The 107,500-nt window shown below is 38.3% G+C and overlaps 2 protein-coding genes, 2 long non-coding RNA genes and 3 pseudogenes across 4 annotated transcripts in view; 5 read left to right on the top strand and 2 right to left on the bottom strand.

The window, feature by feature from the left end:
- Positions 1-22,750: 22,750 nt before the first annotated feature.
- Positions 22,751-35,735, top strand: LOC109093202 (annotated as a pseudogene).
- Positions 35,736-36,816: 1,081 nt separating this feature from the next.
- On the bottom strand, positions 36,817-52,076 carry LOC109061513 (annotated as a pseudogene).
- A 10,642-nt stretch (positions 52,077-62,718) lies between these two features.
- LOC109072732 lies at positions 62,719-80,898 on the top strand (annotated as a pseudogene).
- A 1,209-nt stretch (positions 80,899-82,107) lies between these two features.
- LOC122146729 lies at positions 82,108-82,993 on the top strand. Its single transcript, XR_006161251.1, has 3 exons — positions 82,108-82,179; positions 82,296-82,322; positions 82,896-82,993. It is a non-coding gene; the product is annotated as an uncharacterized LOC122146729 (long non-coding RNA).
- Positions 82,994-90,149: 7,156 nt separating this feature from the next.
- Positions 90,150-92,235, top strand: LOC122146728. The gene is made up of 3 exons (XR_006161250.1): positions 90,150-90,833; positions 90,911-91,044; positions 92,213-92,235. It is a non-coding gene; the product is annotated as an uncharacterized LOC122146728 (long non-coding RNA).
- A 6,329-nt stretch (positions 92,236-98,564) lies between these two features.
- LOC109086876 (synaptogyrin-2-like) lies at positions 98,565-106,810 on the top strand. Its single transcript, XM_019101146.2, has 4 exons — positions 98,565-98,735; positions 101,133-101,370; positions 103,028-103,164; positions 105,586-106,810. Exons 1-4 carry the CDS (start codon positions 98,631-98,633, stop codon positions 105,811-105,813), a joined length of 708 nt encoding a protein of 235 aa, XP_018956691.1. The 5' UTR covers positions 98,565-98,630; the 3' UTR covers positions 105,814-106,810.
- A 395-nt stretch (positions 106,811-107,205) lies between these two features.
- The window catches only part of LOC109086856 (thymidine kinase, cytosolic-like), a 5,518-nt gene continuing 5,223 nt past the window's right edge, over positions 107,206-107,500 (bottom strand). Inside the window, exon 7 of the mRNA XM_042766998.1 lies at positions 107,206-107,500. This exon is cut by the window's right edge and continues 590 nt beyond it. The gene's annotated coding sequence lies outside the window, so the exon portion shown is untranslated.

Genomic DNA, 107,500 nt, shown 5'->3' with positions numbered 1-107,500 from the left:
GGGGGGGGGGGGGGGGGGGGGGGGGGGGGGGGGGGGGGGGGGGGGGGGGGGGGGGGGGGGGGGGGGGGGGGGGGGGGGGGGGGGGGGGGGGGGGGGGGGGGGGGGGGGGGGGGGGGGGGGGGGGGGGGGGGGGGGGGGGGGGGGGGGGGGGGGGGGGGGGGGGGGGGGGGGGGGGGGGGGGGGGGGGGGGGGGGGGGTGGGGGGGGGGGGGGGGGGGGGGGGGGGGGGGGGGGGGGGGGGGGGGGGGGGGGGGGGGGGGGGGGGGGGGGGGGGGGGGGGGGGGGGGGGGGGGGGGGGGGGGGGGGGGGGGGGGGGGGGGGGGGGGGGGGGGGGGGGGGGGGGGGGGGGGGGGGGGGGGGGGGGGGGGGGGGGGGGGGGGGGGGGGGGGGGGGGGGGGGGGGGGGGGGGGGGGGGGGGGGGGGGGGGGGGGGGGGGGGGGGGGGGGGGGGGGGGGGGGGGGGGGGGGGGGGGGGGGGGGGGGGGGGGGGGGGGGGGGGGGGGGGGGGGGGTGGGGGGGGGGGGGGGGGGGGGGGGGGGGGGGGGGGGGGGGGGGGGGGGGGGGGGGGGGGGGGGGGGGGGGGGGGGGGGGGGGGGGGGGGGGGGGGGGGGGGGGGGGGGGGGGGGGGGGGGGGGGGGGGGGGGGGGGGGGGGGGGGGGGGGGGGGGGGGGGGGGGGGGGGGGGGGGGGGGGGGGGGGGGGGGGGGGGGGGGGGGGGGGGGGGGGGGGGGGGGGGGGGGGGGGGGGGGGGGGGGGGGGGGGGGGGGGGGGGGGGGGGGGGGGGGGGGGGGGGGGGGGGGGGGGGGGGGGGGGGGGGGGGGGGGGGGGGGGGGGGGGGGGGGGGGGGGGGGGGGGGGGGGGGGGGGGGGGGGGGGGGGGGGGGGGGGGGGGGGGGGGGGGGGGGGGGGGGGGGGGGGGGGGGGGGGGGGGGGGGGGGGGGGGGGGGGGGGGGGGGGGGGGGGGGGGGGGGGGGGGGGGGGGGGGGGGGGGGGGTGGGGGGGGGGGGGGGGGGGGGGGGGGGGGGGGGGGGGGGGGGGGGGGGGGGGGGGGGGGGGGGGGGGGGGGGGGGGGGGGGGGGGGGGGGGGGGGGGGGGGGGGGGGGGGGGGGGGGGGGGGGGGGGGGGGGGGGGGGGGGGGGGGGGGGGGGGGGGGGGGGGGGGGGGGGGGGGGGGGGGGGGGGGGGGGGGGGGGGGGGGGGGGGGGGGGGGGGGGGGGGGGGGGGGGGGGGGGGGGGGGGGGGGGGGGGGGGGGGGGGGGGGGTGGGGGGGGGGGGGGGGGGGGGGGGGGGGGGGGGGGGGGGGGGGGGGGGGGGGGGGGGGGGGTGGGGGGGGGGGGGGGGGGGGGGGGGGGGGGGGGGGGGGGGGGGGGGGGGGGGGGGGGGGGGGGGGGGGGGGGGGGGGGGGGGGGGGGGGGGGGGGGGGGGGGGGGGGGGGGGGGGGGGGGGGGGGGGGGGGGGGGGGGGGGGGGGGGGGGGGGGGGGGGGGGGGGGGGGGGGGGGGGGGGGGGGGGGGGGGGGGGGGGGGGGGGGGGGGGGGGGGGGGGGGGGGGGGGGGGGGGGGGGGGGGGGGGGGGGGGGGGGGGGGGGGGGGGGGGGGGGGGGGGGGGGGGGGGGGGGGGGGGGGGGGGGGGGGGGGGGGGGGGGGGGGGGGGGGGGGGGGGGGGGGGGGGGGGGGGGGGGGGGGGGGGGGGGGGGGGGGGGGGGGGGGGGGGGGGGGGGGGGGGGGGGGGGGGGGGGGGGGGGGGGGGGGGGGGGGGGGGGGGGGGGGGGGGGGGGGGGGGGGGGGGGGGGGGGGGGGGGGGGGGGGGGGGGGGGGGGGGGGGGGGGGGGGGGGGGGGGGGGGGGGGGGGGGGGGGGGGGGGGGGGGGGGGGGGGGGGGGGGGGGGGGGGGGGGGGGGGGGGGGGGGGGGGGGGGGGGGGGGGGGTTTTGGGGGGGGGGGGGGGGGGGGGGGGGGGGGGGGGGGGGGGGGGGGGGGGGGGGGGGGGGGGGGGGGGGGGGGGGGGGGGGGGGGGGGGGGGGGGGGGGGGGGGGGGGGGGGGGGGGGGGGGGGGGGGGGGGGGGGGGGGGGGGGGGGGGGGGGGGGGGGGGGGGGGGGGGGGGGGGGGGGGGGGGGGGGGGGGGGGGGGGGGGGGGGGGGGGGGGGGGGGGGGGGGGGGGGGGGGGGGGGGGGGGGGGGGGGGGGGGGGGGGGGGGGGGGGGGGGGGGGGGGGGGGGGGGGGGGGGGGGGGGGGGGGGGGGGGGGGGGGGGGGGGGGGGGGGGGGGGGGGGGGGGGGGGGGGGGGGGGGGGGGGGGGGGGGGGGGGGGGGGGGGGGGGGGGGGGGGGGGGGGGGGGGGGGGGGGGGGGGGGGGGGGGGGGGTTTTTGGGGGGGGGGGGGGGGGGGGGGGGGGGGGGGGGGGGGGGGGGGGGGGGGGGGGGGGGGGGGGGGGGGGGGGGGGGGGGGGGGGGGGGGGGGGGGGGGGGGGGGGGGGGGGGGGGGGGGGGGGGGGGGGGGGGGGGGGGGGGGGGGGGGGGGGGGGGGGGGGGGGGGGGGGGGGGGGGGGGGGGGGGGGGGGGGGGGGGGGGGGGGGGGGGGGGGGGGGGGGGGGGGGGGGGGGGGGGGGGGGGGGGGGGGGGGGGGGGGGGGGGGGGGGGGGGGGGGGGGGGGGGGGGGGGGGGGGGGGGGGGGGGGGGGGGGGGGGGGGGGGGGGGGGGGGGGGGGGGGGGGGGGGGGGGGGGGGGGGGGGGGGGGGGGGGGGGGGGGGGGGGGGGGGGGGGGGGGGGGGGGGGGGGGGGGGGGGGGGGGGGGGGGGGGGGGGGGGGGGGGGGGGGGGGGGGGGGGGGGGGGGGGGGGGGGGGGGGGGGGGGGGGGGGGGGGGGGGGGGGGGGGGGGGGGGGGGGGGGGGGGGGGGGGGGGGGGGGGGGGGGGGGGGGGGGGGGGGGGGGGGGGGGGGGGGGGGGGGGGGGGGGGGGGGGGGGGGGGGGGGGGGGGGGGGGGGGGGGGGGGGGGGGGGGGGGGGGGGGGGGGGGGGGGGGGGGGGGGGGGGGGGGGGGGGGGGGGGGGGGGGGGGGGGGGGGGGGGGGGGGGGGGGGGGGGGGGGGGGGGGGGGGGGGGGGGGGGGGGGGGGGGGGGGGGGGGGGGGGGGGGGGGGGGGGGGGGGGGGGGGGGGGGGGGGGGGGGGGGGGGGGGGGGGGGGGGGGGGGGGGGGGGGGGGGGGGGGGGGGGGGGGGGGGGGGGGGGGGGGGGGGGGGGGGGGGGGGGGGGGGGGGGGGGGGGGGGGGGGGGGGGGGGGGGGGGGGGGGGGGGGGGGGGGGGGGGGGGGGGGGGGGGGGGGGGGGGGGGGGGGGGGGGGGGGGGGGGGGGGGGGGGGGGGGGGGGGGGGGGGGGGGGGGGGGGGGGGGGGGGGGGGGGGGGGGGGGGGGGGGGGGGGGGGGGGGGGGGGGGGGGGGGGGGGGGGGGGGGGGGGGGGGGGGGGGGGGGGGGGGGGGGGGGGGGGGGGGGGGGGGGGGGGGGGGGGGGGGGGGGGGGGGGGGGGGGGGGGGGGGGGGGGGGGGGGGGGGGGGGGGGGGGGGGGGGGGGGGGGGGGGGGGGGGGGGGGGGGGGGGGGGGGGGGGGGGGGGGGGGGGGGGGGGGGGGGGGGGGGGGGGGGGGGGGGGGGGGGGGGGGGGGGGGGGGGGGGGGGGGGGGGGGGGGGGGGGGGGGGGGGGGGGGGGGGGGGGGGGGGGGGGGGGGGGGGGGGGGGGGGGGGGGGGGGGGGGGGGGGGGGGGGGGGGGGGGGGGGGGGGGGGGGGGGGGGGGGGGGGGGGGGGGGGGGGGGGGGGGGGGGGGGGGGGGGGGGGGGGGGGGGGGGGGGGGGGGGGGGGGGGGGGGGGGGGGGGGGGGGGGGGGGGGGGGGGGGGGGGGGGGGGGGGGGGGGGGGGGGGGGGGGGGGGGGGGGGGGGGGGGGGGGGGGGGGGGGGGGGGGGGGGGGGGGGGGGGGGGGGGGGGGGGGGGGGGGGGGGGGGGGGGGGGGGGGGGGGGGGGGGGGGGGGGGGGGGGGGGGGGGGGGGGGGGGGGGGGGGGGGGGGGGGGGGGGGGGGGGGGGGGGGGGGGGGGGGGGGGGGGGGGGGGGGGGGGGGGGGGGGGGGGGGGGGGGGGGGGGGGGGGGGGGGGGGGGGGGGGGGGGGGGGGGGGGGGGGGGGGGGGGGGGGGGGGGGGGGGGGGGGGGGGGGGGGGGGGGGGGGGGGGGGGGGGGGGGGGGGGGGGGGGGGGGGGGGGGGGGGGGGGGGGGGGGGGGGGGGGGGGGGGGGGGGGGGGGGGGGGGGGGGGGGGGGGGGGGGGGGGGGGGGGGGGGGGGGGGGGGGGGGGGGGGGGGGGGGGGGGGGGGGGGGGGGGGGGGGGGGGGGGGGGGGGGGGGGGGGGGGGGGGGGGGGGGGGGGGGGGGGGGGGGGGGGGGGGGGGGGGGGGGGGGGGGGGGGGGGGGGGGGGGGGGGGGGGGGGGGGGGGGGGGGGGGGGGGGGGGGGGGGGGGGGGGGGGGGGGGGGGGGGGGGGGGGGGGGGGGGGGGGGGGGGGGGGGGGGGGGGGGGGGGGGGGGGGGGGGGGGGGGGGGGGGGGGGGGGGGGGGGGGGGGGGGGGGGGGGGGGGGGGGGGGGGGGGGGGGGGGGGGGGGGGGGGGGGGGGGGGGGGGGGGGGGGGGGGGGGGGGGGGGGGGGGGGGGGGGGGGGGGGGGGGGGGGGGGGGGGGGGGGGGGGGGGGGGGGGGGGGGGGGGGGGGGGGGGGGGGGGGGGGGGGGGGGGGGGGGGGGGGGGGGGGGGGGGGGGGGGGGGGGGGGGGGGGGGGGGGGGGGGGGGGGGGGGGGGGGGGGGGGGGGGGGGGGGGGGGGGGGGGGGGGGGGGGGGGGGGGGGGGGGGGGGGGGGGGGGGGGGGGGGGGGGGGGGGGGGGGGGGGGGGGGGGGGGGGGGGGGGGGGGGGGGGGGGGGGGGGGGGGGGGGGGGGGGGGGGGGGGGGGGGGGGGGGGGGGGGGGGGGGGGGGGGGGGGGGGGGGGGGGGGGGGGGGGGGGGGGGGGGGGGGGGGGGGGGGGGGGGGGGGGGGGGGGGGGGGGGGGGGGGGGGGGGGGGGGGGGGGGGGGGGGGGGGGGGGGGGGGGGGGGGGGGGTGTGTGTTGGTGTTTGTGTGATCGGATCTGAACGAGGTGAAGCCGGATTGAATTCAGACACAACTGAAACACACCAGATCACTCATCAACAGAGCAGAACGACACACAGGAAGACTAGAGAGGAAGAAGAAGACGACTTTCCATCAAAAAGACATTCAAACGTTTGGAATGATTAGGATTTTGTTTCTGAAAGAGTCTCTTCTGCTCAGCAAAGCTGCATTTATTTGATCAAAAATACTGTAAAAATTAGAAATATTATTAGAATGTAAAACAGCTGTTTTCTATGTGAATCTCTGTTAAAGTGTAATGTATTTCTGTGATGTGGCCGCTGTAATTTTAGCACAGGCATCATTACTCCAGTCTTCAGGTCACATGATCTTCAGAACCAATCTAATATGATGTTTTGCTGCTCACGAAACATTTCTGATTATTATACAATGTTGCACACAGTTTTAAAGAATTACAAACGCATACTTTTGGTGAGCAAGGACTCATGAAATGATCAAAAGTGACAGTTTTAGCCCATTTCTAATGTTACAAAAGATTTCTATTGTCAAATAAATGCTGTTCTTCATGAACTTTCTGTTCATCGGTGAAGTCCTGAAAAAATAAAATCCATCACAGTTTCCACAAAAATTATTGTGGCAGCACAAACTGTGTCCAACCTTGATACAGAATCAGAAATGTTTCTTGAGCAGCACAATCATCATAATAGAATGATTTCTGAAGGTCATGTGACACTGAAGACGGAGATAGTAATGATGTCTGAAAAATACAGCTGCGCATCACAGAAATAAATTACACTTTAACAGAGATTCACATAGAAAACAGCTGTTTTACATTCTAATAATATTTCTAATTTTTACAGTATTTTTAATCAAATAAATGCAGCCTTTGCAGAGCAGACTTATTTTTTAAACATAAAAAAATCTTAATGATTCCAAAACTTTTGTGTTTTAAAATGTAATTTATTCTTATAATGAAAAAGCCAAAAAAATGTGTGCGAGCAAATGAAGAAACAGGAAGTAAACACACCTTGATTTCTTGACTGGGTTTGGGTTTCTTGGCTTTCGGTGGGCTGCCGGACACACATGCTGACCATGACGTGGACATCTTCAGTCCAGCAGCTCCTCCCAGACGCTGACCGCTTCCCGGAAAATGCACAAAGTCATGGTGGGCGTGGCTGAGGGGGCGGAGTCATGGCACTGTTGGGACGTCCCGGGTCGCTCGTCGTCCTCCTGTGGCATTAGTTTGGACGGCAGCTGGTCAGATTTGGGCCGCACTGCCTGCTCTTGGCTCGCCTTTGGCTCCTCATCATCATGTTTCAGCAGCACCACGACTCTCAATCGGAGCAGCGACCTCAGTTTCAATAGCTGGGGTTTCCATGGGAGCGGGGGCGGGCTCCTCGGGTGGTTCTGGAGGCGGCTGTGATATGGTTGTCTTGGCAACAGCATCCGTTGGCATAGCGACCGCATCCACAGATACACCAGGACACGAGGAGTCAGAGCCTTTCAGCACATAACTAATGAACAGAAGCGTCATCATCATCATCATCATCATCATATGACAGCGATGTGACATCAGCCCCGAGACGAGCAGCTCACCGTATGATGGCACTTCCTCCAGTGAGACCCCATACACTGTCATAAAGACTCCACATCAGCCCTCCCCAACCCCTCACCCAACACAAACATAAACAACGATAACAAGACAACAAGACAATACCCCACTACCTTCCTTCTTTTGAAAAAAACTTTTTAATTCCTTCATTTGAGGACGGGTCAGTAAATGAAGTCATTCTGATTTGATGTGGACTTTAATAGAGATCAAGCGCTGGTCTCACCTCGGTTTGCATGTAAACACACACTGGTGTGGGTCCAGACGCGTCCAGATCTGACGTCCTGTGAGGAGGAAACATCAAAATATCTGTCAGGAAGAGAACAAACCCAGCGGACTCCTGGACTGAGACCCGCAGGCTTCTGGGAGCAGGTTTTCCCCACGTTTATGGAAAAACAGCTGTGGATTTTTAAGGGAATCTAACTGCAGTGGAATCAGTTCTATATCAGGAGCAGTGGCCTGTGTAATGTAAGAAAGAGGGAGCATCATGTAGCAGAGCAAGGAGCCTGTAAGAACAAAATCTGTTTACTATATTCACATTCCAGGATTTCATTTGGAGCCAAAAAAACGTTGTATAATAAAATAGTCATAACTTAATATTTTTCAAATAAAACCATATTGTATCTGCTCAGCAACTTCATATTAATGACTGAATGTGAAAATAATTTTAACGTTTGGTAAATGTTTTTACTGTGTTAATGCGTTAACTGTGCATTAACATTTATTAATGCATTTATCCACTGAAAATACAGCTGCGCATCACAGAAATAAATTACAGTTTAACAGAGATTCACACAGAAAACAGCTGTTTTAAATTCTAATAATATTTAACAATATTACTGCTTTTGCTGTATTTCTGATCAAATAAATGCAGGCTTGATGAACAGAAGAGGCTTCTTAAAAAACATCAGAAATTTTGACTGCTAGTGTACATATTTATTTTAAACAAAACAAGACAACAAAAATATTACTCTGAAAAGTTTTCAAACATAATAACTTGCATAAACTTTCACTTTCAAATGAAAAAAGTGATAACATTTTTTAAAATGGTTATATCTCTGAAAAAATAATTGCAAAAAATCTGAAAAAAATAAATGTGTATTTTGCAAAGTTTTGTTCTCTTTACTAAAACTCAGTAGAGGCGGAGAGAACACACACACTTCACATATAAACCACTCAGCTGCAGCTTTCTCTCACAGAACGACACACACCTGGTCTGAGGAAAGTGTGTGAGCAGATCCCACAACGTCTGTCCACTCGAGAAAGAGCCTAGAGCTGTATTTTTTACAGATGAATAGAAACATCAGAATATCAACAATTAACAAAAAAATAAAAATTTCATAACTTTATAAATGTCTTTACTGTCATTCTTGATCAATTTAATGCATCCCTGGTGAATTAAAATATTATTTTATGTATGTATTTATAGGTGAAAATTAAAATGTATTTTTATGAGTATTATTTATTTATTTTTTATCTTTAAATTCATACTGACGCACAAACTTTTGAATGTGGTATAAATATCTATATAGATATTTATTTTTTTTTTTTTTTTTTTTTTTGAGAACAATATAGTATTTAACTAACATCAACGCAGGAGAGATTCATTCCAAAATGAATATACCTAAAAAAATTAAAATAAATAACTGAACCAAAATCTAAACAGAATAAAGTAAATACGTCAGTTTAGGAAGAAAAGAATACCCCTGTCTGTCAACAACCAAAGTGAATACTGATATAATATTAATAGGTTTTTTAATTCACTTTTTTTAAAAAATTATTAACTTTAATGGGGGGGCCGTTTTATTTTCCAGTTTTCATTTTAAACCAAAAAACTGCAAGTCAAAAAATGTTTTTTAACTAATTCAATTCATGTAATTCAGCACCACATAAAAAACTCTTTTGTAGTTTTGATGACTGACTCTTCTTCTTCAAGATTCTTCAAAATTCTGCTTAAAACACATCTCTTCCATCTTTATTTGACCCTCTAACTCTAGCACACTCTATTCTAATTCTATTCTTAAAAAACCTTGCCCCTTTCAGACTTGCACTCTATTCATTTACTAACTGCTTGTTTTATTTTTTTAAAAAAATATTAAAACTAGCTTCTCTATTCCTTTTTGTAGTATCTATTTGTTTTCTTTTTTAGTAATTATACATTTAACATAAAAGAAGCAACTAACAACTATCCTTCTGCTATTCTATCTGTTTTCTTTTTATATTTTCATTAAAAACTAGGCTAACTGAGATTTGGTTCTAGCACACTTGCATGTCATTGCTCTTTTTGCTTTGGTTTTGATTCAGAGCTCAGGCTCGATGACATCAAAAGACCAAACGTAAACACACACAGAAAAACACTAAAAAATAAGACAAAAGACACAAACGCACTCTTACAACACAGAGATCAATTATAATGGCGAGAGACACCTATAACAGCACTTCTTTTATTTTAATCCCGATAAAAAGCAAAAGAAAATCACTCTCTCTTTTAGACTGATAAAACAAAGTAGCCCGGATGAAGGTTAATGAAAATCACCTCAAGCTCGTTGATTGCAGTCAGGAGAAAGACATTAATGAGCGGGCCGCTCGTAAAGCATGATGGGTAAACCACGGTCCTGCGGCCGCTCTCGCTCATGCTGTAGGCATGTGGAGCTGGGAGAGTGTGTGTGTGTGTGTGTGTGTGTGTGTGTTTGTGGTTCAGATCGAACACAAACACAGGTCTTGATGTTCTGCCCGGCTCCGTCTCTGAAATGATTTTGGATGGAAGGAGAGTTTGGGTTATTATTTACCGCACGCTTGTGAGGCTTGGAAACACGTTCAAGAGATTTTGGATGGAAGGAGAGTTTGGGTTATTATTTACCGCACGCTTGTGAGGCTTGGAAACACGTTCAAGAGTCTTAAGAGTGTTTGGATCTGACTCTCATTTTTTTCATGTTGATAACTGCATTGTTATTGTGGTGTTGTTGACTTCTGATTTCCATAAACGTACAAAAAATGTTTGACTGGGCAGTTAATTTTTTTACTGAATACACCAACAGTCAAACATTTGTTGAGAGGTCGACAAATTGAAAATAAACTATTAGAAAAAAAAAATTTTGCTTTTGTAATTATTTTATATAATTATTTTATATAATTTTATAATTACAAAATTTTGCTTTTGTAATTATTTTATATATATAAATTTTATATTCTAAATATAGAATATATTATATGATAGAGATAGATATATATATTTATAAAATAATTACAAAAGCACAGAAAAATACAAAAATAACTGAAAGAAAAAAAGATAAAGCAAAGACCAAAAAAATATATTATTTCATATCTATAATATTATATAACATAAAGATGAAAGCACATACATACTTAAAAAAGTAAAACAAAAATGAACTAATTAGAATTTTTCAAGAATCACAAACAAAAAAAGATGAAAGCACATAAAAATTAAATGAAAAGTGAAAATATAAAAGCTACAAAACATAAAAGCTAATTCCCAAAAAAATATAAAAGCTAATTCCACTGCTTCAAATAAAAATATAAAAAATAATAAAAACTATAATAGTATATATACTATTTTGCTTCAGTTGTACATACCTAAAAAAGTAAAACTGGCATAAAAAATTTTTGAATATTTTTAAGAAGCAAAAACACAAAAAAGAAAAAATATTTTAAAAAAAGCTAATTAAAAATAATGAAAACTATAACAGTTTATAAATATACTATTTTGCTTAACTTGTCGTACATACTAATAAAATAAAACTGAAATAAAAATAAAATTTTTCAGAATTTTTTAACCAAAAACATGATGCAAGCACATAAAAATACAAAAATTTTAATTCAACATCATAAAGTTTTTTAGATTATGATTTAATGTCATATATTCTTATTTTTTTAGTTTAACCTACATCTTAAAATAACTGAACTAATAACCTAAAACGTATATATACACTGCATAACAAAATCTAATAAAAATGTTTGAAAAACAAAATTACTGAATCTATAACTAAAATTAAAGCGAAGACACAAAATATAAACAAAAACCAAATAGTAATCAAGGATGTATTACACAAACGTCTTTCTGGACAAAAGCTAGAGCCTTTTAACAACCCTGTCACCAAACAAACAATTTTTTTTTTTTATAATGACTGAACGTTTAGACCATATTGCAGCCTGAAATTAAAATCTTTTTTTATAATAATTACAACAACAAAATCAAAAAAAAAAAACAAAAAATATATCAAAAAAAACATAAATTGCCTCGAATAATGACTCTATTGTCTTTTTAAAGCTGCTTTATAGCAGAAATTTAACTTGTGTTTTTTTTTATTTTTCCAATGAATGAAGGCAGTTATTGAACCAAATCAGAATATTTTTTTTTATTTAGAATATAATATTTTATATAGTTTTTATAATGAATGAACTTTACAGAGTTATTTAACTGAATCTGAATCAAAATGAACTAAACTGGTCTGAATAATGACTCAATATTCTTTTTTTCCGGCTGAAATGAACTTAAAACAGTTATTGAGTATTGACTGAAATCATTTTTTTATTTAGTTTGCATCACTGATTTTCCTGAATCACTATTTCCTGATATTTCCTGTTTTGAATGGCTGTGAGCGATCATACTGTAATAAAGAGCGCTGTAGCAATAAACGTGAAAGCTGATGAATACACCGGAGCTGAAGCACAGCGTTTTCTGAGCTTTCACTGATTCTTCATAAAAACAGAAAGGTTTGGCTTGAGTTTTAAGCGCTTCCAGCTCTATGTTGGTGGGAATTACCGCAGTATTACCAGAGATCATTAAACCCTGATCACTGACAGACAACACATCACTTCTCAGATGTTTACTAAACTCTTATGTAATGTTCACAGCGCCTGCGGTTAGTTTTAGGCCTGTGCTTTTAACTTTTTATCATATTCATTCAAGCTGTGCTGTTTTATTTTCCTGAGAGTCTGGGGAAATTTTTCTTAATTTTAGCAATTTAAAACTTACATTTTTAGTCATACTGTGCATAATTGAATAAACTGATAATGACAATTAATTTGCTCAAAATTACTGACATTATCTTCTGATTCCATCAGAACGGGTATTTGCACTTTTTTAAGTGTTACATTTTTTAATTAGTTTATTGTATCTAGCAATTACTATGATTCTAATTTTTTTGTGTTTTATTTTTCCCCAAGTTTGATTGTCATTAACTCAATAACTTTTAAAAGATATCTCATTGTGTTGGTTCTTAATGTGCATTTCTTTTGCGATATTTATTTTTAAGACCCAGTATGGTTCAGTTCCAGAGATACGGGGATTGCACTGTGGTTCCAGGAGTTAATTGTTATTACCATAATTTTTCAGTGCTCCTTCTGCTCCAGCTTGGCATTATTCTAAAGCAGCCAAACTAAATCAGCTCATTTGATGAAGATTCAGTGGAGTGTAAACATGCAGACACACACCGCGCTCTCAGCTCCTGTCTGCGGCCGAGAACACACCACCATCTCCAGCTTGGCATTATTCGGCAGACTGGCAAACCGCCACTGCAGAGACAATCTAAACGATCATCGGAAACCTCAGCCACAAGTAGAGACGATACAATGAGACGCCACACACCCCACACCCACACAAACACACCACCACACACACACACATAAACACACACAACTCATATACACACCACATAAACACATACACAACACACCCACATATCACGCACTCTCACCATCACACCAACAACACACATATACACATACCCACTAAAAAAAAAAAACAAAAAACAAAAAAAAAAAAAAAAAAACCCAATACAAACACAAACAAAAAAACCTATTTTATATCTATCAATTTTAATCTAAAAAAAAAAAAAATAAACTTAACTAAAAAAAAAATAAAAAAAAAAAAATAAATAAAAAAATAAAAAAAATTAACACAGTACAACACACACACACACAGATACACCACTCCATCACCACCACACACACACCCACACACATAACACACCACACACTCACGTCATACTCACACAAAACACACACCACATATACACTCTCAAATGTGGTGCACCCACTGGACACTCTCACACACACACCCCCCACATATAACACACTACAACACTCCTCATACTCCACACGACACCACAAAAACCCATACACACAAACTCACACACACAAACCACACCACACACAACACACCACACACACACACACGCACACACACCACACACATAACACACACACTCTATTCACACACAAACAAATAAAAAAAAACACATGGACACCAAATGGGACAACCAAAACAAAAAAAAAAAAAAAAAAAAAAAAAAAACACAAAAAAAAAAAAAAACCCCAACAAAACAAACACAGCACCCCACACACCTATACACACAAACTCACACACACACACCACACACACACACCCACAGGTTTGGACACACACACGTGTACTCATGGGAGTCACCGGTGCACACACCGTGTGTAGGCACACACACTAAACACATACACACACACACACCATTAGAATCACTCCTCACACACACACACACACACACACACTTATACACACAACACAACCACTCACTCTACTCACTTACACAACACACACATTCACCCCATTCCACACACGAGCACACACACACACACACCCCACACCACGACACACACCCACACACACACACATATACACCACACACACACAATCCTCTACTCCACACACACACAACCAATACACACCAACTCCACACACACACCACACACACACACACACACACACACACACACACCATATACAGCACACACATAAACACGACCACACAACACACACCACTTACACTCACTCTCACAGCACCACACCACACACACACACTATACACACACACACACTCACTCATACTCACACCACACCCACAGACACAGACACACACACCAAAACCACACCCACACCACCAAACACGACATAGTACACCCAGACACACATACACACTCACCGAAGAGACACACACGACACACACACACACACATATACACCACACACACACTCACTCATACTCACAAAACACACACACACCCAACACATAAACACACACAGCTCATCTATACACACACATATACACACACACACATATACACAACACCACACACACACCACATACCCCTCATATACACATACAATCGCGCCCTCCACTACTCATCCACCTCTACACACGACACACCCAACAAACACACAGACAACGCCACACTTAGACAACCTCACACAACACAGATACACTCAGGTCCCACACAAACACCACACACACACACACAAACACCAGACACACTCACACCGAATACACACACACACACACACCACACACACACACCACACACATATAAAACACAACATATCACACACACACCCACACACACTCTCACACAACACACACACACCCGACCCAGCACCTCACACACACTCCCCTCACAACCCACACACACTCAAATCAGTATATTGAAGAAAATTTATTGCATTAGAATTCCACACGACTCAAATACACACACACCCACACACACACACACACACAACACACACTTCACTCACTTCACTCACTCACAAATGTCATAACTGTCATGTGTTGATGAGTTCATGTTTATATTTATGGAGTTTTTTTATAAATTCTATACTATCCATCTATCTCAATGTCTATGTAGATAGATAGATATTAGACACACACACACACACACACACACACACACACACACACACACACACTCACTTGAGTCCATGTTCATCTGGATTAAAGCCGTGTTTTTTACACACATCTTCAAGAACCTGCAGAACAAAACATTTAAAAAAAATCATTACTTATAAATATAAGAAAACTCATAATATAATGTTCAGATGAAATGATATAATTAATAACTCGCATCCTCCTGTTAAACCAGCCGTGTCTCAAATCATTACGATCAGGCATGTGGTGAACACACCTATGCTACCTTAATGTCTAGTGCACTAGGTAGGCAGCTCGCAAGCCCAGCTGAATTAGAATTAACCTACGATGCCCAAAATTGCTGAACGGGACATTACTATTACTCGATCTGGAACACGAATGCCCCCAGTGCAAGTCAAAGTCTAAAGGGCACTAGTTAGGACAGCTCACTAGTTCAGCTGAGTCAGAACGGGGTGACGATTGTGCTGGGTGTCGAGCCGCTGTTAACACACACAGGCCTACGCGGATAGAGGCTTCACAAACATCACCCGAGTGTGTGAACCGAGCTCGTACCTGTAATAAAGGTTTGTTCGGAGAGCACTTTGGGATTCTGTCCTCTGTGTCATTCATTCGTCGAAAGTCCACTTCGAGTACAGTACATACCACACATCTGACGCCACAGCGCTCGCCCTCCCCTCTGCACGTTTGGGCTGCGCCGCCATGGACCACTGTGACGTCGCCGTGTTTTGTTTGGACAAAACTTTATGCGCTCCATATGTCTCACATTATAACTGGGGGGAGTTTTTTTTGTTAGTATTTGCACCTAAAGAGTGTATCTGCCTTTTGCTTCTTTTGCTTGAATTTCACCATCCACAGATGCAAATACTTCACACTCTAGACCTCGACCTCTTTTTGTTTTTATATAGACCAGACTTTCGAGCAATACCCTTGTCAATAAGTGTAAGTACATGTACAAAAAAAAAAAAACAATCCTTTATAGTTTTGGGTCTTTAAAAAGAAATTACAAACTTATGTCCCGACATTTTTTTATCTACTTATTAGGAACTCAATTATTGTACACAAAAGATGTATTATTTGTAGTCTAAATGTACTTTTGACTATGTTTAGTTGAGTAAGAAAAAATAAATAAAAAGACAGGACGGACATCACTCTTCATGTCATCGTGAACTCCTAATTCTGTTTGCACCTGGACTGTAGGTTGACCACATCATCAATCATCATTCCTCATAAACTGGACCCCAAACATCTGAATGGCTTGATCAGAACTCAACCTGACTGAGTCTGAAAACCACGTGAATGCACAAACTGCTCTTCCTCAAAGAGCCACAAAAATCTGGAGGTTCCTACATGTGTTGTTGTTTAGAGCTGCTCCAGAGAGAAAGTATTTAACATCTACTTCAGTTTACGAGGATAGAGTTTAGAGAGAAAGTCCCATACCGCAAAAATAAATAAATAAATCCATCAATAAAAAAAATGTCCAGATGTATTTTTTAAATATAAAAGGGGCAAGCAAAGCTATCTATCTTCTAATCTATCTATCTATCTATCTCTAGCTATCTATCTACACAATCTATCTATCTACTCTTCTCTATCTATCTATCTCTCAGCGATCTTCATCTATCTACCTATCCATCCATCCATCTATCCTATCTATCTTCTATCCATCCATTAATCTAATCTATCTATCTAATCGATCTATCTATCATCTATCTATCTATCTATCTATCCATCTATCGATCTATCTATCCTATCCTATTCTATCTATCTATCTATCTATCTATCCAATCATCTTCTTCTATCTATCTATCTATCTATCTATCTTCTATCTATCTATCTATCGAGCTATCTCATCCATCATTATCTATCTATCTATCTATCTATCTATCTACGCAACTAGTCTATCCTATCTATCTATCTATCCATCTATCGATCTATCTACTATCTAGTCTATCTATCTAGCCATCATCTATCTATCTATCTATCTATGCTATCCTATCTATCGTATCTATCTATCTATCTACATCTTATCCATCATCTATCTATCATCTATCCTATCTATCTGTCTAGTCTATCTATCCTATCTATCATCTTCTATCATCTATCCATCATCTATCTATCTAGTCTATCTATCTATCTATCTAATACTAGCTAATCCATCCATCCCTCCATCTATCCTATCTATCGATCTACCTATCATAGTCTATCTCTCATCTATCTATCTATCTTATCTTATCTATCTACACTAGTACTATCTATCTATCTAATCTAATCTATCTATCTATCTAATCTATCTATCTATCTCTATCTATCTATCTTCTAACTATCTATCCATCATCTATCGAAGTCCATCCTATCCATCGATCGATCTAATCTATCTCATATATCTAACTATCTATCCTCATCTTATCTATCCATCGATCTATCTACTATCCGTCCATCCATCCATCCATCCATCCTCCATCCATCTATCTATCTATCTATCGATCTATCCTACCTAATATCTATCTATCCAATCTAGTCTGGTCTATCTATCTATCTATCTATCTATCTATCTATCCTATTTATCTGCATCTATCTATCTATCTAATCTATCATAGTCTACTACTATCTATCTATCTATTCTATCCATCTATCCATCTATCATATCTATCCATCAGTGGGCTATCTATCTATCTATCTATCTAATCTATCTATCTATCGTTATCTATCTATGGTCTATCTCTACTATCTATCTATCTATCTTATCTGGTCTTCTCTATCTTTTAACTATCTATCTATCCATCATCTATCTATCTATTAACTAATCTATCTATCTATCTATCTATCCATCATCTATCTATTCTATCTAAACTATCTATCTATCTATCCATCATCTATCGATCTATCAAATCTATCTATCTATCCATCTATCTATCGTCTCTATCCACCCATCATCTCATCCAAAATCCATCTATCTATCTATCTATCTATCTATCTATCTATCTATCTATTCTATCTATCTATCTATCTAACTATCTATCCATCATCTCTATCTATCCATCTATCTAATCTATCTATCCATCTATCTGTATCTATCTATCTATCGTATCTATCTATCTAGCTATCTATCTATCTATCTGTGCTATTACCTATCTATCTATCTAATCTATCTATCTACCATATCTATCTTCGATATCTTATCTATCCGTTACTCTATCTATCCATCCTATCCATCTATCATCCATACATCCATCATATCTATCTATCTATCTATCTATCTCTCTATCGATCTATCTATCTATCTATCTATCTATCTATCTATCTATCTATCTATCTATCGATCTCTATCTATCTATCTATCTATCTATCTATCTATCCATCTCTATACTATCTATCTATCTATCTATCATCTATCTATCTATCTATCTATCTATATATCATCTATATATCTATGATCTCTATCTATCTATCTATCTATCTATCTATCCATCATTCTATCTATCTATCTATCTATCTATCTATCTATCTATCTATCTATCTATCTATCTATCTATCTATCTATCTATCTATCTATCATCTATCTATCTATCTATCTATCCATCATCGATCTATCCTATCTATCTATCTATCTAATCTCTATCTATCTATCTATCTATCTATCTAATCTATCTATCTATCTATCTATCTATCTATCTATCTATCTATCATCTCTATATCTCATGCTATCTATCTATCTATCCTATCTATCTATTATCATCTAATCCTATCTATCTATCTTATCTATCTATCTATATCTATCTATCTATCTATCTATCTATCTATCTAACTCACTATCTATCTAGATCTATCTATCTTCTATCTATCTTCTATCTAATCTATCTATCTATCTATCTATCTATCTATCTATCTATCTATATCATCCTATCTATCGTATCTATCTACTATCTATCTAATCTATCTATCTATCATCTATCATCTATCTATCTCTATCTATCGTCATCTGGTCTATCTATCTATCTATCTATCTATCTATCTATCTATCTATCTATCTATCTATCTATCTATCTATCTATCTATCTATCTATAACCAACCATCATACATCTATCTATCATATATATATATATATATATATATCTATCTATCTATCTATCTATCTATCTATCTATCATACATCCATCTATCATCTATCTATCTATCTATCTATCTATCTATCTATCTATCTATCTATCTAATCTATCTACCATCTAACTCTATCTATCTAGCTATCTATCTATCTATCTATCTATCTATCTATCTCTATTACTATCTATCTACTATCTATCTATCACTATCTATCTATCTATCGATCTATCTATCATCTCTCTATCTATCTATCTATCTATCTATCTATCTATCCATCTATCTATCTAACTATCCATCTATCTATGTCTGATCTATCTATTCTACTCTATCATTATCTATCTATCTATCTATCTATCTATCTATCTATCTATCTATCTATCTATCTATCTATCTATCTATCTATCTATCAGCTATCTATCTATCTATCTATCTATCTATCTATCTATCTATCTATCTATCTATCTATCTATCTATCTATCTATCTATCTATCTATCTATCTATCTATATCTACTATCTTATCTATCTATCTTATCTATCTATCTATCTATCATCTCTCTATCTATCTATCTATCTTATCTATCTATCTATCTATCATCTATCTATCTATCTATCATCTATCTACTTCTTCTATCTATCTATCTACTATCTATCTATCTATCTATCTATCTATCTATCGATCTATCATCTATCATCTATCTATCTATCATCTATCTATCTATCTATCTATCTATCTATCTATCTATCATCTATCTATCTATCTATCTATCTATCTATCTATCTATCTATCTATCTATCTATCTATCTATCTATATTGTATTATGAGCGTTTTAAAGGAAATCGTGGTGAATAGTTCAGGTTTTGTCCGTCTTCACTCCACGTGTGGCTGATGATCGCTGTCTGTTCGGTGAACGCGACCTTTCTCTGGATCTCTTTGATGTGAGGCGTTCAAAAGGATCCAAATAAGTGAAGTGGAAGCCAGTCTAACGAAACGGAGGAATGTGAAATCGAGATCTTCTGGGTGTCGAAGCAGGAAGAGACGCTAAACACATCCTATGCTTTTCTAAGAACAACATGAGGAGCTGTAAACATCAAAGAGATCGACACAGTAACGGCTGTGAAGAGTGACTCCATGCATCTGTGAATTAAAGACAGAACCCCATCCCCTCTGGAGCTCTTCTGGATCTTTCCAGTCATTCCTCTCTGATGTCCCCGGCCCCGTGCCTTAGGCTCAGGGGCCGAGTGTTTCGTGTCACCCGTGAGCGCGTCCATCTGAGAAAAATAAAACCACATTTTTCCCCTCAAAACGACACATATTGATATAGAACAAGATGTATATCACAGACACACCCTCACACCCCTTAAAAGACGTGGAATGAATTCCTCCCGTCACGAGGAGCTTCTGGCAAGCGTCTTTATCTGTGCGCCTGATGACACAACAGTCACTGCTACACCGCGGAACCAGTGTGTGTTTTATTTAATATCTCTCAGATACTGTTAGAGTTTTTTATTCATATTTCGAATTAGACTTTATTTTTAGATTTTCATGTTAATTTTAGCTAAAGTTTGAGTTATTTTGTTGTGTGTTCGTGTGATTGTTTTGTTGCTTTTAAGTATGTCTATTTAATTTTATTTCAGATTTAGTTTTACTTAAACTACACGAGAGAAAGAATGTTTGCTTTGCAAACCAGCTGAAATAAGATGTTTAAGTTTTAAATAGTTTATTTTATTTCAGTTAACATTTAAGTAACAAAAATGTACTTTTATAGTTTAGTTTTAGTTTACTATAATAACTGGTACATTGATGAAATGCAGGGTTATTGTTGTAAACCCAAACTATACTTTACTTAAATTATGAAATAAATTATATACATAAAAAAACTTTTATTTCAGCTAGTTGCCAAGGCAACATTTAAAATAAAACAAAAAAATAAAAAAAAACTTTTTTTGAAGTTGTAAATAAAACAAAACATTATAACATCACAGAACATTTAAAAAAAACAAAATACTATTTCAGTCTTACTACTTTACAAACTTTCACAAACTTGTATTTGAACAATGTACAACATAGCAAAATTAAATAAACTCATAACATTTAAAAAAAAATATTGCACACATTTCACACTTGTTTGAAATTAGTTTAAAGATTTTGTCTACAAGAAAACATTCTACACACTTTCTGAGTCTATTTTTAAACTTATTTTTATATAAAGCAATCTGAATTGCCGTTGTGTATGAACTGTGCGATATAAATAAACCTTGTACTCAACAATGTGTTGAAGTCTTTGTCTTGTGAAAATGTTTTCTTTATTGTTAGTCATTAAGATTAACATTCATGCATTTGGCAGATGCTTTTATCCAAAGCGACTTACATTGCATTGAAGGTATAAAATTTATCAGTTCATGCGTTTCCTGGGAATTGAACCCATGACCTCCACCAGTGCAATGATCTGCTGTTCAAGCTACAGGAATGCAACCACTCTGAATAAAAGCTTTTGCCAAAACACGTTAATGTAAGACACTATATTTTGTTTGTGCTGTGCTGAGTTTGTGCTGGTGTTTGTGTTCGCCTTCACCTGCAGTACAGGAGCCCTGGGGAAATGACCAGCGTCTGAACAAACAAACAGTTCCGTCTTTATCTGTCCAGACCATCAGCAGAGGAAATAAAACTTCAAACTCTCGCCTAACGGCCGTGTTTGTCTGACCTCTCTGAGCAAAGGCCGTATGCTGCCAAACGGAAGTCATTTAGTGAAATCACTGCTCGAGTGTGTTTTTCCAGTCCATTAAAAAACCTCAGAATTTCTTTTGCATTATTTGACGAGGAAATCGCCTGCAGAGCACAAACACACACAAATGCGCACATTAGATCGACCACATTTCATATCTCACTCAGGAACTGTATTAATATTCTGTTTATTTTTACATACATGTTTCATCAGATTTAGACACTGAGACTCTCTTAATGGAGTTTAATTCTTTCAAAATGTGTACGTGTGTGTAAATATGTGACCTTGGACAACAAAATCAGTCATAAGGGTGAATAAATAATCTCTCCATTGATGTATGGTTTGTTAGGAGGACAATATTTGTCTGAGATACAACTATTTGAAAATCTGGAATCTGAGGGTGCAAAAAAATCTAAATATTGAGAAAATCATCTTTAAAGTTTGTTCAAATGAAGTTCTTAGCAATGCATATTACTAATCAAAAATTAAGTTTTGATATATTTACGGTAGGAAATTTACTAAATATCTTCAATGGAACATGATCTTTACTTAATATCCTAATGATTTTTGTCATAAAAGAGAAATGTATAATTGTGACTCATACAATGTATTGCTGTCTATAGCAAAAAAAATACCTGTGCTACTGATGACTGCTTCTGTGCTGCAAGGTCACATATATACAGTACATTAATAATACATAAAAAATATGCCACACCACAAAAGTAAATATACAAACATACAATATACAAACAAGTTTGTGTACATAAAATCCATAAAACATCAACACAATACTGAAAAATACAGTAGTAAATATAGTAAATAATAAAATCATGTATTATATATGAGCCAGTGTTATTTCAGTATCACTGAGATATGATTATAGTTTTTGATCATTTTTAAATTAGATTTTATTTTAATATTTTCTGTTTTAATTTAAATGTTAAAGTTTTAGTAATTTTGTTGTTTGTCATTTTTAGAATTGAAAAAAAAAGTCTGTATAGGTTTTAAACAGTCTATATAGTAATTGTATTAAACAAACCTGTAACTTGACAAAAATGAGACATTTAGTATATATTTATTTTATTCAATAAAGTTATTTTAGTATTAAGCTAAACATAAATGAGAAATATTAGGGTTAGCTTACTAGCTCAAACAAAATAAGTATATATATATATATATATTATATATATATATATATATATATATATATATATATATATATATATGATGATATTTTGTATCAATTGTAATGGTTTTAGTTTTAGTAAACTATAATAACCCTATGCGCATTATAAAGTTCATTCAGTGTTGGTTCTTCATGTCAGTATTCACACTACACACTCTGAAGATCAAAGGGACACACGTGTCACTAGACCACGCCCCATTTGACCAGCCCTCTCTGCTGATTGGCAGTCCGTACAGGGCTGTACACGCCCCTCTGCCAGCTGATTGGCTGAGAGAGCTGCTATAAAAACCCCAAGTAATGAGCCCATGAGGGAGACAGACACTTGCTGTGATCTGAACACAGGAGGAGGACACGCAGTTTGCTTCAGGATGAGAGGATCCAGAGAGATTTTATGAACCTCCTGTGGATTTACAGAGGCATGGAGATGATCCGAGTTCTGCTGGTTCTGCTGGTTCTGGGGTCGGTGGAGGGCAGGAGGGCTCGGGGTCAGAGGACTCAGACACCCGAGAGCTTTCCTCTGGACTTCACAGCTGTGGAGGGAAACATGGAGAGCTTCATGACTCAGGTGAAGAACCTGGCTCAATCCCTGTATCCCTGCTCGACTCAGAAACTGGACCAGGAGATGAAGCTTCAGTTCCTGAGGAACTCATCGGTCACCTGTAATGACGGTTCACCTGCTGGGTCAGTGATGCTTTCTCTGTGTTTCTGCTTCTGTGTGGTGTAGTGGTCAAGCATCCGCTGAATGGAAGGTTGCAGGTTCAAAGCTCACAAGGGTTGATTCATTATCCATCACGGTGAAAAATATCAGCAATGCAAGCTATACAAATATGTTGCAAACGTTCCCATCAAGTTATGAAAAACATCATTTCTGAATGTCTTCTAAATGTTCAAAACATCACCTTTTTAAAAACTTATTTATACGATCAAGGGAACATTCCATTTATAATTTTGCGAACATTACAAGAATGTTACTTCCGAATGTTCTCTCAACGTTCAAAACATCAAGTTTTTAAAATGAATTTTTTTTAGTTATACGAACATCAAAGGAACATTCCATTTTATAATTTTGCGAACATTATGAGAACGTTACTTATGAACGTTCTCTCAACTTTCAAAACATCAAGTTTTTAAAAATGTTTTTTCTCGATTATGCGAATGTTGAGGGAACATAAAAGTTCATTATTTTGCAAACATTATGGAAACGTTACTTTTGAATGTTCTCTGAATGTTCTGAAACAGGAAGCATCATTCAAAAAATGTCAAATAATCGTTCAACTATAACATTTTAACCCCCACCAAAAAACATTTTGGGAACTATTCCATTAACGTTACTGGTGGAACGTTTGTTCGTAACTTTGAGAGAACACTTCTGAGAACGTAAGAACACTCTCTGTTAGCTAGGAACGTATAATTAAATATAAAAACAATCTCTACCTATTTATAAATACACTACTGTATGGTGATATTATGGTACAGTTCTATAGAGTGTCTATCTATGGTAATACCATGGTTAAGGTCTTTTATGTACATTTTGTTTTTGCAGGGTTATACGTGTATGGTATCCTTATTTAATTTAATCACATTTTAAGTCTGTTATTTCGTTAAGGGAGCTCTAGCACGAGTCAGATAATTAGGCCTAATTATCGAAACCGCCATAATTAAAGTCAAACTGAAGCGCAGCGCGCGGCGGAGGATCAGAGATGTTCATTCCTCACATTCCCAGACAGCAGCAGCGATGGTCGGAATGATCCGGAGGAGAATCTCTGCGGTGGGGTTTGTCTCGGCATCTTCTGCGACACTTATGGTCTGGAGCGAATTAAAGTATGCAAATAACGCACGCGCCGCAGGTGGGAGGAGTGACGTCACGCGCACGTGGTTCGATCGGTGACTTTCAGGATCTTTAAAAATCATAAAGCCAATCCAAAAACACACAAAATCTTTACCATGCCTTATGAAATCCACTGATGTTAATCAGATGCGTAGATGTATTTGACCCGAAGTCATAAATGACATTAAGCACTTTTTTTAATTCTTCCAATTAAATTAAGATTGCTTAATGTCATTATATATATATATATGGATGGATGGATGGATGGATGGATAGATGGATGTATATCTATATATACAAAAATAATGAAGAAGGTTTGAAAAGCTCCAGTTTAAACACATCAAAGGGATTCCAGCAAACCAGACACTGATCTTTATATGAGCCACGTCTCACACACACACACACACTCACACATACACACACGCGCACACACACACTCAACCGCACAAAAACAAACATGGGACAACCACATTTACCCTCATATAGACTTCTGCCCACATCTGAGCCCTCACACACACACACACACACACACACACACACACACACACACACACACACACACACACAGATTTGTGTCGTACATTCATATTCAATGATCAGAAAGCTGTTTGTCTGAGTGCCGACCCATAATTACAGATTAGCATCTACAACTGCTGACACTTATTTGTTCTGTTCTGTTCTCTCTCTCTCTCTCTCTCGCTTTTCTCGCTTCTCTCTCTCTCTCTTCAACTAAAAGATGAGATGATCTGTGTGTCTGATGTCTTTATTCTGAGCTCCTCACGCTCCAGCTTGATGTCTGTAAACAGAGAGAGAGAGATCAGATTCAGCAGCTGTTCAGAACAGAGTTGAGCGATGTTCAGAATTCAGTTCATAAGACTGAATTTGAACAGAATGAACCACAACACACAGGAAGTTGAGCCGGAATCTGAACTGGAATGTCAGGAGGAATTTACAGAATTGCATTTCAGTGCATTCTGGGAAATTAGGTTTTTCCATTACTAAAGTAAATACATTACATATATAAACTAAATGCAAAGTGCAGAATTCCAATCACTTCAAATAGAAAACATTGCAATTCTGCTTCCTGTTTGCTACCTTAATTCAATTCAGTTCTGAACAGATCTGTTTGATTTACACCGAACAAATCGCTCTTTTAGAATCCATTATTTTTTTCATGATTCAGTTGATCTTGTGTTTCATGTTTTTACTTTATTTATTTATATTAGTGATGCATTGTTTATTATAACAGGCTAATTTGCATATATGTGGTCCCTATAGACAGGCTCTTCAGTGTAAAACCATAATCAGAAATGTTTCTTGAGCAACAAATCATCATATTAGAATGATTTCTGAAGATCATGTGACACTGAAGACTGGAGTAATGATGCTGAAAATACAGCTGCACATCACAGAAATAAATTACATTTGAACATATATCCACATACAAAACAGCTGTTTAAAACTATAATAATATTTCACAATTTGTACTGTATTCTTGATCAAATAAATGCAACCTTGTTGAGCAGAAAAGTCATAAAGTCTTGATTATTCAAAACAAATATTTGCATTAATGTATTTAGCAAACGTTTTTATCCAGATCAGCTTGTAATGCCCATTCTATCAGGTGCTTTCCCTGGGAATCGAACCCATGACTTTGGTGTTGCGAATGCCTCAATCTACTCTTGTACAGGAATGCATCAGAAATCAAAAACATGAAACGAATCATATTTATGTGTTTTCTGATTCAGCTACTACATAAAGGAGTCGCGAGGCAGCCGGCGATGGCTGATGTTCCTGGAGGGTGAGTGAATCAGATCATAATGATGATGTGTGTGTGTGTGTGTGATCTGACGGTGTGTGTTTGTGTTGTTCAGGTGGCTGGTACTGCTTCAGTAAACACACCTGCGACAGCAGATACGAGACCATGAGGCGACTCATGAGCTCCAGCAAATGGCCTCCCACCAGGACAGGTCAGTCACGACCTCTGACCTCTGACCCCTGTCCTTACAACCTGACCTCTGGCCAGTTTTTATTTCATGAGCACATGAAGTTCATCTCCAGAGAGTCACTCAACTGATATTTCAGAATTTCAAAAAAAAAAAAACACTTTTCATATGACACTATTATCATAAAAATGTTAATAAATTGTTGTTTTGTGAATTATTCATTAATCATCTTATCAATGAATCATTATATGTTTTAAATTATTAAAATGTAATTAAAATTGATTTAAAATTCTGAATTCTGGGAAAAATAAAACCCTAAAAATTTCATTTTTGTTAAACATTTCATAAACCGTTGTCTAATTAAAAAATAATTTTAACATGCTTTTTCATTACAAAAATCAAAGGTGTAGAATTTGGTAGGGACATGTCATAGCGGTTACCTCACCTGAATATGTTCATAGATTTATGTTGGATGTTAATATGTGAAATAAGGATATTTAATTTGTAAACATCACGCTTTTTTCACTTATTTCAGTTAATGTCATAAATTCAATTCAATACACTTTATTGTCCCCAATGGGAAAATTTGTCTTGGACCCTGGAGCCCGCACACACATGCACTGATCAACATTAGATTGCATAATAAAAAATCCACATAAGCACAACACATTCCAAGCCACAATAACAACCATAACCAACAAGGGGTTATATATATAAATTACATGTTTAAAAGTCTGATTGACGTGCTGTAGGTACAAAAGATTTCTTAAAACGGTTGTATCTGTATCGTCTACCAGAAGGCAGAAACTCATACTCAGAGTATAAACTATGTGAGAGGTCAAATAGTTCTATAATTTCCATAGCTGTCTTTACCAGACGTGCCAGTTTGGCTTTAGATTGACCTGTAATGTTTCCAAACCACACAGTATAACTATAATGTAGGACGCTTCCAATTACAGCCTGGTAAAATAAATACATTACTTTCTGCTGAACCCCATAAACTCCTAGTCTTCGTAGAAAGTATAACCTCTGCTGCACATGAGAACAAATACTATCTACATGGGGTTAAATTATCCATATATAAACGCCCATGTATTTATTCGAGTACTCTTGTTTAAACGGTTCCTCATAAATAAATACGGGTGAGTGGTTCCCAGTTGACTTTAGTTCAAAGACCGTTTCCTCAGTTTTTTTGATATTTATAATAAGATGATTTAGGTCACACCACAAATCTTTCTACTTCTGAATAATATACTGATGGATTAGTATCCTTATACAAGAGGTTTAGCAGAGCTGTATGATCTGAGTATTTTATTATGAGGTTACTGGGATCATGACTTGTGCATTCATTTGTATACAGTGTAAAAAGAATTGGGGAGCTGACACAGCCTTGTGGAACACCTGTACTTGTCCTTCTAAGCTCTGATATACTGTGGTGAACTTTGACCTGCTGCCTTCGATTAGTTAAAAACGAATGATTCCATTTGAGTACAAAGGTATTTACAGTACACCCAACTTCCCCAATTTATCTATAATCATTGTATAATCACACTGGACAAGATATCTTTGGTAGAGGAACAATAACAGATTTTTTCCAAATATCAGGGACAGTATGACAATCCACAGATCGTTGAAAAACAGGGCACCATGCAGTGGTAAGCTCCTCTGGACATGATTTTAAAAGAGCAGCTGAAATACCATCAGGTCCTGTGGACTTTCTAGTATTAGTTTTATTTCAAAATAAACAAACCTTCTGAGGGTCAGTTATCCCTCTGAAGGAAGTATCCTCGCTTACAAAAGTCTCTGGAAAGCGCATGCCTTCCTGAGTATAATCCTGTGTGTCATTTAATTAATTTGCCTTCTCTAAATCATTATTAGTACATTGGTGCTTATGTCTGTCATTTGCATTTGTCATCGCTTTAATAGTGTCCCATAACTTTTTTTGATGGAGTGGAGGTGAACCTAAATGTCCTTATTTCTATGTCCTTATAATGTTCTTTTTGTACCACTCTCAGTCCAACCCAGTCCTTCTCCTTCAGTGCCTGCTTCTTCCGATTAATACATTCTTTAATTTCTTTGGTAATATAGGTTTGTTATTAGGAAAGACAGATACACATTTATTTTCCAAGACGTTGCCCACACAAAACTTAATGTATTCAGTGTCTAGCAAGCTGAGCCAGAAGTAGTGCTGACAGTGTCATGTAAACATGATTAAAGACACAAAAAGCGGAGGAACAGACAAACCGAATCAACTGAGTGAGTCATTTATGCTGGAACCGTTTTGATTGATTCAAGCTCATGACTTCGATCATTCAGTTCAAGCGATTTACTAGAGAAAAAAAAACAGATTTTCCAGTTTCGACATCACTTGTAGTGATTTTAAAAAGCACATATAGTGATGGGTGAAACAGAGATTTTCCAAACTACAAATCAGTTTAACCATTGCATCGCAAAATGATGGAAAAATGCAGTTTTATAAATGCTAGAAACCTGGCTTTCTAAGGAAAGATTGCTATCAAATAGCACACCTAGTTTCCTAACTGATGACGAAGAATTGACAGAGCAGCCATCAAATCTTAGACAGCGTTCTAGGTTATTACATGCAGAAGTTTTAGGTCCAATAATTAACCAGTTTCCAGTTTTTTATATTGACTATGCATTCCGGTAGTTTTTTAAATTGGTGTTGCGCCGGGCCACAAAGAAATATAGAGCTGAGTATCATCAGCATAACAGTGAAAGCTAACACCATGTTTCCTGATGGATATCTCCCAAGGGTAACATGTACAGCGTGAAGAGTGACGACCCTAGTACTGAGCCTTGAGGTACTCCATACTGCACTTGTGATCGATATGATACCTCTTCATTCACTGCTACGAACTGATGGCGGTCATATAAGTACGATTTAAACCATGCTAATGCACTTCCATTAATACCAACAAAGTTTTCTAGTCTATGCAAAAGAATGTTTTGGTCAATAGTGTCGAACGCAGCACTAAGATCCAATAGCACTAATAGAGAGATACAACCACGATCAGATATATGCTGTGACATGATCCTACCAATATCAGACACTACTAAATTATCCCTAGAAACAATTTTGATCGAACAATTAAATGTCTGTTGTCTGCCGTTACGTCCACCAATGCCAAAATCAAACCTACACCCTTGAGAAAAATTTAATTTAACATTAAAACTGAATAAAAAAAAATGTAAACGGAAAAATGGAATTCAGAACAACAAATGAATTTGGAAGGGGGAAAAAATTAAAATGGAGAAAAATAAAGGCCCTAAAATTACATTTTGGTTAAACATTAAATAACATGCTTTTGAAAAAAAAAAAAGGCTTTGGTAAAAAAAATATATAATAATACAAAGGATTTCATAAGTATGTCCTAAGTATGTCAAGAAAACACTAAGCACCACATACTAAGCAACACTTACAACATCTTGCCAGCTGCATATCAATACCCTAGCAACACTCGGAGCCTCCTAACAACAGGGAGGCATGTCCAAAAACACCGCATTCTGAGTTTCAGAACTTATAAATATGAAAACCATGTGTGTGTGTTTCAGGAACGGGGATCCTGTCGTCTCAGCCCGAGGAGAATCCACACTGGTGGAACGCAAACACAGTGTACGTTTATGACTTTATACACAGATAATAATATTTCATTTACCATAACCCTCTCAGAAAATGACCCGCATTTTTACATTTCTATACTATTTACTGTTTTTATAATGCAGATAAGTTGCTACAAAGAGAAAATATTATTTCAGTCTTTCTATTTCAGCATTTCACAGTGAATTCAGTGTTCTTTGCTGTTTCTCTCATGAACAGTGAATGTGTGTGTGCAGGTTTGTGCCGTACTGCTCCAGTGATGTTTGGAGCGGCTCCACAGCGAAGACAGACCAGAGTAAAACACACACACACACACACACACACACACACACACACACACACACACACACACAGTGTCAATCATTCACATTCATCTTGTGTGTAACGTGTGTGTGTGTGTCTCTGTTTTCAGATGACTATGCATTCATGGGTTCTCAGATCATTCAGGAGGTCATTAAGGAGCTGGTGACTAAAGGTCTGGACGGTGCTAAAGTGCTGCTGCTGGCCGGAAGCAGGTGACCAATCACTGACGGGATCCCAAATACAAATCCTGCTAATTTTCTCCATAAACCTATAAACCGTTTAAAGGGGTCATGACATGGATTTTTTAAAATTGTCTAAGACTAAGGGGTGTGTCTTTTAAGGCTTGTGAGTAATCAGCCGCTGTTATGATTGGCTAACGTCACTGCATAGGACACAGTATCAATGCCCGCTCACTATTGCATGTGAGTGTTTTGACAACATGAAAATAAAAACCCCGGTCATTTCCAGACATATTATTATGAAATCATTTATTTACGACGGTTTGTGATGCAGCTGCAGTCAGATCTAGTAACACTTCATCTATCAACAGATGTTTCTCTGTGACTCTCCATGACACTGTGCCTCGATTACTAAACAAAATCCTCCAACATGATCCGGGAAGCCATTAAAAATATACTCTCCGCTTGTTCCTTACGCTGGGATCCTTCTGATATCTGTAAAAACAAAGACGCAAATGAGCCGTTTAAACCAAATGCATCAAAGCTAATGTTCTTTCATTGCATTTGTCCTTTTGATGACAGACTCGAGCGCATCTGTGTACTGAATCCAGTGTAGACAAGATAGCGGCAGTGACTGTGATTTCTATTTGCTTTTGATGCGACCCGACTCTCATTCAGTGTAACCGTTAGTGACTGAACACCAGTGGGCGGGGCCTATGGGGAGAAGATGACTATTTGTTGATGTCTTGCTCTAGAGGCGTGTTTATGCAAATGTTTGTGCCTCATCATTGTGATGTCATCATGCACCTCAGATCCAAACGAGACATTTTTGGAGCTTGATTAAACAAATGCTTTGTTTATAATGAGGAGGACAATTTAAGCTATGAAACTTTCTGAAACTTCACAACTTCAATATAGTCCCAAATATAATTAAATATGTTTATATACAATGTAATAAACTTAAAATGTTATGTCTACATTTCTATATATCTTAGATGAGTTTGTCTCTTCATCAGGTTTGTAGAAATGTAGCACTGCATCAGTGTCTCAGCAATGGATGCTCTGCAGTGAATGGGTGCCGTCAGAATGAGAGTCCAAACAGCTGATAAAAACATCACAATAATCCACAAAGTAATAAATCCACAGCATTCCAGGCCATCCAGTTAACATCTGGAGAAGACAAAAGATGAAACACACACCCAGCATTAAGATGTTTTTAACTCAAATACATAGAGTCCATAATCCATAATAACACTTCCTCCAGTGACATATTTAGTGTTCTGGTGTGAATCAGGAGAGGAAATCTGCACAGATCAAGCAGCGTTTAAAACAGCTCTAAACAAATATGTGTCTGGATTTTGATGTGAGAGACAACAGCAGATGTACTTTTTCACTGCAGACGGCACCCATATGGATTATAGACTCTATGGTATTTTAGTTAAAAACATCTTAATGCTGGATGTGTTTCATCTTTTGTCTTCTCCAGATGTTCACTGATGGACTGGAGTGCTGTGGATTAACTTTGTGGAGCGTGATTGTGATGTTTTTATCAGCTGTTTGGACTCTCATTCTGACGGCACCCCATTCATTGCAGACATCCGGCGGCATTGATGAGACTACCGGTACATTTCTACAAACCTGATGAAGACACAAAATCACAAACTCATCTCTGCTTCTTCATCTCCTCAGCGCACCTGGTACCGGTGTCCTGCTGAATGTGGACCGTGTGTCGGAGCTGCTGGAGGATCTGGGTCTCGGTTCGGTCCAGGTTCGGGGTCTGGCGGACTCGGGCTGGTTTCTGGATCATAAACAGTACCGCTTGACCGACTGCATCGACACGATCAGCTGTGCTCCGACCGAGGCCATCAAGAGAGGAGTGCGGTGAGACACGCACACATTCACACGTGTTTATGATGGTATACTGTATATGAGACCGTGTTTTGTGTTTTATGTTCAGATATTGGAACAGCGTGGTCCCGGAGCGCTGCAGTCATGTGTATAACGGCGAGGACTGGAACTGCTTCTTTGGCTATAAGGTTCAGCCCACACTGAAGAGTATGTGACTCCACAGCGCCCTCTAGTGTCTCAATCACCAACACCACTGACACTGATCACTAAAGCAATAAGTCACAAGAAGCCGTGGTTTACAGTGAATTTATAACAGCTAAGGGACGTTGTTAGGCACGACGCGGAGCAGAGTGACTAAAACCCCTTTAGCTGTAAAAAATTCACTGTAAACTACAGCTTCATGAGGCTTCTTGTTTTTATAAAACAGTTATTCCATATACAGTTAGGTTTCACAAAATAAAACAGAGCAAATAAAGTGTAATGATATTAATAAAAACAGTATTCTTCCACCAAACAATGTAGTTCCTCAGAAACAGTTGTGGTTGCAACAAAGTGGTTGCCCGAGCAAAAACACACAAACATAACACAAAGGGTGTATGTTACTTTGTAGAGTAATTTACAACGCTTCAAACGTGGCTCAGCCAATCAGAATCAAGGCCCGGAACTAAGTGTTTTATAATAATAATTTTACAGTAGTTAGTTAGTGTAGTATTATGCTATGCTATTAGAGATTTTTGTTTTTAGCATTTTGAATTATATTCTATTTTTATACCTCTCTTTTAATTAATTTCAGGTTATTTTGTTGGTATGGTTTTAGTTTTAGTACATCCAGTTAAACTATAGAAAACCGAGAAATGGTGCTTAAGTCTTAAAATAATTATTACAGCTCTAAATCATTAAAATTCATTACAGCCAAACTAACATTAAATCTAAAAACACTAAACTAATATTAAATCTAAAAGCACTAAAACATTTTTGTTATTTAAAATAAAATGTACATTAACTGAAATAAGTTTTTTTTTGATTGTTTTATATATTTCAGATGATGTTTATTTAATTTCAAGTAATTAATAAAATGTTTTTATATTGTTTTAGTTAACTATAATAAACCTGAATAAAAAAAATAAAACAAAGCATTGGAAGAAAAACCTATAAAAAAACTACTAAAATTACAAAAATTATAAAAAAAAAAAAAAACCCTATTATAAATATATAATAAATATGCGTACTAAAAATTACAATAAATTATATACTATATATATATATATATAATGATATATCGTATATATATATAATATATTATAGGTAGAATATAAATATATATGTTGTAAATAGCTTATAACAGATTTTTTTAAACTAATGACAAAATAAAAAAAAAAACCTAAACTAATATAAAACAATTTAAATAATTTATAATACTGCAAAAGCATTACTGTCTTGAATCTGACACAAGAAAGATGAGCATCTCTCTCTCTGTGTGTGTCTCTTGCCCTCTCTCTCTCTCTCTCTCTCTCTCTCTCTCTCTCTCTCTCTCTGTGTGTGTGTGTGGGTCTCCGCTCGTATCGCTCTCCATCTCTCTCTCTCTCTATCTCTCGCTCTCTTTCTCTCTGTGTGTGTCTGGGTCTCTCGCCGTCATCCTCGCTCTCTCTCTCTCTCTCTCTCTCTCTCTGTGTGTTTTTTTCTTCTTCTTCTCTCCCCCTCTCTCTCCCCCCCTCACTCACGGCCTTTGTTTTTCATTCATTGGTTGTTCGATGAGGCTCAGCTGATGGTTGATAATGTCCATCTGACGGGTCAGCCGGTGCAGGAGGGTCAGTGGAGATACATCCAGAACCTGGGCAGTGAACTCAGAAACACCCTCAAAAACGTCCCGTAAGCATTTCGGCTGCACGAGCTCCTGAACTGTCAGATCTGTGATTTCGCAAAATTGCACTTATAAATTTATTTTACATTTTTACTCTATATATATATATATAGATATATTTATATATATATATATAGATTAGATATAGATATAGTATATAATATCTCATATATATTATATATATTATATATCGATATATAGATAATAGATATATAGATATATAATATATATAGATAGATAGATATAGATTATATATATATATATATAATATAATATCTTAGATATATATATTATTAGATATATATATATATATATATAGTAGTATATATATATTTTAGATATATATAATATATATATATATATTAATTATTTATTTATTTTATTTATTTATTTTTATTTAATTATTTATTTATTTAATTATTTATTTATTTATTTATTTATTTTTAGTTATTTCTTAATTATTATTATTATTATTATTATATATTTTTTATAAATTACTTATATTTTTTAATTATATTTTTTATTCATTATAGTTTTTTCATTATTTTATTTATAAAATAATATTTTTCTCAGCAAATAAAAATTGATTTACAATCAAACTGATATCTGATTGGCCCTTGACTGAATTGATTGACCAAAAATATTATAAAAACCCCAAACAATAACAAAGGGCACAATTTCTTTGAGAGATCATGGGCAGTCATGCAAATATTATCACAACAATAATGATTATGTTATGTTGTAATAATATTTTGAATGAAACTTATATAAAATATATACTTACAAATCAGCTTGAACACCTCTATAACTGACTGTCCTGGTTGGCCCTTGTTTTGATTGACAGGGAGCTATGTTTCTCTGGAGAAAGGAACGCCTGTTTGTCTCATGAGATCATCACAAGAAGGTGAGTATGCAGTGAGTGTGTGTTCACTTGCTCTTTATCTCACTAGGCTGAGTTAAAAAATGCAAAAAAATAACATTTCGGATTTTGGTCGACGACTATGCATTCAGTTATTGCAAATCACCTTGCATCTAGCGAATGATAAAATTACTGGCTTGTCCCCCAATGGGAAGGCTGACAGGGGAGACGGCAAAGGGAATGTTCAGCAGGAGCCAATTATCGTGCGTTACGGGGGATGACACTTCTGGTATCACGCACCGCTTTCAAACACTGGTCCGGGAGACGTGACAGCGCCCAGATGAACATGGTGGACCGGGCGGTGTACGTTGGACAGGGTTAATGAAGCAACTCTGCAGGTACTGGGAGTCTGTCTGCAGTAACTGCAGTCTGTTCCTCGAGAGTTACTTGGTGGCAACATCCACGTCAAAGTGTACCTCACTTCCCGAGCGCTGCAGTGAGTGCTGGGGGACCGCAGCCTCCGTCACCAACGACAACAGCATGGCAAGCAGCATTCAGGCTCCGACTCACGTTGTGGGCTGCCCCTTCACTTGATTGACAGCTGCCCCCCTGCCCCAACTGCACCCCCACTTGCCCCAGGCCGTCAGAGAGGCAGCTGACGGGCATAGACGCAGAGCGTCATCCTTTCCCTCACGCAAGCTGGGCTTCGACGTGCAGCGCATGGCACCGCAGTAAGGGCATGGAGCCCCACAAACTACTGGGCATGCTGCAGCCCAACCGGCACCTGACTGCACCCTTTGCTCCGGCTCCGTTCCCAAATGGAGGCAGGCGTCATTGTGTATTGAATGAATATGATCAGTGAGGGTGGCCGGTCTATAGGCACCTACAATAAGGATCTACAGTGAAGCTACACACAGACCCCAAAATCTATAAATACTGACAGAATCGTTTCCATTGAGGAAAATTAATTACTTTTAGAAGTGCTCAAGGTTTTTATAACCGTTTTACAAATTGAGGCATTTAGTAGATGTGTTAGCTACCTACTTTTTTTAGAATGGGCTTGAAATACGATAAACTGTATGGAAGTAGTACCTGGTTTCCCCGGAGACAGGCAACGTGAGCAATTGAATCATTGATTCAACAGATTTTTTGTTGTGTACAACAAGCTGATTGGTCGTTTTGGGAATAGAGTCGATTTTGAGTCACTTCTATGAATGAGTCATGGACTCATTGACTCAAACCGCTTCATTCAAGCCCAGATGGTGTCATTCAGCAACCCAAAGCCACTGACTGGTCTTTATGAACGACGTCATTGAATCGTTGGACTCAACCAATTAAATTAAAACAGATGGTGCATTCGGCTAATGAAGCCAGTGCACTTTGCTGAATTCCAGAAAGGCCTAGCTGCTACCAAATGCATCTGTGAGCTCAAACAATTCAGTCAGCACAAGCTGATTCATGTCAGAACAAAACAAGTGGACTGAATCATTCATAAAGACATTGTGATTTAACTACTTAGTTCAAATACGGATTTTTTGACTCAACAAGGTTTCTTTATAATCAGGAGTTATTCATTCAGGTCACCCAGCAAGTGGACAGCTCTTTTTTACAATGAGTCCACGGGGCGAGTCGATTGACTCAAACTGATTTATGCAAAACAAAGCTGAAAATTCATTCAGGCAAACAGAACAGGAGATTTGCCAGTGGTTTATGCTGTGATTCTAACTAGTTTTCTTGGTGGAATAGAAAAACTATATTGTGCCTAAAATGTATGTCTCAATATTAATTTATACAGCACATTTTTAAAAATTATTTATTAATTATATATCATTGTATACCAATGGACATGCATTTACAAACTGGACTGTCTGACCTTAAACCCAACATATAGCCACCTTATAAAGAGCTAAGGTCTCCATTTGGGACGGAGCCCGTGTGTGTGATCACACAGGAACCACGTTCTCCAGAATCAGGTTAACGGTGGCACCCTCTCCTGGACACTCCATAGACTGCTTGTGTCTTTCTCTGCGGATGAAGGACGGGTCAAACTCTCTGATGCTTTTCACTTCATCCCATAATAATGAAGCACTTTCACAACAACAAAAACACCTCATACACACGGACATGTTTATATGAACATCTTAAAATTAATATAAAATATATTAATATAGTATGATATAATATATATATATCTGCTAAGCTGACTGGATATATTATCCAGTGAAGACAAATGGCTGCTCGGATCACAGAATCTCACCAAACCCGTCAAGAACGTGCACAATGTATAAAATAAAATTAATATTATATATATTATTAAAATGTATATATATATATATATATATAGAGAGAGAGAGAGAGAGAGAGAGATAGAGAGGAGAGAGAGAGAGAGAAAATAAATATTAAAAATATTAATAATAAATAAAAAATATTTTGAATAAAGAAATATATTAAACATTTAATATATAAAAATATATATACTAAATGTTCTTGACAGGTTTCTTGACATTCACCTTCAGCCTTTCTATTGTGATTTGTAGAATATGTTCAAACATAAGACAAACGTAAGCTACATTATTTATTTTATGTAAATCATATTTATGAGTGTTTCTGGAAGAAGCGATTTTGTGTAAAATGTATATACCTGTTGAACATCGCCATTTCATTTGCATGCCTTCATAAAATATATTAATTATAATAATGGCCAAACATGTATTTGCTTTAATATATATTTATGTGTGTGTGTGCAAAATACAAAGGTACAATTTATTAATAATAATAATAATAAAAAAATCATATTTATTTAAAACCGTTTTTGTGAAAACAGTATCACAGTATATTAAACAGAAGGTCCAGTTTCTGAGGGCTGAGGAACAGTGAGTATGAAATATTTCACAGTAAAATTAAAAGTGTCTCAATATCAGAGACGACATGAAAACACCATCACCAGTATAAAAGGTAATATTTCAACAGATTTAACCAGAATCCAGCGAACCACAGCTAGCAGTGCTAGTGTTTCTCTCCTCTGGTCTTCCTGTGAAGAGTGTGATTCTGGGTTCTAGAAACACCCGTCTGGTCTGAGCAGGACTCTGTGAGAGATCCACATTCATCAGAGCTGCTGTTGAGGTCGTTTCTGTGGCTCCATCAGTTCATGAAGTGCGTCAGGAATAACTGGAATCCTGAAACAAGACGCAAACGGTACGAGTGAGTGATTCTGCTCTGAATCAAAGATTCATGCACCAGGAGTCACTTCAGAACTGAACTGAAACTGTAAGGTGTATTATTGAACGTGTGTGTGTGTGAGTGTGTGAGTGTGTGTGTGTGTGGTGTATGCAGTGTATATGCGTGTATGTAAGTGTGTATGTGGCGTGTAAGTGTGTGTCTGCATGTGTGTGTAAGTGGAGTGTCTGTGTGTGTGTGTGTGTGTGAGTGAGTGAGTGTAGGTGTGTGAGTGTGTATGTGCGTGCAAGTGTGTGTGTCTGCATGTGTGTCTACATGAGTGGAGTGAGTGTGTGTGAGTGAGTGAGTGTGTGTCTTGGCGATGTAAGTCGTAATATGGCGTGTCTGAGTGTGTGTGTGAGTGTGAGTGAGTGAGTGTGTGAGTGTCTGTGTGTGTGTAAGTGTGTGTCTGAATGTGTGTGTGTGTGTGTGTGTGCGTGTGTGTGTGTGTGTGTGTGTGCGTGGTGTGTGTGTGTGTATGTGTGTGTGCAAGGTGTGTGTGTGTGTGTGTGTGTGTGTGAGTGTGTGTGAGTGTGTGTGTGTGTGTAAATGAGTGAGTGTGTGTGTGTGTGTGTGTGAGTGAGTAAGTGAGTGTGTATGTCGGTGTATGTATATAGGTGCAGTGTGGAGTGTATATGTGTGTGTAAGTGTGTGTCTGGGGAGCGTGTGTGTGTGTGTGTAACGTTCATGGATGTGCTGCAGTCGTGTGATCAGGAACTTCTTATCCTCGCCCTCCTGAATCAACAGAAACAGGAAGTGATGTCACGCTACTGTCACACATATGATGATGATACGGTCACATATTCACCATGATTCACGTCTCAACATTCTCAATCTGTTTGCTGAAGCAGCTCGATGATCTTCCGCTGACCGTCCACCACCTGACTGTGGAAGTAGATCATGATCCTGCGCAAACACACACACACACAAATCAGCTCAATATCCCTCACATTCTCACACACACAGTCTCACCTGATTCACAGCAGTTATAAATAAAATTTAAACAAAACATCACCACGTCTCATAACAGTTCCACTGTTTCACACTTCAACGTTCACAAAAATGATCTGATAATACTGCAGGGTCAAATTAAATATCAAACAGAGTCTAGAAAAGCAAAAAAACAAACAGAGTCTAGAAAAGCACGGAGGGGTAAATAAATAAGTATTATGGAATATATATATATATAAATATATATATATATATATAATTTATAATTATTAATATAAGTTGCAATAAGGAAATAAAAGTAAAATGAAAAGTAAGCACAAAATAAATAAATAAACAAATAAAATACAAATATTTTTTCATGCAAAATTAAAAAAACAAAACAGTAAAACTGTCTCAAAGTACTGAAGAATTTAACATTACATCATAAAGAAATAAAAGTAAAATGAAATAAATAAACGTTAATTAATTAATTAATAACTGTCTCAAAGTACGGTACTGACGGATTTAACATTAAGTAAATTAAAAATTAATATATACTTTTAAATACATTATGGAAAGTTGCAATAATGTAAAAAAAAAAAAAAAGAAAAAAGTGAAATAAAATGTAAGCATAAATGAATGAATGAATAAATAATGTTTGTTTTTTTGCCGGTAAAATTTCATGTAAAACTGTGTCTCCAGAAGTGTATAGGGATTTAATATTAAATAAAATAAATGAATGAATGTAAAATGTAAGCATGCATAAATAAATTAAATGTAATTAAATAAAATATGAAAAGCCTATTTTATGTAAAATCAAAAAAGACAAAAAGGAAATACCAAGTGATGAAAATCTCAGTTTCAGTGGAGCCCTCAACAATGACTCAAATTCTCTCTGTCTGTCAACTACTGACTACATCTGAGACTGCGTTATAAATAAACCAAGCATAACTGAGAAGTCAATAAGGCATGGTGAGATATGAAAGAGCAGTGACGGCGATCTCACAGGAAGATGCCGGCGCACAGGAAGAGGAAGAGCGGGTTCTCCACCAGGTAAGAGTGAGCCGAGGCCAGCCAGTGCAGGTCAGGGTTCACCGCCGCCAGCCTATGAACCCAGCGCTTCCCCGCCTGGAACATGTTCTTCAGCCCCCGGAACGGCCCACAGCCGGCCGACGGAGTAATCCTGACACACACACACACAGATTCAGAGAGAGAGCAGAGCGCTGCCACAAACACATCATGAAATGTTAAAAAAAATAAATTCAATTTTTAAATTAAAAAATATCATAAAAAAAAAAAACAAATAATAGACTTAAATTCAATTTCACTATAAAATAAAACAACAATAAATAATATAATATGAATATTAATTAAATAAATGCAGCAAAAAAAATATCAAAGTGCTCGAAATTAACGGCATTTATAAATATATTATAAAATGTTGCAATAAAAAAAGAAATAAAAATGGGATGAAAAATAAATAAATAATGAAATGGATGAAAGGGTTCAACATTATATAAATAAAATAAATTAATATAAAATGACATTTTTAAATATTTCATGGAATGTTGCAATAATTAAAGAATAAAAAAATAAAAATAAAAAAAGAATTAAAAAGCCCTGTAAAACAGTGTCTTTAAAAGTATGGAGGGATTTAACATTAAATACATAAATGAATATATGATGAAATTTTTAAAAATGTTTATCAAATTTAATTTAACTAACTGCAGTATTAGTATTACATTACTATTTATTGCAGCATTAATATATATGATGAAATTTTAGAAAAAAATCATGGAATGTGTATGCTTACATTATATTTTAATTGTAGTTACTGCAACATTAATATATATGATGAATAAAAAAAAATGAAACGTTGTAATAAAAATATCAAAGTGTTTAAAGAGGAAGCAACAAATAAATGAACAGCATTTATAAATATATGTAGCAATAAAGAAATAAAAATAGGATGAACTCTAAGCAAAAATAAATAAATAATGAAATGAATGAATGAAAGGGTTTAATATTATATAAATAAAATAAATGAATATAAAATGACATTTGTAAATATTTCATGGAATGTTGCAATAATTAAAGAAATGATTTTTGTTTAAAAAAAAAAAAAGCCCAGTAAAACAGTGTCTTCAGAAATATGGAGGTATTTCACATTTAATACATAAATGAACATATGCTGAAATTTTAAGAAATGTTTATATAAAAGGAAATTAAATTATAAATAAATAAATGCATTTAATTTTACAAACTGCAACGTTATTTACTGCAGCATTAATATATATATATATATGATGAAGTGTAATGAAACACTGCAGTGCACACGTCACAGATGTGTGTTTGAGATCCTCGACACTCACGACCACATGGTGTACGTCACACACACGGTGGCGCCCAGGAATGCTGGGAAACACAGCAGCGTGATGAAGATGGTGGTCATCTGACAGGCGCGCCACGGCTTCCCCGACGCCTGACAGTTCATCTTCAGACTGACCTGCGGCCGACAAAACACAAGCACAGCGTCCAGTGATCATCTGCTCGAGCGATTCCTTCCGGTCTCTGCTCAGAAAGGGCTACAGGCAGTTTATCTGCAGCAGTGAAATCAATGTGCAGCATCATCATTTCAGCTCAACTGTAAAAGAGCACCACGCTTGTACACAAACACACCTTCTTCATGTAGAAGAGAAACAGCAGTTTAATGATCTGAACCGCCGGCAGCAGAGGAGAGAATAAAACACCCAGCCTGCAGATAAAAAACATCACTGATGAAGAAGAACAGGGAAGACTTCTGAGCGCAGCGGACGGGGATGTGACGGATGCAGTACCAGGCCAGAGTCTGTCCGTAGATGAGCTCCAGAACGTTCCTGGCAATATCAAACACGGGCTTCCTCTTCCTCTTCAGAGCCTTCTGAGAAAACACCCTGAACGAGACGAGAACACGGCACAGAACTACAAATCAGAATGAGAAATATATGTGCAAATCAATTAAACTATCATTTAAAAGATTCATATAAAAATAATAAATTGTTTTAATACGTTGAAAAAAAAATTAAAATAAAATAATTATTAAATAAATAAATAAATGTAATTTTTTTTTTATGGATTTCAGACAGTTTGGGAAAAGAACAGCCGAAGTTTCCCTTTTTTTAAAGGGCCAATACAATATACTTCAATAAAATAAAAATAAAATTAAATTTAATTTAAATTAAAAACAAAAACAAAAAAAAATAAATAAAAATAATTAATAAATAAATAAATATATTATTGTAAATACTAAACGTGTAAATAATGTGAAAACTAAATATATAAAAAAAATGTGACTAAAAAAATTTAAATAATAATTGATTTTTTAATGAATTTCAGCTACTGCCTTCAGTATTAAAAAAACAAAAACTAGAAACACTAAAAACTTTTAATATTTCCAATTTTAAAATTACAAAAAGATGTCAATAGCAGTAAAAATAAAATAAAATAAAATAAAATAAAATAAAATAAAAATAAAATAAAATAAAATAAAATAAAATAAAATAAAATTTATGCTTACATTTCATCTTACTTTTATTTTAATTAAAAAATGAAACATTTTAAAACAATGTTGCAATAAATAAATGTAAAATTAAATGTATTCACAAATAAATAAGCTCTGAGATGTTAAGATTTCTCTTTTTTTTTAAAGCCAACAGTCTTCACTGCAATAAAGATGATTTTAAAAACAAGACCATTTAAGAAAAATTATAAAATCTAGATTCTTGTTTTTTTTATATAAAGAATAATTTAAAATATGAATATAATAAAAATATTTTTAAAAATGTATAATTTAAAGTGAAACTATACAAAAATAAAATACTTATTTAAAAAAATGTAAACAGCCCTAAAGAAATCATGTGTATGGTGCAAGTATGCGAGCTCCTCCTGCAGTGCGTGAGCCGCTCACCTCCACAGAAACTCTCCGAAGAAGGTGTCCAGCAGCATGAAGATGAAGTCCATCAGGAGGAAACGGTACAGCTCCTGCCCGACGAAACTCTCCCAGCACTGAGCACAGAAACACGAGAAAACACGAGCGTCAGAGATCCTGAGATCCAGACGCAGCGCCGCAAACACACGACGAGACTCACCTCTAAACCTCACAAAAAATAACATAAAAAAAAAAACTTAAGCTATAACACTGACCATAATCTAAAAAACCAATAGACTTTAAAACAACAAAATCCAAAAAAAAAACAAAATGCAAAAACGCGGCTTGACTTTTTCTCAATGCAAGAGATGAAGAAATAATATATGTATTTACATATTCATAACATAAAAATTTAAACAATCCTTCTTAAATAAATTACTTTAAAATGTAATTTTTTTAAATAAACTGAAAACTAGAAATAAAAAGGTTTGTAAAACTAAAAAATATGATTTTATAAAATAAACATTAATACATTTCACAGTTTTAAATGGCTAATAGCCTTTACATCACTACAATAAAGACAGTTTAAAACATTTAAAATTATAAATCAATTTAAATTTAGAATAAATAAAATAAAAAATAAAAAAATTAATAAAATAATTTAAAATATTAATTTTTTAAAAAGAAAACAAACATACACACATGAAAAATGAAATATATTTAAATAATTAAATTAAATTTTAAAATGAAAAACAAGTAATTTTTAAAATGTAATTTTACACATTTACACACAAACACATTTAAGCCACTTCCTTCAGTGACCCTTTTAATGTTTGGTTCATGGATCAGTCACAAAAATGTGTCCCTGCAGCACAGAAGCAGTCATAAGCAGCACAGGTATATTTGTAGCAATAGACAACAATACATTGTATGAGTCACAATTATACATTTCTCTTTTATGACAAAAATCATTAGGATATTAAGTAAAGATCATGTTCCATGAAGATATTTAGTAAATGTCCTACTGTAAATATATCAAAAACTTAATTTTGATTAGTAATATGCATTGCTAACAACTACATTTGAACAACTTTAAAGATGATTTTCTCAATATTTAGATTTTTTGCTCCCTCAGATTCCAGATTTTCAAATAGTTGTATCTCAGACAAATATTGTCCTCCTAACAAACCATACATCAATGGAGAGATTATTTATTCAGCTTTCAGAGGATGCATAAATCTCAATTTCAAAAAATGAACCCTTATGACTCAAGTTTGTGCTCCAGGGTCACATTTGATGATTATTTAATTCCTATGGAGAAAATGAAAGGGAAAAATACTTTCAGAAGGTCGCTGTGAAAGCAGGGGGCCGTTCTACCTGCTGATGGAGATGTAATTGAGCATGCTGGGAGAATCATATTTCTCCATCCAGGCCACAACGTTGAAGAATCCGGGCAGGAGCAGGTTAATGCTGGACACCACGACAGGAACGGCCAACATTCAGCAGCGGCTCCAGCAGAGGATCCGACGAGTTGGTGTGGAGCGTCTAAGCAGATCCTGAGAGAGAGAGAGAGAGAGGGAGGGGGAGAGAGGGAGAGAGAGAGACGTTAGAAAGGAGCTGTATGAACAAACACTAACACTGTGAATCTGATGACACACTGACACATTAAACCAGATCATGCTGTTTATAGAGCAAATACTCCAGAACACTAAGCACACACGAGACCTGTGTTATTTGACTATCACAGACTTACTAGATTATAATATAGATTTAGTTACAATTTAGATTTTTTTTTTAAAGATTAGATTTTATTTTTTGTTATTTTTATATTTACTGTTGTTATATATAATAATAAAAACTATATCACTGTTACGATGGTTAACGAAAACTTAAAAAAAAACAAAAATTTAGTTAATGATGGTTAATCTGTAAAACTTAACAAAAAAAAAACAAAAATTTAGTTACTTGAAATACAGTAAATAAAATATATAAAATTATCTTAAATTGAGCCTTAAACAATATATAATACTTGGACAGCATATGAAAAAAATCATAAATGAACTCCAGACATGAAGACTACACATACAGTCAGGTCCATATATAGTTAGACATACATTATAGCTACTGTCCAGAACATATTCAAGTTGGACTTATATAATGAATGTGGGCTTAAAGTGCAGACTCCAAGCTTTAATTTGAGGGTATTATCATCACAATTAGAGGAAAGGTTAAGGAATTACAGCTCTTTAATATCTACCTCCCCCCTTTTTCAAGGGACTAAAAGTAATGGGACAATTGATTCAAAAGCCATTTCATGGACAGATGTGGACTATTCATGCATTATTTCTACATCAGTTAAGAAGGTTAAAGTTCTGGACGCCCACGGAGGACAACAGTGCTGGATGAAAACCCCTTTCACAACATCCAGCCGAGAGAAGAACACTCTTCAGGAGACAGACGTGTCTCTGTCACAGTCTACAATCAAGAGAAGACCTCACCAGAGCAAACACAGAGGCTTCACCGCAAGCTGCAAACAAGACCAGATTAGACTTTACCAAAAAACACATAAAAAAGCCAGAGCACTTCTGGAAAAGCATTCTTTGGACGACTGAGATTAAAATCAAGATGCACCAGAATGAGGGGAAGAAATAAGTCTGGAGAAGGCTTGGAACAGCTCATGATCCAAAGCACACATATCATCTGTGAAACATGGCTTCAGTGGCACTGGGTTACTGGTGTTTTAGTGGATGATGAGACGAGAGCCGGATGAACACACAACAAAAGAGATATACACTCTCTCTATATACACACAAAAACACAACAAATCATATAGAGACGCCTCATATAACAAAAAAAAAAAAACACAAAAAACACACACAAAAAGCAACCCAGGAGTTTTTGAAGGTAAAAAACAGGATTATTCTGCAATGGCCGAGTCAATCTCCATATCTGAGCAGCATTTCACTCGCTGTGAATATATGATATAATGTACCTGACTGTATATAGCAACATTATATTGACTTCTAAGTTCTCTCGCTTGGCCAAACCCGAGGCAGCTTTCCCCTGTGTTTGTAATTCAGCTCGCAGCAAAATGCAAACGCGAAGCCTGTCTTTCCAGTCTTTCGAGTCAATGGATCAAAAGCATATGTCGCACTCGCATGTATTCAGAGAAGTAATACACAGCTAGCACACACGCTAACGTGCTTCCCAAACACAAGATCCATGCCAGCATGTGGATGGAGAGCCGGAAGAGCCGCTGGAGAACGGGGAACTTCAGCTTCTGATGGTTTACTTCCGCCACCAGCTCCTGCAAACAGATACCAGCTGAAGCATGTGCCATACATTGTGTGTGTCATGGATCATACGTGTGTATGTGTGTCATATATCAATCGCTAATATGTGCATGCTTGTCAGATATGGATCATCGTGGTGTGTTGTATCATAAATGGATCATACATGTGTATGTTTTTCATACATCATACAATCATAAAACTTTATTATTATCATAAAACAATCATAATACTATGTGTATGTCAAACATACAATGATCATACTTGTGTATGTGTGTCAAACATGGATTATACATGTGTATGCGTGTCATATATCAATCATATGTGTGCATGCTTGTCAGACATGGATCATGCACGCAGTGTGTGTGTGTGTGTCACCCATGGATCACATCGCGGTGTGTGTCATACATGGATCATACATGTGTATGTGTGTCAAACATGGATTATACATGTGTATGCGTGTCATATATCAATCACATGTGTGTATGCATGTCAGACACGTGTGTGCGATGTGGTGTGTGTGTGTGTCATACATGGATCAGCTGCGATGTGTATAATGTAAGCTATCCCATGGATCATATCGATGTGTATGTGTCATACATGGATCATATGTGTATGTGTGTAAAGTGCAGGTCATACATGGATCATAATGCGGTGTACCGCCAGTCATACACTGATCATAGGTGTGTAATGCGTGTGTCATATATCAATCATATGTGCATACGTGTCAGACATGGATCATACGTGTGTATCTGTGTCATACACGGATCATATGTGTGTGTATGTCACACAAAAAACATACCATACTTGTGTATACGTGCCTGTCATACATGGATCATACGTGTGTATGTGTGTCATACATGGATCATACATGTGTATGCGTGTTATAAATCAATCATATGTGTGCATGTGTCATACATGGATCATACGTGTGTGTGTGTGTCACATGGATTATGCGTGTGCATGCATATCATAAATCAATCATTTGTGTGCATGCATGTCATACATAGATTATACTTGTGTTTATGCATGCCATATATCAATCATATGTGTGCATTTGTGTCATACATGTGTGTATGTGTGTCATACATGGATTACACGTGTGTGTATGCGTGTAATATCAATCATATGTGTGCATTCGTCTCATACATGTGTGTATGTGTGTCATACAATAATTATACATATGCGTATCATACAACAAACAAACCATAACATTCAATTCATACACAAACATACATGTGCTGACCTTCAGCTGTGTGCCAAATTTATCATACATGTGCTGACCTTCAGCTGTGTGCCGATGTTTGCCCGCTGGAGTCTGACTGAGCTTTTCTTGATGACTTTAAAGTCCCATGAGCTGAAGACCTTTATTGCCAGCAGTCCTTTAGATTTATCGATACGGAAACTCTGACCGAACGACTTCGACATGCTGGAAAACCAGAAACACAGAGGATCAGTGCAGCTCATCTGGACGGCAGGTCAAGACCATTACCCAGGGCGCTATAGTCAACTAAAACTAAAATGAAACCCCTAAAAAATTAAATAAAATCACAATTACATTTTTTTAATAAATGTTAACTGAAAAAATATGTAAAAAAAACAAAACAAAAAAAAAAAAAAACATTTACTCAGCTCAGTTGACAAAGAAACTCATTCTCATTTAGTTTAGCTTGATGTATTAAAATGACAAACTGAAATAAAAATTAATAAAAAAAAATATGGATTAGGGCTGGACAATAATTAAATATCAATATGTATCGCAATAATTTTTTCAATAACGGTGATATGATTTTTAAAAACATTTGCAATATTTCGATATACATTAGCAGTATTTCCCATACATTGATTTATTTGTGGCGTTTGACTTCGTTGAATAAACATGAGCGTTTCATCGCTTTCAAAATCAAAACCGTCGTGGGTGTTTTATATGAATGTATATCTGAAGCTGCTTTGATTACAGCCGTTACTGGAGAAACCGCTGGTTCTACCGCTATCACAGCGCCACCTGCTGGCAGACAATCAGTTTGCATTCGAATCTGTTTCCAGCAACAGCAACTCAGAGCACTTTTCATACTCTTTATACTGCTGAAGCACATTTGTTTCAATCTATAAGAATAATCAGCTTACACTACCAGTCAAAAGTTTTTGAACAGTAAGATTTTTAATGTTTTTAAAAAAATTTGTTGTTGTTTAATGTTTTTATTTTAAAGAATTCTTCTGCTCACCAAGCCTGCATTTATTTGATCCAAAGTACTGCAAAAACAGTTACATTTTGAAATATCTTTACTATTTAAAATACCTGCTTTATTTTAAAATATAGTTTATTCCCGAGATCAAAGCTGTATTTTCAGCATCATTACTCCAGTCTTCAGTGTCACATGATCCAGAAATCATTCTAATATGCCGATTTGCTGATTATCAATATTTAAAACAGTTGAGTACATTTTTTTTTTTTTTTTTTTTTCAGGATTAGATGAATAGAAAGATCCAAACTTTTGTAACATTATACACTATTCCATTCAAAAGCTTTGAGTCAGTATGATTTCTTTCTTTCTTTTTTTTTTTTTGGAAAGAAATTATAGGAATTTTTATTTAGCAAGGATGCTTTAAATTGATCAAAAGTGATAATAAAGACATTTAGAATATTATAATTTCTATTTCAGATAAATGCTGTTCTTCTGAACTTTCTATTCATCGAAGAAACCTGAAAAATTCTACTGAGCTGTTTTCAACATAATAATAAACTATTTTTGAGCAGCAATATAAGAATGATTTCTGATGGATCATGTGTCTGGAGTAATGATGCCAAAAATATAGCTTTGAAATCACAGGAATAAATTACATTTTAAAATATTTCCAAATATAAAACAGTTATTTTAAATAGTAAAAATATTTAAAAATGTCACTGTCCTTGCTGTATTTTGGATCAAATAAATGCAGGCTTGGTGAGCAGAAGATAATTTTTTTTAAAAAACATTAAAAATCTTACTGTTCAAAAACTTTTGACTGGTAGTGTATATTAGCCTATAGTTTGAAGTTAAAGATATTACTGAGATCAATATTTGACAGTGATTTCACATTTATTGTTTGTATGAAGGCTTAATAAAAAATAAATAAATAAATAAAAAAGTTGAACATTAACTTATTTGTGCTGTTTTTTTTTTCTCTTAAATATTATATGGTTTTAAATGAGGTGTCATAGACTCTGCAAATTTATTTTTCATAAGTTTATATGCACAGAGGGGCGTTCTAAGTTCTTGGTAGTTTTACAAGGCTTTTTAAATTGTGTTCATATGTCGATATATAATGATATCATATCGACCGAAATTAAGAAATATATTGTGATTATTATTGATTATTTTAGCCATATCGGCCAGCCCTAATATGGATATAAGACAACAAAATTATTAAAAATGAATTAAAATTAAACCATAAAATATAATAATAATAAAAAAATAAGGATAAACATTAAATGAAATTAAATAAAGTTAAAAAAAACTTTAGCTAGTTGCCCAGGAAAACATTCCCATTTGGTTTAATTTGATGCACTACAATGACTAAAACTAAATTAAAACTGAAATAAATCTAATTATAATAATAATAATAATAATAATAATAATAATAATAATAATAATAACAGCACACAACAAAATTAATAAAATTAAAACAAAAAATTTAAATAAAAAATAAACTGAATAAAATTTAAATTATTTTGGTTTAAGTAATTAAATTACTTTTTTGTTAATTATTTATTTAGTAAAAACACATTCAACTTATAGATTAACTGCCCCCAGCTAATTGATATTAAATGCAACTTTTAGGCTCAATTGAACTTTAAATAAGCTGTTTCTGAATTATTTTTACATCTCATATTTTTGTTTTACTTCAATCAGTTTATATCTTTTTTTATTGAAATATTCTATTCATAATAAATTAAATTTACTTCCTTTTAATTTTGTAGAATACTATTAATACTAGTTATATAGTTTAAATGTAGTTTTGCTTTTTGTTGTCATTCAGAATTGTTACATTTACATTTATGCATCTAGCAGAGAGGCTTTATTCAAAGTGACTTGTATTACATCTAAGAATGTGCATTTATTTATTTTCATGCATTTCCTGAAATCAGACAATGACCTTCTGTTTGATTGCTATAAAAAAAATATACTACAAACCCTAAAAGAAGCAAGTTAGGTTTAACTCAAGACTGTTTAACTATGTTTATATTAAAAGTATGTATGGAACACAAATAAGTAAACAATGACAGCAGCAGTAAATACGCTTTCAAGAGAGAGCCTCGCGTGTAGGCGGCGAGGATGATGCAGGTGATGAAGAGGCAGCACCCGATGGTGAAGAAAGTAAATGAGAGGCATATTATAAGACAGTCCACAACTACTGGGGCGTCTTTGTTTGCTGGGCATAGGAAACAGCTGGCTGACCGTCTGTAGCGGTTTTGTTAACTGGCATCCAAGGAATACAGCAGGGAAGTGTGAGAAATAACCCTGAGAGAGAGAGAAGATGTGTCAGTGAGGCATCTTGCAAAAGAGAGACATCTTTTAGAAAAACAAAAACTTTTATTCCAAAATTTTAACTGCATGTGTATGTTTTATGCAAAGTTTAACGATTCAAATTTGTGAATCTCAATGATTGCTTCACTTGTTTTTACATTCCCCCCGTTGCTTTAAAAATCCCACTTTCACTGAACTTTGCACAGTAAACCTGGTGTCCTTATGGTGGGAGTGACCTGCTTCAACTCACTCAACTTGACCCCTTAAACACTTGCACTCTCTATTCTATTTCTATTATAACTAACCATTTTTTTCTTTTTATTTTTTTTATAGAATGACCCTCTAACACTAGCATGGTATATTCTTTTTCTATTCTTTTGACGTGTTTGATTTTATCAAAAAACACTTGACCCTCTAACTCTAGCACTCTCTGTTCTATGTCTATTCTAACTACCTATTTTCGTTTTAATTGTTTATAAAAAATGGACCCTCCTAACCCTAGTCTCTCGCTTCTTTATCTATTATAACTACTTGTTTACTTTGCATTTATTATATTAAAAAAGCATTGCGTACTGCGTTAGGCTAACTGAGGACTTGTCACAACAGTTGTATGCTTCTCTTGTCCTCATTTGTAAGTCGCTTTCGGATAAAAGCGTCTGCTAAATACCTAAATGTAAATGTTAATATGTAATTGTGTGTTTATTAATGCACTTACGGCGCCCGTGAGCACCTCCAGGCCCCAGGTGCTCCTGACAGTGATGTTCTGGTCCAGATCCGGATGAGCGATGGCCTGAGGAACCACCAGCAACAAACCCGTGACCAGGAAACATGAAAGGCGTTGAAGAAGAGGACGTTTCTGAGGGAAAGGTGAGAAATCACGAGGAGGGCGCGCCTGTCCGAAGCGGCCGCCAGACACACTTCGAGAGCGGTTTGCCACAAATACGGGGAGGACAGGAACGACAGGCCAGCTGTACCAGCCGTTCCTCACGGCATGAACACCACAACACACCCAATACACAACACACATCAACAGCAAAAACAGACAAGGAGACAGGAGTATTGAGAATATTCGGTGGAAATATACGCGGGTATGAACATCCTTCTTAATGATCTGTTTAATTACAAGTCAGGTTTGTTATAGTTAGAGGAGACATATTATGCTCCTTTTTACAATAGGTAATATAACTCTCCCAGGTGATCCCCCAGAATGTGTCTGATGAAGTTTCAGCTCAATATACCACAACGATCATTTATTACATCATTTTGAAAATGCCGATTTTGGAGGTGGAATACAGAAACCTGCTGTTTTTAGTTCTGTGTAACCCCAAAATACCAATGAGCTGCTGCTCCATGCCACTTTTTCCCAAGTCTCACTTTAATGCAAAATGTTCAGCTGATGCCAAGAAAGCAAGATGAAACTGAACTGAAGTCAGAGAGCTAATATTGTTCTTCCGTTCTACAGTACATCTGCAAACTGACACAGAGTGTAAATATATATAATTCAAAACAAACAGCACATGATTAACCTTTCGGACATGCTTCACACGCCTGTGATACAAACACCATAAAACTACCTAATACCCTGATACCACACACACACACACCCCCCACCACACTCGCACACTTATCACACAACACACACACACTTTCACACTACTCACACACACACACACACACACACACACACTCGCCCCACTTATACACTTACACACACACACACAAACACAAAAAAACCACACACACTTGCACACTTACTCGCGCACACACACACACTCGCACACTTTTAACACCCACACACACTTTTACACTACTCACACCCACACAAAAACACCACAAATTATACACACAAACACACACTTTCACACTTACTCACACACACACACACACACAAACACAAAAAGACTCATCCACACCAACTACCCAACCCCCCCCCCCACTCAACAACAACAAAACCCCCCCCCCCCCCCCACCCCTCCCCCCCACCCGCCTCGTAAACGGGCGGACCCCCCCTTAATCTCCTGCCGTTCGTTGGCCCCTACCCACCCCCCTCTCCCGCCACCAGGTTCTCCTCTAACCGCCGCCCAACCCTCACGCCCCCCAAATTCCTCCCCCCAACCTTCCCCCAATCACCTTCACCCCACCCTTCCCCCCCTGGCTAACCTTCCAGCCCCACCCTCCTTCCCTACTGGGGCGGGGAAACCCCCCCACTCCCACACCCCACCCCCCTTTTCGGCGCACCTTGCCTGGCTCGTCACCCCCCCATCTGCCCCCCCCACAGGGGGGGCCGCTCCCACCCTAACCCTCTCCTCGGATTCACCTTCCCCCCTTATGACACCTCTCCTCTTCCCGCCCTCGTCACTTATAACCCCCTCAATTATTCTCCGGGCCCCCCGGGCGTACTGAAAACCAAATGGTTTTAGACTCAAAAATTTGATGAAATACTGAGCGACTGCGGGGGAATCTGATTTGGGAACACAGGTGTTCTTTTTTAAAACACCACATCCGAAAAAAAAAAATCACAAAAAACAGGTACTCAGAAAAACAAATTTTTTTCATGTGTTCTTTTTTTTTGCTTTACGAAAAAAATATTAAAAAAAAATTTTTCCCCATTACAAAAAAAAACTATTTATGAATGACTTTTAAAGCACACCTCATAAAACCAGCCAGAATGTTCATTAAAAAAGAATCACTCCCACGGTTTAACCCCACCACTCATTTGTTACTGCTTTTATTATTTTGTACATTAAAAAAAATTTATTTTTTTTATTAAACGTAATTTTTTGTTGATCAGATTTTATTCAAAACCCTAAACTAAATTAAATTTTTTCTGCGTATTCACAGCGCCGCAGGTTGTTTTTTAGACACATAGCAGGTGGGCTGTGTGTCACGTATTTACCTGAGCTCTTTCTTTTTAAGACTCAGGGCACCTCTCAACTCCCCGCGATACTGTCTGACAGATTCTGCAGATTTTTGAAAAGCCCCCCTTTATTCTCTCAAACACAGATCCCCGCAGATCCCCCGGGCATAGTTTAAGGCGTTTCACATCAAATGGACCCTGGGCACCCCTTTAAGTAGCACAGGTTATTTAGCAATAACAACAATACATTTATGAGTCAAAATTATAATTTTCTTTATGCAAAATCATTAGGATATTAAAAAATATGTTCCATGAAAAATTTTTTGTAAATTCTCCCGTAAATATATCAAAATTTAAATTTTTTGATTAGTAACTTTCTAAGAACTTCATTTGAACAATTTTAAAGATGATTTTTCCAATTTTAGTTTTTTTTCCCCTCAGTTTCCCAGATTTTCAAATGTTGTATCTCAGACAAATTTGCCCCTAACAAACCAACATAAAGGAGAGATTTTTTATTCAGCTTTCAGATGATGCATAACTCTCAATTTCAAAAAATATCTTTATGACGGGTTTTTTGTCTCCGGGTCAATAGTGATTTCAGGCTTTCCCCTTTCTTTAAAAACCCCGGGCCCGGCCCGTTTCCCGCCGTACCCGCGGAGCTGGGGGTCGAGGAAGTGCTGGATGGAGGGTCGCTTTCTCGTTTCGCCTGCAGGTTTTATTAATACTAGAGATGTCGCCCCGGGGCTGCGACCTAATCAAAGGTTAACTGAGATCATCTGGAGACAAGTGAGCCATCGAGAGGAAAAAACCAAGCTGTACGGAAACCCGATGAAAGACACAGAAAGATATTTCATTTCCCCGCAAAAAAATCAAAAAAATGGGGCTTTTAAAAAATGACCCTGGTGCCTGGGGTGGGGGACAGGACTTTATTTTCAAGCCAGCGTTCCCAATCAATGAAAACGTCTGCTGGGGGTAAGGGGGCCGCTGGGTTTGCCGGGCCTCGACTCGACGTCATCTGAAACACAAGCAGCTCTGTCAGACTCCTCTCTGATGTCACTTCCTGTCTAAAAGGGGGGTTTCCCGGCGAATTGACCCCCCTTCTCTCCTCGGGTCAAAACGGGGGGCATCTCTTGCCATGAAGGTGTGACACTGTTCCTGGATCAGCTGACTGAAGAATCCGAACCCCCTCCTCATCTGCTGGACTCCCGATGCCCCGGGAAAAAACAGAAAAATCAGAATGCTCAGCAAAGGTGCATTTTTTGATCAAAAATACATTAAAAATGTAATATTATTATAATTTAAAACCAGATTTTTATGTGAATCTCTGTTAAACTGTAATTTTTTTTCGTGATGCCAGCTGATTTAGCATCATTACCCAGTCTTCAGGGCACATGATCTAGAAAACTTCTAATATGATGATTTTCTGCTCAAGAAAAATTTTTGATTTTATCAAGTTGAAAACAGTTTTGCTCACAAAATTTTGTGGAAACCAGATGCATTTATTTTTTAGGATTCACAGATGAATAGAAAGTTCAAAAAAACCAACCATCTCAAACAAACAAACAAAATTTTAATTTTTCTTGGGCACACAAAATTTTATGAGATAAAGTGTGAATGGGAATTTTTCTTTAACCAAGGGAAAAAATGTAAACCAGGTTTTTGTCACGTTGTATGCAAAAGGGGAAAAGCGTTGCTTAGGCACTTCCATGACCAGTAGTTAGGATGTTTGTTCTGGGTTTGGATATGGGGGATTTTAAAGATCTTAGGGGGGGAAGTGTTTTTCTAAAATTGGTTGTTGTGGCTGTGTTTTTTTAAACTGGGGGACCCAAGATTGTTCACAACCAAACCCGGGTCTTCCACTCTCCTGTCCTTAAGGCGGTATCTCTGTCTCCGCATTTACATTTTTTTAATGTCCTGTAGCCGGGCTTTTGATCAGTTAAGCATCCTGGCGTTTAAAAGCGTTAATTCAGGCCTGCTTTGAATCAGTTACTGCACTCCTTCTTTTTTAATTCAGCTGAACCACCCACTACACGGCCCCCACCCATTCCGGCCCCCGCAGCACAAAAGACATTTGTATGTCACCAGCCGTTAGTCTTCCCTTTAACTAAACAACATTTCACGGGCTTTGCGCATTCGTTTCTTTTGGACACCCAACCCCCCAGCAAACAGTAGGCTCGATTCCTTCCCTCTCGAACTGGCATTCACACCGGGCTCGCCCAGGTGACAGGATCAAAGTCATTACGGACCCTCGGGCCTGATTGGTTCTTGCGCCTCGGACCAACGGTTTTCGCGGTGCCCCCAATTTTCAGTGTCATTCGGCCGTTCAAACTCCACAGACGAAAACATGTCAGCGATCTGAGCTTATTGGGTCGCCCGGCAAGGAGGGGGGGATCCGAACGGGAGAACCCCCGCGGAGATCTGAAGGTGTGTCAGAGTCGCAAGAATAAGAAACAACTCTTTATCAGCACTGATAACACAACCAGAGATCTCTGTATAAAAAAAAAACTTTTTCATGTGAAGGAAATGCATAAATGAAGAAGAACCTTTCCTGAAACATAACTGGGGGAAAAATCAAAAGTTTGATCCGGGGGCACTTTCTGAAATTTGTTGTTGAATTTGACAACTCGGAGTGACCCAATTCTGTGATGGATTCAGGAAATCACATTGGGGACCACATTTACAACCAAGATCACGAACCTTTTATTATTTGCGTTTTCATCATGGAGTCCAGTTTGACTGAAAGCTGGCAGAGATTCCCACACGACAGCTACCAGACCCCCACTGAATTAAGTTAAAAACATATTTGCGCCACAACTTAGTCATGATTTTTGCAAACCATTTGATTCCAAAACAGCAAAAAACCGGCTGCTGGCCCTTTAAATGGGCACATAACACACACACACACACCCACACACCACACACACACACACACCACAATGAATAAATTATCTTTAATAAAGAGTCTGTATCAAAAAAAACCAATCACCGCTCATGATAACGGGTAGAGAATGATTGTGTAATGAATTACAAACAAACGTGCGCTGGAGACACTGAACTTCTCGAAAAAAACGAGAAGCAGAGAGTGTGTGTGTGTGTGTGTGTGTGGTGTGTGTGGTTGTGTGTGTGTACGGTGGGTGGAGGTCGAATTTTGTTTTTTTCCCTGCACTGTGACATCACTGTGGTCCAAGACATTGCGAAAGCTTTCCATTAAGTGATCTCAAAGCATCCCCACGACAAACAGATTCGTCATCTCAATCATCTGTTTTAAAAAACCGTATAACAACCAAGAAGCTCGAAGTCAACCACGCTCACCACGCTTAGACCATCTTCTGCTCGATGACTTTCTATGCTTTCTGTTTTTACAACTTCATTACTGATGAACGTTTTGTAACGCTGACACTGGTTTACTGAACTGATGGGATCTGAATAATCACAACTATGATCTTCCATCTGAAAGTGAAGCTCGGTCAATAATTGACGAATTTTGCATTAATGAACACAGTTATTTTAGTTGTTTTGAAGCTGATCTGTATTGTGCATACAAGCGCTATAGAATAAACGTGACTATAGCATACAGGATGGAATACTGTACCAGCAGCCACTACATTTCCCAGAATGCCGTTGCCTGCTGAATTTCCTGCCCTAGAATTAGTCTATCAGTAAACTTCGTTTTAATTGGTGCAGCATGCAAACACTCATCGTTAAGGTGTGTTTTAGTCTCACTGACTGCTCATCTGTAATGCGCAAGATATTCACCAAAACACACTTTTTCACAGATGTAACAAGTTTTGTTTACCTTCTAGGAAAACTGACTATAAATAAACTATGACAGCATCATCAGATGTACTAATCACATAAGACTGTTACTCACTTCCATCAGCTCCTGTGCACAGACGACCGTTGTGAGGCACTTTTTTTTATTAACATCAACATATAGCAAGGTTTTTATATATTAATTTTGAAGTAAACAATACATTATTTACAGGTCAAAATGTATTTTTTTCAAAGTTGGTAAATAAAACAAAAGAATACTTACTACCATTACATTACTACCCCAGTGTTTTTTTTTTACTATTATAAAATACTATCATCGTTTTTAAGCAATACTTTTAATTACTTTTATTTTTTATATTTTTTATTTTTTAATTAAATTTTTTAGTCATTTTGTACAGTATTAATAGTCATTTTAGGTGTAATAGGTCTATTTAGGTTTAATTTATTTTTTATTGACCAGTTTTATTTCTTATTTATTTTCAGCTTGTAATTTTCACCTGAGAATTCATAATTTTATTGGCTAGTTTTATTTTAAGTAACAAATATATATATATATATATCTATAGTTTTAGTTAAATATTTTTAATTGGAATCAAAAATGCATGCCCTGAATAATTTAGATCAATAAGAACATTTGAAATTGTATTAATTGATATTTTTACTAATAGAGCCCAATGAAATGTTGTTTGCTTTTCAGAATTCTTTTTTCTCTATTTTTCCTGGATTGTATGATTTAATACCCATTTACTGTACCCACCAAAAAGGGTCAAATGACGCATAAAACTATTTAATTAATCTTTTACAATGCAATTAAATCCTCATACAGTAAATTCTATTCTATGATTCTGTTCGTGTTCCATATCGCCAAAACCATAAAAAAAAAAAAAAAGTGACGTGACATTCAGCCAAGTTATGGGTGACCCATACTCAGAATTTAGTGCTCTGCATTTAACCCATCCGAAGTGCACACACACAAGAGCAGTGAACACACACACACACTGTGAACACACACCCGGAGCAGTGGGCCAGCCATTTTTATGCTGCGGCGCCCGGGGAGCAGTTGGGGGTTCGATGCCTTGCAATCAAGGGCACCTAAAGTCGTGGTTATTGAAGGTGGAGATAGAAACTGTACATGCACTCCCCCCACCCACAATTCCTGCCGGCCACGAGACTCGAACTCACAACCCTTCGATTGGGAGTCCGACTCTCTAACCATTAGGCCACGACTCCCCCTAATATATATGTATATATATGTATATAATATGTAATATATTTATGTAAACTACCACATATAGTCCTCCTAATATATATATGTAAAACTACACATATAGTCCTCACACAGCAATCCATGACTGAAAAGGGTCATTATATCACAGGTTTTAGGACCACAAACTCAAAGCTCTATTCTGACCCAAATCAAATCTGCTGTGCCACTAGTATGCACACTACTCATCCAGATGAAGAGCATGGCTTTGACTCTGAATACAAGTCGCTTTGGATAAAGCATCAGCCAAAATGCATGAATGTAAATGCAAGACAGCTGTTGAACTGTGTGGTGTGTATGAGATCCTGATTATGAGTGTGGGAGTGCTGTGAAGGGATACGACCCTCTAGGGGACTAAAATGCAATTTGAAACATGTCCAAAGGAGGGGATTTATACAAGACGCAGTCATTGTGTGAGAACAGCAAACAAAAGAAACAGAGAAGACTAGAAACAGAGCTCAGATTACACTGGAACATCTGGAACTAGAGCAAAAGCGAAGAACCGGCCGATCCTGTTTGGTCCAGTTTCACAACCATCTGGAGCGCACAGCGGGTGAAAGAGCAGAGAGGGAAATCTCCAAAAATACCCCGAGAAACAATTCCCATTCAAAGACAACCAGAGACACAGCGGGCTTGCTTTGTTTCGAGTCACAGCGCATGACAAATGACATAATATCTGCCAGATTTAATTCATAATAAAACACAATCGCACCCTTTCACATTTCAGATGAATTGCATTCTGATGTCACTGCGCTGAACATCAGATTCTCATTCAAATTAATACAAATAAAAATGAACTGCTTTGTGTGCATCATACATTCCTCTATGATAACCCCAAATACTTCTGATACGGACGGAGTCTGGTACACAAACACCCAGGTTTGCACTAAAGCAAAGAGAAAAGGAGTGAAAAGTACCATGTTTTTTTTTACCACGTTTTGGTCATGTACCATGGCATTTGCATGCTTTTTTTTTGAAAAAGTACACTGACAATATCTTGGCAAATATCAGATTCTCATTCAAATTCATTACAGAACTGTGACAAATCAAATATTACTTCGAACTTGAACTTTCTGGCTGTGTTTCAAAAACCTAGTGATCTCCCTACATAGGCAATAAGTCTGTGCATCACAGAAATGCAAAAGAGAAGCAAAAAGTACCATGTTTTTGTTTGTTTTGGTCAAATCTTAAATCTGCAACAAATTGAACTGCAACCAAACTTCATGGTTGTTTCAAACCTAGTAAGCTCCCTACCTAGGCATCATAAATCCTCTATAGTAACCCAATATACCTCTGATATGGAGTCTAAAAAACAGGTTTTAAGACACAGCCAATCAATCAATCAGTTTGGATTCAAAATACAAGCGAAAAATAAAATGTTTCGGACAAGTACCATGGAAATATCATGTTTATTTATTTATTTATTTATTTCGGAAAGTTACAATGACAACACCATGTATTGTTAAGTACCAACGTTAACGTTACAATGTTTACAAGAATGTGATACTCATTCTGATACAATCACGGTTTCATATTTTGTTCTCCAGGTTTCACATGTCTAGTGTTTGATTATTTAGTTCCCTGTAAACACTAAACAGTAACAAACGTGGTTTTAACGCTGAACTGAGGAGATTTTATTGTTTTTACACCTGCCGAAGTCCAACCGGAGTTGTTCAAACGCGCCTGGTTGATTCGCTCATGTTCTTATATCAACTTTATCACGATAGTTTCTCTTCAGATCTTCATTAAATCTCGGATTGTCATAAATTAATCAAGTAAACTAATCTGTAACTCACCGCTGAGCTCTGTGGATCGCCGTACAAAGACTCCGACAAACTTCTGACTGACAACCAGACAAGAAATTTGAATCGGTTCGTTCGGACAACGATTCAACCGACTCTCACTTCTTCCACAGCCCTGTTCGCGAATTGGTTCAAATGAATCATCAAAAAGAACAGGTTCAAATCGTTTGGAACGTTAACTAGGAATGAGTCACTTTAGTTTCCGTAGGGGGGGTTAAATGGTTTATCACCTCATGAAACACGCAAAATACTTTCTATGATATTTTTATGTTCACATAAAGCGTTAAATCAGTATTATGTCAGCAGGGGATAATATTATCGTGAACAGCAATAAACTAAAACTAAACACAAAAGTTTGAACGACCTCAGTCATTTCAAAATGGTATGAGCCGATTCATTGAACCTTTGGCTTCAGTAAAACGCATCAAAACAAACCATCAGAGAGCACTTAAAAGTGTTCCCACACAAATCAAAGACTAAGGGTCAGTTTTTTGAAATTGAGATTTATACATCATCTGAAAAAATAAGCTTTCCATTGATGTATGGGTTATTAGGATAGGACAATATCTTCATGGAACATGATCTTTACTTAATATCCTAATGATTTTTGACCATAAAGAGAAATGGATACAATGTATCGTTGTCTATTGCTACAAATATACCTGTGCTACTTATGACTGCTGCTTCTGTGCCGCAGGGACACTTCCTACTGCATAACAAAAAAGTTTTAAGCTAAAACTCTACCCATTCAACTGTGATTATAAAACAGAACTACTTACTGGCAGCTTCAGTTCAGAATCAGAAAGAATTCAGTCCCTGCTCCGATGCTTTTCTGTGGTCTTTGTTATTATTGTTTATCGATGCTGATGGAGGAAGTTGATTCTCAGCATGACAGATGGAGGATGTGCATGAAACAGCTCTTCGACAGAATGTGGTTTAGTTTATGTTGCTCAAGATTGTTTGTGTGACATGAGATTCTTTAGTAATGGTGTACTGCAGCTTTTCCATAAATGCATAAAAAAATAAAACCAACCACAAATCACCATAATCATGCTACATAATAGCACTTAATAGCACACAACGACAAAAATAATGCATGTTTGAAAAACTGGTTCTTGATTAGAATTTGTCTTGTTTTCCAGTACAAAAATCTAAACATTAATGAAAAAAATCAAGATATGTTTAAGTCTAAATTAATTTAGATGATAAGTGCATTTTATAACATTTGATCAATAAAAAGTCAGCAAGGTGCTCATAAATTCGATTCCCAGGGAATGAACTGATCAGATGTAGACTTTACATACAATGCTATTTGAAATGTAACATTAAAAGCATCTGCCAAATGCATAAATGTTAAAACTTTTAGAAATGTTGAAAAACTAAATATACATGTTTATAGCTTGGCTAGAAATTGCTTTTTGTAGTCATAATCACTATAAAATATATATTTTTTAAATGCTTATATGACTGAAAAAGTCATTTAAATGGGTTGGTCAGCATGTGTGGGAAACTCAGTCTGAACAGCAGAAAGCTAAAAATAAATAAATCAATAAATCTGAACACACTGAATCCATACACTGGAATTTTGGAGTGGGTTTAAATTGAGAAATCTGTAATTTAAAGAATTCAGTTGATTATATCATTATTTATTGTCTTGTTAAATAACAATAAAATGATTAGAAATTAAATAAAATGTGACTTGAGTCTAAAAAACTAACAAAAAAACAATCAATCAATCAATCAAGATATAAACGTTTTTTTTTTTGTTTGTTTGTTTGTTTGTTTTTTTGGAGTGGGTTTAAATTGTGACTATTTTTATATATTTTTATATATTTATTATTTATTGCCCTGATTTAATTCCAATAAAACGATTAAAAGTTAATTAAAATGTAACTTAAGCCTAAATTAAATAAAATAAATAAGTAAATAAAAATAATAAATACAATTTTTCTTTTTTTTTTTTGTCAATTTTCTTTTTTTTTTTTAAAACATGTATGAATTCAGAGAGCTTTTTTTTTTCATTGAAAATGCTATTTATTGCAGTAAAATCTAATGTAACTCAAACCTGAATTAAAATGCAAAAATAAATTAAATTAAAAGAATTCATTTTCTGTCTGATACTGCTCACCAAACATGTGAGACTTCTGCGAGGCTTATTCATGTTCTCACATTCTGATTGCGACACCCACTAGTCATCACATGACTTCCTGCAAACTCACACACAGAAGTGCTAAAGAGAAGAGCATTGCTGCACACATCTCTGAACTGTAAGTCCTCGACTCACTCACTGACGCATGATGGAGAGAGAAGACGGGACGCCAAACTTCCACAGACTGATCTCAGGTAAAGAAACACCTGTGATTCCATCATCATTATTGATCACCAGACATCTTATGACACTGAATCATTTATTCATGATGATTTTAGACTTCCTCCTCCTGGTTGCTTTGTAGAAATACATTACAACTCTTTGGTTTTGTTCGCTTTAACAGCACTCTTCACAGTGCTTTTAAAATGGCTATCAAAAACCAACAATACTTCTCATTCATAAAAAACATTCTATCAAAATTTCTCTTCAAAATCATCGATGGTTCTCAGTCATAGCACACAATTATTTAAAAAAAGGTTCTTCATCGGCGGCGTTAAAGAACCTTAAACATCCATGAAAACTCTTCAGTGCACAAAAGGATCTTTAGATCAGGGGTTTTCAAGCTGGGTTGGAAATGTTTGGAGTAAATGTAAAACATTTATAAATAAATAAATAAATGAAAATGTAAATACAGTGCATGCATAGTTTCTAAGTAATTCTATTTTCTGACTATATTTTTTTCTCCAAGCACACTGTGCCAGTTCGAAACAACATAAATCTTAAGAAGTACTATTTATTTTGTACATAAAAATATGCACATATATATATATATATATATATATATATGTGTGTGTGTGTGTGCTTGTATATAAAACACTGCAGAAATATTGATTTCCTGGCTTGGAAATGTTACGTAAATAAATATATATATATACAATTAAATAAATGATAAAAATATAAGATTAAAATAAGCAAAAAAATTCAAATAAATAAATAGATTAAAACAAACAAATACAAATTTGAGTGAAATAAGTAAATAAATTTAAATTAAAGTAAATAAATAAAAAGTTATAAATAAATTCATCAGTACAATACTATAACAGTACAGTACTATAATAAGAGAAAAAAAAATTAATAATGTAACCAAATGGAAACTATACAGTCAATATTTGCCAAAAAAAAAAATTTTTTTATATATATTTATAATATTAGTTTTTAACAGTAGAAATTGTGTCTTTATGGAAGAATTGTGGTTTTTAAGGGTTTTTTTTTTTTTTTGGATAGGAGTTCCTCAGCTCGCATTAGGATGATCATATTAGGGTTCATGGCATCTTTAAAGATTGAAAACCCCAGCTTTAGATTTTTTAAATGTTCTTCAGACTAAGAAAAAGTGGTTCTTTTTAAAAACAGATCACCTGAAACCAAAACTGGTTCTTTTGCAGAGATGCCCAAATCTTTTACTATGAAGGGCCAAAAATCAAACATCGACGTCTGTGGGCCAAAAGTAAATGTTGCATTATATATTATTTGTAATTTTATTTTTCACATTTATTACATTTTTAAGTGACTGAAAAAACAACAACATCCAAATCAAAGGTCAGCTCTGGGCCTGGTTTGAGCATCTCAGTTCTAATGCATCGCTGCAAAACCCCTTTATACATCCCAGAGCTTTAACTAATACCTGTCCACCCACTCGCAGCGGAGAGCTGGAGCTCGGATCTGTCCAGCGACTCGTGTGAAACAATAACAAACAGAGACATTACACAAATTGCCGAGCTCACAGGCTCATCGGCGGCTTCACGCAGAAACCATCGCAGATGATCAGAGTCTGCTGGACAGAGTCTCCTGGAACCCCAGCATCCCGCTCCGAAATCTGCCCGTCTGTCTGCAGGACAAGAGAGACATCCGGTGAGACGTCTCAAGATCTTCATTTCATCTTCACACACACTCCTAATCCAGTGCATGTTACATCTTCCCCATCTGAGGATGCTTTTACATTTAGATTGAATTTGTACCTTTTCAGTAGAGCTTTTAGAATTGATTTTTAATGTTTAATTTTAGTTGTGTGACTGTATGTAATGATGCTGGAAAGCACCGGTCAACAGCACTTGTTTTAAATGTGATATAGAAATAAAATGTGTATTGTATTGTACACGCCAAACCACTGGTGAGAACATAGACAGAAAAGAAAGTTGGTTTGTTTATAGTTTTGCTAGTTGTTCATTTTAATAATCAAACTCAACAAAGTCTGCAATTTATTACTTTTTATTGAGTATACTATACTACACTTACTACTTACTATTATACTATATACTTTATACTTACTACTATACTATGCTTTATTGAGTATATTGAGTATATACATGTGTCAAATTGTTAAATGCCAATAAAAAGATTAGAGATAAAATTACATCTAACTCAGCTATAAATTAAAATGCTAATAAATAAATATGCAAACTGGAATTTTTGAGTGGGATTAAATTGAGACAATCTGTAACATTTTTATACTTTTCATTGAATATCCTCCTGAGACCCAGCTACAGTTAGGGCTGTGATGGTGGCAGATTTTTACTGCCGGTGGCATGGTGTTGATATATATATATATATTTATTTATTTATATATCTGTGCTTGCAGCGTGTGCTCTTCAGTTGCATGCACAAAGTCGCCGGTGCATGCTGCCTTTGTGCGTATCCTTTTATATCAAACCAGTTCAGTTCAATTCAAGTTTATTTGTATAGCGCTTTTTTCATTTGATCAGATATAACTGCAGTCCAAAATTATGAGATGCATTATTTGAATGCTTGGCCACAGAGATGTGTCTTTAATCTAGATTTAAACAGAGTGTGTCTGAACCCCGAACATTATCAGGAAGGCTATTCCAGAGTTTGGGAGCCAAATGTGAAAAAGCTCTACCTCCTTTAGTGGACTTTGGGACCTTAGGGAGCGTGATGGATTGTAGCGTGGTATAAGACTAGTTAGTGCATTACAATAGTCCAGTCTAGAGGTCATGAACGCATGAACTAGCTTTTCTGCACCAGAAACAGGTAACATGTTTCGTAGCTTGGCAATGTTTCTAAGATGGAAGAATGCTGTGTTTTTGTAACATGGGAAATATGATTTTCAAAAGACAAGTTGCTGTCTAATATAACACCCACATTTTTGACTGTAGAGGAAGTAACATTACATCCGTCTAGTTGCAAATTGTAATCTACGAGATTCTGTGTAATGTTTTTTGGTCCAATAAGTAATATCTCTGTCTTATCCGAATTTAATAGGAGAAAATTATTGGTCATCCAATCTTTTACATTTTTAACACACTCTGTTTATCTTAGATAATTTAGAAGTTTCACCTGGTCTTGTTGAGATATATAGTTGAGTATCATCAGCATAACAGTGGAAACTAATCCCGTATTTTCTAATGATATTACCAAGGGGGCAACATGTATATTGAAAATAGCAGAGGACCTAGGACAGATCCTTGTGGCACTCCATATTTTACTGGTGATAAATGAGATGACTCCCAATTTAGATAAACAAAGTGGTAGCGATCGGACAGGTAGGATCTAAACCATCTTAAAGCTGGCCCTTGAATACCTGTATAGTTTTGTAATCTATCTATGAGTATGTCGTGATCTATGGTGTCGAACGCAGCACTAAGATCAAGTAAAACTAGCAATGAGATGCAGCCTTGGTCTGACGCAAGAAGCAAGTCATTTGTAATTTTAACAAGTGCAGTTTCTGTGCTATGATGGGGCCTGAAACCCGACTGAAATTCTTCATAGAGATCATTTTTTTGCAGGAAGGAGCACAATTGAGCAGACACAAATTTTTCTAAAATTTTAGACATAAATGGAAGATTTTAAATGGGTCTGTAATTTGCCAGTTCACTAGGATCTAGTTGTGTTTCTTAATAAGAGGCTTAATAACCGCCAGCTTGAATGTTTTGGGACGTGACCTAAAGATAACGACGAGTTAATAATATTGAGAAGCGGTTCTTCTGCTACAGATAACTCTTTCAGTAATTTAGTGGGTACAGGATCTAATAACAAGTTGTTGGTTCAGATGCAGTGATACGTTTATTTAGCTCTTCCTGTCCTATAGTTTTTAAAGCACTGCAGTTTATCTTTGGGTGCGATGGATAAAATTGAAGTATTAGACGCTGTAGAATCTACATTTGTTATTGTATTTCTGATGTTATCTATTTAGACCAATATAATCATTTGGTTTTAGCCAGGTTTCAGTCAAGCAAAGTACATCAAAAACTATTATCTGTGATCATTTCATTTACAATAACTGCTTTGGGTGTGAGTGATCTAATGTTTATGAGCCCAAACTTTAAAAACCATGAAATAAACTACATGCATGCAGTGTCGTGGTCAGTTAAGTCATGGAGTTACCAAAAAGGCGATTAAAGCTGCCTTAAAAAATGTGCATGCATGTCATATATTTTCTATATTTATATATTATATTTATACACGTCTCTAAAATCAGCCCTGTCTCACTCATCTAACACACACCCGATTTAACTCGTCAGCTCGTGTTTATTTTAGCACTTCCGTCAGTGTATACGCAGCCTGCAAAACACTAAGATAAATATCAAAGAAATAATAGTTAAACAAGAAAGTAGCCTAAATAAGAAAGTTAAAAACACACCCTGTCTGACGGACGCGAGCGGCGCAGCGCGACAAAATACTCATTACACTCAGTGATGCTACACGGCAGATGACAATTGCGGTGGCAACCCATAGACATAAATATATAAATATTTATTATGTCTTTGTGGCAAAACCGACCACCGCAGTGACGCGGTTGTCACGGCAACCGTCACAGCACTCGCTACAGTATGGAGTTTTTTGTCCAACCTCATGGAAATATGATAATATTTTGTAATTATCATTTAAATCTGATCAATTTTCAAATTGTTTGTTTTATACAAAGTTTGGTATAAAAAATCCTTAAACCTAAAAATTGATTGGTGATTTTTAAAAAATCCCATTGTTTTTGTCTTTTCATATCTACTCGTGTGATTTTATTTTTTTAAAGAAAAACTGACTTCTGGTGTCTTCTAGAGAGGACATAGCATAACATATGAACAAAATATAATTTTTCAAAAATGTATTTTTCCTTTCTTATGTTTCTTATGCTCTAAACAATGTAATGACATGAAAAACACTAAATTCACCAAGTTTTTTTTTTTTTTCTGGGTCTGACTATTATACAAAGCAAAATAAAGTTTACATTTACATTTAGTCATTTTGCAGACGCTTTTATCCAAAGCGATTTACAATTGGGGGATACATAAAGCGATTCTTCTTAAAGAGGCAAACAGGAACTGCTTGTAATACCAAGTTTTAGACATTGTTCAAATAAGTAAAAGATAGAAAGAGAAGGAATAAATAAAGAGAAAGACTTTTTTCTTTTTTTTTTCTTTTTTTACGATGAAGTCAAGTAGCTTTGAAACAGTTGAGTTTTCAGCTGTCGCTTGATAAAAATTGTCAGGGATTCAGCATTCCGGATAGGGGTGGGAAGATCATTCCACCAGACAGGAACGGTGAATGAGAATGTTCTGGAAAGTGATTGTGAGCCTCTCTGTGATTAGCTCACTAGTGGATCTCAGACTTCTGGAGGGGATGTATATTTAGCGGAAGTAAATTTATAGAAGTGAGTGGAAGTAGACAGGTGCTGAGCCTGTGGCTATTCTATACGCAAGCATCAATGTTTTGAACTTGATGTGAGCCGCAACCAGTAGCCAGTGCAAGGAGATAAAGAGAGGTGTAACATGGGCTGTTTTGGGCTCATTGAAGACCAACTGTACCGCTGCATTCTGAATCCTTTGTAGAGGGTTGATTGTGCTTGATGGAAGTCCAGCCAGAAGAGCATTGCAGTAGTCCAGCCTAGAAATGACAAGGGCCTGGACAAGAAGTTGTGCCGCATGCTTCGTTAGAAAGGGCCTGATCTTGGGTCATCTGATTGAAATGAGAGATAGAGCTGTGTGTCATCAGCATAGCAATGGTAGGAGAAGCCATGCGCCTGTATGATGGGACCCAGTGATGTTGTGTAATTGGAGAAGAGGAGGGGTCCAAGAACTGATCCCTGAGGAACCCCAGTGACCAGTTGATGTGCTTTGGAGACCTCCCCTCCCCAAGCCACCCTGAGATAGGATTCAAACCAGCGAAGTGGAATCCCTGCGATGCCCAGTGATGAGAGGGCAGACAGGAGGATCTGATGATAGACAGCATCAAAAGCAGCAGATAGATCCAGCAGAATAAGAACTGATGATTTGGAATCAGCTTTTGCAATCCGCAGGGCTTCCGTGACTGACAGTAGCACAGTCTCAGTTGAATGGCCACTCCCGTAACCTGACTGGTTAGCGTCCAGTTTGTTGTTCTGTGAAAGAAACAATGATACCTGGTTGAAAACAACTCTTTCAATGGGTTTCTGCTATGAATGTAAGGAGAGAGACAGGTCTGTAGCTATCTGTAAGTGAAGTGTTTAATGTAGGTTTCTTGAGCAGTGGGGTTACAGAGCCTGCTTGAATGCAGTGGGGAAGGTGCCTGTGAGGAGAGACGTATTGATGATGTGTGTGAGGGCTGGTAAGAGTGTAGGAGAGATTGCTTGGAGGAGGTGTGAGGGGATTGGGTCTAAAGGGCATGTTGTAGGATGGCTGCAGTGGAGAAGTTTTGATACTTCTGCCTCAGTGAGGGGACAGAAGGAGAAGATGGGAGTTTTAGCACTGGGTGTGGTTGTTTTGAGGTCCTGTTTGTGTTGGGCTGAGAAGTGACTACTGATTGTTCTGGTTTTGTCTGTGAAGAATGTGGTGAAATCATCAGCTGTTATAGAAGTCGTGGGAGGTGGGTGGAGGGGGACAGAGGAGAGAATTAAATGTTTTAAAGAGATTACATGTGTCTGGAGCACTGTTGATCTTGTTGTGGAAGTATGAAGATTTGGCTGATACATCCTCAGGTCTGATGGATCTTTTGATTTGCACCATTTTCTCTCTGCTGCCCTGAGTTTGGTCCGATGCTCACGAAGAACATTGGATAACCAGGGGTTAGAAGGGGCAGCCCATGCTGGCCAGGAGGAGAGAGGACAAATATCGTCTAGACAAGAGGTTAAAGTAGAGCATAAAGTGTCAGCTACTGCATTCACACCCAGAGATGAGAGATGGGTAGGTGAGGGAAGAGAGGAGGATACTACGGAGGAAAGATGGAGGGGGACAGGGAGCGTAGGTTTCGTGTGTTGGGGTTGGTGGCACACAGGAAGCAAAATGTATTTTATAAATTAAGTTTAATTTAAAATTAATTTTTTTTTTTTATACTTTTCATTAAATGAAGTATTATTGTCTTGTTAAATAAATACAAATAATCAATATTAGAAATAAAATTAAATAAAATGTAAATCAAGCCCTAAATTAAAATAATAAATAATAATAATATCAATATACAAACTGGAACCTTTTTTACTTTTCATTGAATGTACATTACGCATTGTCTTGATAAATACAAATACTACAAGACTAAAATAAAATAAAATCTAACTCAAAACTATATTTTAAATGCTAAATGTTAAATGCTTAAATTAAATAAATTCAAGATATATAAACTGACATCATATTTCTTTTCCCTCTCAATAAACTATTTTCATTGATGAACAGACAGTTCTTGAAAATCCTAATATCACAATCTCATTCATGAGTTAATGTAATACTTAATACTGTTAATTAAAAAAATTGCAATTATGAAAAAAAATTCAATTATCTTTTAATTATTTTTTTCCATGGCAGTTGTGAGATTTATACTCAGAAACCAGAAAAAAAAAATGACAAAATAAACACCATCAGACGTAGACATCAAAAATTTCAGACTTTTGACCAGCAGTTTGTGCCAATCAGAGACCGGCAGCATCTGCAGAGACGCAGCATTGGCTACTGGGACTCCTGGAGGCAGAGCCAGCAGAAAACAAGGCGGCGCTTAAAGGAGCATGTGGGCGGGGTGAGTGTATTGCATTTACCTTAGAAAAACACGCTCAAAAAGATTAAACGTAACTGAAGCTATTTTTCCATCCAAGTTACGAATTAAATGCACAGAATTGGGATATATCCATAAAAACATTTGTGAATAAGGCACCTGTTTCCTATGGATAAATAATATATTCCGGACTTTTTTCAAAAGCAATTGCAAATTGTATTTTCAATTGCGTTTCCCATATGTGGACGCATAGATTGTGACATAGCCTAATCCAAATGCAATTGCAAATCTTGCATTTACCGTTTGCATTTCTGCTTTCGCGAACGCCACAGTGACATCCATATTTCAAATGAAAGGCAAAGTCCATTTGCAACTGTATTTCCCATGTCTTACGAGTTATGATTAATTTTCTTTATTTAGTGGAGGAAACGAGCTTCCATAAGTAGCCCACAAGGTGGGAGTATTGTATTGTATTATAGCAAGAGATCCATGATGATGATATTCTGCTGTGTTCTTCAGTGATGAGCGCCAATGTATTCTTTTAGGCAGCGGCTATTTGCACTAGGTGTAAATAGCATATTTTCTTAGCGATAGATGCTATTTACACTAAGTGCAAAAAGCAATGGTTTCTCTTTACACTAAGTGAAAATAGCAGTTTATTTTTTTAACGATGTGCCATTTACACTAAGTGCAAAATAGCTATAGATTATATTTACACTATGTTAAAATAGCAAGATTTCTGCTATTTATACTACTTATTTCAAATATGTGCAATTATCTGCACCTCTGTATTGTAGTACATTATAAAACAGTACGCAATAATAAACTTAGTGAGTGTAAATTATCACTTTAATTAAAATTTTTAAAATGGATGCCACCTTACTGGGGACAATAAAGCCCTCCCTAACCCTACCAATATTATTTTCAACTTATTATTTCCTTAATTTTTATTGAAAAATAAATGTCTTTCCGATATGATATGATATTTGAAAAGGAAGAAAAATGTTTGGCAAAAAGGTGGATGTGAACTCGGGGTCGATTGTGGTCAAAAACGCACACACTTTAATCACTAATCCACTACAACTGATTCTGGCTTGGTGTCGTTTATCAGTGTTAACTATCTCAATCACATGTTGGTGGGCGATAGTGTAAGTAGTCTCTGACAACAAGGCAGGCTTGCACTTAGTGTAAATAGACACTGATTCTTTTAACATTATATCAAATGTTGCAACAGCTGACATGAGGGCTTATGCATGTGTTCGTTTGTAAATAAAGGCTAACAAAATTTAATCCACAGCACACACGTCTCAACCTTATGATATAAAACAGGACAAAAGCTATTTAAGTCCTCTCTGTATAGCCTACCACTTTTACACTATGCTCCAGCTACATTTTTATTTCCATACTTTTGAATTACTTCTCTATAAAACAGTTTAAAATCACCCAAAGAAGCAGGACTTTTTATATACAACTCTAAGACAAAATTGCGGAGGAATGACAACAGTTTTCAAGCCAGGATGTGCTATTAAATAAAATGTTTAAGGTGGGGCTCAACAAAAGGTGTATTTGCATGCACATTGTAGATATGCTATAAACGCATTTGACTAGTCAAATTGTTAATTCCAGATATCTACATTGCAATTACGCCTAGTCACAAAGCTAAATGCAGATATCTATAAATAGTTCTTCCTAGTCAAAAATTGGAATATCCATAATTAAATTGCAGATATCTTTAAATGAGTTTTGAATAGTCATAATTCCAATTCAAGATAACTTTAAATATGATTGCCTAGTCAAAATTCCAATTCAAGATATCTACAAACTGTAATTTGACTAGTCATAAATGAATTGCAGATATCTACAAATGTATTTTGGGATATCTTTACAAATTTTTAATCTAAAGATATCTTAAATTGTATTTTGACTAGTCAAAAACTCAAATTGAAGATATCCGAAAATGGAAGTCAATGGAATATTATGACTAGTCGTAATAGAATTGTAGATATCTTCAATGCATATTATGACTTGTCATAATTACATTGTAGATATCTTAATTCCAATTACAACGAGTCATAATTGCAATATAGATATCTGGAATTACAATTGTGACTATCTGAAATTGTATTTATGGATAGTCAAAATCAAGTTTCAAATGTTAAAACGGGCTGCCATACGAAAAACTAGCCTTTTAGATGCTGTGCAATGAGATCGGTCTGTTGATTGGTCCAGTTTTATGCCGTCCCATCGCAAATTCATGTCTTTTTGGACGCGCATTAAGGAATAAAATGCGCATTTTCATCGTAGTTATGCACGTTTTCTTACCAGATACAAAAATTTATCCTACTTAGTTTTTTCATGCCCGTTTTTAAAATTTATGCGCATCTTGGCGTTCCATACAGGGTTGTATATGCGATATCCCAAAATGTGCATAGAAACCGTGGTGATGGGTGGTGTTGTCTGCAGGTATGAGTATGTAATCGTATGTGATCTGCTGCACAGGCTCAGTTTGGGGTCGGGGTGAAGGCGTACTTCGTGTTACTGCGTTACCTGCTGTGTCTGAACTTCAAAACCGCTGTACTGCAGTCATTATCATCGGATCGGTGCTGACGCCGACTCTGGTGTCCAGAGCACAGGACTCAATACTCACAGTGAGACCAGCCGGACGATCTTACACATGATGCACTGATACTCATCTCATCTGGGACCATAGTCACAGACATTTGATCTTACCACTAAGAGTTTCCTAGAGAGAAGTAAAAAGTTTTTTGTAGCTAAGAGTTTTCTCTTAAAAACATTTTCACAAAGCTGCTGAGACAGGAAAATAGAGAAGTCTTAAGCTCAGAGTGAGGGGGGCGGGGTACTCATTGCAATGGGTGGATGACAGCATGCTTATTAACTATGCACACAGTGATTGGCTGATAGTCTCTGTCAGCTGAGTTATTCATAGAGAAATATTGTTTGTATGTTGACCATATTTAAATAAAAGGTTTAAAAATAAAAGGTCTGTAATTGCAAACCTCAAATTTAAAATGTAGGGCTTAATTGTCAGCATCTCACATGTATGCTTCTCGTAAACAATTAGTGAATGTGTATATAAACAGCTCTTTTAATTAACAGAGTAGAATAAATCAGGGCTGATAGTGAGACATGCAGACGCAATTGTCTAACAGAAAATGAAAACAGAATTTGTACTGAGTATAAAATCAGAAGTGAGGGAAAAACGTCTAAACAAAGGCGAACCTTGTAAAAGCACAATTACTTTGTTTTTATGTTTCTCAGAATAAAATGGCCAGCAACACAGCATGTTATGAATTAGTTTGTGGCTTGGTCAGTAATGGACATCCAGGAGTCATGCTTCACTGCTCCTAACTTTGCACAGATTTAGGAGCTAGTTTTGAGCGCTACAACACTTTGTGACCTTACTCTTAGAGCAAAAAATTGAGGACTTGACACACCTATTACTATCTTTAAGATCTGATCCTAAATCGGCGTGTGTGCAAGCTTAACTTTTAGACTGAAGATGTTTGTGAACAGGTGCCATGCTCTCCAATAAAAACTTGATCGATTCTTTCAGATCTCAGGGAATTCAGAATTCTATGGTCCAAAGCAGCTTTTTTCGAGTCGGTAAGTGTAATTTATTATGGTATAAATTATATATATCTATATATATATATATATATATATATACTGAGCATGTAAACGAGATCCCTGTCAATTATTTACTACACATAAATTTACACGACTACAACAATCTACATCATACTCTCTATCACTAAACAATATCCCTTTCTTTCATTTCCTATACCCGATTCCTAACCTCTCCAGTGTTTCATAGTTTCTAGTCTTTAACACCATGCACTCTCTTTCTCTCTCTAAACACTCTCTCTTGTGTTCTGGGTCGGTTCTGTGTGTTTTCAGGGTGTTCTTGAAACCTCTCCAGTGTTTCATAGTTTCTACACTCGCGGGTCTCTTGATTTAGATTGTCTAAACACTCCAATCCTCTTTTTCCTTGGCATGATCTCTGTCCTCGTCCTCAGCATCATCATGGTGGTCCACAGGTCAGATCATTTACCTTTGAGCTACTAAACAAATTAAGTTTTGGCAGCTTCTTGTGGCAGCCTGCATGTGCTGCTCTTGACCAATAAGTGTTAACCATAGACTCTATCAAGGGCAGAATGTTTAATATTAAAGAACTATTTCTACTCATCTCATAGTTTGCAAATGCTGTTCAAAGAGTTTAAGAGCTATTGAACATTTATATACACACATCTATCTGTGGCATCATTTCTCATCTGATTTATAGTGAATGACTTCATTAATACAAACTCCATAAAGGGACATGGTGATGGGAAAAACACAAGACAGGTGAGGGAAAAAATCTAATTTCAATGCTTTTGCATTCGTAAAAGTTTCATGTTTCACTGAGAAACTTTGCACTCCCTCACAAAACTTTTGAGAATGCAAAGTTTCTTGGGGAACACAAAGGTTTGTGAGCAGATGTTATGTTTCCCAGGAAATGCTACATTTTTACAAGTGAATCAGCAAACGTAAAGTTTCTCAGGAAACGCAAAAGATTTATGAGCAAATGTAAAGTTTCTCAGGGAATGAAATTTTTTATGAACGCAAAAGATTTATGAGCAAATGTAAAGTTTCTCGGAACGCAAAATTTTTATGAGCAAATGTAAAGTTTCTCAGGGAACGCAAAAGTTTTCTGAGCAAACGTAACGTTTCTCATGGAACGCAAAAGTTTCATGAGCAAACGTAACGTTTGTCAGGGAATGCAAAAGTTTTATGAGCAAACGTAACGTTTTTCATGGAACGCAAAAGATTTCTGAGCAAACGTAAAGTTTCTCATGGAACGCAAAAGATTTCTGAGCAAACGTAAAGTTTCTCAGGGAACGCAAAAGATTTCTGAGCAAACGTAAAGTTTCTCAGGGAACGCAAAAGTTTTATGAGCAAACGTAAATTTTCTCAGGGAACGCAAAAGATTTCTGAGCAAACGTAAATTTTCTCAGGGAACGCAAAAGATTTATGAGCAAATGCAAAGTTTCTCAGGGAACGCAAAAGATTTCTGAGCAAACGTAAATTTTCTCAGGGAACGCAAAAGATTTCTGAGCAAACGTAAAGTTTCTCAGGGAACGCGTTGAGATTTATGAGCAAACGTAAATTTTCTCAGGGAACGCAAAAGATTTATGAGCAAATGTAAAGTTTCTCAGGGAACGCAAAAGATTTATGAGCAAACGTAAAGTTTCTCAGGGAACGCAAAAGTTTTATGAGCAAACGTAAAGTTTCTCAGGGAATGCAAAAGTTTTATGAGCAAACGTAAAGTTTCTCAGGGAATATAAATTTTTTATGAGCAAATGCAAAGTTTCTCAGGGAACGCAAAAGATTTATGAGCAAACGTAAAGTTTCTCAGAGAACGCAAAAGATTTCTGAGCAAACGTAAATTTTCTCAGGGCAACGGGAAAAAAGATTTATGAGCAAGAGCAAAAATTATCTTACAAAGCAAAAGAAAAATTATCAAAAGCAAACTTTCACAACGAAAAAAAAATATTAACAAACAAAAAGAAACTAAAACAATGAATGAAAAATATTTTAAAACCAAATGTAAAGTAAAACATTTAACATAAAAGTTTAATGAACAAATGTAAAGTTTCTCAGGGAACAAAAGTTTGGAGCGCGAACAGCAAGTTTCTTGGGGGAATGCAGAAGTTTTGCGAGTGAGCACAAAAGCATTGAAATTATGATTTTTTTCTCTCATCTCATATTTTTTCATCACATGTCCCTTGGTACACTGATGTCTGTTGTGCTGCTCTCTTCAGGACGGTGGTCGGCTACAAACACTCGTGGCTCACAGGAAATCGCTTCAGTTCCAACTTAAGTTACAAGGTCTTCTGTGGGTGGGATTTCTGCATCCAGAACCCTCAAGCAGCGTCACTAAAACACAACTTCATCAGGAACGAACTCAAGGTGAGAAGTCATGTCAGTCTCATAGAGAGTGAGTTTATAGATGGGTAAGCATACAGGAACATTATTCCCACTGGATGACCTCTGACCTCTGCTCCAGATGGATCTAGAAGAGCAGACGTTTCAACAGAGAGTCCAGCAGCGAACGCTCAAACACTGGGTTCAGCTCATCTTCCTGCGGGTCCTTCTGAACTTCCTCGTGCTGGTTCTTCTGGGCAGCGCATTCATTCTGATATATTTTGCCATAGAATGGTCACAAATTAAGGTACAAATATGAAGTAAAATGATTGAAGCAACTCTATGCAACTTTTAGTAGTTGAAGCATAAAACTGCAAGTTACTTGCGGAAGAACACTGTTTTGTTCACTAAGTGAATTACGATATATACTATGTATGTTTGGTTTCTATAATGGCTAATATCCAGGCATCATTCTCTCTCTCTTCATTATTTAGTGTGAGAATCATTGGACTGTGTGTCTGATGTTGGAGTATCTTCCTCCGATCACAATGACGACAATAAACTACATACTTCCACATGTTTTCAGTAAGATCTCAGAGTTTGAAGATTACTCACTCACCATCCAGCTGAACCTCACCCTAATCAGGTCAGACAGGTCATGCACTTTGACCTCTGATGTGTTATATTTACAAGTTTCTGTGGTGTTAAACTTATGTGCATATTAACTCCATGTGCAGGAGCATTTTCCTAAAGTTGGCGTCTTTGGGAATCTATCTGTTCTTCTTCATTAATGCTCAAGCACCTCAAGAACAACACAAGGTTTGTTTAGAAGGAAAAAGTTTTTTTCTCCTATATTCTCCCAGCAAATAATCTGCAAAGATGCCAGTCTGTAATTAAAGCTCTTTAGACTTTTTGGGTGACAACTATATATACTGTTTATATATATATTATTTTACTTTCTTTATTATATTGCATCATTTAACTTTCTGTTTTTCTTATATTAGTGTTATTTTTTATCTCTTACTGTGTAATTCCTGTGTATGTCTGCGCCATGTCTGTATTTGTGTGTAAACATACTTGGCAATCAAGCTCTTTCTGACTTCTGACTTCTGAGCTATTGACTCATTTGTTACAGTTTGTATTTCTCCTGATGTATTTGAGGAGAAACATGACAGTGTTGATACTGGAATGAAACAAATGAGATCTCCTTTATTGGTTTTATCAGTGTAAAGAGAATGCGTTTGGGAAGGAGATGTACAAACTGACCATCTTTAACCTCCTGGAATGTTTCTTCAATGCATTTTTTGTGGCCTACCCAAGAACGTGAGTTATTAATATTTTATATAACCCATTTAATACTGTACTGAACATTTAGATGTAAAAGTCCCGTCTGAGATTTTAAGTCAATACCATCATAATTTAACAGCGTATTTGCATGTTCACAGTTCTCTGGTGTCAGTTACTGTCCATATGACATGCAGGTTTATTTTTATTTTTTATTTTTTTATTTAGCAAAAGTTTTGCGAGCAAACACAAACACCACAAAGTTTCTTACTGGAACACAAAACTTCTGTTGGTGAACACAATGTCTCTCGGGGAAATACAACGGTTGCAACCAAATGCAAAACTTTTGTATTCAACTAGAAAATTTTGTATTTGGTTGCAAAAGTTTTGCGAACACAGAGTTTCTCGGGGAATGCAAAAATTCTGCGAACAAGCAAACATTTTTGCGAGTGAACACAAAGTTTGTCGGTGAACACAAACGTTTTGCAAGTGAAAGCAAAGTTTCTCAGGGAAATAAGAGTTTAGCAAGTGCTAAGTTTCTCAGGGGATGGGAAAAGTTTTTTTAATTTTTTTTTTCAAGTGAACCCAAAGTTTTCCAAGCAAATGTTTTGTGAGCAAAGAAAGTTCCTCTGTGTAACGTGAAAGTTCTGTTTTATGTTACTCACATACCCTAGTTTGGGGGACTCTGCTTTAGCAAATGACTGTATCTCATCATAGGTTATTTGTGGAGAGGTTTCCTTCCTCGAATCTGGCACAGATATTAGGCAAGCAGCAGTTTGAGATCTCCTCCAATGTTCTGGATCTGGTCAACAGTCAGACGGTCACATGGGTCGGTGTGTTTTACTGTCCTCTACTGCCGGCCATCAGCGCCATCAGGCTCCTGTTCCTCTTCTATTTCAAGAAGGTTTGATTTACTTCAGTACATGAATTGGTATATATAAATATATATATATATTACTGTTCAAAAGTTTGGTTTCAGTGAGACTTGTAATGTTTTTTAAAGAAGTCTCTTCTGCTCATCAAGGCTGCATTTATTTGATTAAGAATACAGAAAAAACTGTAATTGTGCAAAATGTTATTACAATATAAAATAATGGTTTCTATTTTAATATCCTTTATAATATAATTTATTTCTGTGATGCAAAGCTGAATTTCCATCATCGTTACTCCAGTATAAAGTGTCACATGATCTTCAGAAATCATTCTTATATGATTATTTATTATTAGAATTATCAACAGTTGTGCTTACAAATATTTTTTAGGAAACTGCAATATTTTTTCAGGATTCTTTGATGAATAAAAAGTTAAAAAAGAACAGCATTTGTTCAAAATATAAATATTTTCTAACAATATTAATCTTTGCTATCACTTCTTAACAATTTAACACATCCTTGCTGAATAAAAGTTTTAATTTCTTTCAAAAAAGAAAGAATAAAAGTGTACTGACCCCAAACTTTTGAACTGCAGTGTATATTGTTAGAAAAGATTTCTATTTTAAATAAATGCTTTTCTTTTTAACTTTTTATTCATCAAAGAATCCTGAAAAAATCTATAGGTTTTCAAAAAAATCTGAAGCAGCACAACAGTTTCCAACACTGATAATAAATTAGCATATTAGAATGATTTCTGAAGATCATGTGACACTGAAGACTGGAGTAATGATGCTGAAAATACAGCTGCGCATCACAGAAATAAATTACAGATTAATGCATATGAAAATAGAAAAAACATTATTTTACATCATAATAATTTTTCACAATATTAAAATTTTCCTGTATTTTTGATCAAATAAATGCAGCCTTGATGAGCAAAAGAAACTCCTGTAAAAACATTAAGAATCATTCTGATCCCAAACCAAAGCACAAATTTTTTACAATTTCTATTTCTGTTAGTTCACAGTGGTGCGGTGCTGTGTTCCGCCTCAGAGAATGTTCCGGACAGCCAGTTCATCTGTTCTCTTCCATTTCATGCTGTTGTTGGGTCTCTTCATGGCTGTGATCACATTAGTTGTCAATATCAACAGGTACTAGCCAATGCTGATCAATATTTATAATATAGTGCAGCTTAAGGCAAGACACTACAGGCAAAACAATTGTTTATTCATATATGTTTTTTTTCTATTTTCATTTCATAACATGTCTTCTTTAAGACTAGTGGAAAGAAAACACCAAAAAATAAACATTTAAGTGTAATTAATCTATTTGCATATGTAGATTTAAATTCTAATACATATCTTCAAAAGTTTTTTGTCCATTTCAGCAGCACTTGCATACACCAAACTTAGCAGTTTTATTCCTCTCTATATTCTGAAGGGTTTTACTGAGGGGTTTGTTCATAGATCATTCACAATGATTTATTCAACATTTTATTCTTAACAATATGATGATTTTTCTTTCTGGCTGTTGACAGTATTTTCTGAATTATGGAGGGATATTTTGCCTCCATAACTTGTCTTCTTTCAGACTAGTGGAAAGATAACATCCAAAATACAAGTGTTTATTTTATTACACTATCTATTTGCATCTGTAGATTTCAATTACAATACATATCTACGTACATATCTAAGTCGCTTAAAAGTTGTTTTCTCATTCTGAGTTTTTTCTCCACTTCAGCAGCACTTACAAACACCAAAATTTACAGTTTTATTCCTCTCTATATTCTCAAGGATTTTACTGAGGGGTTTGTACATATATCAATCACCTGAGTTTTTATTCCTAAAACCATGTTGAAACTGTATTTTTTTCTGTATGTTTCAGATTATTTTTTGATTTATGGAGTGATAAAAAGAAAAATCCAAAATCCCTTCTGTAAAAACCTTCAACTTTAATATGGCAACAAAATGAAATAAGAATTTTTAATCTGGCTTTATCCAATGTTCAGAATTATTTCCTGAAATTGTATGCGAATTAATGCATATTTAATGCCAGAATGCCAGAATTTATGAAAACTTGTAATACAAAACACGTGTCTTAATATACTGTCATTAATCAACTGGGGAAAGCTATCTATATTCATCTGTGCTGCCTTAATAAAAGAAAATGAGACATTAAACACCTATTCTCTAAATATTAACTCTGCAATCACTTGTAATAAGTGACCTTATACTAGCGTGAGGTTTCTCACACATTCATGAACCTTATCATCTTCTCCTCTGAGGTTTGTTCCGGGAGGCTGTGGCCCGTTTGAAGGAAACAAAATCACATTGAAATAAAACGGGGCTGAAGCTACTCAGCAAACAGTAACTTAAAAACTTTCTCCTCATTTAAAAAAGTGCATGAAACTAAACTGCTGCAAGGACTTGATCTGAAGCTACTCAGCAAACAACTGTCCATGTGCTTATAAGTGTCATGAAAAACTGCTTTTGGTTGTAATATAAATGAACATCAGGGGGGAATAAAATAAATTCACCAAATGTATGACATGAGTCTTTTAAAGTTGAGGAAGAGGCAAGATTTGCACTGATTTCATCTGCATTTCATCCTCTATTCAGAGCTTTATTTTCTGTACCTCTTTTTATTTCAGTAACACTCTGTCTGTGTATCCTGTGGCTCAGTGGTAGAGCTGCCAGGCTGGGGCAAATGTAAAAGGTCGCGGGGTTCAATTCCCAGAGAACACACATACTGGTAAAAAATTTAATAAATGTATAGCCTGAATGCACTTTCAGTCGCTTTGGATAAAAGTGTCTGCTAAATGCATAAATGTAAACTGACCTCTGGGTTTATTATATCAGGTCAAAGTTCACCTAAATGTCAGTTTAATTAGTAAGGCCTGTTTACACCAGTAATGATTGTGATCTGTTTATTACAGGCGTTCTGCAGTTTTTGCTGTATGTCACTTTAAATGCTTTTAAAGTCTAATGGAAAAGCTCTTGGTCAGATTATTAATCACACATAATATAATAATTTTGTTATCTTTAGTGTGTGTATTTCAGTTAATTTGATAATATATTCTAACAATAAAGTGTTATATTAGTATCATTGATGTACTATTATTAGTTTTTGTTAATATTTTGATTTAGATTTTATTTTATTTTTTCAGTTTTCATTTTAAATTTTAGTTAAAGCTTCAGTAATTTTGTTTTGTTTTTGTCAGTCTAAAAATAAAAATAATTAAAATCCTTTATAACTAATTAAAAAATATGTATATATATGTATATATATATTTACTTTAAGACAAATTAAAAAACAAGAAAATACAAAAGACTTGGCTGAAATAAAATAATTTAAAAAAAATTTAAAAATATTTTATTGCAGTATTTTCAAGTAATGAATCTATTTTTATGGTTTTAGTTTTAGCTAATGATAATAACCTGTGTTGCTTCGAGTGACAGAGATGAAGCTCATTATCTCTGACAAACACATGATTAGATTGACCGGCATTGCGCTGATATCACACACACACACACCACACCACACACCACACACAGTCAGTATTCGAGTGAACGCCTATATGATGGCCGGAAGCCTCCATTTCCTCCTCCTGTCACTCTGTGGTGAGTTACTGAAATATTTATGGATTTATTTATCAGTGAAATACTTCATTTACTCATAAAGTTCACAGTAAACGTCACTTATTGTATACTCACTGGATTCTCCTTCTGTGTTTCAGTTTTGTTGGAACCTGTGACAGAAATCGGTACTTCTATTTATTATTTATTTCACTCATCCTGACCATAACCCTTTTGTTTGTTTTTTAAGCATGTACTTTTTGTATTTAGCCCTATAGTTAAGATTTATTTATTTTAACATAAAATTTGCATATAAACTTTCCATCCATTTGAATTACACAATGTTAACATAATTGAACTTGAAATGTGATGGTTATTTGTCACACGTAAGTAAAACGAGAATGAGTTCATGTATAGTACTAATAGACTGAATATGTTTTAAAAGCACATATAATCAGGTTTTTATATTTTAAACCTGTTCAATCTATGTTCAAACTTTTTAATTGATAAAACTTAATTTCTTTCACAATTAACATATTTGTGCTGATTCTAAGCAATCAAAATAAATGCATTATGAAACTGATTAATTTTTTTGTTGTTTCGCAATTAACATATCTATGCTGAATCTAAGCAACCTAAATTAATTTTATTTTCTTTTTTTTTTTTACTTTTACTATTGCAATCAAATAGATGCACATGCCTAATAATAAACTAAGCCATGATTCATTTTTGGGATATTTTACGCAATGATCTCTATGCAGGTGGTTTGCTTCTGAAACCAGTTCTGTCTGGACCCAGTGAGGCCTATGTGAGATCTGAAGTTCAGTTTGACTGTGCAGTTCCAGGCTGGTCTTCACCCTGACCTTTGAACTCCGGAAGGATGCAGGGGACCTTATTGCAGCAGAAAACAACGTCAAAGTCACCTTCACCCTACAGGTCACCGAGGGGTCAGAGGGCGAGTACTACTGCAGACTGACCGCCGGAGGTCAAACCAGCAACTCGATCCACTTCCAAGCAGTGAGTGAGTACAATGTGTGAATTATCATATTAAGGAGTCATGAACTGCCTCTGTTTTTTATTTTGTACTGTCTCTGAGGTCCAATGTTATCAGATTTTTACATCAAAAACATCATAATTTAGAGATAATAGGCTATTTCTCTGTGGCTGTTACGCTCTGTTTAATAGGCGTGGTGGATTGTGTGATGTAGACGCGATGTAGATCGGTGGGCGGGCTAAAAGGCAATATGTAGAATTAGGTGGGCGGGGCAAACAGAGAGAGCTGTATTATCGGTGGGCGGGGCTAAACAGGCAGCGATATAGAATCGGTGGGCGGGGCTAAACAGAGAGCGCTGTATCATCGGTGGGCGGGGCTAAACAGGCAGAGATGTAGAATCGGTGTGCGGGGCTAAACAGAGAGTGCTGTAGAATCGTGGGGCGGAGCTAAACAGGCAGCGATGTACATCGATGGGAGAGGCTAAGCTAAGAGTGCTGTACAATTGGTGGGCGTGGGCTAAACAGAGGTGCTATAGAATCGGTGGCGGGGCTAAACAGGCAGCCATTAATATGTGGGCGGGGCTAAACAGACAGTGCTGTAGAATCGGTGGGTGGGGCTAAACAGGCAGCGATTAAGAATCGGTGGTCAGAGCTAAACAGACAGTACTCAATCATTTTCGTCGGAGGGGGTGCTTATCCCACTATACATCATTAGCCACTTTTTCAATGAAATACCAGGAACAATTTGTCCCAGAACCTTTTTTCTGCAGATCTGTTGCTGTCTGCGTTTCCATCGCAGTCTAAGGTACCAAAGATTAGGCTAATAGTCTAGTGATGTAGGTCTGCATGCACTTCTCAATACCACGTAAGCAAATTTCAGCTGGAAACCACGTGGAGCTCACGTTTCCTAAATCAGCGAAGCACATTTTCAAATAGCCTGTCTTTATAAATGAACTGCATATTTGAGTTTAAAATAATTACATTCTCACCTGAAATACTTTTAAAACTACATTTTATGACACAATAACAGTATTATTAAAAAAAAAAAAAAAAAAAAAAAATGAATAATGGTTTGTTGAAATACAAGCTGCGTGAACTCAACCATCGGCATCAGCCCAATCCGCCCCCAAAATCCCGGACCTTTGAAAAGTACTACTTCATGAGCAGGGACTTTCTGAGGAAAATTCCTGGGCTTATAGAGTGAAACATTCCACAGCTGTCATTTTGGCAGACTGCATTCAGTTTAAGGTGTTTTTTAGACTAAGAGGAAGTTTTGAGTTCTGAAACTTACATTATGTTTATTATAGTACAATGACCTCTTATTTGTCAAAGATCAAGGGAATTAGGACACCTCAGAGACGGTGTTGTTTAATTATTATTTGCATACTATCATAGTTTTTATTCATATTTTGACTTAACCCTTATTTAATATTTTCAGTTTTCATTAAAAATTTTGCATTTGTTATCTGCCTTTTGCATTTTTAATTTTTTTTTATTTTTAAAGATACATTTGGGTTTAAATTTAAAAATTAAAAATTTTTGCGCTTTACCTAAAATTATTTAGTATTTTGGGTTAATTTTTTTTTACCTTTTTTTATCATTTTAGAAACAGTTTTTTTTTTTTATTTTTTCCAATTAGTAATTTAGTTTGCAATTAAACTTTTAAATTTAAATTAGTTTTTCCAAAAGGGAACATCTCAAATTTTTGGTTTTGTTTAAGTTTTTAGTTGTTAAGTTAAAAATTTTAAATATTTTATGGTTTTTTTTTTTAAACATTTCTATTTTGGTTAAATTATTTTAAAATTTTAGTTTTAGTTTTTTTTTTTTTCCCATTTTGTAATTTAAGCGCTTCAGATTTTTTTTCATTTTTTTTTCCCAAAACAAATTTTCCCATTTTATTAGTTTAAATTTTTTTTGTGGGATTTTTTATTTTATAAATTTTGTTTTTTTTTTTTTGTAATATTTTTTGCATGCTTTTTATCTGTTATTTTTTTTATTTTTTAATATTACTAAAATTTAGGGTTTTAATTTTTTTTGTTTTAAATTTAGTTTTTTGGTTTTTTAATTTTTTTCCAGTTATAAAAATTTTTTTGCTTTAAAACCCAAACTTAAGGGAAAGAACCCTTTGAAAATTTTAGTTTGTTTTTAAGGGAATATTTTGATTTTTTTTTTTTTTCCCTTTTATTTTTTTAGATTTTTTTTAATTAAACGTTTTTTTTAAAAATAAATTTTGGGAACACTTATTTTAAGGTTTTCCCAGGTTCATGTAGTTCATTTTAATAACAATACTTTTGCATAATTTCGCAAAATAACCCCAAAAACCCAAAACCCCAATCCCGACCCCCAAAAAATATAGTAAGTACAGTAGTTTTAAATTTTCATTTCTCTTAATTTTTTAAGTTAAATACACCCGAAAAAAAGGGCAAACCCTTTAAAAAAAGTGAACCCCAAAAAGTTTTTTGTGAAGGTAAAAACCCTGGTTTAGGTTTCCATCATGGATTGACTGAACTTTTTAAAAGTTGTGTCAGGGAAATTTTCCCTTTATAGGAGCCCAATTTAGGGGTCAGAAACCCGATCCAGCATCATTAGAAGGGAAAAAAGCTTGGGCCTGCGCGTCTGGCAGGAAAGGGGGCGCATCTGTCCTTCACATGGTACCACAACACACAGGAATTGGACTCCTCTTCTGAGCCCAACCCGGCTTTGGAGCGCTCTCACGGTGGACGGGGGGACGAAATGCTGCTGGGGTATACTCATGCACCCCTCAAAAACCCGATTTACGGCCAAAACCCCCAATTTTTCCAACACCGAAACCTCCCCTTTCCCGGGCAAAAATAAAATTTTTAAAATCTCACTTTGCATTTCAAAGGGCACTTTTATAAAACCCAAACAAGTCTTGTGCATTTGTTTTTGTTTAAAATCCGCAGGGGTTTAAAAAACCCTATCTAATTTTGGGTTTTGTGCTTTTTATATTTTTTCTAGATTTGTTTTTAAATTTTTTCCCCATTTTGGGTTTTAATTTAAATTTTTCCCGTTTTTGTTTTTATTTTTTTCCAGTTTGCTTTAGCTTTTTTTTCTTCCCCTAAACTTTTCTAAATTGGTTGCCCGGGGCCCATTTCAAATTTTTTTTTTTTCCTCTAATATTTTTATTTTATTTTTTGCTTTTTTTTTATATGTGCTTTTTTCATTTTTTGATTGGTTTTCACTTTTTAATTTTTAATTTTTTTCCACTTAAACTTTATTTCCGTTTTTTTACTTCTAATTTTCTTTTTGTTTGTTTTTTTTATCTAATTTTCATTTTTTTTTTAGTTTAATGTTAAAGTGCTTTTTTTAAAATTACGCTTTAGGTTTTAAAGTATTTTATATTATTTAAATTGTATTTTTTTTATTTCAACCCAAATTTTTTGTTTCAACCCCAAAGTTCAACATCAGTCCAAAAATTTTGTATGCGTTTTTTTCTTTTTTTCAGTTTTTCATTTCATCATCCTTTTCTATCAAAATGCTTGTAGGGATGCAGAAAAACTAACCCCTTTTTGAATTTTTTTTTTTGAAAAAAAAAAATTTTTTTGGGGGGCCCGTGTGTAAACGTTATTGACAGAACAGGGGGTCGTATTTATTTTTTTTTTAAAATGTGAAAATTTTTAGACGAGGGAAAAAGGGGGGTGCAAAGACCTTTTATTTTTGGTTTTTAAAAAAGGTTTTTTTTTTATTTTTAAATTTTAAAAATTAGTTTACTTAATTTTATTTGGTTTTTAAATTTTTGTTTTCAAACTATTATACATGAAACTTTAACGATTATTTTCAAATATAATTCACGGGGAAAAAAACCGATTCAACTGGTAGACAATTTCCAAAATGCAGAAACCCAATTCACGTAACACAAAAAAAATTCACGTGCTGAATTTACAAAACGTCAAAAACTACTACGAATCCCCAATTTGGTTTTTGGTGGTGTTTTTTTGGGGGACTTTTCCCGGCAGAGCTCTCTTTTCCCCTTGGGGCTGTTTGTACTCTTAAGCCCCAACAGATGCGACTTTCCCTTTTTAACCCAAAATATCATAAACCACTGAGAATGATTTCAAGGAGAGTATTTTTTCACATGGTTTAAAATGAAGTCACAATAAGGGGAGAAAATTTCCCTTTTTTTTGAGTTCGGGGTCCCGAAAAGGGAAAATTGGGTAAAAAAACCCCTAAAAATGGGCTTAAAAATTTTCTCAAATTTAGTTTTTCCCAAATTTGGGGCCTGTTCCCCCTTTTTTTACTGTTTGGGATTACGATGTAAAAGGGTTAATTTTTTTGTTCTAATTAAACCATATTGCCCCAAAAAAAGGGGGCCCGAAAAAGTTCTCCGGGAAGCACTCTCCGGGGTTATGATATGATTGGTTTAAAGGTAAGCTCCCCTCTGATTTGGAAAAGAGTACACAGACCCACGTGGGAAAGACTTGCCCGGAAAATCCCAAAAACACACAACCCAAATTGAGTGGATTTGTAGGAAATGACGATTTGTACATTTAGACAAATCGTACATTTTAAAATTCAAAGGGTTTTTTTTTCCCGTTGATATCTAAAAATTGGTTTTTCATTTTGAAATGTATTTTTTTTAATATATTTAAATTTTTTTTTGCGCCTTGGGGAATTTCTTTTTGTGAATAATATTTTTTTTCCCGCCCCGGGGTTTTTTTTGTGCGTGAATTAGGTTTATGCATTTGAAATTGTCTATGCATGGTGAATCGCGTTTTTTTGGGTGAAATTTTTATTTTAGACTAATTTGGGTTCCATAGAAAAAAAAAATTTAATTTTCGACTTTTTAAACCCCACAATTCCCGCTTTTTTTTTCTCATTTAAATTTCGTTTATACAAACTCACAATTTTTTAGAAATAAAGTCCGAACTTTCAGAATTTTTAAACCGCAATTGAGAAAAAGGGGCAGAAATTTTGAGGAAAAAAAAAACCAAAAGTGAGATAAGTTGGGAGAAAAGGGTTCTATAAATGTATATATTTTTTTTTATTTTTTTTCTTTATTTATTTTCGTTTAAAACCCCCTTTTCCATCCCAAACCAGGCCGTCCATTTTTTTTTACTGAAAGTGAATTTTACCGTTTCAGAAAGGAAAAATTCAGAACTTTTGTTTGATTTTCAGCCTGTTTTTTTTATCTTTAAAGGGACATTCTGTGCCCCGTTACGTTTACGGTTTTCTCTAACGGGTTTCCCGGGCCCAACAGCCCAAAATCAATTTCCCTTCCTGAGGCGGATCTGCCCCGTTACGTTCAACGATTTTAAAGGACTGGAGTGGATGTGAAACGAGAGGATTTAAATGGAGTCCTGGTTCGTTCTGCCCGGGCCCCCGTGGGGGTTGGGGGTTTTGGGAGTCACTCAATTTGAAACACAAACAGAAAAAAACACCAACTGCTGGGCGGGTCCCGGGTTTACTCGTAGGTGAGTTTTTGAGTTTACACCAATTTTGTGAAATCATCCAACAAATACCTCAAGCTTAAAAATTTAAATTGGAAAGGTATTTGGGTGTATTTTGGGGCTTTCACTTAGAAATAAAAAACCCCTTTTTTTCCCGCCCAAAAAAAGTGTTTTTTTTTTTCCTCTTTAAAAAGGTGATTCCAAAGAAACTTATAAAGCAATAAACCCAAACATTTGTTTACATGAGTTTTTTGTAAAAATATTTCCCACATGTGGTAGTTTTAAATTTCCCTTTTAAAAAAAATTGTTGATTTTTTGTGTTTATAATAAAGGCTGTTAGCCCTGCTTGTTTTATATTTATTACATTAATTTTTGTTTTTTTCTGAAACCATTTTGATTTTAAAATATTTTTTAATAAAATGTGATTTATACAATGATTTTGATTTATTTTTTTTTATTTTTTTTTTATTTTTTTAATTTAAAAAAAAATTTTTTACCTCCCGCAACTTATTTTTTAGAAAATATTTTAAAAGCTTATTTTCCAAAATTGTGAATAAAACAGATTAAACGGTTTTTACTTTTAAAAAAAAAAAATGCTATTTCAGACTTTTTTGGGCTTAAAAAATTTTACGGGTTTTAATTTAAGGTTAGGGTTTTTTTTTCTAATTGCCTATTTTTGAAATTTACTAGCACTTTCTGTTTTAAAAAAGATTTTGGAAAATCCTACAGAATTTAGGATTTCATTCAAATTCATGCCCAAATTTTTCTTCAGTCAACTGTTTTTTAACTTGGGGGCCAAATTGCAAAAAACGCTTGACTGTCTTTTAAAAAAAAGTTTATTTTTTTTTTTCAAGACGGGTTCCCTAAAATATTTTTAAATTTATTTTTGGGTTGATGCTAATTGGGGGGAATTGGAGTATATTTAAATCTTGACTATTCTGTTGGTTTTAAACTAGTTCTTAAAACAATTAGTGGGTGAAGCACTGCTTCGGAAAATTTGAAAAAAGTTTTTAAAAATCATTTGCTTTGAATCAGTGGTTTGGAGCAAGCAAACAAAAATGCCAAAGTCACGTGGGTTTCAGTAAACGGGCTTCTTTAAACTCATTACTTAACCTTTAAACCAGCCCTCTGTTTGGGTTTTACCTGATCTCGGGTCAGTTTTTTCAATTTTTTTGACATTTTTAAAGAGTGTAATTAAAAGGAAAGAGAAGAATAGATAAAGTCTCTTCTGTCCCTAATAAAGAAGCTTTCATAAAAAAACAAGCAAACCCCGCAAAGGGGAAGTTTAAAAATTTTTAAAAAACCCATATCATACAGGGCACTTTCTATTTAAAGGTATTTTTTTATTTTTATTGCATTAAAAGTATTATACGGTCAACGTAACATTTGCAATAGGTTTTCAAAACCTTTTTTTTTTAATGCATGTTTTAGCCTGAGTTTTTGTTGCTTTCTTTTTTTTGCACACACTTTTGACCAGCAGTGCTTCAAAACAGTGAATCATTTTGTGAAGCAATTGATCGAAGCTTTGAAAAGGTTAATTTTAGTTCATAAAAACACTTTTTGCAAAACACAATGCTCTGTGTACTACACAAAACCAAACGGGAAGCATCTTGATTTCCTTTTTAAAACACAACCAATCAAAACGCCACACTAATTCATCACGACCTACACACGTGTTCACCGTGAATCTTTCAACATCTCTCTGCAGTTACATTCAATCTTGTACAGAAATGTACACAGGAGCTCATGAAAGAAGAGCTTTGAATAACTGTGTGTATATGATATAGGGCTAGGTGTTTGCAAGACAAATGTTTGCTTCTGAGATGTGTTTGTGATATTTTGAAAGCAGTGCTTCATTTTGCAAGAGATGTGAGGCACTTTGCATTTTGTGTGTGGTGTGCAGTTCTTGGATTTGTGTGTAACATTTTCAGAACAGAGGCAAGGTTTTGAAAAGATGTGTAACATATTGACTGTGTTTATGCAGCTGGCCACTGTTTGTGTTAGTTTCAGTAGGTGGCGCTGTGCGTGTCACAGTAACGTACCTCTACGACGCCGACGGGACGGTGGCAGCCGCTCGGCTCAAATGCGTCCCAGACAGAGGAACGTTTCCCACATTCTCCTGGTGTCTGAACCGTTCCTCCCTTCCAGCAGAGGGCGCTGCTCATGCGGTCACTCATCACGGTCAGATCTTGATCCTCACAGAAGTCAGTGCTGGGTTTTACGGCTGCAGGGTGAGGGACAGTTTTAACGACAGCTCAGTCTGGGTGGTGAGCGAGGACATCTTTATTCAGAAGACAGGTGAGCGTGTCCTTCACCTCCGGTCCATTTCCAGAAAGACGCAGAAGTCGATGAGGGTTTTGTTTGGTTTTGCACAGATTTGGCAGCGACGCCCATAGAGGTGATTGCGTTGGTCTTCTGTGGTTTTCTGTCGATTGTGATTGTGTATGCTCATTCTTTATGTTCTGGAGCACCAAGAACAGAAACAACACCTGCAAACATCACAGTAACCGTGAGTCCACTTATTTCATCATGTGTTTACAGGAAACGTTCTCAGAACGTTTGGTTAACGTTCCGGAAAGGTTCCCTAAAAGTTATGAAAAAAAGCACTTCCAGTGACATTAATAGAACATTCATTCAAAGTTATCTGGTCTTTAATAATGTTTTCAAAACATTAGCGCAAATACATCACATCATTCATGGAACATTTTCTCAAACATTGAATTTGTATTTATTTTTCTTTTTACTATAATTTTCATATTTTTTTTATTTATAACTTATTATTGACAAGTGTTTTCTGAATCATTTTTGTCTAACTTTTTATTGTCTTTTTTTTAAATTTATAACATTTATTACTGCCAACTCTCAAAGTTCTGAACAAACATTCTTCTAGTAATGTTAATAAAATGTTTTTCAAAGATATTTTCTTTCTTTATGCTCTTTAATAATGTTCTCAAATGTTACGATTATTTATAAATCGTTCATGGATCATTTTTCTGAAACCTTTTAGTTAAATATTCGTCTAAATTTTTTCAAAAAGGTAACTACTTATCCAGCTAACATGGAATGTTCTCAGAACTTTGACTAATGTTCCGAAAATGTTCTCTCAAAGTTATGAACAAACATTCTTTTAGTATTGTTAATAGAATGTTTGTTTAGAGTTATTTGGTCTTTATAATGTTCGCCAACACATTAGCATTATTTACACTACCGGTCACAGGTCAATAAATGTTCTTGAGCAGCAAATCATCATATTAGAAGATTTCTGAAGATCATGTGACACTGAAGACTGGAGTAATGATGCTGAAAATACAGCTGCGCATCACAGAAATAAATTACACTTTAACCGATATTCACATAGAAAACAGCTGTTTTAAACAGTAAAAATATTTCACATTTTTACTGCTTTTGTTGTATTTTGGATCAAATAAATGCAGACTTGGTGAGCAGAAGAGACATCTTTAAAAACATTAAAAATCTTACTGTTATTTTGACTGATAATTTTTCTGAAACATTTTAGTTAAACATTTGTCTCACTTTTTTAAACATCAATACTAGCATCAGATGGTTCCGAGAACGTTCTGAAATATTGTTTTCATAACATAAGCAGAAAGTTTGAGCATGCATTTGTTAGCATTGTCAAAGAGTAAGTTTCATGCTGTTCTTTCTCTTTTTGTCAGAGGACGTGATCCAGTCTGAGATGAAAACGAGTCTCCTTTTGTAATAACTAATCACCCCTAATCAGATTTTACCCCTCAACAAAAAACACCCACCTCCTGTTCCTCTCTGCAGAATGAATGACCCCGTAGCAGATGTTTCCTCTGAACCTAAACCAGTGGAAATGAACAGTCATCATGGAGTTTGAAGCCTAGAGGTCTAGACCAGACCAGACCTGGAGCCAGTGTCCTGCAGAGAGTCTACTAATCTAAACACTTTGATTAGCTGGTTCAGGTGTGTTTAATTAAGGTTAAAGATGAACTCTGACTGGACATCAATCCTACGTGTTTTCTATCAATGAGATTGTAGGCTTGTATATACCAAATAAATGTTTAATTTACCAAATGCTTTTACTGAATATGCTTCTATAGAGACAGATTCCTAATGAAAACATCTCTCATAAGGCAGTTTTTATATTTAATTATATAGTCATGTTCATATTTCGTTGTTTAAATATAATCCTCTAAACAGTAGCTGTCATAAAAACTTTGATTTATTCAAACATAAGTTAAATAATGAAGCCGTTGCATAAAAAATCCATTGAATGTGTTATAGAATGAATAAAATGCTCCTCTCTAGAGCTGAATATGGAGTTTATGCTCACTGAAGTGTTTTTCCGAATGTGAATGTTATTGTTTACAAGCTGTTGACTTACACCTCTTGAAAACATGTTTTGAAATGATGACATGCGATTGAGTTTTTTCTGTGAGTTGTTCTGTTTCCTTTCATATACCTTCTGATGATTGTTCAGGTTATTTGGTGTAGACGAGTAGTAAGCCGAGGAGATGTGATCGGTTGAGGCTACGGGCGGTCTCATGCCAAACTGCATTTCCCTTTTGATTTCGTAAGCAGTTTGATAGACTTTTTGATGGAATTTTAGATCTTGAGATTTAAGAAAGTGCATATGTAAGATTAATCGATGAATTTTAATAACCGATTAACCAAGCATCAAGTTTATGTTGGTATTTTGTACAACTTTTACACTTTGCGCTGTTTGCCACTCTCGGTGTACTGGAACCGAGGTCACATTACTAATGTTTTAATAATAATCTCAAGAAGAGACTTAACCGTATTTGGTGTTTGGCCAGTTTTGTTTGGTGCTCAGAAAAAAAATGATTTTAAAATACCAAAAGCACTTTTGTCCAGCATAGATACCCTACAAAACCTTGAGGAATCTGAAAAAAAACTAAAAAAAAAAAAAAAATTATAATGAGAAATGTACTAAATTGTTTAAAATAAATTATTAAATAATAGAGTCCGATTTATAGATTCCTCCCCATACTGAAAATGTTCATCTCACTCACACGACAACTGCTAAACTTTTACCACATGTCCTTATACAACACCGTTTGACAGACATTAATGAACAAACACACACTCAGGCTGCATTGGTGCAGTAACACTTATAATGACGTATATTGATTATATGAGTGCAGTGCATTGGTCATTTATGTAGATGTTCTCTACAATCCTCCATGCCAATCTTGAGTTGTCATTTGCGCTGGCATCTGCCCTATCTGTCCTCAACACATGTGCTGTTTAGGGTGGGTCTCCCATGAGTCCGTGTCAACCTGCTTTCACTGCTCCATTAATAATGAAGTTCTTCTCTGGATATTGTGCTCATTTCTTCAGCAAGGATGGAATCGAGGCATCTTACACACTTATTCTCATAGGTGGAGGAAACTTGTGCATTTCTGATAGATGTTTTCATGTGTTGTTCCCGTTGCAAGTCTGTTTGTCCCCCCCCCCCCCCCCCCCCACCCCCCCCCCCCCCCCCATTGCACTTATTATTTTTCACCAGGTATTTCAGTTTTGCATCCAAGGATGGGTAAGTGACTTTCTTGCCATGTTTATTTGGGGTTTTATAGGGGGGGATAAATTAAAAGTTATATAATACTGATATGTTTAACACACCCTCAGAAAGTGGAATGGTCAAGGGATTCAATGGTCAATTCCCGGGGAATGTTGATGAACTGATGCTAAAAAAAAAAAAAAATCAATATCAATTTTGGGTTAAAAAGCATCTGCCAAACTAGCATCACTGTATGTGTTTGTTCCGACAGTCAGTCAATGTTGTTGCATCATGGCCACAGCATGAATTCAGTTCACCCACAATCCATGATTAACGACGACCAACTAACACACAAACAATTAAATACTGTCTTCCTTCACACCATCTACTGTTCTCGCATTTCCAAACCAAACTTCTGTCTGTATAAAGTTTTGCATGTAGAAAGCGTAGGTGCAGGTCTTATTTCTAATAAGACACTTGTTTTTGATGTTTTAATGCAGTAGCATTTTTCAGCATGTACTTAAATGTCCAAAAACTGTAGAGCAACCTGGAGTCTTGTCTTTCAATACATTTTTCTGTTGGCATGATCTCTAGAAAACTCTTGATGAACCGGTTCTGTCAGGTCCGTCTGCTGCATCAGAAATGTTCAGTTGTGGATTTCTTCTTGAATATATCCTTGGAAACCAGCAGCATTGTCTGGACACTAAGAGCTCTATGGGGAGTCAAACCAAAAAGGGTGAGATGATTGGGGAGTGCTGCCTCGCTCTCTGGAGAAAAAGCACTATGTCTCATTTTATCAGAAAACAACATGACGGTCGACTCATCTGCAAGGCCAGCGGACACAATGACACTGATATTGAGAGCTACGTCCAGTAATAGGCTTTGGACTTCAGAGTCATTTGGTGAGGTGTGTTGACATGAGGTGTAATCACTAATTAAGCCAATTTCTGTCCTCTAAATGATCAACATAGATCAAACTTAAGCTTTTTGTCACACAATCTACTCATGTCTTCTAGTCTCTGATTGATAGTTTTCGAGTGTTTTAACCCATAAAAGCTCTTTTAGTGGTAATCTGCTTTCAGCTACGGCTGTCTGGGTCAGATCTTGAGTGTGAATTTTTGATCAAGTAAAGGTCGAATAACTGCAGTAATATCTCCCGATGAACTCTCTACCTGGACTGAAGCAGCTCAGTCTTTACTTGATTCTCCATCAATCAGATTTTTGGAGTCTCCAAATCTGATCATCAGGATCTTTTGAGGAGCGTTTGGTTCCAGAAGCTTTACTTTCCACTGTTCCTCAGCGGAGGGATGATCTCTCACAAGCCTCCAGAACAATCTCACAAGCTTCTGAGAGAGCCCTTTATTTCTCATCTCTTCAATCACTGCATTATAATGTTCGGATCATGTCAGTCTCATCTTCTAAATAAAGGGATACAATGTATAAGGTCTCATTGTTTACATTATAAGCATCAAAATTTTCGTCACAGAGGATATCCAGCATCTGCAGCAAATTCATATTTTTGAATTTGTTTTGAGTCATCTGAATAAAATTGGGCTTGTTTTTTTTCCTTTCATAATATTCTCACTGGATATCAGACTATATGAGCTGTAAAAGCCTGATGGATCAAATATGATCTGTGATTTGCAGTTCCAGTGGGGGAAGTATTGAAGAAACTTTTGATTGATTTTCTTCTGTAGGTCGAGAGTATTGTCTTTCTGATTTAGGGAGTGTGAAAAATTTGCTTCCTACAACTTGTCTAATCATATGTAAAGAAAACACCATCCAAATTACCTATTAACAGTGTTCATTAAACACTTTCTCTAACACTCTTAAAAATAAAAGGTGCTTTAAAATCTCTTCCAGCAATGCTATTTTGGTTCCACAACAGAACCATTCGTGAAAGGTTCCCATCTCTTTCGTTACCTTTTTATACTCTGAAGAACCTTCTTTCCACCACAAATTGTCACGGTTGGGTGAAGGGATGAGTGCTATGAATCAAATGCAGGAAGGATAGTAAAAAAATAACACAACTACAACAAAAACTGACCCCGAGGGGGAAGAGAACAGGCAGGCAGTCCAAGACAGAACCACGTCACGGCACAGCACGGCATGGCATGGCATGGGCCGAGGAACATACACACATCCGACATTACTCTAAGACATAACACTGAACAACAAACCAGCACAGAACTGGCAGACACAAGGAGAATAATTGGGAACCAATATGAGGAGGCTAACAAGTGAGACACAGGTGGAGCAACTAACTAAACAATAATGATGTAACAAGATGGGCGGGATCAGAAAATAGACAGGAGAGAGCACATGGCACCAAACAAACACAACACAAGCCATGTGCTCACGAAAAAACACAGTGTCATCTGTTGGCCATGCTGGGATACACCAGCTGAAGACTGTGACACAAAGAAGCTTTTGTGAAACAGAAAGGCTCTTCAGATTTTAAAGATCTATTTGTGGCTGTCTGTAGATTTCAATTGCAATGCACTTCTTTAAAGTCGCTTAAAGTCAAAATTAGTTTGTTTCTCCACTTCAGCAGTACTTGCAAACACCAAAACTTACAGTTTTATTCTTCTCTATATCCGAAGGTTTTTACTGAGGGGTTTGTTTCATATTTAATTCATGCTGAGTTATTTACACAACATTTTATTCCTAAAAACATTGTAAAAAAAATTCTGTATGTGACAATATTTTCTGATTTATGGAGTGATAAAAAAGAGAAATCCAAAATCCCCTCAGTAAAAAACTAGGGCTGCACGATTATCGCATGCATTTGTCATGCGTGTCTCATCAGTAAAGCTGGTTCCGTGATTAGCGGTAAATATCCGTCACCTGTTTTCCCCCCCCCCAATGCACCGGGAGTTCACTACACAGAGCCATCGTTCACTGACAAGCTACGCAATATCGTGTTCATAATCGAAAAGAATGCGATTAATCTCAATTATGAAACAGAATATTGCGTAGCTTGTCAGTGAACTACGGCTCCGGTGTATTAACTGCCGCTCCCGTTTGAAAACAGGTGACAGACATTTACCCGCTAATCACGGAACCGGCTTTACTGATGAGACACGCATGACAAATGCATGCGATTAATCGTGCAGCCCTAGTAAAAACCCTGAACTCTAATATGCCAGCAAAATCAAACAGGAACCTGGCTTTATCCAGAATTCAGATTTATTTTCTGGAAAGGTATGCACGGTTAGTGAATTTGCATGCAAAATGTGTATGCAAAAATCATTTTTTTATAACATTTCTGGAAATTTCCTGATAAACAGAAGATGAAGATTTCTAGTGAATAATGCAACACTGCTGAAAAATTTGACCACAATTTACATAATCTCTACTCTTAAAAACATTCCACAAAAAATCATCTAAAAAATTCAGACACAATAAAAAACAATTCTTCTCTTATTAACAAGCCTCTAAATATTAACCAGAGCCACTGAAACTGAAAGCTATCCGTTGCATGTCATTCCTGTATGAAGGCGCTGTTTCAGAATAAATCTAGAGTTTTCTGGGAGTTTAATCAGAGCCACTGAAACTGAAAGCTACCCGTTGCATGTTATTCTGCTCAGACAGAGGTTTATTCAAACCGAAACAATAGACAAGCGCTCAGAAGCAAAGACAGCCAACAATGTGTCTACTGTCAGATTAATGTCAAATAAGAGCGTGTTTGTGCCTACTTAACTTTATTAAATACACAAATATGTTTTGATAAAGCCAACATGACAAATTAAAACTTTTGATACAAAACAGATCATTTGTGTGTTCTTGGTTCGAATGAACAGCGTTGTTTATTAGCCGGTTAAAATATAACCATTATAAATAAGGATATTAATACGTATATTATATTGTGTACTACAGTTTTTTTCAACTGCTTACACATAAAATCTTTTCCTTGTCACACAGTTTCTGAAAGCTGACACTCAAACAGCAGAAAGAAACACACCAAATCTACAAAACCAGACACTAATCATCAGCCAAGTTTTTCAATTTCATAAAAAACACTTTTTGCAAAACACAACACACAGTTCTCTATATAACACACACGCATCTAACAGGAATTAATATTGTGGCAAAAGTGTTTGCAAATGTTTGCTTTTGAGATGTGTTTGTGATATTTTGAATGCAGTGCTTCATTTTGCAAGAGATTGCATTTTGTGTGCAATTCTTGGATTTGTGTGTAAAGTTTTGGGAAAAAAGAACAGTTAAAAACAGTATTATATTAACCCACAATCCTGGCACTGTATATTCTAGTGTAAATATCCTTATTATCTCTTTATTAAATATTAAACTGTCGTAATTTAATCTATAATGATTTGTAGTAACGTTGAGGGTCGCGAAGTTTGAATCATTTTAGCGAATCGGTTCTTTTGAACGGTTCGCTTTGACGTCCGTCTGGATGGTGCGAATCATCGAAAAGATCCGGTTTAAAAGAACGATTCGTTCGCGAATCTGACACCGGTCTGTGACGAATGATCTGAACCCGGGGTGTGTGTGGTGTTGGTGTTTTCAGCTGTCGCTTGTGTGTGTGTGTGTGAGAGAGAGAGAGTGTGTGAGAGTGTGTTTCACCAATGGAGTCGAACAGCGCGGCGTACGGAGCCTCTCTCGCCGGAGCGGGATTCGATCCCATCAAATTCATCAAACAGCCTCAAACCATCATACGATTCCTCAGCTGGGTGAGTGACATGTGTCACGTTCAAAATATTAGTTTATTTTAATTTATAATCGACAGCAGGATCCGGATAAAAATGGGTTTAAAACGATCGTGAGTTTCTGTCATTTATAAGCAAACGTTTTCCACTAACGTTAATGGAACGTTCATTTAAAGTTACCTGGTATTAAATAATGTTCTCAAAAAAATCACAAAAATTACACATATATAAAAAACACATATTTTTCTGAAAAAACTTATTAGAATGATGACACTTATTTCAGAACGTTCAGAAGAAATGTAACGTTCTCGTAATGATAGAATGGAACGTTCCCTTAATGTTTGCATAACCGAGAAAAAAAGTTTTGAAAACATTTAGAAAACTGGAAACTTTTGAACGTAACAGAAATAACTTTTTATAACGTATTCGGAAGGTTAGTAAAACATAAACATATTTGGAGGCTGGGTTAATTTTAAAAAGCAAACAAGAGATTATTGGGCTTATCAGAGATGTTTATGAAATCGTTTCATAATTGATGATGAACTGAAGCTCTTATTGAACTGAATTGAGTTGAATATTCACAACATTAACACAGTTTTATAAGCTGCTTTGACACAAATTGTGTAGTGTAAAGTGCTACAGAAATAAATTTGACTTGATCTAATAGTGTAAATGTATAAAAGAGTCGATCTGCATGCTGATGTTTCAGCCACACTACTGATTGACTGATCTTTTGTAGACTCTGTTGAACAGCAGAAAACATCCTCAAATCTGTCAAAAGCCCCTGAAAGAGACTTTTCTATGTTCAAATGTAAATTCTCAGGAATAGGAGCTGGATTGCTGTAAGTTCACTAGTGTAAACGTGCTTCATTTTGCTGTTCAAGCATAAGATATGAAGGGGCTTTCCACAGACGCTGAGAAAAGAGTCATGTAGAAATGACTCATATCTAGTCCTGGTCTGGAGGATGGCATCAGATGACCTTTTCAGCCATGTCTAGATTTGCTCGGGGTAAACTGTTTACGGCATCATACACATTTGCACAGCAGCAGTGTGTTTGGTTGTGTCTCTCTCTAGTCACTCAGTAGTTAGTTCGTTGTGTCTGTGAGCATGTGCATCATGTGATTCAGTGCACAAGTACAGACTGTCCGAGTGCTGACATGTAAACACAGCAGATGACTGGTAATACGAGAGGCATGTGACAGAATGGTGTATCGCTTATCCGTTTCTCCTACAGTGATTCTGAAGTTTGTCTGAACTGTGTGACACATTTGCATGAAAACACATCGGCGGAGGCGTGTGGCCGCGACCTCTTCCTGCTCTCAGTGCTTCCATCCTCCTCTCACTGCACACTCTTCCATTTCACATTTAGTCCGATTCCTCTTTCAGCTGTTTTTTAAAACATATAAATTATTACACTTGTCAGAATGCTGCGGCACTTCCACAATAACATGAAACTAATTCAGACACATGCTTTTAACATTAAAGTGTGCGTTCACCCAAAAATGACTATTAGCTGAGTTTGTCCCTTCATCTGGTTTGTAGAAATGTAGCACTGCATCAGTGTCTCATCAATGGATGCTCTGCAGTGAATGGGTGCCGTCAGAATGAGAGTCCAAACAGCTGATAAAAAACATCACAATAATCCACAAGTAATCCACAGCACTCCAGTCCATCAGTTAACATCTGGAGAAGACAAAAGATGAAACACATCCAGCATTAAGATGTTTTTAACTCAAATACATAGAGTTCATAATCCATAATAACACTTCCTCCAGTGAAAAAGTGAATCTGCTGTTGTCTCTCACATCAGAATCCAGACACATATTTGTTCAGAGCTGTTTAAACGCTGCTTGATCTGTGCAGATTTCTCTCCCTGATTCACACCAGAACACTTTTTCACTGGAGGAAGTGTTATTATAGATTATGAACTCTATGTATTTGAGTTAAAAACGTCTTAATGATGGATTTGTTTCATCTTTTGTCTTCTCCAGATGTTAACTGATGGACTGGAGTGCTGTGGATTACTTGTGGATTATTGTGATGTTTTTATCAGCTGTTTGGACTCTCATTCTGACGGCACCCATTCAGTACTCTAAGTACAAAAATGAAGACACAAATATTTTGTAAATTACAGTTGTTCTGTAAGAAAAAAGATGATTATAAAATATTCTTATTTTATCTTAAATTCTTCACAACATTCAAATCCTTGAGGTTTTATTTTGGTGAAATTCTATAAACTTCTGCCTAAAGAAATGTTGGAAATTATGTAAATGTGTTTGCATCCCCCATTGGGAAATTCTGAGGTAAAGTTCTTATTAGTGGAATATTTAGAGAGAGCTTTGCTTCTGAAAATGTGAAGATCTGGGTGTTTTATTTCTGCTTTTATGGTTTGATCCAGCTTTCACTTCTCTTTATGTCAGGTGTTCGCCATTGTGGTTTTTGCCTCCATAACCGCTGAAGGTTACGTGAACGGCAGCGTTGGAGTCCAGGTGAGGTGCGTCTTCAACAACAATGAAGACGCCTGTCATTACGGCCTGGGCATCGGCGTCATCGCCTTCCTGGCCTGCTTCGCCTTTCTATTGGCTGATGCGATCCTGCCTTCGATGAGCAATGCTCAGGAGAGGAAGTACATAGTGATGGCTGATCTGGGCTTCTCAGGTGAGACGTTCTTCAAGTTGTTTCTGCATCGGTGATCATGGTTTATATCAGTTTTCTCAGAGCTGTCTGTTCTGTTTGTGGAAACCCCGGTGCCATCTTGTGAAGGTCTTTTTTTCCACTTGACCTGTTATAGTGGCATCTTTCTCTTAAAGTGAAACATTTTGTGGTTGTTCACTGTACATTAACACATGCACATGTGGCCTCTTCCTGTGTGAGATCAATCCTACTTGTTTTTCACTTTTAATTAAAAATATACCAATTTAAATGCCATCTGTTTGTCAGTTGATGTATATCAGGGTTATTACAGTTAACGCAATCCATAAGAAAAAACATTTTTGTTACTTGGAAATAAAATAAACATTAACTGAAATAAAATTAAATATAATAATCATCCAATTTCAGCTAGTTGCCATGACAACATTTTTTTTTTTCATTTAGTTAAAAAAAAACATAATAATAAATTAATAAACTAAAACTGAAAAATAAAAATTGATAAATGGTATATAGACATTAAAAAACTAAAGGGACAAAAAAACATACAACAACATTACTTAAAATGAAAACAAAGTCTAAAAATAAAACCGAATTTAAATTCATAACAAAAACTGTATATAATACCCATATATCAAAGATACTATCAATGATGATTGTGAAGCCTTTTGTTTGCATTTTATTTTGGTTCACAGGCCATTATCCACAATCATATTCATATGCCCCAAATATAAACCAGGAGTCTCTGTGCATTAAAATAAGCCAAAATAATTATAATTAAAATCAAATCAAATAATTCAGTTTCAGCATTCCAGAAGCTGAATGAAGTTGAATGTTCTTCAAGGTTCCTGCTCTTTTTCACCAATAAATTTAGATGACTTTTCCAGTTGTTCATGATTTATTGAATAAAAATATATATTCTTACCACAATATCACAATTTCTACCTGAAAATATATTTTAGAGATTGAGAAAACTAGGTAAATTAAATATTAAAATAACAAAAATATGGTTTATTTTGATATATTTGATTTTTTGTTGTTTTATCTTATTTTAATGCTTGTTTTGTCTTATTTTAAATCACTTTAAGCCATTTTGAGCCCCCTTATTGCAGGGTTTAAAACTAATGTCCTGTATTTTCTGTGGCTTCAGTTAGCTGGGTTAGTTTAATTGAATCACTGACCTATTTTGTCAAATCTTTGTGTTAATATTAATATATTTTAATACTATTGTAGTAATAGTTCACCCAACAATGATCATTCAGACTAGTGGAAAGAAAACATCCAGAGTACACAAGTGTTAATTTTATGTGCGCCTGTAGATTTCAATTACAATACACATCTTTAAACAGAACTTACACAACCCAAAAATCACATACATACACCAAACTAAACACTTAAATTCCTCACTATAGGTCTTAATTTACATACCATTTGTTTTGTTCATATTTCACTCACACTGATTTATACAACCTTTTTCCATCTGTTTATTCTGTCATCATGTACTCGTCTTCATGCTACTCCAAACCCGTATGACTGTTTCTTCTGTGTTTTCTGTGTGTGAATGGTTTCTTTCATGGCTGATTTGTTGTCTCAAGAGTCTCTTATTGTCAAATCAATGAAATGGTCATGACTTGTGTCTGTCCTCTCGGTGCTGTGTGTTGATCAGCTGCCTGGACGTTCCTGTGGTTTGTGTGTTTCTGTCTCTTGGCGGATCAGTGGTTAAAGACCCAAAACACCATCGGCATCGCTATAAGCGCCGTCCACGCCATCATCGCCTTCTCGTTCTTCTCCATTGGGTCATGGGTGAGTGTGTTTGATCTGTCTGATTAACTGATGGACAGTTACTACAGTAAAACAACTTCAATCTGCCTTAAGTCTAAAGTCGCCTAAAGTCATTTTCTCAAAATGAGTTTATTTCTCCACTTCAGCAGCACTCACATACACCAGACTTTACAGTTTTATTGCTATTTATATTCTGAAGGATTTTACTGAGGGGTTTGTTTGTATATCATTCAACTGATTTTGTACAACATATTTCCAAAAAGGTTTTTTTTTTTTTTTTTTTTGTGGCTGTTGACAGTATTTTGTGAATTATGGAGTGTTATTTTGCTTCTATAATACTAGTATCCTTTCATACTAGTGGGAAAAAAACATATAAAATACACATTTAAATGTTTATTTTATGACACTTTATTTTTTGCGTCTGTATACATCAATTACAATGCAATTCTTTAAAGTCGCTTAAAGTCGTTTTCTTAAAATGAGTTTGTTTCTCCACATCAGCAGCACTTACAAACACCAAAACTTACAGTTTTATTCATATCTATGATCTGAAGGTTTTTACTGAGGGGTTTGTTCATATATCATTCACACTGATTTATACAATATTTTATTCTTAAAAACATGGTGAACATACATTTGCTTTTTGTCTGCTGACAGTTTGTTGATTTATGGAGTGATAAAAAGAAAAATCCATAATCCCCTCTGTAAAAAACTTCAAAATATAGATGGGAATAAAACTGTAAGTTTTGGTGTATTTAAGTGCTGCTAAAGTGGAGAAACAAACTCACAGCCTTTAAAGATACAGTATATACATTGTAACTGAAATTATTATACCCAAATAGAAAAACTGCAATAAGGTGAGACACCACAGGCAAAATCATAATTTTTTCATGCACTGGTCTGTTTTGCTTCAATAACATCTCTTCTTTCAGACCAGTGGAAAGAAAACATCCAAAACACACATTTAAGCATTTCATTTATGAACTTTATCAGTTTGTGTCTGTAGTTTTCAATTCCAATCCATATCTATAAAAGTTTTCTCCTCCACTTCAGCAGCACTTACATACACCAAACTTAGCAGTTTTATTTCTATCAATATTCTGAAGGTTTTAACTGTGGGGTTTGTGCATATATTGATCTCAACATTTTTCAGCATTTTATTCCTATAAACCTGGTGAAAATGTTTATTTACTGTCCGTTGACAATATTTTTTGATTTATGGACTGATAAAAAGAGAAATCCCAAATCCCTTCTATAAAAGCTTTTGACTATAATATTTAAACAAAAACAAATGAAAAATTTGAACCTGGCTTTATCCAATGTTCAGAATAATCTCCTTGAAATTATTGCATATCTAAACATAACATTTTACAAAACAATTGTCTTTAAATATTTATGAAATTTTCTCCTCCACTTCAGCAGCACTTACATACTCCAAACTTAGCAGTTTTATTCATATCTATATTTTGTTCATATATCATTCACACTGAATTATATAATATTTTACTTCTAAAAACCTGGTGAAAATGTGTTTGATTTCTGTCTGTTGACAGTATTTTCCGATTTATGGAGTGATAAAAAGAGAAATCCAAAATCCCCTCGGTAAAAACCTTTGACTGTGACCTGTCAACAATATCAAACCAGAATTTTGAGTCTGGCTTTATCCAATATTCATATTTATTTTCTGAAAATCCATGCAAATTAGTGCATATGTAAACATAACATCTCAGAAAACTTGTAATACAATACTTAATGTCTTAATGTACTGTGATTAATCAACTGTAGAAAGTAGTCAAATCAAAATTTATTCAGACACTTCTTCATTAACACAGTTTATTTGCTGTAGTTTAGAAAATGGTAATAAAATATGACCAGAACTCAACAGTTAAACTGTGTCAGAACAAATTAATCTTGATAATCACAAATGAATTACAGTCAATCCAAAATTTAGCCAGTCACCTTCAACATTTTATCACAGTTTATTTGCTGTAGTTTAGAAAATGGTAATATAATATGAGATAACTGTGTCAGAACAAATTCATCATGATAATGTCAGATAACTTTGATAGAAAGGTATGAAATAAAACATGGTCAGGTCAAAGTGTCTGAATAGTTTTTGGTCCCAAATTTTACTGGAAGTCCACTGTATGATGATTTTTTGGGTATAATATGTCACTGTTTACTTTATTTTGCTATCCTCAAGTGCATAAATTAACTATAGTGTCCTGCACCCACTAGTAAAAAAAATATAAAAAAATATATATGGTGTCTGAATAATTTTCGGTTGTACTGTGTATAGTGAAATTGATTAGTTCACATTTTCATCCAGTTCACTTGTGGTGTCTTGCAAAAAGCAAAATGTATCAAAAAACCTTCAATATTGTTAAGTTTAAAATCCCACTTCAAGTCCTTGATTGACAGTCGAATCTCTCGTCTTCTCAGGCAGCGTTAACGTACTTCGCCCTGGTAAGGTTTCGTCAGGGTGTTGTAGACATGACCCAGAACTACACCGATCCACCTGCGGACCCCACGTCACCGTATCCCACCACCTACATGCCGCAAACATATCCATCCTTCCAGAACAACGGTCAAGAGATCTTCCAGCAGCCTCCCATCTCACCGAACCCTGACCCATCCGACCAGACAAGCTTCCAGCCGCCCGTCTACTGACCCCTGACCTGCACAGAAACCTGAAACACAGCACCAGATCACGTGACGCCGCAGGCAGCCAACAGGAGACTGTTTGGCATTTTACATGTGGCCTTAAATGTGTAAATATTGTTTTCTTATGTGACTGTAGATGAGTTCAGATTTGCACTGAAGAGCTGGAATAAAATGATAAGTTATTGTGGAGCAGGTCTGTCGCTCACACTGGAATCACAGCAGTGTTTGTGTGTTTTGTTAACGTTTTCCCAGAAACAAAAAGAGCCCATTGACCCTGTTTACTAATTGTGTTAGTGAATGAAGAGCTGGTGCGATTCACTGTAGAAATGTGGTAGAGTTACCAGATTACATGTTTAAACATCCAGCCGTAGGTTGTAAATGAGGCTGTTACGATCATCTGTGATGCTTTTATTTGCTTCCAGATCTGAAAACATCTGATATAAAGTGAAAAACTGATTTCTTGTGTGGCTAAAACTGGTTTTGTTAGTGTGTCTCTCGATGTGAAAACGTTCACTGATCCACATAAACACACTGTGATGCTGTTTGATTAGTTTTTCTGGTTTACTTGCCATACAACATTGATTTGATGATTATTAATCCATTACATGTTCATATACTATATGAGTATTTAAAAAAAAAAATTCAGAAAATAGTTGATTTATTTCCAGTGTTTGTTTGATTTGCAGTTTGCTTAATGGGTTTAGCATTTGCTTTTTGTGCATCTTCAGTTTACAGATTAAAACTTTTTGTTGTTGTCTCGGTTTTCTCTGAATAACCAGATTATTTTTTTTAAGTGCAGCTAAAAACAAAAACAATGTTTTATATTCCAAATAAAAATAAATAAATGCAACCCTGTGGATAAGAAATCTCATTTTTAGATACAAGATACACACATGTACAAGTCTTAATTTGCCCTTTTAGAGATTTAGGCCTCAAAATGCTTTTAATTAAAGTTTTGAATTCATAGTCATGGCATTAAAGTTCACATGGATTACAAAAAACATTTATGTCTTCTTTAGCATTTTTATTTTCCGATACTAAACATCCTCAAATCCAGAAACGTTTACTTGAAATTCAAATGTAAAATGAAGTGAGTTTATGCTTAAAACAAGAAAAAATTATGTGTCTGTGTGGAAAGAAAACTTGTTTTTTCCTTTTAATTAAGTAGATTTTTCTGAGACCATTAGCAGATATTCGTTTAAATCATAAATACACTTCATTTTAATAAATTTCACAGAAAACAAGACTTCTGCGTTTCTCATCTAGTCACCCAACAAACCCAACATTTGTATTTTACAACAATTTCCGGTTCTTTGACGAATGACTTTTTATCCTGTATTCTGCTAAATGCATGAATGTAAAATATTTCTGTTGTAACATGCACATGAAACGCAAAACTGAAAAACCAAACTCACTTTATTTCCTCTCATTTTAAACATCACTCATTGGCAGTTTTCCATGGTGACCGCTGGTTGTTGTTACACAATTATAAATTAGTTTAAAACGGTTTAAATTAAAACACATACAAATGATCATCTATTTTCTAAACGGAAAATACAAGCACACCATATTTTGCTAGACCTTAAGAGTTTAAGTTATTATATACAGAAATCAACAGCATGAAAAAAAATAAAATACAAATCAGGTGCTAAATTCTCACTTTAGTGAGTTAAATCTGTGTATTAACAGTAAC

This window comes from Cyprinus carpio, chromosome A11 (genome assembly GCF_018340385.1).
Source record: "Cyprinus carpio isolate SPL01 chromosome A11, ASM1834038v1, whole genome shotgun sequence".
Lineage (NCBI taxonomy): Eukaryota > Metazoa > Chordata > Actinopteri > Cypriniformes > Cyprinidae > Cyprinus > Cyprinus carpio.
This window is presented reverse-complemented; position numbering and strand designations above follow the sequence as displayed.

What these genes read in the sequence shown, in the direction of transcription:
- LOC109086876 (XM_019101146.2), top strand. Translation starts at nt 98,631, where the DNA reads ATGGAGTCGAACAGCGCGGCGTACGGAGCCTCTCTCGCCGGAGCGGGA. An exon ending in GGCTGATCTGGGCTTCTCAG is followed by an intron (nt 101,371 to 103,027) that starts GTGAGACGTTCT and finishes TGTGTTGATCAG; the next exon opens with CTGCCTGGACGTTCCTGTGG. An exon ending in TCTTCTCCATTGGGTCATGG is followed by an intron (nt 103,165 to 105,585) that starts GTGAGTGTGTTT and finishes TCGTCTTCTCAG; the next exon opens with GCAGCGTTAACGTACTTCGC.